At 41.5% G+C, this 129,767-nt stretch overlaps 3 protein-coding genes and 1 pseudogene across 3 annotated transcripts; 3 read left to right on the top strand and 1 right to left on the bottom strand.

Annotated features, from left to right (window-relative positions):
* Window positions 1–42,542: 42,542 nt before the first annotated feature.
* Window positions 42,543–43,407, bottom strand: LOC121449113 (annotated as a pseudogene).
* A 4,287-nt stretch (window positions 43,408–47,694) lies between these two features.
* On the top strand, window positions 47,695–71,971 carry LOC121449895 (vomeronasal type-2 receptor 26-like). The gene is made up of 6 exons (XM_041654557.1): window positions 47,695–47,903; window positions 50,858–51,149; window positions 56,257–57,054; window positions 63,683–63,892; window positions 68,512–68,635; window positions 70,995–71,971. Exons 1-6 carry the CDS (start codon window positions 47,695–47,697, stop codon window positions 71,969–71,971), a joined length of 2,610 nt encoding a protein of 869 aa, XP_041510491.1.
* Window positions 71,972–74,172: 2,201 nt separating this feature from the next.
* LOC121449894 (vomeronasal type-2 receptor 26-like) lies at window positions 74,173–101,032 on the top strand. The gene is made up of 9 exons (XM_041654556.1): window positions 74,173–74,189; window positions 79,959–80,132; window positions 83,901–84,192; window positions 86,448–87,245; window positions 89,241–89,450; window positions 92,345–92,468; window positions 95,253–96,189; window positions 99,160–99,206; window positions 100,539–101,032. Exons 1-9 carry the CDS (start codon window positions 74,173–74,175, stop codon window positions 101,030–101,032), a joined length of 3,093 nt encoding a protein of 1,030 aa, XP_041510490.1.
* Znf606 (zinc finger protein 606) lies at window positions 100,536–128,006 on the top strand. The gene is made up of 8 exons (XM_041653329.1): window positions 100,536–100,684; window positions 100,823–100,901; window positions 102,415–102,494; window positions 103,882–103,938; window positions 104,370–104,461; window positions 120,647–120,773; window positions 121,038–121,133; window positions 124,864–128,006. Exons 3-8 carry the CDS (start codon window positions 102,464–102,466, stop codon window positions 126,837–126,839), a joined length of 2,379 nt encoding a protein of 792 aa, XP_041509263.1. The 5' UTR covers window positions 100,536–100,684; window positions 100,823–100,901; window positions 102,415–102,463; the 3' UTR covers window positions 126,840–128,006.
* Window positions 128,007–129,767: the final 1,761 nt, after the last annotated feature.

The raw sequence follows: 129,767 nt of genomic DNA, 5'->3' as shown, positions 1-129,767 counted from the left end.
GAAACATGGCTCAGTGGGTCAACATGCTTGCCACTAAGCATGTCAACCTGAATTTGATACTCAGGACCCACTTGTTGGAAGGGGAGGGCTGATATCACAAATTTGTTCTGTGACTTCCTCTTGCCACCCGAAGCACACACATTCCTCCATATGCAAGAGTGTGAAAGCGTGATGAGGTGATGAGGATGTGAAGCGTTTCTGAGGGTGTGAGGAACTGACAGGCAGATCACTGGTCTCTCTTTGTTCTGAGAGCTTCAGTAGTGTGCATTGATCTCTTCACTGGCTGTTCCTTCACAGACTTAGCATGTGATTTACAATCTCACTCTTAGATATATGTATGCATGAAAACAAACATATGTCTGCCAAGAGGGATAATGAAACTTCAGGGAAATACTATTAATGTAGTATGTCTTCAAACTATCTCAATGTTTATCAGTTTATGAATGTTTTGCATGACTTGCTCATCACTAGAACATATTTGGCAATAAGAAATAAATGTAAAATGAAATAAAACAGTGTTTATTATATGGTTAAGTTCCTAGAATGTTATGCTGAGTTAAGGAAGCTAGATAAAGGAAATAGTATATTTTAATATTCTAATACATGAAGAAGCAGTCCCATAAAGACATATTAAACTAATGGTTTCTTGAGGCGAAACTATTTTTGAGGGGATTTTGGAGGTGAGGAGAAATGGTGCAGCATTTTTATCTGGGGAATTGAAGGTCTCAGATTTATTAGGTGGGGCTGGAGAGGTGGCTCAGTGGTTCAGAGCACTCACTCCTCCAGTGGACCCAGCTGTTTGCCAGAGTCCATGTCAGGCAGCTGAGAGCCACCTGTGATTCCAGCTCCAGGGGACTCAATACCTCTGGTCACTGTGTGCGCCTGCACTCATGTGCCCCTACTGCACAACATGTTTAATTAAAAAATGATTTGGAAAGGTTGTAAGACTCCACCAATAAGCTAAAGACAACTCAATTGTCATCTCCTTTTTAAAAATATTTATTTGGAACAGGTTCTTTCCACATCAACCAGGCTGGCTTAAAACTTGTAGCAATCCCCTCTTCAGGATCATGAGTGCTGGGATTTTATGTGTGCTCCCACACATAAAATGTTCATAATGTAAATGAATGAACTGTATACTTTTAAAATTTTGTATCAATAAAGCTAGTATTAAAACAATATTCCTTAATTACAGAATGTGAAGTTTCATTATATTCTGATTTCTAAGAAAAAAATCAAACTATTGAAAGTGGAAATGAATAAGTTTGAGCTGAAATATCAGTGAACAGGTGTAGTGCAGGTTTTTATTTATTTATTTGATTGTAATTTATATATTTATTGATTGGTAGATTGGTATGCTTGTTTCCATCCATGATTTTGGTCATGCAATAGTCAAAGCACAATGTTGAGGTGAGAGGTTGAATTTCAGAAGTCAGTTCTCACCTCTGACCATTGAGTGAGGGACCTGGTGATTTAATGAAGGTTGTCAGGCTTCCTTTATGTGCTAAAGGCTGAGCCATTGTTTTGACTCTATTTTTGACTTCATACAAGGATTATGGCTGTGTTGGAGAATTATATTTATCTGTTAAAATAACAGTTTGAAATTTGTTTCCTTACTAGAATATATCTATTTTATATTTAAGACTCTCTCTGTCTCTGTCTCTGTCTCTGTCTCTCTCTCTCTGAGTTCATGCTCATGGGTATACCATACATTCCATGTTGAGTCATAGGACTTGTGTGTAGAGTTTGTTCCTTCCTAATTTGTTTTCAGAATCTTTTTTTCTTTCTTTTTCTTTATTTTAGCACTCCTAATTTTTTATATTATTAAAAATTTCCGCCTCCTCCCTGCCTCCCTTTTCCCTCCCCCTTCCCCCACTCCCCACCTCCCACTCCCCTCCCCTTCCCTTTCCATTCCGAAGAGCAGTCAGGGTTCCCTAACCTGTGGGAAGTCCAAGGTCCTCCCCGCTCCATCCAGGTCTAGGAGCACTGGACTTAGCTCCCAAGGTCCAAATGAGGAGCAGAAGGAGGGAGAACATGATCAAGGATGTCAGGACCGCGAGGGGTTCACCCACACACTGAGACGGTGGGGCTGATCTAATGGCAGCTCACCAAGGCCAGCTTTCCTGGGACTGAAAAAGCATGGGATAAAACTGGACTCTCTGAACATGGCAGACAATGAGGGCTGATGAGAAACCAAGGACAATAGCACTGGGTTTTGATCCTACTGCATGTACCAGCTTTGTGGGAGCCTCGCCTGTTTGGATTTTGGATGCTCATTTTCTTTTCTTGGACACCTGGGAACCTCTCTAGAGTTCAGTCTCTTGCCAACCCTCAATTGGCTGCCTTAATTAAGATATATACTTTCCTGCTCCCATATCCACTCCTCCTCCATTCCAACTGTCCCATTCCTCCAAGCTCTCCCCATCCTCCCCTTCTCACTTCTCTCTCCCCATCTCCCCTTAACCCTGTCCCACCCCCAACCCCAAAGTCTCATTTTTTTCCTGGAAATCTTGTATACTTCCATTATCCAGGAGGATAACTACACGTTTTTTTGGGGGGGTATACCTTCCTATTTAGCTTTTCTAGGATCACGAATTATAGAGTCAATATCCTTTATTTATGGCTAGAATCCACTAATGAGTGAGTACATACCATATTCATCTTTTTGGGTCTATGTTACCTCACTCAGGACAGTGTTCTCTATTTCCATCCATTTGCATGCAAAGTTCAAAATGTCATTGTTTTTTACCGCTGAGTAGTACTCTAATGTGTATATATTCCACACTTTCTTTATCTATTCTTCTATTGAGAGGCATCTAGGTTGTATCCAGGTTCTGGCTATTACAAATAATGTTGCTATGAACATAGTTGAACAAATGCTTTTGTAGTATGATAGGGCATCTCTTTGGTATATTCCCAGGAATTGTATTGCTGGATCCTGGGGTAGGTTGATCCCGAATTTCCTGAGAAACCGCCATGATGTGGGAGTGTTGTATATCAATCTGTTGATTTCATTGGCTAAGTAATAAACAAACTGCTTGGGCTCATAGCTTAGAACATAGGTGGGTGGAATAAACAGAACAGAATGCTGGGAGGAAGAGGAACTGAGGTAAGACGCCTCAGACAGAGACGGACAGCTCTGCTCTCTGGAGCAGAGACGCCATGCTCCCCTCTCCTGGGCGGATGCGGGGATAGCTCTGCTCTCTGCGACACACGCAATGAAGCTCTGACCCAGGATGGACGTAGGCTAGAATCTTCCCGGTAAGCGCACCTAGCTGTGCTACATAGAATATTAGAAATGGGCTAATCCAGGTGCGAGAGTTAGCCTAGAAGAGGCTAGATAGAAATGGGCCAAGCAGTGATTAAAAGAATACAGTGTCCATGTAATTATTTCGGGTAAAGCTAGCTGGGTGGCGGGACACAGCCCGCCACTCTTAACACAACACCACCACACTGATTTCCAAAGTGGTTGCACAAGTTTGTATTCCCACCAGCAATGGATGAGTGTTCCCCTTACTCCACAACCTCTACAGAAAAGGCTATCGTTTCTTTTTTTTTAATTTTAGCTATTCTGACAGGTGTAAGATGGTATCTCAGAGCTGTTTTGATTTGCATTTTCCTGATCGCTAAGGAGGTTGAGCAAGGCCTTAAATGTCTTTTGGCCATTTGAACTTCTTCAGTTGAGAATTCTATGTTCAGATCAGTACCCAATGTTTTAATTGGGTTAATTAGCATTTTAAAGGCTAGTTTCTTGAATTCTTTATATATTTTAGAGATTGGACCTTTGTCTGTTGAGGGGTTGGTGAAGATCTTCTCTAAGTCAGTTGGTTGCCTTTTTGTCTTAATGACAGTGTCCTTTGCTTTACAGAAGCTTTTCAGTTTTAGGAGGTCCCATTTATTCAAAGTTGCCCTTATTGTCTCTGCTACTGTGATTATACGTAGGAAGTGGTCTGCTGGGGCCATATGGTGTAGACTATTTTCCACTTTCTCTTCTATCAGGTTCAGTGTGTTCAGATTAATATTGAGGTCTTTAATCCATTTGGACTTGAGTTTTGTGCATGGTGATAGATATGAATCTATTTTCTTTCTTCTACAGGTTGACAGCCAGTTATGCCAGCACCATTTGTTGAAGATGCTTTCTTTATTCCATTGTATACTTTTAGCTCCTTTATCAAAATCTAGTGTTCATAAATTTGTTGGTTAATATCCTGGTCTTCTATTCGATTCCATTGGTCGATTTCTCTGTTTTTATGTCAATACCAAGCTGTTTTCATTAATGTAGCTCTGTAATAGAGTTTGAGGTCAGGGATGGTAGTGCCTCTAGAAGTTCCTATATTGTATATGATTGCTTTGGCTATCCTGGGTTTTTCCTAATAAAGTTGATTGTTGTTCTCTCAAGGTCTGTGAAGAATTTTTTTTGGGTTTTTGATGGGGATTGTGTTGAATTTGTAGATTGCTTTTGGTAGGATTGCCATTTTTACTATGTTGATCCTACCCATCTGAGATCATGGGAGGTCTTTTCATTTTCTTTATTTTCAATTTCTTTCTTCAATGCCTTAAAGTTCTTGTCAAATAAATCTTTCACCTCCTTGGTTAGAGTTACCCCAAGATACTTTATGCTATTTGTGACTATGGTAAAATGTGACGTTTGTCTGAATTCCCTCTCTGCTCCTCCATCCTTTGTGTATAGGAGGGCTACTGATTTTATTGAGTTGATCTTGTAGCCTGACACTTCATTGAAGTTATTTATTAGCTATAGGAGTTTTTGGTAGAGGTTTGGGGGTCACTAATGTACCCTATCATATCATCTGCAAATAATGAAAGTTTGAGTTCTTCTTTTTCGATTCAAATCCCCTTGATCTCCTTATGTTGTCTTACTGCTATTGCTAGAACTTCAAGCACTATGTTGAATAGATATGGTGAGAGTAGACAGCCTTGTATTGTTCCTGAATTTAGTGGAATGGGTTTGAGTTTCTCTCCATTTAATTTGATATTAGCGGTTGGCTTGCTGTATATTGCTTTTATTATATGTAGGTATGATCCTTGTATCCATATCCTCTCCAAAACCTTTACCATAAAGGGGTGTTGAATTTTGTAAAATGCTTTTTCCGCATCTAATGAAATGATCATATGGTTTGTTCTTTCAATTTACTTATAAGATGGATTACATTGATAGATTTTCATATGTTGAACCAGCCCTGCATGTCTGGGACGAAGCCTACTTGATCATAATGGATAATTTTTTTAAAAATGTGTTCTTGGATTCTGTTTGCCAGAATTTTATTGAGAATTTTTGCATCAATATTCAAGAGTGAGATTGGTCTGTAATTCTCTTTCTTGGTTGTGTCTTTGTGTGGTTTGGAATCAGGGTGACTGTAGCTTCATAAAAAGAGTTTAGCAATGACTCTTCTGTTTCTATTATGTGAAACACATTAAGGAGTATAGGTATGAGCTCTTCTTGGAAGTTCTGATAAAATTCTGCATTAAAACCATCAGGCCCTAGGTTTTTTTGGGTTGGGAGTTTTTTTTTTTCTTTCACGACAGCTTCTATTTCCTCATTACTTATAGGTCTATTTAAATTGTTCTCCTGGTCTTGATTTAATTTTGGTAAATGGTACTTATCTAAAAACAAGTCCATTTCTTTTACATTTTTCCTACTTTGTAGCATATAAGCTTTTGTAGTAAACCTAATGATTCTCTGAATTTCCTCAGTGTCTGTTGTTATGTTCCCCTTTTCATTACTGATCTTGTTAATTTGCAGGTTTTCTCTCTGCCTTTTGATTAGTTTGGATAGGGGTTTGTCATTCTTGTTGACTTTCTCAAAGAACTGGCTTTTTGTTTCATTTATTCTTTGGATTGTTTTCTGTGTTTCTATTTTGTTGATTTCAACCCCCGGCTTGATTATTTCCAATCTTCTACTCCTCCTACGTGAGCCTGCTACTTTTTTTTTCTAGAACTTTCCGCCGTGCTGTTAAGTCTCTAATGTGAGCTTTCTCCGTTGTTTTAATGTGGTTACTTAGAGCTAGAAACTTTCCTCTTATCACTGCTTTCATAGTGTCCCGCAGGTTTGGTATGTTGTGACTTTATTTTCATTGAATTCAAGGAAGACTTGTATTTATTTATTTCTTTATTTCTTCCCTAACCCAGGGGTTGTTCAGTAGTTGACGGTTCATCTTCCAAGAGTTTGTATGCTTTATGGGGGTAGAATTATTGTTAAAATCTAAATTTATTCCATGGTGATCTGATAAGACACAAGTGGTTACTAGTATTTTTTTGTATCTGTGGAAGTTTGCTTTGTTACCGAGTATGTGATTAATTTTCAAGAAGGTTCCATGAGCTGCAGAAAAGAAGGTATATTCTTTCCTATTTGGGTGGAGTGTTCTATAGATGTCTGTTAAGTCCATTTGATTTATTACCCCCATTAATTCTCTAATTTTTCTGTTACGTTTCTGTCTGATTGACCTGTCCATTGGCGAGAGAGGAGTGTTGAAGTCTCCTACTATTAGTGTGTGTGGTTTGATGTCTGCCTTGAGTTCTAGTAATGTTTCTTTTACATAAGTGGGTGCTTTTATATTAGGGGCATAGATATTCAGGGTTGAGACTTCAACCTAATGAATTGTTCCTGTTATTTGTATATAATATCCCTTGCCATCTCTTCTGATTAATTTTAGTTTGAAGTCAACTTTGTTAGAAATTAGTATGGCCACGCCCACCTGTTTCTTAGGTCGATTTCCTTGATAAACTTTTTCCCAACCCTTTACTCTGAGTAGATGCCTCTCTTTGTGGTTGAGGTGTGTTTCGTGTAAACAGCAGAATGTTGGATACTGTTTTCATTTCCTATCTCTTAGCCTGTGCCTTTTTATAGGTGAATTGAGTCCATTGATATTAAGCGATATCAATGACTAGTGGTTGTTAACTCTGGTTATTATTATTATTAATATTATTTGGTAGTAGAGGTTCTGTATTTCCCTTATTTGAATTGTACTGGAGAAGGGTCGCTAGATATCTGAGTTATTCTGGGCATTGTTGGACTCCTTGATTTGTAATTTTTTTTCTATTACTTTCTGTAAGGCTGGATTTGTGGCTACGTATTGTTAACATTTGTTTTTATCCTGGAATATTTTGTTTTCTCCATTGATAGTGAAAGAAAGCTTGGCTGGGTATAGTAGTCTGGGCTTGCATCCATGGTCTCTTAGTTTCTGAAGTACATCTATCTAGGACCTTCTTGCTTTCCTGGTTTCCATAGTGAAGTCAGGTTTAAGTCTGATAAGTTTACTTTTATAAGTAACTTGACCTTTTTCCTTTGAAGCTCTCAATATTCTTTCTTTATTCTGTATAATTTGTGTTTTGATTATTATATGCCGAAGGGATTTTTTTTTTATCCAGTCTATTCGGTGTTCTGAATGCTTCTTGAACCTTCATAGGAATATCTTTCTTTATATTGGGAAAGTTTTCTTCTATGATTTTATTGAATATATTTTCAGGCCTTTGAGCTGTTATTCTTCTCTTTCATCTACCCCTATTATTCTTTGGTTTGGTCTTTTTATTGTGTCCAAGATTTCCTGAATGTTTTGTGGTGAGAATTTGTTGGATTTGTTGTTTTCTTTCATCAGTGCATTTATTTTCTCTATGGTATCTTCAGAATCTGAGATTCTTTCTTCTATCTCTTGTATTCTGTTGGTTATGCTTGTTTCTGTAGTCTCTGTTCATTTACCTAGATTTTCCATATCCAGCTGGACCTCGGTTTGTTCTTTCTTCCTTCCCTCCATTTCAATTTTCAAGTCTTGAACTGTTTCCATTATCTGTTTGATTGTTTTTCCTTGGTTTTCTTGGATATCATTTACTGATTTACTCATTTCTTCAAATTTTCTGTTATTCTTCTCAGCCATTTCTTTAAGGGAGTTTTTCACCTCCTGTTTAAGGGACTCTATCACTTCCATAAAGTCAATTTTTTCTACTTCTTCTTGATTAGGGTGTTGAAGTCCTCCTGTTGTAAGTTCGCTGGTTTCTGGTGTTTTCATGTTGTTTTTCATATTGTTGGAGGAATTCTTGCATTGGCACCTGCCTTTCTCTTCCTCTGAATGCTCCCCTATGGATCTTCTGGTACTGGATCAGGTCCCCTTGCTGGCCAGGGAGCTCACAGACAAAAGGCCTACCTTCCTGCAGGCAGGCTTTTGAAACAAAGGAACTCCTGCCCCCACCCGGTTGCTCTTACTACCCGGTCCCAGCACCCAAACGGGCTGGGCTGGGGGATCTTATGGCACCGAAGAGAGGAGGAGGAAGGGAGGGGTTTCATGGGTGTAGGCTGGGATGGGATAGGAAGAGAGAGGCAGTAGCCAGGGAGAATAGCCCCTGCAGGACGACTAGGAAGTATAGGGGGTTGAAGAATGTCTGTGTTCCATCTCCTGGGCTGCTGCCACAGGTCAGAAACTCACTTACTCCTCTGATGGCTCTTCTGGTACAGGATCAGAGCCCCTAGTTGGCCAGGGACCTCGCAGACAAAAGTCTTACCTTGCAGCAAATAGACTATTGAAACAAAGGGACTCGCACCTGCCCAGTTGTGATCACCACCCGGTCCCAGCACTTTGTTTTCAGAATCTATACATATTTCTTTCTTTTTAAATGTTTTTCAATAAAAAAACTATCTTTTTCATTTTACATACTAATCCCAGTTCCCACTGCCTCCCCTCCTCCCATTCCCTCCTCCTTCAACAACACCATCATCCACTCTGTAGCAAGAGCCAATGACGGGGGAGAGTCTTCTGACTTGTGTTAATTTCATTGGTTAAGTAATAAAGAAACTGCTTGGCCTCTGATAGGACAAAAAATTAGGTAGGCGGAGTAAACAGAATAGAATGTTGGGAGAAAGAAGCTGAGTGAAGGAGTCGCCATGATTCTTCCACTCCAGGCAGACGCAGGTTAAGATCATTCCTGGTAAGCCAGCTCATGGGCTACACAGATTATTAGAAATGGGCTAGTCCAGGTGCGAGAGTTAGCCGAGAAAAGGCTGGAACTAATGGGCCAAGTGGTGTTTAAAAGAATACAGTTTCCGTGTAATTATTTTGGGGCATAAGCTAGAGCTAGCCATGTGGGCGGCCGGGTGCTGGGGATGCAGCCCTGCTGTTCCTATTTCAACAGAGTGGCGCCCGACGTGATGGACTAAATCCACTTAAAAAACCTGAGAAGGCTTAAAAGTAAGGGAGAGAGAGTTTAACACAGGTTTTTGCTGTTTGTTGGTGGCGTGCTGTAGAGAGATTTCCTGATTCGGCATCAGCAGCAGAAAAAAACGCTGTGTCATTTTAAAGTGCAGCTTCTTGGGGCTGTGCTGCCAGCATGAACTCTGGCTTTAAAGCATTTCAATGGCTTTTATAGGACTGGATGTTTGTGTTCCCGCTTGGGATTGGAAGGAGAGTGCTCTAAGACCATGCTGATGGCTCAGTGCTCCCCGCCTGCACCTGGGCAGCCAGCTGAATCAGGCTTAGGCAGGCAGAAGAGTATGGCGGCTTCCTGCCTCCACACAGAGACTCATTTTCAGACTGTGTAGTGCTCTGCGTGTCAGATTTGACTGTAACTTGGATGAAAAGAATTTCTGTGCTGCACGCTCAGTCTCAGAATTAAAGTGCTGAGTGCTGCTTTCACCTGGCGGCCCCAGAGCTAGAACAAAATGGTATGACCTCCATTTTGAAATTTTCCTGACTCAGCAGCAGGAAAAAACTGGCTGTTTTAAAATGCCGGCTTTCTGGGCTGTGCCCCCATTGCGATCTCTGTCTGGCTCCTACGGGAGACAGAGCTTTTGAATGGAGCATTTGGACTAAAGCTCTACGGCTTGCTTGATGGCAATGCGGACTGCTGTGTGCCTGGAACTGTGTGTGGCTCAGGGGCACCAAATGGCTCTGAGGGAGGAGTGGCTCAGCTCCACCATGCTGAACTGTGCTGGTCTCAGGCAGGAACTACCATAATTATTGTAATAACAGTGCAGTTAAGGTTTCGACTGGGCAGAACACAGACTGTACCGTATTACCTGTACATGGTACAACTTAAGTTTTAAAGAACTGCTTAACATTTTAAAAAATGCTCTTGGATAGTAAAAAAAAAAATGCAGATTCACAATAAAACAGATTCAGACATAAAAGACCACACTGTTGGATGAATGTACGTAGGCATGAGAGAGAGAAGAAAAAGAATATAGAGATAAAGTTAATGGTTTTAAAAAAAAGGTAAAGTCTTTAAAGAGACAGAGTACAGATAGTTAAGAGATTAAAAGAAATAAAGAAAAATAAGCCACGTAAAAATGGAAAATTCACAGAGAGTCTGGATTATGTACATTGTGTTTTCTTTAAAATTTTTGACTGTGAAGGAGCTAAGTCCTGAGAGACATTTCATTATATGGACTGCCAAGTGTAACCAGAAAGGATATCATGAAGGTATGACTTCAGAATTTGGGTCTAAGGATATGATGCTTTGGAGAGAGTCTTCTTTTGTTTTCACAGAGGATGAGACTCTATGGATTTCTTCTATTCCAGTTTGGTATGATAGACCACGACCTCCAGAAAAGTTGCTGTGAACACCCTCAAAAAATTACTTCACTCAACTGCCAACTGAGATGAAACTAGCACACAGGTTATACCATGAAAGACCTAATTAACGACGCCCCCAATCAGCAGGAAGCAGTTTGGAGAAAAAAAACTGTTCCCATGTTCCCAAATATTGTTTATAAATGTTCTTTTACATTTAAAGGGGGATATGATATAGATATGAATAATTTACATTGATATGGATTTTAAGGTCAATTTTGTTAAATGTATATGTATTTCTGATATTGATTAAGGTATTGTGATTGTGTAGTTCATTTAAAACGTAATGTATAATAGGAAATATAGGTTGCTAATGGGTAATCATCGATAATAGTAAAGCTGGTTAGATTTTCCAGATATATAGAGATATATTTCAGTTAGATAGACATTCTTCATAACTCTCAAAGACTGCAGAATATGGCATTTTTTTCTTTTCTTTTTTTATTGAGAAAAGGAGAAAAATAAAACAAGTTTCCACCTCCTCCCAGCCTCCCATTTCCCTCCCACTCCTCCCCCCTACGCCCCCTCCTCCCACCCTTCTCCCCCTCCCCCCACTTCTTTCCCCCTCCCTCTCCAGTCCAAAGAGCAGTCAGGGTTTTCTGCCCTGTGGTAAGACCTAGGACCTCCCACCTCCGTCCATATCTAGGAAGGCGAACATCCAAACTGGCTGGGCTCCCACAAAGCCATCACATTACGTAGGATCAAACCCCCATGCCATTGTCCTTTGCGTCTCATCAGCCCTCATAGTTCGCCATGTTCAGAGAGTCCAGTTTTATCCCATGCTTTTTCAGTCACAGTCCAGCTGGTCTTGGTGAGCTCTCAATAGATCAGCTCCACTGTCCCAGTGGGTGGGTGCATCCCTCGTGGTCCCGACTTCTTTGCTCATGTTCTCCCTCCTTCTGCTCCTCATTGGGACTTTGGGAGCTCAGTCCAGTGCTCCAGTGTGGGTCTCTGTCTCTATCTCCATCCATCACCAGATGAAGGTTCTATGATGATATGCAAGATTTTCGTCAGTATTGCTATAGGATAGGGTCATTTCAGGTTTCCAATCCTCAGCTGCCCAAGGAACTAACTGGGGACCTCAGCTTGGGCACCTGGGAGCCCCTCTAGGGTCAGGTCTCTTGACAACCCTAAAGTGGTTCTCTTAACTAAGAATTGTGGTTCCGTGCTCCCCTGTCCAACCTTCCTTTATCCCAATCCTCCTGCTTTCCCAAGGCCCGACCTCCTTCCCTTCTAACATTTCTTTCCCCATCTCCCCTTACCCCCAACCCACCCCACCCCAAGATCCCAATTTTCTCCCCGGCAATTTTGTCTACTTCCCTTAGCCAAGAGGATAACTATATGTTTTTCCTTGGGTTCCCCTTCTTACTTAGCTTATTTAGATTCACCTATTGTAGACTCCGTGACCCTTATTTATGGCTAGAAACCAATTATGAGTGAGTACATCCCATGTTCATCTTTTTGGGTCTGCGATACCTCACTCAGGATAGTGTTTACTATTTCCATCCATTTGCATGCAAAATTTGAGAAGTCATTGTTTTTTACCGCTGAGTAGTACTCTAATGTGTAGATATTCCATACTTTCTTCATTCATTCTTCCATTGAAGGGCATCTAGGTTGTTTCCAGGTTCTGGCTATTACAAATAATACTGCTATGAACATAGTTGAACAAATGCTTTTGTCATATGGTAGGGCATCTCTTGGGTATATTCCCAAGAGTGGTATTGCTGGGTCCAGGGGTAGGTTGATCTCGAATTTCCTAAGAAACCGAAACACTGATTTCCATAGTGGTTGCACAAGATTGCATTCCCACCAGCAATGGATGAGGGTACCCCTTCCTCCACAACCTCTCCAACAAAGGTTATCGTTGGTGTTTTTGACTTTAGCCATTCTCACAGGTGTAAGATGATATCTCAAAGTTGTTTTGATTTGCATTTCCCTGATTGCTAAGGAAGTTGAGCATGACCTTAAGTGTCTTTTGGCCATTTGAACTTCTGTTGAGAATTCTCTGTTCAAATCAGTGCCCCATTTTTTAATTGGGTTAATTAGCATTTTAAAGTCTAGTTTCTTGAGTTCTCTATATATTTTGGAGATCAGACCTTTGTCTGTTGAGGGGTTGGTGAAGATCTTCTCCCAGTCAGTCGGTTGCCTTTGTGTCTTAGTGACTGTGTCCTTTGCTTTGCAGAAGCTTCTCAGTTTTAGTAGGTCCCATTTATTCAATGTTGCTCTTAATGTCTGTGCTTCTGGGGTTATACATAGGAAGCGATCTCCTGTGCCCATCTGTTGTAGGGTATTTCCCACTTTCTCTTCTATCCTTTTCAGTGTGTTCGGGCTGATATTGAGGTCTTTAATCCATTTGGACTTGAGTTTTGTGCATGGTGAGAGATATGGGTCTATTTTCATTCTTCTACAGGTTGACACCCAGTTGTGCCAGCACCATTTGTTGAAGATGCTTTCTTTCTTCCATTGTATACTTTTAGCTCCTTTATCAAAAATGAGGTGTTCATAGGTTTGTGGGTTAAAATCCGGGTCTTCTATACGATTCCATTGGTCGACTTCTCTGTTTTTATGCCAGTACCACACTGTTTTCATTACTGTAGCTCTGTAATAGAGTTTGAAGTCAGGGATGGTAATGCCTCCAGAAGATCCTTTATTGTATAGGATTGTTTTGGCTATCCTGGGTTTTTTGTTTTTCCATATAAAGTTGATTATTGTCCTCTCCAGGTCTGTGAAGAATTTTGATGGGATCTTGATGGGGATTGCATTGAATCTATAAATTGCCTTAGGTAGAATTGCCATTTTTACTATGTTGATCCTCCCAATCCAAGAGCAAGGAAGATCCATCCATTTTTTGGTATCCTCTTCAATTTCTTTCTTCAATGTTTTAAAGTTCTTGTCAAATAGATCTTTCACTTCCTTGGTTAGATTTACCCCAAGATATTTTATGCTGTTTTGTGGCTATCATGAATGGTAAAACTTGTCTGATTTCCCTCTCTGCTTCCCTATCCTTTTTGTATAAGAGGGCGACTGAGTTTTTGGAGTTGATCTTGTATCCTGCCACATTACTAAAGGTGTTTATCAGCTGTAAAAGTTCTTTGGTGGAGTTTTGGGGGTCGCTTAAGTACACTATCATATCATCTGCGAATAACGAAAGTTTAACTTCTTCCTTTCCAATTCGAATCCCCTTGATACCATTATGTTGTCTTATTGCTATTGCTAGAACTTCAAGTACTATATTGAAGAGGTATGGAGAGAGTGGACATCCTTGTCGTGTTCCTGAGTTAAGCGGGATGGCTTTGAGTTTCTCTCCATTTAATTTGATGTTAGCTGTCGGTTTGCTGTATATAGCTTTTATTATATTTAGATATGACCCTTGTATCCCTAATCTCTCCAAGACTTTTAACATAAATGGATGTTGAATTTTGTCGAATGCTTTTTCAGCATCTAATGAGATGATCATATGGTTATTTTCTTTCAGTTTATTTATATGCTGGATTACATTGATAGATTTTCGTATGTTGAACCAGCCCTGCATCTCAGGAATGAAGCCTACTTGATCCTAATGGATAATTTTTCGGATGTGTTCTTGGATTCGGTTTGCCAGTATTTTGTTGAGGATTTTTGCGTCGATGTTCATGAGTGAGATTGGCCTGTAATTCTCTTTCCTGGTTGAGTCTTTGTGTGGATTTGGTATCAGAGTAGCTGTAGCTTCATAAAAGGAATTAGGTAATGACCCTTCTGTTTCTATATTTTGGAATACATTAAGGAGTATGGGTATTAGCTCTTCTTGGAAGTTCTGGTAGAATTCCGCATTGAAACCATCTGGTCCTGGGCTTTTTTTGGTAGGGAGGTTTTTGATAACAGCTTCTAATTCTTCACGACCAACAGGTCTGTTTAGATTGTTCACCTGGTCCTGGTTTAACTTTGGTATATGGTATTTATCTAAAAAAGTGTCCATTTCTTTTACATTTTCCAGTTTTGTGTTTTACAGGCTTTTGTAATATGATCTGATGATTCTCTGAATTTCCTCTGTGTCTGTGGTTATGTCCCCCTTTTCATTTCTGATCTTATTAATTTGCGTATTCTCTCTCTGCCGTTTGATTAGTTTGGATAGGGTTTTATCAATCTTGTTGATTTTCTCCAAGAACCAGCTTTTTGTTTCATTGATTCTTTGGATTGTTTTCTGTGTTTCTATTTTGTTGATTTCAGCCCTCAGTTTGATTATTTCCAATCTTCTACTCCTCCTAGGTGAGTCTGCTTCTTTTTTTGGGGGGGTTTCAGGTGGGCTGTTTAGTCTTCAATATGTGCTTTCTCTGTTTTCTTTAAGTGGGCACTTAGTGCGATTAACTTTCCTCTTAGGACTGCTTTCATAGTGTCCCATAAGTTCGAGTATGTTGTTTCTTTATTTTCATTGAATTCAAGGAAGACTTTAATTTCTTTATTTCTTCCTTAATCCAGGTATGGTTCAGAAGTTGACTGTTCAGTTTCCATGAGTTTGTAGGCTTTCTGGGGGTAGCATTGTTGTTGAATTCTAACTTTAATCCATGGTGATCTGATAAGACACAGGTGGTTACTAATATTTTTTTGTAACTGTGTAAGTTAGCTTGTTACCGAGTATGTGGTCAATTTTCGAGAAGGTTCCATGAGCTGCAGAGAAGAAGGTATATTCTTTCCTCTTCGGGTGGAATAATCTATAGATGTCTGTTAAGTCCATTTGCTTTATTACCTCCATTAATTCTCTAATTTCTCTGTTAGGTTTCTGTTTGATTGACCTGTCCATTGGTGAGAGAGGAGTGTTGAAGTCTCCTACTATTAGTGTGTGTGGTTTGATGGCTGCCTTGAGTTTTAGTAATGTTTCTTTTACATACGTGGGCGCTTTTATATTCGGGGCATAGATATTCAGTATTGAGACTTCATCCTGATGAATTTTTCCTGTTATGAGTATAAAATGTCCCTCTCCATCTCTTCTGATTGATTTATGTTTGAAGTCAACTTTGTTAGAAATTAGTATGGCCACACCTGCTTGTTTCTTAGGTCCATTTGCTTGATAAGCCTTTTCCCAGCCCTTTACTCTGAGTAGGTGCCTGTCTTTGTGGTTGAGGTGTGTTTCTTGTAGACAGCAGAACGTTGTATCCTGTTTTCGTATCCAAACCCTTAGCCTGTGCCTTTTTATAGGTGAGTTGAGCCCATTGACATTAAGGTACATTAATGACCAGTGGTTGTTAACTCCGGTCACTTTTCTAGTAGTAGGGTTTGTGTGTTTCCCTTCTTTGAGTTGCGCTGGTGAAAGGTCTCTAGATGACTGAGTTTTTGTGGGCATTGTTGGACTCCTTGGTTAGTGATTTTCCTTCTATAATTTTCTGTAAGGCTGGATTTGTGGCTACGTATTGTTTGAATTTGTTTTTATCCTGGAAAATTTTGTTTTCTCCATTCATAGTGATCGAAAGCTTGGCTGGATATATTAGTCTGGGCTTGCATCCATGATCTCTTAGTTTTTGCAGTACATCTATCCAGGACCTTCTGGCTTTCATGGTTTCCATAGAGAAGTCAGGTGTAAGTCTGATAGGTTTACCTTTATAAGTAACTTGGCCTTTTTCCTTTGCGGCTCTTAATATTCTTTCTTTATTCTGTATATTTTGTGTTTTGTTTATTATATGGCGAGGGGATGTTTTTTTTTTGATCCAGCCTATTTGGTGTTCTGTATGCTTCTTGAACCTTCATAGGTACCTCTTTCTTCAGGTTGGGAAAGTTTTCTTCTATCATTTTATTAAGTATGTTTTCTATACCGTTGAGCTGCACTTCTTCTCCTTCTTCTTCTCCTATTATTCTTATATTTGTTCTTTTTATTGTGTCCCAAATTTCCTGAATGTTTTGTGATGAGAATTTGTTGGTTTTGCTGTTTTCTTTGATCAGTGTGTTTATTTTTTCTATGGTATCTTCAGTGTCTGATATTCTCTCTTCTATCTCTTGTAATCTGTTGTTAGTACTTGTTTCTGTCATTCCTGTTCGTTTACCCAGATTTTCCATCTCCATTCTTCCCTCGGTTTGTGCTTTCTTCATTGCTTCCATTTCATTCTTCAAGTCTTGAACCGCTTCCCTAACCTGTTTGATTGCTTTTTCTTGTTTCTCTTGGTTTTCTTGGGTATCTTTGAGCGATTTATTCATTTCCTCTACCTTTTTGTTTGTAATCTCTAATTGTTTATGGCAGTTTTTCACCTCCTGTTTAAGGTCCTCTATTATTTTCATATAGTTCACTTTTGAGTCGATTTCTTCTATTTCTTCTGGAGTATGGTGTACAATTCTTCTTATTTCGGGATCCCTGGTTTCTGGTGGTGTCATGTTGCCTTTCAGATTGTTGGAGGAATTCTTGTATTGGCGCCTTCCCATCTCTTCCTTCAAATGGAGCCAGGAGAGGCCTGGTCTCTTGGTCCAGTCTTTGCTGTGATTGACTCTCAGGGTATATCTCTTCAGTGTAGAAGCAGGAACTTTTCCCGTCCAGATGGGATTCCTCAGCAACCGTCCTGATGGGATTCCTCAGCAACTAAACAGGGGCGCCAGTAGCCCAATGATCCAGGACCAACAGGATGAATGGAGCAAGTGGGGGGGGGTGATATCCAGGAGCGCGCAGGAAGCCTGGCGCCGGAGCTGGAGGTGCCCGGCTCCCTTACAGGGGACCCTGAGGCCTGCCCGGTAGGCAGGCACTCACCGCTCTGGGTGGGTCGCCTTAGTTTAGGAGCTTAAAACTAAAGTTGAGCACTGGTCCTAGCATACAGCAGGGCAGGGTTGGGGAGGGGTGCTGGGGGTGCTGGGTCGTGCGAAAGAAAGACAGCCCTGCAGAAGGAGCTGGGGGAGGGGGTTTGTGCTCTCTTCCGGGACAGTCCACCCCTGGATAGCACACACTCACCCGTCCTGATGGGATTCCTCAGCAACTCCAGAATATGGCATTTAAAATATTTTAATAACTTAGGGCTTTTCATGACAATGAGACATGTCTGCTCCTGTCGGCCTCAATCTACTTAAAGAGGAAGATGGGCATCGAGGAGGATCCTTATGGAGTTTGATAGCCATTTGGGCAAGAAACTGCTCTTGCCTGGACTATTGCATAAACTGGACACAGAGAACCCGCAGAGAGAGGACTGCTGAACTTGTCTAAAGGTGAGATGATCTATTGGGGTTCCTGATTCATGAAATAGTCTGTGAGACATTCTGCAGGACACAGCAGATAGTGACTGAACTGTCTTTGAAATTTCCTGCTTCATGGAAATGTCTCTGGATACTATGGGTATGTAGGCCAAAGATAGATGTCCCAATGGTACAGAGGAACTTTGGGTGACTGTCCAGGCAGTGAGATGTCTCTGTCATTTCTAGAGTTTTGGATTTCTTGTTACTTAGGTAATATTATATTCTTCTGGATTCTTTGATAAACTTGAAGAATGGTTAGTTATAGTTATAGTTTTCCATTGTTATGATAAAAGATAAGGTAGATATAAATATTGTAACTGTAATTCTTGCTTGATAACTGTTTTGTTATATGTAATCTTACTAAGTTAAAATGAAAGCCTTTCTTTTTTGTTTAAACAGAAAAGGGGAAATGAGGGGGGAGAGTCTTCTGGCTTGTGTTAATTTCATTGGTTAAGTAATAAAGAAACTGCTTGGCCTCTGATAGGACAAAAAATTAGGTAGGTGGAGTAAACAGAACAGAATGTTGGGAGAAAGAAGCTGAGTGAAGGTGTCGCCATGATTCTTCCACTCCAGGCAGATGCAGGTTAAAATCATTCCTGGTAAGCCAGCTCATGGGCTACACAGATTATTAGAAATGGGCTAGTCCAGGTGTGAGAGTTAGCCGAGAAAAGGCTGGAACTAATGGGCCAAGTGGTGTTTAAAAGAATACAGTTTCCATGTAATTATTTTGGGGCATAAGCTAGAGCTAGCCATGTGGGCGGCCGGGTGCTGGGGAGGTAGCCCCGCTGTTCTTACTACAACAGGCCAAGGCACATTGCTCTGAGGAAGGACCAAGGCCCTCCCCACTATAACCAGCTTGATTAAGGTATCCATTCAAAGAGAATGGGTTCCAAATAGCCAGTACAAGCATCAGGGACAAATCCTGGTGCCACCACTAGTTGCCCTGAATTCTTCCCCTGCCAAACAAATGTCACCCACATTTCGAGGGTCTAGTTTGGTCCTGTGCTGGTTCCTTCCCTCTCTGTCCTTTAGTAGTTTGGGTAAGCTATTTTTGTGGGAGTACCCATCATCGTCTTGACCTCTTTGCTCATATTCTCACCTCCTCAACTCTTCAACTAGAGCTCAGCTCAGTGCTCCACTGTGAAACTCTGCTCCTTTCTCCATCAGTTGCTGGATGGTTTCTATGGTGACATTTAAGATAGTCATCAAATAAGACAAGACAAGGCAAAACAAAACAAACTAAAAGAGGTATTCATCAATTTATCTCCATGGAAAGGCCAGTTTGGGCAACCTCTCCACTATTGCTTAGGGTCTTATCTGGGGCCATCCTTGTGGAACCCTGGGAATTTCTCTAGTGCCAGGTTTCTTGCTAACCCAATGATGACTCCCTCAATCAAAATATCTCTAATGTGAGAGAGTCTTACGTTTTGTGTTGATTTCATTGGTCAATAAAGAAACTGCCTTGGCCCTTTGATAGGACAGAAAATTAGGTAGTCGGTGTAAACAGAACAGAATGCTGGGAAGAAGGAAAGTTAGGCAGATGCAATGCCTTTCCTCTCCAGGTCAGATGCGATGGAGCCAGCTGCTAGGTCAGACATGCTGAATCTTTCCCGGTAACCTACCACCTCTTGGTGCTACACAGATTATTAGAAATGGGTTAATCAAGATGTGAGAACTAGCCAATAAGAGGCTAGAACTAATGGGCCAAGCAATGTTTAAATGAATACAATTTGTGTGTTGTTATTTCGGGGCATAAGATAGCCAGGTGGCAGGAAGTGGCCCATTGCTCCTTCTACAAATAGTGCCCAGAAGTGGATAACTGAATCCACAGAAAGCCTGAGAAAGCTCGGGAAAGAATAGAGTAAAGCATGTTTTCTTGGTAGCAGCAATTTCTCAGGTCTGCTCTGCTTGCTAGAGGCAAGCAAGTGCTTTCATCTAAGAGAGGCTTCCTGACTCAGCTTTAGCTGCAAAACCTTCCAGCTCTTTTAAGAAGTTCTGCCATGAAATACTTAAATGGTGTTGATGAAAAGCTGAACACATGGTTTTCAGTTTTCAGCCATAGCAGGAAAAAAGCTGCTCCTTTTAAAATGCCAGCTTTCTGGTCCGTCCTTCCAGGACAAACTCTGACTCTTTCAGACCGGCAGTCTGACTGAGTGTGGTCTGTGAGCAGAATGTGGCAGCTTGCTTGCTGGCAGGGACCTTGAAACGCCATAGAGTTGTGGCGATAAACCTGGATATAGCCGGTACCTCTGCCATGAGACTGGAGAGCTAAGTAATAGGCTGGATCCAGCTGTCAAAGCCACAGCTTTAATCTTCTCCTTAAAGACTCATGTAGTGAGAAAGAGAGAGATATACAGTAAAGAGAGATTCAAAGAGAAAAAAACCTCTAAATGGTTTACTCTGTGTCAAAAATATAAGCTGCCTTGGGAGAGAAAAGAAAAACATTAAAGTTCTTAAAAAGAGAGAGAGAGACAGAGACAGAGAGACAGAGAGAGAGTAGGGTGTGTACACACCTTTATTCCCAACACTTGGGAGGCAGAGGTAGATTGACCTCTGTGACCTCAAGGTGTGGCAGGATGCACCTTTAATCCCAATGCCTGGGAGGCAGAGACAGACAGACCTCTGAGAGTTCAATGACAGTCAGGTGTCAAAAGTTATTCTAGGACAAAGATATGCAGAGAACCTGTCTCAAAAAATAAAAGTAAAAATAAAAGAAAGAGAGGTTAAAATAAAGTTGCACAAAAATGGAAAATACATAGAGAATCTTGATACTGTATGCTATTATGCTGTCTTTGAATTGTTTGAACATTGAGGAAGGAACAACAGCTGCTAAAAGATATTTGTTTATAAATTCTACTGAACTAATCTAAGATAGATATTTTGAAAATACCTTGACTTTAAAATTTGGATCTAAGCAGACGCACGTGTCGGGGAGACCGGCATGCAGACGCACGCGACAGGGAGACCAGTGTGCAGACACATGCGGCAGGGAGACCGGCGTGCAGATGCACACGATGGGGAGACCGGCACACAGATGCGGCCAACACGGGATGGTCCAAGCATGAAACAGTGAAGCCCGCACTGAGCGCAGATTGGCCCACTACAATTTAACCAAGTAGGTTTTTGGGGGGCTGGCCTGCAGAGTAGTAGGCCTTTTATTGGCGAGGTCCCTGCTGAACGGGGAGCCTGGTCCAGTTGCTGAAGACCCTCCTGGTGAACAGGGAGCCTGGTCCTGTTCCTGAAGACCCTTCTGAGTGGTGAGAGAGATCTTGGCTAATGGCGGGAGCCAGGAAACGGAGTGGGGGCATTTTGTAGGCCAGGCCCCTGGCCAGCAGGGAAACCTGGTCCAGTTTTAAAAGACCCATTAGATAGCATCGATAGGAGGAGATGGGCAGGCGCCAAGGGAAGAATTCACCCAATAATCTGAAAAACAATATTAAAACACCAGAACCCAATGATCTTACAACAGAAGGACTTGAACACCCTAACACAGAAGAAGTGGAAAAAATTGACTTTATGAAAGCAATAGAGTCCCTTAAACAATATGTGAAAAATGCCCTATAGAAATGGATGAGAAGTATAACAAAAAGTTTGAAGAAATAAGTAAATACGTAAATGATACCCTGGGAAACCAAGAAAAAGCGATCAAACAGGCAACGGAAAGTGTTTAAGAATTGAAAACTGAAATGGAAGCAAGGAAGAAAACACAAACTGAGAACCAGCTGGATACGGAAAATCTAAGTCAATGAGCAGGGACTACAGAAACAAGCATAATCAATAGAATACAAGAAATAGAAAGAATCTCAGATTTTGAGGACACCATAGAGAAAATAAATGCACTGATCAATGAAAACTGCAAAGCCAACAAATTCTCATCACAAAACATTCAGGAAATATGGGACACAATAAAAAGACCAAACCTAAGAATAATAGGGATAGAAGGAGAAGAGTCACAGCTCAAAGGCCCAGAAAATATTTTTAACAAAATTATGGAAAAAACTTTCCCAACATAAAGAAAGATATTCCTTTGAATATTCAAGAAGCATACAGATCACCAAATAGAGTGGATCAAAAAAAATTCCCTCACCATATAATAATCAAAACACAAAATATACACACTAAAGAAAGAATATTAAGAGCTGCAAAGGAAAAAGGCCAAGTAACTTATAAAGGTAAACCGATCAGACTTACACCTGACTTCTCTATGGAAACCATGAAAGCCAGAAGGTCCTGGATAGATGTACTTCAGAAACTAAGAGACCATGGATGCAAGCCCAGACTACTATACCCAGCCAAGCTATTGTTCACTATCAATGGAGAAAAAAAGACATTCCAGGATAAGATCAAATTTGAACAATACATAGCCACAAATCCAGCCCTAAAGAAAGTAATTCAAGGAAAATCACAACGCAAGGAATCCAACATTTCCAACATGGCCTACAATAACTCAAGCATCTAGCGACCCTTCTCCAGCACAACTCAAAGAAGGGAGACACACAAACTCTAGACACAAAAACAATAAGAGTAACTGGAGTAAACAGCCACTGGTCATTAATATCACTTAATATTAATGGACTCAGGAGGGCGGCTGGAACACCGGGCGGCGGAAGGCGGCCGGAATACCGGGGCGGGGGGGGGGGGGGGGGAAGGCGGCGGGGACCGACTGGGACCGGAGCGGCAGCAGAGGACACAGGCTGCTGGTGGTGGGAACCGTCCCAGCAGCAGAAGTAGGCTGCAGGGACCGCGCGCAACACCAAGAACAGATCGCCCCACTACAATTAAACCAAAGAGGTAGGCCTTCGGTTGGGGAGGTCCCTGGCAAAGGAGGAGCCAGGTCCTATTCCTGAAGACCCTTCTGAGGGGTGAGAGGGATCTTGGCCCCCGGCAGGAACCAGGAAACAGAGCAAGGGCATTTTGTAAGAGGAGCCCCTGGCCAGCAGGGAAACCTGAACCAGTTTTAGAAGACCCCTTAGATAGCATCGATAGGAGAAGATGGGCAGGCGCCAAGGAAAGAATTCACCCAATAATCTGAAAAACAACATGAAAACACCAGAACCCAACGATCTTACAACAGAAGGTCTTCAACACCCTAACAGAAGAAGTGGAAAAAATTGACTTTATGAAAGCTGTAGAGTCCCTTAAACAACATGTGAAAAATGCCCTTATAGAAATGGATGAGAAGTATAACCAAAAATTTGAAGAAATGAGTAAATACATACATAATACCCTGGGAAACCAAGAAAGAACGATCAAACAGGTAATGGAAACAGTTCAAGAATTGAAAACTGAAATGGAAGCACGGAAGAAAACACAAACTGAGGACCAGCTGGATATGGAAAATCTAGGTCAACGAGCAGAGCCTACAGAAACAAGCATAATCAATAGAATACAAGAAATAGAAGAAAGAATCTCAGATTCTGAGGACACCATAGAGAAAATAAACACACTGATCAAAGAAAACTGCAAAGCCAACAAATTCTCATCACAAAACATTCAGGAATTATGGGACACAATAAAAAGAACAAATATAAGAATAATAGGAATAGAAGAAGGAGAAGAGTCACAGCTCAAAGGCCCAGAAAATATTTTTAACAAAATTATGGAAAAAACTTTCCCAACATAAAGAAAGCTATTCCTTTGAATATTCAAGAAGCATACAGAACACCAAACAGACTGGATCAAAGGAAAACATCCCCTCGCCATATAATAATCAAAACACAAAATATACAGGTTAAAGAAAGAATACTAAGAGCTGCAAAGGAAAAAGGCCAAGTAACTTATAAAGGTAAACCGATCAGACTTACACCTGATTTCTCTATGGAAACCAAGAAACCAGAAGGTCCCGGATAGAAGTACTGCAAAAGCTAAGAGACCATGAATGCAAGCCCAGACTACTATACCCAGCCAAGCTTTCGTTCACTATAAATGGAGAAATCAAGACATTCCAAGATAAGAATAAATTTAAACAATACGTAGCCACGAATCCAGCCCTACAGAAAGTAATAGAAGGAAAACTGCAACCCAAGGAATCCAACATTGCCAACAATGCCTACAATCACTCAGGCATCTAGAGACCCTTCACTAGCACAACTCAAAGAAGGGAGACACACAAATTCTACTTCCAAAAACAATAAGAATATCCGGCGTAAACAACTACTGGTCATTAATATCACTTAATATTAATGGTCTCAATTCACCTATAAAAAGGCACAGGCTAAGAGATTGGATACAAAAACAGGATTCAACATTCTGCTGTTTGCAAGAAACACATCTCAACCACAAAGGCAGGCATCTACTCAGAGTAAAGGGCTGGGAAAAGGTCTTTCAAGCAAATGGTCATAAGAAAAAAGCAGGTGTGGCCATATTAATTTCTAACAAAACTGACTTCAAACTAAAATCAATCAAAAGAGACCGAGATGGACACTTTATACTCATAAAAGGAACAATTGGTCAGGATGACGTCTCAATCCTGAATATTTATGCCCCTAATATAAAAGCACCCATGTATGTAAAAGACATATTACTAAAACTCAAGGCAGACATCACACCACACTCACTAGTAGTAGGAGAATTCAATACACCTCTCTCAGCAATGGACAGGTCAATCAGACAGAAACCTAATAGAGAAGTAAGAGAACTACTGGAGGTAATGAAGCAAATGGACTGAACAGACATCTATAGAACATTCCCCCCAAATAGGAAAGAATATACCTTCTTCTCTGCAGCCCATGGAACCTTCTTGAAAATTGACCACATACTCGGAAACAAAGGAAACCTCCACAGATACAAAAAAATATCAGTGTCCACATTTGTCTTATCAGATCACCACGGATTAAAGTTAGAATTCAACAACAATCCTACCTCCAGAAAGCCGACAAACTCATGGAAACTGAACAGTCAACTACTGAACCAAACCTGGGTCAAGGAAGAAATCAAGAAAGAAATTAAAGTCTTCCTTGAATTCAATGAAAATAAAGGGAAAACATACTCAAACCTATGGGACACTATGAAAGCAGTGCTAAGAGGAAAGTTCATAGCACTAAGTGCCCACTTAAAGAATACAGAGAAAGCATACATCGGAGACTTAACAGCACACCTGAAAGCTTTAGAAAAAAAGAAGCAGACGTGCCCAGGAGGAGTAGAAGACTGGAAATAATCAAACTGAGGGCGGAAATCAACAAAATAGAAACGCAGAAAACAGTCCAAAGTATCAATGAAACAAAAAGTTGGTTCTTGGTGAAAATCAACAAGATCGACAAACCTCTATCCAAACTAATTAAACGACAGAGAGAGAACACGCAAATAAATAAGATCAGAAATGAAAAGGGGGACATAACCACAGACACAGGAAATTCAGAGAATCATCAGATCTTACTACAAAAGCCTGTATGCCACAAAACTGGAAAATGCTAAAGAAATAGACCTTTTTTATAGATAAGTACCATATACTAAAATTAAATCAAGACCAGGTGAACAATCTAAATAGATCTGTTAGTTGTGAAGAATTAGAAGCTGTATTGAAAAACCTTCCTTCTAAAAGAATCCCAGGACCAGATGGTTTCAATGCAGAATTCTATCAGAATTTCCAAGAAGAGGTAATACCTAAACTCCTTAATGTATTTCACAATATAGAAACAGAAAAGTCATTGCCAAATTCCTTTTATGAAGCTACAGTCACCCTGATACCAAAACCTCACAAAGACTTCACCAAGAAAGAGAATTACAGGCCAATCTCACTCATGAATATCAACGCAAAAATTCTCAACTAAATACTTGCAAACCGAATCCAAGAACACATTAGAAAAATTATCCATTATGATCAAGTAGGCTTCATCCCAGAGATGCACGGCTGGTTCAACATACAAAAATCTATCAATGTAATCCATCAAATAAATTAACTGAAAGAAAAAAAACATATGATCATTTTATTAGATGCTGAAAAAGCATTTGACAAAATTCAACACCTCTTATGATAAATGTCCTGGAGAAATTAAGGATACAAGGATCATACTTAAATATAATAAAAGCTATTAACAGCAAGCCGACAGCCAACATTACGTTAAACGAAGAAAAACTCAAAACCATCCCACTGAAATCAGGAACACAACAAGGCTGTCCACTCTCTCCATACTTCTTCAATATAGTGCTTGAAGTTCTAGCAATAGCAATAAGACAAAATAAGGGAATCAAGGGGATTCGTATTTGAAAGAAAGAAGTTCAACTTTCATTGTTTGTAGATGATATGATAGTGTACATAAGTGACCCCAAAAACTCTACCAAAGAACTCCTACAGCTGATAAACACTTTTAGTTTTGTGGCAGGATACAAGTTCAACTCCAAAAAATCAGTTGCCTTCCTATACACTAAGGTTAAGGAAACAGAGAGGAAAATCAGAGATGCATCACCTTTCACAATAGCCACAAATAGCATAAAATATCTTTGGTAACTCTGACCAAGGAAGTGAAAGACCTATATGACAAGAACTTTAAGTCTTTGAAGAAAGAAACTGAAGAGGACACCAGAAAATGGAAGAATTTCCCTTGCTCTTGGATTGGGATAATCAACATAGTAAAAATGGCAATTCTACCAAAAGCAATCTATACATTTAATGCAATCCCCATCAAAATCCCAGAAAAATTCTTCACAGATCTGGAGAAGACAATAATCAACTTTATATGGAAAAACAAAAAATCCAGGATAGCCAAAACAATCTTATACAATAAAGGATCATCTGGAGGCATTACCCTCCCTGACTTCAAACTCTATTACCGAGCTACAGTATTGAAAACAGCTTGGTATTGGCATAAAATCAGAGAAGTTGACCAATGGAATCGAATAGAAGATACTGACTTCAACCCACAAACCTATGAACACCTGATTTTTGACAAATGAGCTAAAAGTATACAATGGAAAAAAGAGAGCATCTTCAACAAATTGTGCTGGCAAAACTGGATGTCAATCTGTAGAAGAATGAAAATAGATCCATATCTATCACCATGCACAAAACTCAAGTCCAAATGGATTAAAGACCTCAATATCAGTCTGAACACACTGAACCTGATAGAAGAGAAAGTGGGAAGTACTCTACAACACATGGGCACAGGAGACCACTTTTCACGTATAATCCCAGCAGATATTAAGGGCATCATTGAATAAATGGGACCTCCTGACTAAGAAGCTTCTGTAAAGCAAAGGACACTGTCACTAAGACACAAAGGCAACCTACTGACTGGGAGAAGATCTTCACCAACCCCACAACTGACAAAGGGCTGATCTCTAAAATATATAAAGAACTCATGAAACTAGACTTTAAAATGCTAATTAACTCAATTAAAAAATGGGGCACTGATCTGAACAAAGAATTCTCAACAGAAGAATTTCAAATGGCCAAAAGACACTTAAGGTCATGCTCAACTTCCTTAGCGACCAGGGAAATGCAAATCAAAACAACTTTGAGATATCATCTTACACCTGTCAGAATGGCTAAAATCAAAAACACCAATGATAGCCTTTTCTGTAGAGGTTGTGGAGTAAGGGGAACACTCATCCATTGCTCGTGGGAATGCAAACTTGTGCAACCACTTTAGAAGGCAGTGTGATGGTTTCTCAGGAAATTCGAGATCAACCTACCCCTGGACCCAGCAGTACCACTCTTGGGAATATACGGAAGAGGTGCCCTATCATACAACAAAAGTATATGCTCAACTATGTTCATAGCAACATTGTTTTTAATAGTCAGAACCTGGAAACAACCTAGATGCCTTTCAATGGAAGAATGAATGAAGAAAGTATGGAATATATACATATTAGAGTACTACTCAGTACTAAAAATCAATGACTTTTTGAATTTTGCATGCAAATGGATGGAAATAGAAAACACTATCCTGTGTGAGGTAGCCAGACCCAAAAACAGGAACATGGGATGTACTCACTCATATTTTGTTTCTCGCCATAAATAAAGGACATTGAGCCTATAATTTGTGATTCTAGAGAAGCTAAATAAGAAGGTGAACCCAAAGAAAAACATATAGGCATCCTCCTGAATATTAACCTTCATCAGGCGATGAAAGGAGATAGATACAGAGTCCCACAATGGAGCACCGGACTACAACCCCAAGTCCAAATCTGGAGCAGAAGGAGAGAGATCAAGAGCAAGGAACTCAGGACCACGAGGGGTACACCTACATACTGAGACAATGGGGATGTTCTTTTAGGAACTCACCAAGGCCAGCTGGACTAGGTCTGAAAAACATGGGATAAAACCGGACTCGCTGAACATAGCAGACAATGAGGACTGCTGAGAACTCAAGAACAATGGCACTGGGTTTTGATCCTACTGCACGTACTGGTTTTGTGGGAGCCTAGGCTGTTTGGATGTTCACCTTACTAGTCCTGGAAGGAGGTGGGAGATCCTTGGACTCCACACAGGGCCAGGAACCCTGTCTGCTCTTTGGGCTGATGAGAAAGAGGGAGTTGATTGGGGGAGGGGGAGCAATATGGGAGGCAGTGGTTTGGAAGAGACAGAAATCTTTAATTAATCAACAAATAAATAAAAAATTTGGATCTAAGGACATGATGCTTTGGAAAGAGTTTCTTCTTTTGTTTTCACAGAGGATGAGACCATGTGGATTCCTTCTATCCCAATATGGTATGATAGACTACACCCTCCTGAAAGGTTGCTGTGAGTACCCTCAAAAAATTACTTCACTCAACTGCCGATTGAGATGAACCTGGCACACAGGTTAAAACATGAAATACCTAAATAACACTGCCCCCATACAGCAGGAAGCAGTTTGGAGAAAAGAAGGGAAGTTAGGCAGACACATTGCCTCTCCTGTCCAGGTCAGATGAAATGGATCCATATAAGAAACTATGCCCATTTTCCCAAATATTGTTTATAAATGTTCTTTTACATTTAAAGTGGGATATGATATACATTTGAATAATTTACATCGTTATAAATTTTTGCTGTGTTGATATAAATTTAAGGTCAATTTTGCTATATGTATATGTATTTCTGATCTTAATTAAGGTATTGTGATTGTGTAGTTCATTTAAAAATGTAATGTATAGTTAGGAAACATAGGTTGTTAATGGATAATCATCAATAATAGGCTTGTAGTCATTTTATATTTTCTAGATATATAGAGATATATTTCAGTTAGACATTCTTCATATCTCTCAAAGACTGCAGAATATGGCATTTAAAATATTTTAATAACTTAGGGTTTTCATGACAATAAGACACGTCTGCTCCTGGCAGTACCAGCTAAATCAAGAGGAAGATGGGCATCGAAAAGGCTCCTTATGGAGTTTGATAGCCGTTTGGGCAAGAAATTGCTTTTGCCTGGACTATTGCATAAACTGGACACAGAGAACCCTCAGAGAGCAGACTGCTGAACTTGTCTAAAGGTGAGATGATCTTTCAGGGTTCCTGATTCATGAAAGAGTCTGCAGGACACAGCATATAGTAACTGAACTGCTTTGAAATTTCCTGCTTTGTGGAAATGTCTGCTGTATACTATGGGCCTGTAGGCTGAAGGGGGATACCCCAATGGTACAAAAGAACTTTGGGTTACTGTACAGGAAGCAAGATGTCGCTGTCATTTCTAGAGTTTTGGAAGTTGCTTACTTCTTGTTTACTTAGGTAATATTATATCATTCGGGAGTCTTTGATGGAGTTGAAGAATAGATAGATAGTTATAATTGTTTTCCTTTGTTATGATAAAAAATAAAATAGATATAAATATTGTAACTGTAATTCTTATTGATAACTGTTTTGTTATATGTAATTTTACTATGTTAAAGTGAAAGCATTTCTTTTTTGTTTAAACAGAAAAAGAGGAAATAATGTGGGAGAGTCTTCTGTTTTATGTTGATTTCATTGGTCAATAAAGAAGCTGCCTTGGCCCTTTGATAGGACAGAAAATTAGGTAGGCAGAGTAAACAGAACAGAATGCTGGGAAGAAGGGAAGTTAGGCAGACACATTGCCTCTCCTGTCCAGGTCAGGTGCAATGGAGCCAGCTGTTAGGTCAGATATGCTGAATCTTTCTGGTAAGCTACTACCTCATGGTGCTACACAGATTATTAGAAATGGGTTAATCAAGATGTGAGAACTAGCCAATAAGAGGCTAGAACTAATGGGCCAAGCAATGTTTAAATGAATACAATTTGTGTGTTGTTATTTCGGGGCAGGCTAGCCTGGTGGCCGGGAGCTGGGTGGCAGGAAGTGGCCCACTGCTCCTTCTACTTATCTCTTTCCTTTCTCTCATCTCTGTCCTTTCTCCATCTTGACTATCCTGTTCCCTCAAGTTCTCCTCTCCTACCTATTCTCCTTTCCTTCTCCCTTTCTGACCTCCCTCCCCCAAGCCCCATGCTCCCAATTTGTTGCGGGAGGTCCTCCCACTCCTCCAGCCTATCACCGCTGAGGTACCAGCCCATTGGGGCGTGGTTTCTCTCCCTTTAAAAAAGCGGCCACTTCCCTCTCCTCTCTCTCTTCACTTCCTGCTCTGCCGGCGACTAGACTCCTTTCCTGGTTGCGTAGAGGGCTGTTGCCTGGGACAGTGATCTGTAAGTTTTTTCCCCTTTAAATAAATACCACCCTAATAATCATAACCCCGAATTGGTGTGGCATTGTTTGTGACTTACACCTTCATTTTGGCACCCAACGTTTGGTTTCAGAACCTCTCCTTTCCCTGTTCGCAGCCGCGAGTTTGGCTTGGTGGCCACAAGTTCGGCTTGGCGGCCGCGAGTTCGGGTTGGCGGCCGCAAGTCTGGCTTGGCAGCCGAGAGTTTGGCTAGGCGGGAGCCCTCCCTTCCTCAGCCACCGCCTGTGCCTTGCAGTAGCAGCCTTGGACTCCCCACGTGGATTTAAACTACACAGGCCCGCATAGTCTCTGCCCGCGTGGTTTGCTCTTTTCTGAGTCATTTTTAAATCTCCCTTGCAAGTACAGCTCTTAAGTGGCACGAACCAGAGCACGCGGTTGCTGAAAGCTGCAACCCCTCAGGGTGACTCTGTCATGTGGAGGCATAAGCGGCTTCCAGATTGCTCTTCTCTACCCCTGGATTCTGGGTTTCTGGTTCCGTCTCAGGAATTGATTTAATTACATTTACTTTGTTGAGAAACTTGCATTTTCCAGTTTTTAACATCTACTAAGGCACTGAAACAGGACCATGTTTTCACCGCGACTCTGCAACAGCGCCACCTGCTGGATAATAGGTAATATGGCAGTTTTCATTTCTAACGCAAATTTTACTCCTTTGTTTTCACTAATACAATGGATTAGTAAACTTATATTTACTAATACAATGAATTACATCATACAAGGTTTATATGATTATGGGGATACCTTAATTTGCTTGTTACTAGGCCTCAGTTTTCTTTTCCATATTCTATCATTAAGGAAGAATATGGCATTCCTAAGAACGATTGAATCTTTACGTACTCATAATGAACAGAAGAATATGGCACTCCTAAGAATGATTGAATCTTTACGTACTAATAATGAACAGAAGAATATGGCACTCCTAAAAACGATAGAATCTTTACAAACTAATAATGAACAGAAGAATATGGCACTCCTAAGAATGATAGAATCTTTACGAACTAATAATGAACAACTAATTGACAGGATTAAAATTATTGAAAATCAGAGGTTATCTGAACAAGTGGATACTATGACAGACAAAATTGATTCCATATCCAAGGGTATTAGAAAGTTACCTGAAAGGGTTCAGGCTGTTGAATTTGACCTTCAGACTTTATCACAAAGTTTTGATAAGGTAACAGACAGAATGTACCTCCAAGATGGGAATCTACATGATATACAAGAAAAGTTTAAGGAGGACATGTTATCTTTGAAGGAAAAAATTAAAGCTTTGGAATCACAGGTGCAGAATGGGGACCAAAAAATTGATACCTCAGTGAAATCACTGGAAATATATACAGGTCAGGAGATTCAGGATTTAAGAGAGACAATGATAAAAAGATTTGAAAAGATTGGGGAAATTATTGCAGCTGGTGAACAGAGTAAGGAGGCACAAGGACAGGATACAATGCCTCCACCAGCTATTAGAACTGGCTTACCCAGGGTTCTAGCGACATACCCTATACTTAATTCTGAAAAAGCATCAACTTCTAAAGGCTCAAAGGGAGTCAGAGAAGCTAGATGGACGCCAATAGCAATGAATGATCTGAAAGAAATTAAGCAAGTTGTTGTTAATTTTGGCTTGCACAATGCATATGTAAAGGAAATGATAAGGACTTGGGCTTCTAATGCTAGAGCTACTCCCCATGATTTCCATCAGTTAGTGTCTGCAGTTTTAGATAATGGACCTTCCTTGATGTTTGGAATTTATTTCAGAGAAGAATCCAAACATATGGAACAGCAAGGAAGAGCAAAAGGTATTGAGGTTTCCCAAGATCAAATTCTTGGTGCAGGAGAATATGCTGATCCACAGGTCCAAGCTCTTTATGACGATGAAGTACTGTGCCTATGTCACCAAGCAGCTTTAAATGCTTGGAATAGGATACAAGATCCAGCAAAAAGGGTTGAATCATATACCAGAATTAGGCAGGGACAGAGAGAACCCTTTATTGACTTTTTGCAAAGATTAATTAAGGCTCTGGACATAGGGGTAACAGACCCAGAAGCTAGACGAATACTTCTTGAATCTCTAGCTTTTGAGAATGCAAACATAGAATGCAAAAAGATAATTGGGCCTTTAAAGTCTAGATCAGCACCTATGGATGAATGGATTCAGCATACGATGAATGTTGAGACGTTTAGCTATAATGATGAATCTTGGGTAGGAGAAGCGATTTCCAAAGCAATGAGGAGACATCAAACTGCCAGGTGTTTTAATTGTGGTAAATTAGGACATCTGAAAAGGGATTGCAGGCACAGAATTTCTAGGAATATTATCTCCTCTGGGAATGACAAAAATAGGAGACCTAGGCCTTCAGGTATATGTAGGAGATGCGGTAAGGCCGACATTGGTCCAATGAATGCAGGTCAACAAGAGACAAACAAGGCAACCCGATACCATCGGGAAACTCCTTGAGGGGCCTCTCGCAGGTCCCCAAGCCAACAGTGGCCCAGTCATTCCCAGTCACATTGGAGAATGTGCCTCACCAAGAAAATTAAAAGCTCCAATTTCTGCTGTAAAAAGTAATACTGGTCTAAATGAAGAATTACGTGTGGAGGATGAGTAAAAAAACCCAATAGGACAGAGTAAACGTATATTTTGGCGGACTTCTATTAATGATCAAAGACCAAAGCTAAGAGTCTGTATAAATGGCACTTTTATTGAAGGCTTATTAGACACAGGTGCGGATGTAAGTATCATTACCCCAGAATCTTGGCATCCGAATTGGCCTCTTCAAGAGGTAGATGTTCAGTTCCTGGGAATTGGAACCCTATCTCGTGTAAAACAAAGCACAAGATGGGTTGAATGCATAGGGCCCGAAGGGCAAATAGGAAGACTAAGGCCATATATAGCCAATATTGCCATAAATTTATGGGGCCGTGACCTGCTACAGCAATGGGATACCCAGATTAACATTCCTGTATTTCCAGGAACTCATAATTCTGGGAAGGATATGATGAGGTATTATGGAAAAAGGTCACCAGCCATTCAGGCTGTACAAGAACATACAGCAAATACCAAACCTTTAGAGGTACCAACAGCCCTACCTTTAAAATGGCTAAGTGAGAAGCCAATATGGACCAAACAATGGCCTCTAGCTGAAGATAAACTACAGGCATTGGAACAGCTGGTGCAAGAGCAACTAGATGCTCACCATATTGAAGAATCTACCAGCCCTTGGAATTCTCCTGTGTTTGTTGTAAAAAAGAAATCTGGTAAATGGAGAATGGTGACAGATCTAAGAGCTGTCAACAAAGTAATTCAACCTATGGGCCCACTACAATCTGGAATTCCTTTGCCTTCTCTGTTACCAAAAGGATGGCCTCTTATAGTTATTGATTTGAAAGATTGTTTTTTCACTATACCGTTACAAGAAAAGGATAGAGAAAAATTTGCCTTCAGAGTGCCTACTTATAATAATTCTCAGCCTAATAGGAGATATCAATGGACTGTCCTCCCACAGGGTATGCTCAATAGTCCTACACTGTGCCAATATTTTGTAAGTAAGCCATTGGAAATAATTCATAAACAATTCCCCAAGTCCATCATCTATCATTACATGGATGACATCTTGTTATCTGATTCAAATAAAGATACTTTAGAAAGGATGTTTGAAGAAGTAAAGAAAGTCTTGCCTAGGTGGGGATTACAAATTGCCCCTGAAAAGATTCAAAGAGGAAATTTTATTAATTACCTAGGTTACAGAATAGGGTTAGAGAAAATTAAAACGCAAAAGGCACAAATTAGGAGAGACTGGTTAAAGACTCTTAATGACTTCCAAAGATTGTTAGGAGACATTTCCAGTCTACGACCAGCTGTTGGGATAACACCTGATCTAATAGTTCATTTAAACAAAACCTTAGATGGTGATAAAGATTTGAATAGTCCAAGAGAACTGACAGCTGAAGCAGAAAAGGAACTGACAATGATTGAGGAAAAACTACAGGAGGCACATGTGGATAGGGTGAACCCAAATCTTAGCTGCATCCTAGTCATATTGCCTTCCAGAAATTCTCCTCCAGGGATTCTAATGCAGAGGGAAGATATTATTTTAGAGTGGATATTTATACCTAATAAACCAAGTAAAAAATTAAAAACTTATGTGGAAAAAGTCTCTGAATTAATTATAAAAGGTAAGCTGAGACTTCGTCAACTAGCAGGTATAGACCCAGCAGAAATTATAGTGCCTTTTATTACTGAAGAAATAAAAAAGTTATGGGAAGACAATGAACCGTGGCAAAGAGCTTGTGCTAACTTTTTGGGAGAAATTAATAGCAACTATCCCAAAAGTGATAGACTTAATCTCATAAAAAGAACTTCTTGGATTCTTCCTAGAATTGTACGTGATGCTCCAATAACTGGAGCCCGTACGTTCTATACTGATGCAAATAAATCAGGGAAAGCAGGTTACAAGTCAGATGAATTGAGTAAGGTGGAACAAAGCCCTTATAATTCTGTCCAGAAGGCAGAATTATATGCCATTCTTATGGTGCTAAGGGATTTTAAAGAAACTCTTAATATAGTTACAGATTCACAATATGCAGAAAGAGTTATCTTGCATATTGAAACCGCTGAATTTATACCAGATGACACAGAGTTGACTTCATTGTTTATCCAGGTACAAGACATAATCAGGAACAGGCTTTGTCCGATGTACATAACACACATCCGGTCCCATACAGGTCTGCCTGGTCCTCTAGCCCAAGGCAATGCTGAGATTGATCAATTATTGATTGGAAGTGTGTTGCAGGCCTCGGAATTTCATAAGAAGCATCATGTCAATAGTAAAGGCCTAAAGAAAGAATTTTCCATTACTTGGCAACAAGCTAAGGACATTATAAAGAGATGTCCTACTTGTTCTTTCTATAATCAAACACCGTTGCCAGCAGGGAGTAACCCAAAGGGTACTAAGAGAAATGAAATCTGGCAGATGGATGTGTTCCACTTTATGGAATTTGGTAAATTAAAATATGTACACCACACCATAGACACGTATTCAGGTTTTCAATGGGCTACTGCCCTGAGCTCAGAAAAGGCTGATTCAGTAATCACACATTTATTGGAAGTTATGGCCATCATGGGTATACCTGCACAAATAAAGACAGATAATGGTCCAGCATATGTATCTAAGAAAATGAAACGCTTTTTTGATTATTATAAAATAAAACACATTACAGGTATACCAAATAATCCTACAGGTCAGGCAGTTATAGAAAGATCAAATCGTACTATAAAGGATATGCTGAACAAACAGAAAGGGACTGAAAATACCCCCAGAAATAGATTGCATAGTGCTTTATTAACCTTGAATTTTCTTAACGCTAATGAGAAAGGAACGACAGCAGCAGAAAGATATTGGATAATGGAAAAGTCTGCTGAACTAAATCAACTGATTTATTTCAAAGATGTGCTGACCTCTCAGTGGAAGCCAGGAGATGTGCTACGTTGGGGAAGGGGTTTTGCTCTTGTTTCCACAGGAGAAGAAAAATTGTGGATACCATCAAAATTAATAAAGTTTCGATTTGAAGAGGAGAAACCTCTTGGCAGAACTGGCCTTGGGGCAAAGAAATACCCATACCTCAACCACTGACAGAGATACAAAGCGTGCATCAATGGATAAAACAGGGCTGTCATATCCTGCCAAAACAGGGTAAGATAGTTTTGAAAAGTTGCTTGCCTTTGAAAATGGTATGTCAGTTATGTTAGGCCTTAGCCAAAGTTGGTTGCTTCAACGCTGCTAACGTGATTTTGGGTGATTGCCCAGGTAGCCAGTTGTCTCTGTGATTTGTTGCATGTTTTGGAAGTTGTTTTACTAAACTTCCTAATTACCCAGGTAACATTATTTCCCTTCTCAGATCTTTGATGGGGTTGAAGACTATATAAATGTAGTTACTTTCTCTCATGACTTGGCCAAGTTATTTATTATACAAGACCTAAGCTAGTTAGAATAGGATATTTGTACTTATTGTATATAATTTCATAGTAGGTTTAGAACTCTCTTATTTAAACAAAAGGGGGAGGTGTTGCGGGAGGTCCTCCCACTCCTCCAGCCTATCACCGCTGAGGTACCAGCCCATTGGGGCGTGGTTTCTCTCCCTTTAAAAAAGCGGCCACTTCCCTCTCCTCTCTCTCTTCACTTCCTGCTCCGCCGGCGACTAGACTCCTTTCCTGGTTGCGTAGAGGGCTGTTGCCTTGGATAGTGATCTGTAAGTTTTTTCCCCTTTAAATAAATACCACCCTAATAATCATAACCCCGAATTGGTGTGGCATTGTTTGTGACTTACGCCTTCACCAATTTTGTCAGGAGATCTGTCTCTTTCCCCTTTTCAGGGGGATCTATAAATTTTTCACTTAGAGTTCACTTTGTTACTTAGCTTCTCTGGTCATGAACAATATCCTCATTGTTCTTTGCTTTATGGCTTGTATTCACCTATGAGTGAGTACATACCATATTCATCTTTCTGGGTCTGAGTTACCTCACTCAGAATGTTTTTTTCTAGTTCCATCCATTTACAAGCAAATTTCATGATGTCATTTTTTTTTTTTTTTTAGTTTGGGGTAGGACCTTTATTGACTGCTGAGTAGTACTCCATTATATAAATGTACCACATTTTCTTTATCTGTTCTTCAGTTGAGGAGAATCTATATAATTTCTAGGTTCTGGCTATTACAAATAATGCTGCTGTGAACATAGTTGAACAAATGTCCTTGTAGTATGATTTAACATCTTTGTGGTATATACCCAAGAGTGGTATCGCTATGTCCTGAGGTAGGTTGATTCCCAATTTTCTGAGATACCATAGTACTGTCTTCTAGAATGGTTGTGCAAGTTTGCATTCACACCAGCAAAGGAAGAGTGTTCCCCTTACTCCTCATCCTCTCCAGCATAAGCTATGATTGGTACTTTTGATCATAGTCATTCTGACTGGTGTAAGATGGTATTTCAGAGTCATTTTGATTTGCATTTTCCTGATGGCTAAGGATGTTGAATATTTCTTTTGGCCATTTGACATTCTTCTGTTGAGAATTGTCTGTTTAGTTCTATAGCCCATTTTTTTTAAACTAGATTATTTGGAATTTTGATGTCTAATTTCTTGAGTTCTTTATATATTTTGGAGATCAGTTCTTTGTCTGATGTGGGGTCTGTGAAGTTTTTCTCATTTGGTAGGCTGCCTTTTTGTGTTATTGACTGTGTCCTTTGTTTTACAGAAGCTTCTCAGTTATAGGAGGTCCAGTTTATTTATAGTTGCTGTTAGTATCTGTGCTACTAGGGTTATGTTTAGGAGGTATTCTCCTGTGTGCATGCATTGATGTCTACTTCCCACTTTCTATCAGTTTCAGTGTGGTCAGATTTTTTTCTAATAATTTTTTTATTACTTTATAAATAATACCATTCAAATTTCCACTTCCTCCCCTCCTCCCACATCCCTCCCACTCCCGCACTTCCCATTCCCCTTGACCCTCCAGTCTTAAGAGAGGGCAGGGTACCCTTCCCTGTTCAAGTTCAAGGCCCTCCCTCCTCCATCCATGCCTAGGAAGGTGTGCATCCAAATAGACTAGGGTCCTAAAAAGCCTGTACATGCAGTAGAGACATATCCCAGTGCATTGTCATTGGGTTCCCAGCCATCCCCAATTGTCAGCCTCATTCAGAGGGTCCAGTTTGATCCCATGCTCATTCAGTCCCAGTCCAGTTGAATTTGGTAAGCTCCCATTAGCTCAGGCACACTGTCTCAGTGGGTTGACCAACCATTCACATTCCTGACTTCCTTGCTCTTCTTCTCCCTCCTTCTGCTCTTCAACTGGACCTTGGGAATTTAGCCCAGTGCTTCGATGTAGGTCTCTGTCTGTATCTCATCTGTTGCCGGATGAAGGTTCAATGGTGATGTTCAAGACAGTCAGCAGTCTGACTAAGAGACAAGGCCAGTTCAGGCACCCTCTCTTCCACTGCCCAGAGTTCTAGCTGGGGATATCCCTGTGGACACCTGGGAACCCCTCTCGAGTCAAGCTTCTTGCCAACCCCAAAATGGTTCCCTCGTTAAGATATCTTTTCCCCACCTCCCATATTCATGATTCCTCCATCTCAACCATCCTATTCTCCAATGCTCTCCCCAAAGCTCCCCATTCTCCCTTCTTCCTCCAGCTCTCTCCTTCCTCTCACCCCAGACCACCCCCATGCTCCCAACATTTGCCCGGTGATCTTGTCTACTTCCAATTTTCAGGAGGATTTATAAATCTTTCTTTGGGTTCACCTTATTTCTTAGCTTTTCTAGGATCACGAACTATAGGCTCAATGCCCTTTGTTTATGGCTAGAATCCACTAATGAGTGAATACATACCGTATTCATCTTTTTGGGTCTGGGTTACCTCAATAAGAATAGTGTTTTCTATTTCCATCCATTTACATGTAAAATTCAAGATGTAATTGTTTTTTACCGCTGAGTAGAACTCTAATGTGAATATGTGATACACCTTCTTTATCCATTCTTCTATTGAGGGGCACCTTGGTTGTTTCCAGGTTCTGGCTATTACAAATAGTGCTGCTATGAACATAGTTGAACAAATGCTTTTGTAGTATGATAGGGCACCTCTTGGGTATATTCCCAAGATTGGTATTGATGGATCATGAGGTATGTTGCCTCCCAGGTTCCTGAGAAACCACCACACTGATTTCCAAAGTTTGCATTCCCACCAGCAATGGATGAGTGTTCCCCTTACTCCACATCCTTTCCAGCATAGGTTATCATTGGTGTTTTTGATTTTCGCCATTCTGACAGGTGGAAGATGGTATCTCAAAGTTGTTTTGATTTTCATTTCCCTGATTGCTAATGAAGTTGAATATGTCCTTAAATACATTTTGTCCATTTGAAATTCTTCTGTTGAGAATTCTCTGTTGAGTTCAGTACCACATTTTTTTTCAATTGGGTTAATTAGAATTTTAATGTCTAGTTTCTTGAGTTCTTTATATATTTTGGAGATCAGACCTTTGTCTGATGTGGGGTTGGTGAAGATTTTCTCCCATTCAGTAGGTTGCCATTTTGTCTTAATGACTGTATCATTTGCTTTAGAAGCTTCTCAGGTTCAGGAGGTCCCATTTATTCATTGTTGCTCTTATTGTTTGTGCTACTAGGGTTAAACGTAGGACGTGGTCTCCTGTGCCCATGTGTTGCATTCCACTCCCCAATTTCTCTTCTATCAGGTTCAGTGTGTTCAGATTAATATTGAGGTCTTTAATCCATTTGGACTTAGTTTTCTGCATGGTGATAGATACGGATCTATTTTCATTTTTCTTCAGGTTGACATCCGTTTATGCCAGCATCATTTGTTAAAGATTCTTTCTTTATTTCATTGTATAATTTTAGCTTCTTTGTAAAAAAATCAGATGTTCATAGGTTTGTGGTATAATATAATGGTCTTCAATTTGAATCCCCTTTCAGCGTCTCTGTTTTTATGCCAGTACCAAGCTGTTTTTTTTTTTTCATTTACTGTGGCTCTGTAATAGAGTTTGAAGTCAGTTATGGTAATGCCTCTGGAAGTTCTTTTATTGTATAGGATTGTTTTGGCTATCCTGGGCTTTTTTTCCATATAAAGTTGATTATTGTTCTCTCAAGGTCTGTGAAGAATTTTTTTGGATTTTGATGCTAATTACATTCAATGTATAGATTGCCTTTGGTAGAATTGCCATTTTTACTATGTTGATCCTACCAATCCAACCACATGGGAGATCCTTCCATTTTCTGGTATCCTCTTCAATTTCTTTCTTCAAAGCCTTAAAGTTCTTGTCAAATAGATCTTTCACTTCCTTGGTTAGAGTTAGCCCAAGATACTTTATGCTATTTGTGGCTATTGTGAAAGGTGATGTCTCTCTGATTTCCCTCTCTGCTTCTTTATCCTTTGTTTATAGGAGGGCTACTAATTTTTTGAGTTGATCTTGTATCCTGACACATCACTGAAGGTATTTATCATTTATAGGAGTTCTCTGGTACAGTTTTTGGAGTCACTGTTGTACTGCAAAATCATCTGCAAATGACCAAAGTTTGACTTCTTCCCTTCTAATTTGGATTCCCTTGTTCTCCTTAAGTTGTATTATTTCTATTGCTGGAACTTCAAGCACTATATTGAAGAGGTATGGAGAGAGTTGACAGCCAATGCAAGAATTCCTCCAACATCCTGAAAAGAAACATGATAACACCAGATTTCAGCAAAAACGCAATAGGAAGACCTGAACATTCTAATTCTAACACAGAAGAAATAGAAGATATCAACTTTAAACATAACTTTATTAAAATGATGGAGACTCTTAAACAGGAAGTGAAAAACTCCCTTAAAGAAATGGAAGTGAAGACAAACAAAGTTAGAAGAAATTAATAAATCCCTCAAAGCAACCCAAGAAAACAAAGAAAAAGCAATCAAACAGGTAAAGGAAACAGTTCCAGATTTGAAGACAGAAATGGAGGTAATAAAAAGAAACCACAAACCAAGGGATGGATGGATATAGAAAATGAACATGAACTACAGAGCCAAGTATAACCATTAGAATACAAGAGATAGAAGGAAGAATCTCAGGCACCAAGAATACTATAGAGGAAATAGACTCACTAATCAAAGAAATCCAGCAAATCCAACAAATTCTTAACACAGAACATCTAGGAAAAAATAATCAAACTGAGGTCTGAAATCAACAAAATAGAAACACAGAAAACAATCCAAAGAATCAATGAAACAAAGAGCCGGTTCTTTGAGAAAAATCAACAAGATTGACAAACCTTTATTTAAACTAATCAAAAGGCAGAGAGAGAGAACATGTAAATTAACAAGTTCAGAAATGAATGCGGTGGCACAACAACAGGCACTGTGGAAACTCAGAGAATCATTAGGTCTTACTACAAAAGCTTATATGCCACAAAGTTGGAAAATGTAAAAGAAATGGACTTGTTTTTAGATAAGTACCATTTACCAAAATTAAATCAAGACCAGACGTACAATCTAAATAGACCTATAAGTCGTGAGGAAATAGAACTTACATTACAAACCTCTTAACCAAAAGAAGCCTAGGACTTGATTTTTTTTTGTCTTTAGGTATTTTGTATTTCTTCAGTTTTTTTTTTTGAGAAAAGGAGAAAAAAAAAGCAAGTTTCCACCTCCTCCCAGCCTCCCATTTCCCTCCCCCTCCTCCCACCCTTCTCCCCCTCCTCCCACCCTTCTCCCCCTCCCCCCACTCCTTTCCCCCTCCCTCTCCAGTCCAAAGAGCAGTCAGGGTTTTCTGCCCTGTGGTAAGTCCTAGGTCCTCCCGCCTCTGTCCATATCTAGGAAGGTGAACATCCAAACTGGCTAGGCTCCCACCAAGCCAGCACATTAAGTAGGATCAAAACCCCGTGCCATTGTCCTTTGCGTCTCATCAGCCCTCATTGTTTGCCATGTTCAGAGAGTCCAGTTTTATCCCATTCTTTTTCAGTCACAGTCCAGCTGGCCTTGGTGAGCTCCCAATAGATCAGCTCCACTGTCTCAGTGGGTGGGTGACCCCTCGTGGTCCCGACTTCTTTGCTCATGTTCTCCCTCCTTCTGCTCCTCATTGGGACCTTGGGAGCTCAGTCCGGTGCTCCAGTGTGGGTCTCTCTCTCTATCTCCATCCATCACCAGATGAAGGTTCTATGGTGATATGCAAGATATTCGTCAGTCCACTCTCGCCATACCTCTTCAATATAGTGCTTGAAGTTCTAGCAATAGCAATAAGACAACATAATGGGATCAAGGGGATTCGAATTGGAAAGGAAGAAGTTAAACTTTCGTTATTCGCAGATGATATGATCGTGTACTTAAGCGACCCCCAAAACTCCACCAAAGAACTTTTACAGCTGATAAACAGCTTTGGTAATGTGGCAGGATACAAGATCAACTTCTTCAGTTTTTATTATCAGGAGTGACAAATAAAAAATATAATTGAGTTCCATCATTATTGCCATTATGGAAATGGCTTTAAGAGAAAACTGATCAGATGAATATTATTGCTTCCCATTTTTCAATTGGTAAATAGTTGCCATTGATAAAACAAACAGCCCAGAGAAAATGAGAATGTTCAAGATATGGTGTATTATACAACATGCCTGTTCTCGGGGAGAACACCTAAGACATAATTATGTTTATTTCTTGATCTCATCATACAAGACAAGCACAAAAGCACCATCCATGACCCTGAGAACGTTGGACCATGCACCCTTGAAAAAGGCCTTGCTTCCTTCATCACGAGCAATCTTCCTCCAGCAGTCGATCGTGCTTGTGTCCATGATATCAGTTCCTTTGCGTCCTGACTGCATCATCATATGGCGAACTGTGTCAAAGCAACAGCAGTGACGGACTGTGCAATCATTCAGCTGATGAAGATGTGAGTGTTCTTGGGATCTGGAAGCATTCCCTTTGCAGTGTCATAGATGCCAAAGTAGGCAGCTCGGTAGATAATAATGCCCTGGACTGACACATTAAAGCCTTGGTACAGGTCCCTAATCCCATCAGATTTGTAGATCTTAACCAGGCAGTCACCATGGCCTTTGAATTCCCTTTCAGCTCCAGCTTTGCCCACATCAGCTGCTAAACGGGTAAGGGCAAAATCAAGAGGGTATACAAAGCACAAGGATGTGGCCCCAGCGGCAACACCTGATGCCAGGTTCCCTGTAAGTAGTTCCAAAACTGGGTCCTCTTGTCCACACCACCCAAAAAGATCTGCTTGTATTTATATTTGAAGGTAAATTTGAGAGCCTGGGTGGGGAAGTATCTGATGACATTGGCCAGGTTACTACGCCTGCACAGGACTCCCTGTTCCTTGGGGATACGAACCACGCAGTCTATAATGCCCTTGTATTGCTTATCTGTCGTGATTCTCTTGCTGGCAGGCTCCAGCTGCAGCTGCAGCTTGACCCGCTCGATGGGCGCTACTGCCGTCTTGGAGATGGCCGTGGCTACTCCACCTGCCAAGAAGTCCTTGGCAAAGGACACAGCAGCATCTGTCATGTTGAAAGAGAAAGAAAAGGCAGAGGAGCCCGGAACAGGACTGGCTTGACAACTGCCTTTGAATCCCGGACTCTGGGGCGACCTGATGGTTTTAATGCAGAATTTTATCAGAACTTCAAAAAAGAGCTGATACCTATACTCCTTAATGTGTTTCACATAATGGAACCAGAAGAGTCATTGCAAACTCTTTTTATGAAGCTACAGTCACCCTGATTCCAAAACCACACAAAGACCCAACCAAGAAAGAGAATTACAGACCAGTTTCACTCATGAACATTGATGCAAAAATTCTCAATAAAATACTGACAAACAGAATCGAAGAACACATTAAAAAAATTATCCATTACGATCAAGTAGGCTTCATCCCAGACATGCAGGGCTGGTTTAACACATGAATATCTATCAATGTAAATAAATAAATTGAAGGAAAAAACCATATGATCATTTCATTAGATGCTGAAAAAGCATTTGACAAAATTCAACACCTTTTTATGATAAAGGTCTTGGAGAGGTTAGGGGTACAAGGTTCATTCCTAAATATGATAAAAGCAATATACAGGAAGCTGACAGTTCACATTAAATTAAATGGAGAGAAACTCAAAGCCATCGCACTAAAATCAGGAACAAGACAAGGCTGTCCACTTTCTCCATACCTCTTCAATATAGTGCTTGAAATTCCAGCAATAGCAATAAGACAGCATACGGAGATCAAGGAGATTTGAATTTGAAAGGAAGAAATCAAACTTTTGTTATTTGCAGATGATATGATAGTGTACATAAGCGACCCCGAAAACTCTACCAAAAAATCCTACAGCTGATAAACACCTTTAGTAATGTGGCAGGATACAAATCAACTCCAAAAAATCAGTTGCCCTCCTATACACAAAGAACAAAGAAGCAGAGAGTAAAATCAGAGAAACATCACCTTTCACAATAGCCACAAATAGCATAAAGTATCTTGGGCTAACTCTAACCAAGAAAGTGAAAGATCTATTTGACAGGACCTTTAAGTCTTTGAAGAAAGAAATTGAAGAGGATACCAGAAAATGGAAGGATCTTCCATGCAGTTGGATTGGTAGGATCAACATAGTAAAAATGGCTTAGCTACCAAAGGCAATCAATACATTGAATGCAATACCCATCAAAATCCCAACAAAATTCTTCACAGACCTTGAGAGAACAATAATCAACTTTATATCAAAAAACAAAAAACCCAGGATAGCCAAAACAATCTTATACAAAAGGTGCTTCTGGAGGCATTACATTCCCTGACTTCAAACTCTATTACAGAGCTGTGATCATGAAAACAGATTGGTATTGGCATAAAAACAGAGACATTGACAAGTGAAATCAAATTGAAGACCCAGATATTAATCCACAAACCTATGAACATCTGATTTTCCACAAAGAAGCCAAAACTATACAATGGAAGAAAAAAAGATATTTAACAAATAGTTCTGGCATAACTGGATGTGAACCTGTAGAAGAATGAAAATAGATCCATATCTATCACCATGCAAAAAACTCAAGTCCAAATGGATTAAAGACCTCAATATAAATCTGACCATAGTGAACCTGATAGAAGAGAAAGTGGGAAGCAGACTGCAACACATGGGCACAGGAGACCACGTCCTACGTTTAACCCTAATAGCATAGACAATAAGAGCAACAATGAGTAAATGGGACTTCCTGAACCTAAGAAGCTTCTACAAAGCAAAGGACACTGTCACTAAGACAAAAAGGCAACCTACTGAATGGGAGAAGATCTTCACCAACCCTACATCAGACAAAGGTCTGCTCTCCAAAATATATAAAGAACTCAAGAAACTAGACATTAAAATTTTAATTAACCCAATTAAAAATGGGGTACTGAACTCAACAGAGAATTCTCAACAGAAGAATTGCAAATGGCCAAAATACATTTAAGGACATGTTCAACTTCATTAGCAATCAGGGAAATACAAATCAAAACAACTTTGAGAAAACATCTTACAACTGTTAGAATGGCTAAAATCAAAACCACCAATGATAGCCTATGCTGGAGAGGATGTGGAATAAGGGGAACACTCATCCATTGCTGGTGGGAATGCAAACTTGTGCAACCACTTTGGAAATCAGTGTGGTGGTTTCTCAGGATATTGGGAGTCAACTTACCTCAGGATCAAGCAATACCACTTTTTGGAATATACCAGAGATGTTCAATCATACCACAAAATCATTGTAACATGAGGGCTGGGCTCGTTTTTTTCTCCATCACTGTTAATTTTAAATCTTGCTAGAATAGTAGTTGTACTTGCATACCTGATCTTTTAATTTCTGTTGCACATCTATCCCAGAACTTATGGCTTTCATGGTTTTTCTTGAGAAGTCAGGAGTAGTTTTGATAGGTCTGCCTTCATATGTTACTTGAGATGTTTCCTTTACAACTCTCAACATTCTTACTTTACTCGGTTTGTTTTGTGCTTTGTGTAGTATATGCTGAGGGGTCTTTTTTTTTGGTCCAAAATATTTGATATTCTATTGGCTTCTTGTGCCTTCATTAGTATATATTTATCTAGGTTTGGAAAATTTTCTCCTATGATTTTATTGAACATATTTTCTGTGTCTTAGAGCTGGATTTAGTCTTTTTCTCCTATCCCTATTATTCTTAGTTTTGGACTTTCATGGTAACCCAGATTTCCTGGATATTTTGCGTTAAGAATTTGTTGGATTTATCATTTTCTTTGAATGAATCTATTTTCTCTATAGTATCTTCAACATTTGAGATTTTCTCTTCCATCTCTTGTATTCTGTTGGTTATACTTGCCTCTGTAGTTCCCATTCATTGATTCAGATTTTCCATTTCCAGAATTCCCTTGGTTTGTATTTTATTTATTGACTCTATTTTAGTGTTCAAGTCTAGAACTGTTTGAACTGTTTGGTTTGCCTGTTTTTTTTTTTCTTGTTTTTTTTTTTTAGGTTTCTTTAGGGATTTATTGTTTTTTTTTTTCTTCCAATTTTTTGTTTCTTTTTTCCTCCATTTCTTTGAGGGATTTTTTCATTTCCTCTTTGAAGATCGCCATCATTACCATAAAGTTAAATTTCAAATCATTTTGTTTTCTGACTTCTGGGTTAGGATAATCAAATCTTCATGTTGTATGATACTGAGTCCTGGTATTACCATGTTGATTTCCATTGACATCTACCCATCTCTTCCTCTACTTGGTGCTGGCAGTGTTTTGCCTCTTAGTCCCATCCTTGCAGTTGCTGTCTGTGTCTTTGGGAACTGTTCTGAGTCTACTCTGTACTGTCACTGTCTTTGTCTCAGTGAGCTGCTGAGGTCTCCCTTGGCTCATTCTCTTTGTTTACTCTCTCAATTCACTCTCTTTGTCCTCTTTGTGCAGTTACACCTTGTTCTTCAGCGTTCCTCTCGGATTTTGCTCTGTAGTTGGAGCCTGTGTTTAAGAGTTTCTCTGAGGTCACTGGGGATAGAAGTGTTTGGGGTAGAGTGGGACTTGTAGCTTGCAGGTTTTGAAGGATGGGGTGGGGTCTCCTTCTAACTTTATGCTGATTTTTGGTATCACACACAGGCCATCAGGCTTGTGTATCAAGTGAATTTACCTGAACACCACCTTGGCATCCTTGAAATCTGTTTTCAAATCATAGAAAAAAGGCTCTGTACCTTGGGAAGATGAGTAATGGCTCTACAAAGACATGGGTATTGCTTTCTGATGTTTGGTTGTATGTATTTCCAAATTGTGCTAGATAAACTTTTCTGAAAATTTCTTAAGAAACAGCAAAAATCACCCAGAACATAGTGGATCAACACAGGGGAGACACATGGGGTGGGGTGTATTCAGGGGCTGTAGAGTGTGAACAATGTACTAAATATTCCACTTCAGTTACTGGGCTGTTTGCTTCTTGTACTCACCAGGGGTTTCGCTACCAAACATTGTCCTGAGCACAGCTGCTCCTGGGCTTGCAAGTCCCTCAGGAGACAATCAGACCCATTGTTGCCTTTCGTGCAGTCAACAAATGATGCCCAAAACTGTGACCTTGGATGCAAAGAGTCTAAGAAGACCCAGGAGAAGGGAATAAAACTTTTAATGACTCTGGGATTTAGTGGTCACCCTCCTCCATCATGTAGTGAACAATATTCTTCTCACAGTCAGCAAACCTAGAATTCCCAGTGTGGTCTTAGCTTTAGGCCCTTAATCAAGAACTTTCTCCCATATAAAAGCCCCTTCACTGCAGGCTACTGCTCCATATAAGGCTGTCTTGTCACTGATTGCCTGGTGCCCAGCAGGCATGTGGCTGTGTATTCTCTTTCCTGTTGTCTTTGGCTGTGTCTCTGTGTCTGCTTTTTCCTCACCAAGAGCCTGGCTTTTACCAAGGCAGAGGCGTCACTTTGACCGTCCTGGGGATGTAATGGTGGGGGGCAGCTTCTCCATCTTTGATCTCTCTATTGGAACCCTGTCTGACTTCACTGTCCCACCATCTGGACTGCTGACTTCAGAGTAAGTGTTAGATGTGGAATGGGAGTCTCTGAAACCCAGAAGAAGCTTTACAAGGTTGTGTGAAGCCTTGGATAGGGGTTGTTTCTCAGAGTCCCAGATAGATGGCTACCACGTTTCTCTGTGTATCCATGCAGAAGCTCTGTTGCTCTCCTTTGACATCACCTCTGTCTGTCTGTCCTTGTTGTTTGTACTGGACTGAAGTATAGGTGCTCATGTAGTGGGTGTAATGTCTGCCCTCCGTAGGCCAGGTGGGGCTTCTTGATTCTTTTGTATATCCAAGGTTCTTAAAATAGCATCTATATAGGTGTGTTTGCTGAATGGATTAATGTGTAAATAATAGATTTTCATCATTTATCATCCCCGTGATTTCTCTGTGCTGTGTTTCGTTTGCTTGTTATTTTTTTCTAAGCATCATGTACTCTGCAATTCACTAGGTAGTCAAAGATGACCTTAAATTTCTGATCTCCAGCCTCCCCATTCCCAGTGATGAGATGATGGGCTGCACCACCACATTCAGTCCATGAGGTCCTGGAGATCCAGCTCATGATGTTAGCCATATGAACAGTTCCACTTTTGGATATAATCATTCCAGCTTTTGTAATATACTGTAGTTTCTAAAACAAGCTTTTTTGTTATTATTTATTTTTGAAATGTTTGTATTTAGCTTTATTGCTTTTAATTGAGCATAGGACACATGGCTGTATTCTTATCACTCAGGAAGCTGAGGCAGGAGTATTGTTAGTTCCAGGCAAGATTGAGGTACACGATGAGACCTGCGTCAAAAACCATTTAAGAGTGCTTTTTTAAAGTAACATCTATTATTTTCATTCAGTCACAAATGCAAGAGATTTATATTACTGTGTTTTCCCACTTGAAATCATTTATATTACTTTTTTTGAGATAGTATCTCAGTTTATGTTCCGACTACTCTGGAACTCCTTGTGTAGTTCAGGCTAGCCCTCAAAAACAGGACTGCAAGCACAAGGCAACACACTGGCTCCAATGGCTTGCTTTTGAGTTTTCTTTTTATTTGAGTTTTTTTTTTCTTTTTTGAGATAGGGTTATACTGTGATCATGAGGCTAGACTAGAACTGAGTATCTTCCTGCCTCCAAACTTTAATGCTGGCAGATGTGGTGCTGGAGAAGTGGCTGATATATCTTGTTATGCAGGCAACAGGAAGTAGACAGTCTCACTGGGCATGGCTTGAGCATACGGAAACCTTAAAGCCTGCTTCTAAAGTGACACTCTCCCTCATACAAGACCACAGCTATTCTAACAAAATCATTCAAGTAGTGCCCCTTAATTTGGGGGCCATTTTATTTCAAAACATCACATTCCACTCCCTCACCCCAAAAACTTGTAGCCATATCATAATGCAAAAATGCATTCAGTCCATCTTCAAAAGTACCCATAGTCTACTACAGTTACAAACTTCTTTAAAAGTCTAAAGTTCAAAGTCTCTTATAAGATTCATGCAATGTCTTAACTGTAATTACCTACAAAATCAACATCCAAAAGCAGATCATATATTTCAAGCATACAATGGCACCATTCCAAAGCATAAGAGAGGGAACATAGTGAGGAAATAATGGACCAGAGCAAGACAGAAAACCAGGTGGGCAAACTCCAAACTCTGCACCTCCATGTCTGATGTCCAAACCCTCTTCAGATCTCCAACTCATTTTAGCTTTGTTTCCTGCAACACACTTGTTTCTCTTGGGTTGGTTCCATTCCCTGTTTGTAGCTTTGTTCAGCAGGAACCTCATGACTCTGACATTTCCAACATCGTGGGTTCTCCAAGAAATTCCAGGGTTCAACTTCACAGCTTCATGCAGTGGCCTCCTTAGGCCTCCATTCAAGGACACCTGCCTGTCCTCAGCAGCTTTCCTTAGTCATGGAGAAGGTTCCATAGTGCCTTTCTTCTCTCCTTAACTCTAAAGCCAGAACCATGTGCCCGAAACTGCCAAGTTCTGCTGCTTGCTGAGGCTGGAACATGGTCCTCATATTCAATTACATCTTCCCCAGATTTCTGGCCTTTCCTGCCTAAGCTTGACTATTCTAGAATTTGCTCTGTAGACCAGGCTGACCTCAAACTCCATTTTTCATTTTTCTGTTTTTTTTTATAGTTTTTCTCTGTGTAGCCCTGACAGTTCTGGCACTCACTCTGTAGTCTAGGCTAGCCTCAGACTCATAAAGATTAGCTTGCTGTGCCTCTTCTCTTCTGGGATTAAAGGCATGCACCACCCGACCCAGCTGTGACCCTCCAATTTTACCCAAGGCTGTCTATATGGCTGCAGGTCTGGAACTGTGTACTGAAGTTTGTGGGTTCACCTGTTGGGAACATGACTGACTACAATGAGTGTCTTTTCCCCAGAATACATCCATTGCGAATAGTTCAACAGGGAATTGTAGGGCCACAGATGAAAATTTCCCATGCACGATTGGCTTTAGGCAGGCTCACATGTCTGTTATGTCCAAATCCTGTACCAAAGACAGCATTTCAGATCTCTTCTCCCTGTCTTCTGGCTCTTACTATGAGCAATTCTGAAATAGATGTTAGTTACTGTTAATTCTAACCAAGCATACCGTGCAATAATTTTTTTCTTTGTTTGGATGGGACAAAGATTTTATTTATATAGCTAGCTCTTGGTACCTGGATTTGGCTCTGCATCCAGAGTGCTGGGATTAAACAAGTGTGCCACCACACCCAGCTAATTCAATAGATCTTCAGTTATCCATTCTGTCTTCTGAAACTGTCCCCTCTGATTACTGGCTCCACATACCCTCTGGCTCCCCTTTGAGTATCCTGAACTGTGCTCTTCTGCACATCTATGTAGAAATACTTGTGCAGATGTTGTTCTACTTGTATCTCTCGAGTCCGTGTGTTTATTCGTGTTCAGTTTACCATGAACTTTTATCATGAGGGATAAATGTGGGCTTGTCTTTCCCTCAGCGTTTCCAAGTGGGGCTACCGGGTGGCCCAGAGTTTCGTCTTTGCCATCGAGGAGATCAATAGGAGTGCTCACTTGTTGCCCAATTTGACTCTGGGCTTCTCCATTCGAAACTCTGGGGACTCAGTGCATGGAGCCGTCTATGAGACAATGAGCTTTCTCTCGAGGCAGGAGGAGCCCATCCCCAACTATACCTGCCAGCATGGCACTCCTCAGGCTGCTCTGGTTGGGGACACACGGTCATCCCTGTCTGTCTCCATGGCCAGACTTCTGGGGCTGTACAAGTTTCCCCAGGTGAGTTACTCAAGCCTTCTTCCTTCATGAATGTAGTGCAGTCCCTTAATGATGATAGAGAAACGGATGGTGATGGCCACAGGCGTGAGCAGCTCTGCTGTTGAGCCAGGCTCCCTGAAAGTATTTTCCATGTCCAACATGGTTCCCATCCATATACAGATAAAGATAGTTTAGAGAGACCTAGCATCCCTCTCATTGACCAGGAAGCTGAGAACATTTCTTTTTCATTTAAGAAATATTTTTAAAGGTTTATTTATTTTTATTTTATGTGTATTAGTATTTTGCCTTCATGTATACATACACATGTACATATACATATATGCACATATGTAAATATTTATACACACATATGTGTGTATACATGCATCTATGTATATATTTATGTGCACACATGTACTACATGTGTGCCTTATACCCATGGAAATCAGAGGAGGACATGGAATTCCCTAGGAGGGCATTGCAGATGTTTTATCACTTCCACAAGGGTGCTGGGAATTGAAACTCAGTTCTCTGAAATAGTAGTAAGTACTGTTAACCATTGAACCATTTCTACAGTGATTATTATTATTATTATTATTATTATTATTATTATTATGTGTGTTTTGTGTGAATACTCAATGCCAGTGCCATTGTGCCCATTTGCATGTTTGAAGACACCTTTTGCCAGTCAGTTTTTTCCTCTATGTTGGTTCGGGGAAGTAAACACAGTTTTCCAGACTTGGTGGTAAACATCTTTACCTGCGGAGACATCTTTCCAGCTCAATGAGAAAACAAACAGACAAAAAACAAAGAAAATAAAAAAAAACAGCTCATCAGTCATCTCACCTGGCTGTAGCTAGCAGAGCTGAGATTTGAGTCTAGAAAATTGAGCTCATGCCAATAGTCTCTTCTACCTCTTGGATTTTCCCATCAACCCACCCATTATTGTCATTCCCACAGGGTGGCCATTTATGGCAAACCTATCAGTTTATAGTTTTGAAGAGGTGACTTCAGGATAATTTATCTATTTAAGTTGAATGATTTAGTGACTTATATCTTAGCATGATTACCGTAGGTGATTTGGAACATGTTCTTTTTCCTGCAAAGAGACACCTCCTTCAAGCAAGCCCATTGGCACCACATCCCATCATTCCTAATCTGAAGTAACCTCTAATCTAACTTCTGTGTCTGTGGATTTGGTTTTTCTGTTCATTTTACATGACTGGATTCACACTATAGGTAGGTGTCTGGCCTGGCTTCTTTCACTGAACATGCCTTAAGGTTCATCCATGTTGTAGCAAGTGCCAACATTTCTCTCCTTAAGAATACTTATAATCTTTTGCATGTAAAGGCCATGTATTGTTTATCCTTTTATCAGTTCCTTTACCTGAATATGAAATATGCTCATGTGTTTGTAGATTTATCACCCAGGCCTGGGCCTTTCTTAGAAGGTTTTTAAACCTTTAGTAGGAGAGCCACTGGAGGAGGTAGGGATTCAGGCTAAAATTGGTGGTCCCATTTTCTGTATATTCTCTGCTTCCTGTTATACCAGGGCCATATCTGCTTCCATGGAGATGTCCTTTGCCATGTGTACACCACCCCATGGATTGTATTTTCCCAAACCGTGAGCCTAAGTCAGCTCTTCCTCCCTAACGTTGCTCCTTGTCACATGTTTCTCTCACACCAGTGAGCCATCACTACCACAGTTGCTTCCTCTTTGCAGCTCTCATGCATACTGGCTCTGGGAATATTTGACTATAGGGTTTTTTATGTTCCTATACTTTCGATTATTTTAGCAATGTAGATAAAATTGCTGGATCAATTGACAACTCTGTTGAACCATTTATTCAATCACTAAAATTCTTATTAGACTTTCCTTGCTGTGACAGACATGCCTGAAAGAAACAGCTTAGGAGAGGAAAGATTTCTTTTGGTTGAATTTCTGCAGTTTCACACCCGCGTCATCAGATGCCTCTGTTTCTGTGCCTGTGCTAACACAGAGCTTCATGGCAGAAATGTGCGGAGGGACAGACACTCCAGTGGTCAGGAGGAGAGAGACAGAGTCACCAGGGCACAGCTCCAGAGATCTGATTCCTTCAATCTGCTTTCCATGGGGTCTATAAAATGCCACCACTATGACTCCATTTGATCACATCAGAGCTCTCATGATTCAATCACTTTCCAGAAGCTCATCTTCGTAAATCAAGTGTCCAGCATGTGAACCTTCTGGTAACATGTCAGATTCACACCATCATAGTCCCTAAGGCTCTGGGATGTGACTCTATTGCTAGAGCATTTGCTTAGCACACAAGGCCCTGGTTCTTATCTCTAGTGCTGTTGTAATACAGCAGTCAAGAGGTAGAGACAGGAGCATCCAGTGGGCCATATTATTCTTAGCTATATATTGATATTGAGGCTAGCCTTGGCTACATGAGGCCCTTTCTCTCTCTCTGTATATGCATATATACAGACACAAATAGATATGTATATATATTCAGCTTTACTTTTTAACATAAAAATTGTATGAAAATTATGATTTAAATCCATTTGCTTTTCCCTATGAAATCTCTAAATTGGAGTAAATTCCAGTTTCTCTGTGTGACTCACATTTTTACATTTTTTTCTTGCCAGATCGGCTTTCCAAGTCCTATGAGGCGGGGACCAAACAATTCACAAAATTGTTTCCAAAGTTTTATCTATAATTTTCTTAAAATAGGTTCTTACTAAAGTGCTTCTGAACTGTAGAGTTCTGTAAAGTTTGTAATTGTGTTTCTTGAGACAGAGGCTTAACCAGAAAACCTAACTTGCTTAGAACTCACTATGTAGAATAGGATGGCCTTGAAATTGAAGATCCATTCTCATGCCTCAGCCTCCCAATGCTCCATTGTAGGTGTGTTTCACCAAGCCTGGCTGAAGGAAGGTTTATTTCTTTCTTTGAAATTCTGGCATAGCTTATGCATATGTGTCCTTGAGTATATGTCTCTCCCTCTCTCTCTCTCTCTCTGTGTGTGTGTGTGTGTGTGTGTGTGTGTGCAAGTGTGTGAACCCTTGCACAGGTATCGAGGCTGTAAGAGGCCATCTGATGGCCTACTTTTCCCTCTCCACTTATCACTTTGAGGCAGGATCTCTCCCTCAATTTAGGACACATATTTCCTTGGTTAGGCTGGAAGTACCTTCCATCAAACATCCTGACTGCACCCTGTTTTGAGCTGATGTTGTAGTCATGAATGGGATGCCTATCTTGTTATGTGGGTACTGGGATCTGAGCCCTATTCTCAGGATTTTTCAGCCGGTGTTTTTAACCTTTAAGCATATATGCATCCCATCACAATTTGGTGTATCTTAATGATTAAAGTCTCCATTTCTAGCTCTGTGTATCGTGTCATGTACAAAAGAAAGATTCTTTTATGTTATTTCAGGTTTGTGTGTGTGTATGTATATGTGTATATGTGTGTGTTTATGTGTGTGTGTTTGTGTTGAGACAGCAACTCTCCATGTAGCCCAGGCTTGAACTTCTGTTTCCCTCTTTCCTCTGAATCCTAAGTGCCATGCTCTATCGTGTCCGGAACAGAAAATTAATATATTAAACACACCTCAAGAGCTTCTAATTGGTAAACTTGTTGGGCTGCCTGAAAAGGTTCAGTTAAATTTCAGTTTCAGGAACTGGAGAAATTGTTCAGAGGTTAAGAGCACTGTCTGTTCTTCTAGTGGACCCCCTTTCAATTGCCAGCACCCACATGTTGGCTCATAAGTATCTGTAACTCCTTTTCCATTAATGGAAGTTCTTCTGTCCTCCAAGGGCACAAGACACACCTGTGGTGCGCAATCATGTATACGTACAGTCAAAACACTCATGCATGGAAAATAATACAAATTTGAATATTAAGGAAAGATTGAATTATTTATAGTCTACCTTTACATTTACATAAACTATAATTTGTTATTAGTTCTTAATGTCTTTAATGGAGTAAGCTTATACAAAAATGATCTTTGTCTGTAATCAAAACTTACTGAATATCTTCTATTTTATTGCATAGGCTGTCATGACCACACGAATGAGACTGAGTCAGCCTTATCCCTGCATATGAACCACTAGGGCCTCTGTGTTGAGACAATAAGTCTTTTCCTCATCTTGTAGTGGCAGGAGAAGGTTTTGCACTCATACCCTGATGCTGAGCAGCCACATTCTATGTCCCTCAAAAGAAACACAGACCCTGATCCCCAGTTATCACATCTTCTAGAAATCTCTCTTTTGAAAACATGGCATCACCTCTTCCTCAACAACTTGACAAATCAGGCTCCTATTTGTCTGGAAGCTGGAAAGACTCACAGTGGTGGTGTGATAACAGCTGATCATTGTTTGTGCCTGTTGGTTCTACCTGGGACCCATTGGTTCCTACTAGGGACAGCAAGATGGCTGATGGTGTAAAGATGCTATCCAAGTCTGACGACTTGAGTTTGAACCCCTGGAACCCATTTGGTGGAAGAGAACTAGTTCCCACGATTTGTTCACTGACCTCCACACATGTACTGCCAGACAACACACACACACACACACACACACACACACACGAAAATGAAAAAGAACAACATCACAGCTGTGTGCTAACCAGAGAGTCACACTAATCCTAACTGAGGTGCAGGAACCAAATATGAGGATGTAGGTGAAGACAGATACTGAGAGGAGAGCAGGTAAGGCCTCATTCATTGAAGTTTTGAGCTTCATTCCTGAAGCCAAAGGGCTGTGTCTGGGATGAGCAGCCAGGGAGAGGCCACAGCTGATTGTAGGACCATCACAATACAGGATGCTCAAGTCCTTTCTTAAAAATTATTTGTGTTTTAAAATTAATATACATTTATGTGTATGTTTATATATGTGAGTCTATGCCATAGTTGTAGGAGAAAGCCAGAAAAGGGTATCAGATTTCCTGGATCTGGAGTTATAGGGAGATGTGAGCCACCTGGTGTGTGCTAGGACTTGAACTTGGGTCTTCTACAAGAAGAACAAGGGCTCTGAACTGCTGAGCCATGTCTCTAGCCCTCTCCTTCCCACCTTCAAACCAGATCATCAGCCTATGCATAAGTCCCAGTCTCATTCACCCTCTATTGTCTGATTTTTCTTTGACAGGTCAGTTATTCGTCCTCACTACCCAGCCTCAGTGACAAGATCCAGTTCCCATCTTTCCTTCGGACTGTGACTAGTGACCTCACATCTTGCCGTGCAGTGACCCAGCTGATCATTCACTTTCAGTGGTCCTGGGTGATCATTCTGGCCCATGATGATGACTTTGGGCAGCAGGCCAGCTCTCTGGCCAATCAGGAGCTGAGTCCAGCTGGTGTGTGCATTGAGTTCACCCTCCATGTCCCTTCCCATGAGTCCATGGGGAAGATTGGAGAGATTGTCCAGAAGATGCAGAAATGCACAGCCAGGGTTGTTCTAGTTTTCCTAAGTAATTCTAACATCCAAATCATTCTTCGCCGTCTACTGGGTGTCACTATCTCAGGGCAGGTCTGGGTCAGCAAAAACAGTACGCACATGGCACTTGCCCTGTCCATTCCAGGCATTTCCCTGGTACTGTTTGGCACATTTGGCCTTCTGTATCACAGCAGCAGGGCTACTGGCTTCCCAGAGTTCCTTGCTAACCTACGCCCCAGCCAGACTCCAGAAGACATGTTTATAAAGAAGTTTTGGGAGATCACCTTTGATTGCACATGGCCCCACCAGAGCAGCACAGTGACAGAGGATGTCCAGCTGTGCTCAGGGAATGAGAGTCTGATAAACAAGCAGTATCCTTTCCCAGAAGCGAGTCAAATTGATGCTGCTTACACAGCTGTCTACAGCATTGCCCATGCCCTGCAAGACATGATAACCAGTGGACAGCAAGGTGGGAAAAGTACAGATTCCCAGGACTTCCAGCCCTGGCAGGTGAGAGAGACTGTTTGCAGTCCGTGACTCCGGGATGGTTGGGGAAGAGGACATTGTCTCTGACTAAGCTATAGAGGTGCAGCTGACTGTATGCTTTAGCAAGGATGTTTCATACTTGTTACTGAGAGGCTTCTTAGAAGGAACAGTTGCCAAGGAATCCATGCCATGTGTGGGATCTCAGAACAGTCCCATTCCTGTCGGTCGCCTGATTTAACCGAAACAGGAAGCCTAGTAAAATTAGTATTTCACATAACAGTAAATATGTAAGTGTTTTTTTCCTGTCCAGCAGTTCCTGAATAAACACTCAGAGGTTTATATTAATTATGAAAGTTTGATCTATTAGCTTAACCTTATTATTAACTAGCTCTTACTTTTATTTATTTTCTTTTTTTAAATTTTTTTGTTAATAAAATTTCTGCCTCCTCCTCGCCTCCCATTTCTCTCCTCCTCTCCCCACTTCTCTTCCCCTCCCCCCACTCCTCTCTCCCTCTCCCCACTCCTATCTCTCCCCCCCCCACTCCATTTCCCCTCCCTCTCAAGTCTGAAGAGCAGTCCGGATTCCCTGCCCTGTGGGAAGTCCACAGTGCTCCCCCCTCCATCCAGGTCCAGGAAGGTGAGCACCTAAAAAGGCTAGGCTCCCACAAAGCCAGTTCATTCAGAAGGATCAAAACTTAGTGCCATTGTCCTTGGCTTCTCATCAGCCTTTATTGTCCATCATGATCAGAGAGTCTGGTTCTATCCCATGCTTATTCAGTCCCAGTTCAGTTCGCCTTGGTGAACTCCCATTATATCAGCCCTACCGTATCAGTGGGTGGGTGCCCCCCTCGCTGTCTTGTCTTCCTTGCTCATGTTCTCCCTCCTTCTGCTCCTCATTTGGACCTTGGGAGTTCAGTCTGGTGCTACAATGTGGGTCTCTGTCTTTATCTCCATCCATCGCCAGAAGAAGATTCTAAGGTGATATGCAAGATATTCATCAGTATGGCTATAGGATAGGGTCATTTCAGGTTCCCTCTCCTCATTTGCCCAAGGTACTAGCTGGGGACATCTCCCTGGACACCTACGAGCCCCTCTAGAGTTAAGTCTCTTGCCAACCCTAAGATGGCTCCCTTAAGTAGGATATATACTTCCCTGCTCCCATATCCCTTCCTTTATCCCAACCATCCCATTGCCCCAAGTTCCCACCATCCTCCCCTTCTCACTTTTCTCACCCTATTTCCCCTTACCCCCATCCCTCCTCACCCCCCAAGTTCCCAGTTTTTGCCCGGCAATCTTGTCTACTTCCCATATCCAGGCGGATGACTGTATGTTTTTCTTTGGGTTTACCTTCTTATTTAGCTTCTCTAGGATCACAGATTATAGGCTCAATGTCCTTTATTTATGGCTAGAAACCAATTATGAGTGAGTACATCCCATGTTCATATTTTGTGTCTGGGTTATCTCACTCAGGATAGTGTTTTCTATTTCCATGCATTTGCATGCAAAATTCACAATGTCATTGTTTTTTACCGCTGAGTAGTACTCTAATATATAGAGTATATATATTCCACACCTTCTTCACCCAGTCTTCCGTGGAAGGGCATATAGGTTGTTTCCAGGTTCTGGCTATTACAAATAATGCTGCTAAGAACATAGTTGAACAAATGCTTTTGTCATATGATAGGGCACCTCTTGGATATTTTCCCAAGAGTGGTATTATTGGGTCTTGGAGTGGGTTGATCCTGAATTTCCTGAGAAATCGCCACACTGATTTCCAAAATGGTCGCACAAGTTTGCATTCCCACCAGCAATGGATGAGTGTACCCCTTACTCCATAACCTCTCCAGCAAAGGCTATCATTGGTGTTTTTGATTTTAGACATTCTGACAGGTGTAAGATGGTATCTCAAAGTTTTTTTGATTTGCATTCCCTGATCGCTAAGGAGGTTGAGCATGACCTTAAGTGTTTTTGGCCATCTGAATTTCTTCTCAGAAGTGTTCAGTTCCTGTGGCTTGCCTGATTTAGCACCATCAGGATGCCTAGTAAAATTAGTATTTCACATAACAGTAAACAGGTAAGTGGAGTTTTTTTTTTCTTTCCATCAGTTCCTGAATAAACTCTCAGAGGCTTATATTAATTATAAATTTTGATTTATCAGCTTAACCTTATTATTAACTAGCTCTTACTTTGAAATGAACCCATATCTATTTTATATTTTACCATGAGTTTGTGGCTTGACTTCACATCTTGCTGCTTTGTCAGCTGCTGGCATCTGTCTGCATTCTTGCTTCTTTCTTCCTGTATTTAGCTTGGGTTTCCTGACTGACTATATTCTGCCTGGCCATAGGCCAAAGTAGCTTTTTTCGTCAACCAATAAGATCAATACATATTTAATGCATACAGAAGGGCATCCCACATCATAGAGTTTTTAATACCCCAAATTTAAGCTTTGATAAACAGTGGATGACTTTTAGTATAGATGTGCTGCAAATCAGAATTTCAACCAGATATCAAATGCCATTTATTTTTTATTTTTTCGTGTATGGTACATGTATATGGGCACATGTTTGTGGGCATGCAGGCACATGTGGGTGGGATGTGCACTCACTTGTACATACTTGTGGGAATATCTGAGGATGACAATGAATCACCTTTCAATCATTCTTCCATCTTATTTTTTGGGGCATGGTTTCTCACTCAATTCCAGAACTTGCTGATGTGGCTAGTCTCGGAAGTCAGCTTTTTCATGCATCTCCTATCTCTGTGTTCTGAGAATGTAATTAGAGAATGGCTGACACATCCACCTGAAATTTAGGTGGCTTCTGTGTTTTTAAGTCTGATCCTCAGGCTTATGACAAATGCTTTAACCACTGAGCCATATCCAAAGCCCTTACTTATTATTCTATTTAAATATTATTGATAATTTCATACATGTATATAATGTATGTTGGTCATTTTCCCCTGAGTCTTTGTCTATCTATCTGTCCACCTGCCTGTCTCTTTGTATTTCCATTGATCCATCCATCCATCGATTGATCCACCTATCCATCCATGCATACATCCACCTATTCATCATCCACCTCATCCATCTATCCATCATCTATCTATCTATCTATCTATCTATCTATCTATCTATCTATCTATCTATCATCTATCCATCTTTTTGTAGCTGCTCATGGTATCTTAGTTCAAGATATATAAGAGGCCCCTGGAAGACATATTGCTCACTGATGAGGTACACAGTGAGAACGGTGGCCAAAGAGGAGGTGTGTTTTCATTACCATCACTCAGATAACCTGAGTATATAGTGTGTGCCTGATGAACATACATATGGTTGTAAACAGGAGGAACAGTGATAATTTTTGTCATTTGACTGGGGGTGACAGATTACAATTTGCAGAAGGTCAGGCTTGGAGGCCCATGTTTATCATGCTAGCACACAGAATGTTGAGGCCAATCTGGACTACTAAGGAAGATTTTATCACAAAATTAAAACACGTAAGTGTCAAGCTGTCTGTGAATACTTAATGGTGAGGATATAAAGTAGACTGAGTATGAACAAGTGAAGGGAAGTGAAAGGCTGGGGTATTTTTCTCTGTCAGCAAGTATCTGAGTTCCAGACAAGAGGATGAAAAGTCTCACCATGGGTAAAAATGATAGCATTGCAGATAGCAGTTCCAGCATGTCAGGGCCGTGAATAGAGACAAACAGCAGAGCCACTGGGCTGGGACTGATGAACTGTGGGAGACTGGATGGAGTCATTGGGCAGTCTAGGTGAGTTGACCCAGTCTGTGGAGGTCTTCCTAGAGTTTGAAGTCTTCTGAGTGTGATGGGAAGACTGAGGACAATAAGGCACACCCAAATGAGACCCTGGAGCAGAAACCACATTGTCATGTTTTTGGTTTAAATTTATGGCTGCTGAGATGGCTCCATGGGCAAAGGACTTGTCCTCAAGCTTTAGTTGGATTCCCAAATCTCACATGGCAGCAGAAGGAGAGAACATTCTTGAGAGGTGTCCTCTGTTTATACAGTGTGAGTTGTCTGAGTTTCTAACTGGCCTGGTTCTCACAATCATTAAGTCCAAAAGAAATCACACAGAGGTCTACATTAACTATAAAGTGTTTAGCCCATTAGGTCAGGCTTCTTATTAACATTTATAAATTATAATAGCCCATTACTCTTATCTGTGTTAGCCATATGGCTCAATACCTTTTTCAGTGGTGTAGTCAAATCTTGTTTCTTCTGTGCTGGACAGGACTCCAGAGGGAGTTTCCCTCTTCCCAGAATTCTCCTGTTCTCCTTGACCTGCCTCTACTTCCTGTCTGGTTGTCACGACTATACTTCCTGCCTGGCTACTGGCCAATCAGTTCTTATTTAACACATCATTGACAGAATATAGACGATTGTCCCTTACCACTTCTCTCTCTCTCTTTTTAAAAAAACCCAAGGACATCCATAGTCCTATTGTTGGAATGTGGGTGTAGTTTTTCAGGCTGCTTCCTGCTGGTGGATGGTGCTGATAATCTTGTAGTCTCTAATTGTTTATGGCAGTTTTTCACCCCCTGTTTAAGGTCCTCTATTATTTTCATAAAATTCATTTTTGAGTCAATTTCTTCTAATTCTTCTGGAATAGGGTGTACAATTCTTCTTATTTGTGGATCCCTGGATTCTGGTGATGTCATGTTGCCTTTCAGGTTGTTGGAGGAATTCATGCATTGGCGCCTTCCCATGTCTTCCTTCAAATGGAGCCAGGAGAGGCCTGGTGTCTTGGTCCAGTCTTTGTTGTGACTGACTCTCTGGGTGTAGCTCCTCAGTTAGAAGCAGGAACCGTTCCCGTCCAGATGGAACTCCTCAGGTGATGATAATCTTATGGGGACCTAAAGAAAATTTAGTATTATGATTGAGTCCTGACTGGAGTATCCTGTGAGTCTTGATCAACTCAGGCAAAAGTCTTGAATCTGTTCTGGATGTTGAACTCAGACATCTGGGCCATCTGGTCCTACTGGAGATTTCTCAGGTGGTCTTTCTTGATCAAACCTGATTTTTCTTAACTCAGAATGAATCCTCATCCTCTCATTTCCTGTGGAAACAAAAACAAAATCTCTTCGACAAAGTAACGTACCTTTTGCCTTAAATTTTTAAGTCAAGGTGTTTTCAAAATACCTATCTTGAATTAATTCAGCAGCATTTATAAGCAAATATCTTTTAGCAGCTGTTGCTTCTTCCTCAGCATTCAAACAATTCAAAGAGAGCATAATAACATACAGTATCCAGACTCTCTGTGTATTTTTCATCTTTATACGGCTTTATTTTAACCTCTATTTCTTTTATCTTTATTTTTAATGTTTTGCTTTTTGAGACAGGTTCTCTTTGTATCTTTGACTGTTTTGGAAGTCCCACTGTAGACCAGGCTGTCCTTGAACTCACAGAGATCCACTTTCCTCTCCTTCCCAAGTGCTTGGATTAAAGGTGTGTGCTACCACACCTTGTATTCACAGAGATGTGTCTGCCTCTGCCTCTCAGGCTTTGGGATTAAAGGCATATGCAACCATACCTTGATTTCACAGAGGTCTGCCTGCCTCTGTCTCCCAACTGTTGGGATTAAAGGTGTGTAGTACCACACCCAAGTACTCTTTCTTTCTTATTTTAAGGACTTTAACCTTTTTTTCCAAGCCTGCATTTATTTTTTAACACACTGTAAACCATTTAGAGGTTTTCTTCCTCTTTGAATCTCTGTATCTCTCTCTCTTTTTCTGACTAAATGAGTCTTTAATTTGCTAAGCAATATGGGTAGGATTAAAGCCATGGCTTTGATGGCTGGATCCAGCCCATTCCTTAGCTTTATGAGATTCTAGTGTCATTGTGGATGTACTGGCTTTGGCCATGTTTATTGCCACGACTCTATGGCGTTTCAAGGTTCCTGCCACCAGGAGAAAGCATGCGGTCAGCTTTTCAGCAACACCATTTAAGTGTTTCTTGTCAGGACCTCTTTAAAGAGCTGCACGCTTTTGCAGCTAAAGCTGAGTCAGGAAGCCTCTATTAAATGAGAGCGCTTGCCTCTAACAAGCAGAGCCCACCTGAGAAAATCCTGCTATCAGTAAGACATGATTAACTCTATTATTTTATGTCTAGAATTACTTCCTGTGCTCTTTCAGGCTTTATGTGGATGCAGTTGTTCACATGTTGGGCACCATTTGTTGTCTGGGTTTCTGTCCTGCCTGGTTTGACAACATTTACTTCCCAAAGAAATCACACAGACATATAACTTAACTATAAACTGATTGTCTCATTTGCTCAGGCATCTTATTAACTCTTTTAACTTACATTAGCCCATTATTCTTATCTGTGTTAGTGACACGGTTTCTGTTATCTACAGAGACACAGACACACACACACACACACATACAGTAACACAGACACACACACAGACATACCACACACACATACAGAGAGAGTGAGAGAGAAAGGGAGAGAGAAAGATATTTGTGAGTTCCTGAATATATCACACATACTTGACCTACCATATGCCCAATGGTGCCAATCCTTGGTTGAAGTGACTCTGTCTCACTGCAGAGATGAATGGACTGTGGTGTTTTGGACAAGACTCCAGACTGCCCCTGGCTGGTCTACAATGTCTCCCTTCTTTCCTCAGCTGCTTCAAGCTCTTTGGAATGTGCACTTCAAGACTCCTGATGGAAGTGAAATTATATTTGATGCCAATGGAGATTTGGTGACACACTTTGACATATTCCAAGGACAGAAGACCACTGAGGGTGTATTCCGTTCAGTCCATGTAGGAATCATAGACCCTCAAGTCTCTTTGGGGAACAAAATGATGGTCCATTTGAAGGAGGAAATTCAAGTGAGTTTCCTGAATGCAGTGATGAACTTATCCTAGTGTGTTAAAGTCAGGGAAATTTCAGTTCAGACGTCTTCATTGCTACTTCAGCACCAAGTTGATGAGTCTCTGGATTGGGTCAGTCAGTTATAACTGGCTATACTGTTTATCTCATTAGAGATATTTCTCTGAATGATATTGATTCACCAGCAAAAGGAAAATATAAAAGGTGGGTTTGGGATATTGCTCAGTGGTCAAATTGTTTTGTATACATGTTCAAGAACCAGACTTTGGATCTCCAGAACACTTGTACATGCTGAGTGGGCAGTGGGTCTCACCTGTAATTTCATCCCTGGAGGATGGAAACAAGGAGATGCCCAGAGAAAACTGACCAGTAAGACTAGCTGTATCAGTGAACTCTGGGTTTTCCTTTGAGCCTCTGCCTCAGTGAACACAGTGCAAAACAATTGAGGATGATTCCCAGCATTAACCTTGGGCCTCCACATGTGCTTGTTTATACATGAACACAAGTCCACATAGATGTACAAATGCATGCATACATATTTACACCACCCACACTTATGGAAATGGGGCGGGGGAAGTTGGACATACAAGATGTACAAAATACAATGAGAGTCTGTAGCTGGTACTACCTTGGAAAAATATTCAGTGTCTGTGTTCAGGACCTGCTCTGAGAAGAGGAAGATAATGGTATCTCAGTTAACCTTTCCATAGACCATCAGTTTACTTACTGTGTTAGTTTATTTCAGCCACAATGATAAATACCTGAGAAGTGAGGAAAAGTTTTAATCGTCTCATGGTTTGAGGGATTCAGGGTCAGATGTATCAATTGCTTTGGGTGTGTGTGATTGAGGCAGTGTGTCATGCAGTGCAGCAGACATGTGTGGTGGGAGAATTTGCTGATGAGGGCATGTGGTTCAGGATGTGAGGTGGCAGGGATCTTATTAGATTAGACTGTAACACAAGTGACATCTTACCAGTGCATAGTCTCCGTGTCCCACTACCCCAAACCTAGTCCCATGTTCTATTTCTAATAGGTATACTAATTTATCAGATTGCGAATCCATTGAGGAATTAATCCATTGATCTTGTCAGAGGCATTCTCTTACTTAGGGTTTATTTTAGTATCAAGAGACACTACAGCCAGGCACCTCTTATAAAGGAAAAGCATTTAATGAGGTGGCTTACATTTTCAGAGGTTTATTTAGTCTAAATTCATTCTTATGGGACATGGTGACATATAGGCAGAAATCATGCTGGAGAAAGGAGCCGAGAGTTCTACAACTTGACCTGTAGGAACAGGAAGTGAACTATGTCACTTGGGATGACTTGAGCATATATGATACCCCAAGGCTCACCCCCACAATGATATACTTGCTCCAACAAGGCCACACCTTCTCCAACTTAGCCATGCCTCCTAATAGTTCCTCTTCCTATGAGTTTATGTGGGCCATTTACATTCTAACCACCACATTCCATATCCTGGCCTTCTAAATTTGTGACAATATTATAATAAAAACTGCATTTAGCCCATTGTCCAAAGTTCTCACTGTTTATCACAGCTGATACATGTTTAAAAGTCCAAAATTCAGTCTCTTCTGAGATTCATGCAATCTCTTAACTGTAATCTCATATAAAATCAAAGTTAAAACATAGGTCACATTCTTCCAGTATATAATGACAAGATATACATTACTGTTCAAAAATGTTAAAAGGGAGCATAGAGAAGAAATACTGGAACAAGGCAAGATGGAAAACTAGCTGGACAAACTCTGTATCTTCATGCAAGATGTTAAAATGCTCTGCAGAACTCCAACTTCTTTTAGCTTTGTTGACGACAACACTCTTGTCTTTCTTTGGCTGGTTCCACTTCTTGTTAGCAGCTCTCCTCAACGGGTTTCCTATGGCTCTGGCAACTCTAACATCCTGGGTTCTCCAAGGCAATTCAGGCTTCACCTTCAAAGCTTCATGCAATGGTCCCTCCAGTCCTTCATCCAGGGACTCCCTGCCACATGCCTCATCCGCTTTCTTTAGTCTTAGAGGCAAACTCCATAACCTCTCTCTGCTATCCTTAATGCCAGAACCACATGGCCAAACTGCCAAGTTCTGTTGCTTACTGCAGTTGGGCCCCTCATTCAATTACATCTTTACCATCTGTATGATTCTGATGGTTCCATTAACTGCCTAAGTTTGACTGTCCTAAGACTGGATCTTTAGACTAGACTGGCCTCAAACTCAGAGATCTGCCACCTCTGCTTTCTGAGTTCTGGAATTAAACACATACACCATTATTCCTGGTCCTAAGCCTCTCTTTAATTTGTTTTTGCTATTTAGATGTTTGTCTTTGTGAGATCTTGACCTGAGTTCCCCATTCACTTTATTCCATTTCTTAATCTGTTTATTACGTTGAACACAGGATTTAGCTCTATGCCAGTTCATGATATTTCTTTTCTCTTCAAATTTTACATTTTGTATTTTTCCTTGCTCAACTTGCTCCTTTTCATTAGAGATTTTCATTAGAGTTAATACTAATAGCCACATGACAGGGTCTATATTATGCTGTTTTGAGATTTTATTTTTACTGCCAATGAAAGTAATCCAAAACTCTTCAATTTAGCCTCAGGCAGACTCTGTGGACTAGTGCAAACAGCAGCCATACTCTTCACCTTAATATCCCAAGAACATTCTCTAGGCAATACATTAATATTCCTTTCTTCTGAAACTTCTTGAGCTCTGTCAACAGTTAATCTAATCACACTCAGCCCCTTGTTCTTCTATGCTCCTAGTAGTATGGCAATAGTAGCAGTAAGCATCACTTAAAATTTTCTACTGCTTTTCTAATCCACTGTCCCATGGTCCATGTTTATTGAAGCAGAAGGTTTACCAGGCCTATCACTTCAATACCCATTTTTCAGGAAAACTTCTGTCTTATTTAAGGTTTCTATTGCTATGAAGAGATACTATGACACCAACATCTCCTATAAAGGAAAAACACTCCATCGTGGTGGCTTCCATTTTCAGAGATTGATTCATTATCATCTTGGTGCAACACGGTGGCATGTAGGCAGACATGGTCCTGGAGAAGGAACTGAAAGTCCTAAATCTTGACCTATAGGCTACAAGAGGTGAACTGGGTCACTGGGTGTGTCTTGAGCACATATGATACCCCAAATCCACCCCCACATTGACACACTTCTTTTAACAAAGTCAAATCCCCCATAGTGCCTCTCTGTATGAGCTTATTTTGGCCAATTACAATGAAACTATTGTAGCATCAATATTCAATCATTCTTTACATACCCACAGTCAGGTGGCCAGTGGTCCAACACAAGAGGTTTTGGGAAACATTTGAGATTCAAACCATGACATTAATTAACAAGATTAGAAACAGTGTTGTGTTAGTTATGTCTATGTGCGCAGTCTCAGCTTTCTGTCCTGTGCCAGTGAAGAAAGAGTCTCCTCCTCTGCAACTTTATCTAACTTCATTCGGGTGGCCTCTCCAGTCAATGGTGGCCTTAAGGTTTTCCACATGAGAATGAGATTCCCATTCTTGGATTTCTCAAGTATGAAAGAAAGACACACACTATGTGTTTTCAGGACTCCGTTGAAGAACTTTTCAATGGTCTTGATCTGGGAAGGGTCAGCACCCCACACTTCCTTCTTCATAATCCTTGCCTGGAGGTAGAGCTATGCTAAGATAAACTGAGTCATCCTTGGCAGGTCCCAGGTAAATGAGAGGGCTACTGAGTGTGCTGTGAATGTGTGAGAGTCTCTCTCTCTCTCTCTCTCTCTCTCTCTCTCTCTCTCTCTCTCTGCGTGTGTTTGTGTGTGTGTTTGTTTGTGTTTGGCGAATCAGTAGCTGCAATTCTGCTTACTGAGGTTAGATGATGCTTTGTTATGACAGTTTAAGTGAATCACACCAGGGCAGTCAAACTGTAAATCGCAACAGCTTCACAGAGGGAGACAGAGGAAAGGAAAAGAGACAACTACATCTTTTGAGTTATAAATGGAGTCCATGATGTAGCCACAGGGCTGACTGTAGTTTCAGAAAAAGAAGAAATCTGAAGGCATCAAGAAAATCATACCCAGGCTATGTGGACTTTTGTAGTGGCTGTCAATACCCAAATTATTGTTTAAATTTTATTTTGCATGTATGCATGTTTCCCTGCATCTATATTTGTGTACTGGTGTCTGTGCAGGCTAGAGGAGGGCAGTGGATCCTTTGGAACTCACTGTAATTACAGTGTGAGCTGCTATATTGTTTCTGGGAATTGAACCCTGATCTTCTGGAAGAGCAGTCTGTAGTTTTCACCTAGTCTCCTTCTCTCCTGCCCCCATATCTTCAATTGTTGATGCAGGAGCCCCAGAGAGACTGGAGAGACAACACATCAAACTTTTTAGCTATGTATTTAATCCCTTAGCCAAGTAAATCACATGTAGCTCTTTGTTTATTACACTCAAAGGCACCTTTCCAGTCTGGCATCTCTTCGGGTAGACATGTTTTCTGAAAGGCATCTCATCTAGTGGGCTGAGAGGGAATTTTCCTGTTCTGGTTCTTAGGGTGAGGTCAAGCATCTGTATCCCTAAAGAGTCACCAGTGACACTATTCTCACTGTTACTAGGTGCCCACCTCTGTCTGCAGTGAAAGCTGCCTTCCAGGGTTCAGCCAAGTGCCCAGGCTGGGAGCGCCCCAATGCTGTTTTGATTGCAGTCCCTGCCCCGAGGGACAGTTTGCAGACAAAAAAGGTAAGGACATGTGGATCTGGAATCTGAGGGACCAAAGGGGATTTTGAGCCTCCATTGTCTTAGTTACTGTCCCACTGCTCTGAAGAGACACCATGACCAAGGAGACTTCTAAACGAAAAGGCTTTAACTGGGGGCTTACTTAGTTCGTGACCATCATGGCAGGAAGCATGGTGCCAGGCAGTAGCTGAGAGTTTCCATTCTGATCTACAGGCAGCAGGCAGGCAGTGAGGTGGAGAGTGGGCCAGGTGTGTGAGTCTGAACTTTCAAGACTACCCACAGTGATACCCGTCATCCCACAATGTTCCACCTCCCTATCCATCTCCAACATCTACCAGGTAGGAAGAAATCATTTAAATATATGAGACTTTGGGGCTATTCTAAGTCAAACCCCCACACCCATCCTCCAAAACACCGTGCAGTCCTTGCTGTCCCATGGAACACCAGCCAGAGCTCTGCTAAGAGATATTGTTAGGTAAATGCTTTATCCTAAAAGACAAGCATGCCACACATAATTAGAATGCAGAAGAATTCTCCTCTATCAAACACTGCACATCCTTGACCCCTGATCAAGAAACAGGCATAAACTGCTTCCACAAGCTTCTAGTTGTTGTGTAGTTAGAACCCTAGCTTTTGCTAACACTGATGATTTCACTTGCTTTTCAAACCTCCTAAAATTGGAATAGCATGGCGGATGTCCTTTTGTGACTTTCTTCTTGCTTTGTATTAGTGGGATTAATCCCAGAAGTTTAGTGGCAATGGACCACCACATTCCCTACTATTTCAGCTACAGAAGTTATTCCTTTACCTTTCTAAAAGTTGGAAAGCAAAGCCAAGTTTTCACCAGAGTTGGTGTTGTGTGAGGCCTTGGAAGAGAATATCCTCACTGGGTGCTCTCATTTCATTGTTGTTATGTGTGTTTGTGTGTGTGAGTGTGTATGTGTTTATGTGTGAGCATGTGTGTGTGTCTTTTTTTGGCCTGTTGTTTGGTTTTGAGTCACTGTCTCTGCTTGCAGTCCTGGCTGACTTGGAAGTCACTACATTTATCAATCTTCCACCGAACTAGTAGAAGTCTACTTGCCTCTGCCCCTAAAATTAAATTATGAGATTAAAGTCTTGTGCAACCACCCCCAGCTCCAGCTCCACCTTCTTAGTAGATTAGCTGCACTGTTGGAGTTAGTGTGTACCTAATTTAACCTGGAGACCTCATTTAACCTTTGTTACTCATCTCCAGTTTACCCATGAGAAATATATCTCATTTTAAGGTGCGTAGTTGCAGGATGTCAACAATGAGTTTTGGGCACATAGCGCAGTGTAAAACATTTGTTAATTTGACCAATTACTGGTCCTGTTGCAAAGAAATGAACTGTTAAGAACTCACACAAGAGACCTTTAATCTCAGCACCCATGGGACAGAGACAGGAGGATCTTTGTGCATTGTGGCCTGAGAGTGTAGTCAACTCAGCGATCTCTAGGCTGAGTAAGAGATGCTGTCTTAAAAAGTAAAGTGAAAAGAGGCCTATAGAGGTAGCTCAGCAGTTAGAAACACCACATGGTGGATCACAACCAAGTAAACTCCAGTTATAGGGGAACTGATGATATCTTCTGACTTCTGCACATTCCAGACATGCACATGGTTTCAAAAGATATGTAGTAACAAAACAGTCAACAAGCAAAATAAAAGAAGTAATTACAAAAGAAGAAGCTGTGGAGAGTGGTTACCCGGCCTATCAGTTAAAGCATTCACTGTCAACCCTGAAAGCATAAGTTCAGGCCCTGGGACCCAAATTGTAGAAAGAGAACCCCAAGTTCATCAAAGTTGTGTTGACCTCCACTAGCAAACCAGGGCATGCCTGAGGCCACACATATACTCACACAAACAAAATATAAAAATATGTTTGATTAGAAATATAAGTTAGGGGAATGATTGAGGAATTATGTCACATGTTAAATGTCTGGTCTTGACAAGCATGTGCATCCACTTATAAACATGTGTGCACACACAAACCTGCACACATAACATAGGTTAGGTATAGTGGTGCAGGTGTATAATCACAGCACTTAAGAAGTTGAGGAAGGAGGCTTAGGAGTTCATGGCCACCCTCTGCTACTCAGCCTGAGTTCCATGAGACAATGAAGACAGATACAAAAACCCTCACATAAAACAGAAACAGAAATGTAGCTTTTTTTCTTTGTGTCTCTGCCTCTAATATCATCCATCCCAGCCCTGGTCACCAAGAATAATTCATAAATGCATGACTGGATGGAAGGGCTGTAAGGGCAGGGAGTGCTTGGGGCACCTTCCTTCCGAGCTGGTGCAGTTGGCACAGTGTTGCAGAAATGGTGTCTGTGTCTCCCGTAGACATGAAGAGATGTCTCCTGTGCCCAAAGGAGCAGTACACGAGCCACACCAGAGACCGCTGCCTGCCCAGGACAGAGATCTTCCTGGCCTTTGAGGAACCTCTGGGATTCATGCTGGCTTTGGTGGCACTCTTCCTGGCTGGTCTGGCTGTCCTGGTTCTGGGAGTGTTCCTGAAGCACAGGGACAGCCCCGTGGTCAGGGCCAACAACAGAACCCTCAGCTACTTCCTGCTGATCTCCCTTTCCCTCTGTGCCCTGTGTGCCTTGCTGTTCCTTGGCCGCCCCAGTGTCCTCACGTGCCTCCTGCGCCAGACGACCTTTGCTGTGGTGTTCACGGTGGCCGTCTCCTCTGTTCTGGCCAAGACTCTCACAGTGGTCCTGGCCTTCAGGGTCACCAGGCCAGGGGCCAGGATCCAGGTGTGCCTGAGCCCTGGGGCTTCCACCTCAGTGGTCCTCATCGCTTCCTTCACACAGGTTGTTCTTTGTGGGGTCTGGCTGGCCACCTCCCCACCATTCCCAGACAGGGATATGGTCTCGGAGCCCCAGCACATTGTCATCCAGTGCCAGGAGGGCTCTGGCACCATCTTCTTCTGTGTGCTGGGCTACTTGGGGTTCCTGGCAGGGGGTACCTTCTCTGTGGCTTTTCTGGCCAGGGGCCTGCCAGATGTCTTCAATGAGACTAAGTTCCTGGCCTTTAGCATGCTGCTCTTCTGCAGTGTCTGGACAGCGTTCCTGCCCCTGTACCACAGTGCCAGGGGCAAATCCACTGTGGCTGTAGAGATCTTCTCCATCCTGGCCTCCACAGCTGGCCTTCTGGGTGGCATCTTCATCCCCAAGTGTTACATCATCTTGCTGAGACCAGAGAGGAACATGTCTGCTTGGCTAAGGCAAGGCCACCAGTCACAGCAAAATAGGCAGAGTGAGATGCTCCAGAGAAGGTGTCTCCCCAGGTCTGCACCACAAGGATTCATGACCTAGTCCTTGACGGGGTCCCACTAGGACCAACCGTATGGTTTTGGCTCACTGTTTCTGTGTGGATCCAAAGGTATTTAAAGCAACTATCAACGTAAGAGTAAGACACTCAGAACAAAACACTCCTGACTATCGATTTGATAGCAGACACATAGAAGTCTTTTACAATTCTCTCTCCATATGTACTGCTGACATTTGTAGAAAGTTTATAAAATGGAGAAGACAAGGTGGCTCAGTGGCTCAACATGCTTGCCACTAAGCATGACAACCTGAATTTGATACTCAGGACCCACATGTCTGAAGGAGAGGGCTGATTTCACTAATTTGTTCTGTGACTTCCTCTTGCCACCCGAAGCACACACAGTCCTCCATATGCAAGAGTGTGAAAGCGTGATGAGGTGATGAGGATGTGAAGCGTTTCTGAGGGTGTGAGGAACTGACAGGCAGATCACTGGTCTCTCTTTGTTCTGAGAGCTTCAGTAGTGTGCATTGATCTCTTCACTGGCTGTTCCTGTGCAGAATTTGTATGTGATTTACAATCTCACTCTTAGATATATGTATGCATGATAATAAACACATGTCTGCCAAGATCATAAATGAATCTTCAGGGAAATACTATTAATGTAGTAAGAGTTCAAACAACCTAAACGTTTATCAGTATATGAATATTTGGTATGACTTTCTCATCACTAGGACATTATTTGGCAATAAGAAATAAATGTAAAATGATATAAAACAGGGTTTATTATATGGATAAGTTCCCAGAATGCTATGCTGAGTTAAGGAAACTAGATAAAGTAAATAGTCTATTTTAATATTCTAATATATGAAGAAGCAATCCCATGAAGGCATATTAAACTAATGGTTTTTTGAGGGGAAATCATTTTGAGGGTAGATTGGGTGTGAGGAATGTAGCGTAATGGGTGCAGCATATCTTTCTGGGGAGTTGAAGGTCTAAAATTTATTAGGTGGGGCTGTGGAGGCAGCTCAGTGTTTCAGAGTACCCATTTCTCCTCCAGAGGACCCAGCCCGGTTGCCAGAACCCATGTCAGGCAGCTGACAGCTACCTGTGATTCCAGCTCTAGGGGAACCAATACCTATGGTCTCTGTGTGCACCTGCTCTCAAGTGCCCTTTTTGTGCAAATATGTTTAATTAAAAATAACTTGAAAAACCTGTAAGACCCCATTAATATGCTACAGGTCACTAAATTTTCATCTCTCTCTATTATTTGGAATAGGTTCTTTACACATCAACCAGGCTGGCTTCAAACTTGTAGCAGTCCTCCTGTTTGCTGAGATTTTAAGTGTGCTTCCACACCTGGAGAATTACAAAAATGTAAATGGATGAATTGAACATTATGTGAATTATGTCTCAATAAAGCTTTTATTAAAAATAATTATTCATTGATTTCAAAGTGTGATGTTCCTTTATATTATGCTTTTAAATTATGATTCCTAATAAAAGATTAAACTATTGGAAGTGGATGGTAGATAAGTATAGGCTTAAATATCAGTAAACGGGAGTATTCCACATTTATTGAAAGTTATGGCCATCATGGGTATACCTGCATAGACAGACAATGGTCCAACATATGTATCTATGAAAATCAAATGTTTTTTTGCTTATTATAATAAAGAGCATATTACAGGTATATCAAATATTCCTACAGATTAGGCAGTTATAGAAAGGTCAAATGATACTACAAAGGATATCCTGAATAAACAGAAAGGGATGGAAAATATCACCCAAAATAAATTGCATAATGCTTTATTAACCTTGAATTTTCTTAACGATAATGAGAAAGAAATAACAGCATTGTTGTTGAATAATGGAAAAAACTTCTAAAATGCATCAACCAGTATATTTCAATGATGTGTTGTCCTCACAATGGAAACCAGGAGATGTGCTACGTTGGAAAAGGGATTTCACTTTTGTTTCCACAGGAGAAGAAAAACTGTGAATACCATCAAAATTAATAAAGATTCACTTTGAAAAGGAGAAGCCTCTTTTAAATAAGAAATGACAGCTCATCCACAACCGTGTCAATCATACACGTGGTAAGAAAAGCTCATAAGGGTTAGGACAGGGTTCTGCTCTTGTCTTTACAGGAAAATACACATCATCAAAAATTTAAGAGACCATGGATCTTTGAATGCTGACAGAAGGAAAAATAACTATCCACTAAGGAGCATCTCTAAAATGGAATATGGTCTATGAATTCAGGTACTGGTTACACTTATATTTACACATACACGCATGCGCGCGCACACACACGTTAATATATTCAGCTCATTTTGGAGTTGGACAATGGCTCTGTACTTCCTTAAATCAAAGCTTGTTGTTAAAAAGAACATTCAGAGTTTCTGTTTTATTTATTTGTTCATAATTTATGCATGTGTTGGAGGAGGGCCCGCTTATTTGTCCTGGCTGCCCAGCTATCTTAACCCTGAAATAATCATAGAGAAATTGTATTAATTAAAACACCGCTTGGCCCATTATCTCTCTCTTGTTATTGGCTAACTCTTACATCTTAATTTAAGCCATTTCTATTAATCTGTAAGTCATCACGAGGTCGTGATCTACTAGCAAAGTTTCAGCATGTCTATCTCTGGTGGTGGCTCCATAGTGTCTCTCTCTCTGTGCCTTCCTTCTCCCAGCATTCCGTTTAGTTTTCCACGTCTAGCTCTGTTCCCCTACAGCTCTGCTATAGGCCCAAAGCAGTTCCTTTATTAACCAATGAAAGCAACACATAGACAGAAGGACCTCTTACATCATTTCCCCTTTTCTGTTTAAACAAAAATGAAGGCTTTATATCAAAACAGGTATCAAGTAAGAACTACAGTTACAATATTTATATCTACTTTATCTTTATTATAAATAAGGAAAACTATAACTATAAATTCTTCAACTCCATCAAAGACTCCAGAAGGATAGAATATTACCTAAGTAATTAGGAAGTGCATTGTAAGCAACTTCCAAAACTCTAGAATTGACAAAGACATCTCACTGCCTGTACAGTTACTCAAAGTTCTTCTGTACTTTTGGGGCATCAGTCTTCAGCCCATAGGCCCATCGTATCTGGTGGACTTTTCCATGAAGCAGGAAATTCCAGACAGTTCAGTCATTTTCTTCTGTGTCCTGCAGAATGTCTCGCAGACTATTTCATGAAACAATAACCCCGAAGGATCATCTCACCTTTAGGTAACTTCAGCAGTCATTTCTCTGTGAGTCTTGCATGTCCAGTGAAGCAATCCAGGCAAGAGCAGTTTCTTGCCCAACTGGCTAACCAACTACATAAGGAGACTCTTCAATGCCCATCATCCTTTGAAGTAGCTTGGTGCTGCCAGGAGAAGATGTGTCTCAGCATCATGGAAAGTCTTAAGTTCTTAAACATTTTAAATGCCATATTCTGAAGGTCTCTGAAAGATTTGAAGAATACCTGTCCATCTGAAATACATCATTGAACATCTAGAAAATCTAACTAACGACTACAATCTTGACTATTATAGATAATTATCTATTAACCTAAATGAACTATATAATTTCAATATTTTAATCAAGAGCAGAAATACACATGTACATATAACAATATAGACCTTAAATTTGTATCAATAAATCAAGATCTATACCAATGCAAATCTCTATGGCAGTGTGTGCATGTTTCTGTCCATGTTTTTGGAGATGCAAGTGTCAAGGCACTATGTAGAGTTCAGAGAATAAGTTTCAAAAGTCAGTTCTCTCCTCCAATCATGTGGGAGGGACTTGGTGATTTAACTAAAGTCATTAGGTTGCCTTTACCTGCTAAGAGGATGAGCCATCCTTTAGACTCTATTTTTGACTTCATATGGGGATTATGATTGTGTTGGAAATTTTTTTTAACTTTTTTTTATTGAGAAAAGGAAAAAAAAACAAATTTCCTCCTCCTCCCAGCCTCCCATTTCCCTCCCCCTCCCCCCACCCCTCTCCCCCTCCTCCCACCCTTCTCCCCCTCCCCCCACTCCTCTCCCCCTCCCTCTCCAGCCCAAAGAGCAGTCAGGGTTCCCTGCCCTGTGGTAAGTCCTAGGTCCTCCCCCCTCCATCCATTTCTAGGAAGGTGAACATCCAAACTGGCTAGGCTCCCACAAAGTCAGCACATTACGTAGGTTCAAAACCCCGTGCCTTTGTCCTTGGGTTCTCATCAGCCCTCATTGTTTGCCATGCTCAGAGAGTCCAGTTTTATCCCATGATTTTTCAGTCACAGTCCAGCTGGCCTTGGTGAGCTCCCAATAGATCAGCTCCACTGTCTCAGTGGGTGGGTGCTCCCCTCGTGGTCCCGACTTCTTTGCTCATGTTCTCCCTCCTTCTGCTCCTCATTGGGACCTTGGGAGCTCAGTCCAGTGCTCCAGTGTGGGTCTCTGTCTCTGTCTCCATCCATCACTAGATGAAGGTTCTATGATGATATGCAAGATATTCGTCAGTATTGCTCTAGGATAGGGTCATTTCCGGTTCCCTATCCTCAGCTGCCCAAGGAACTAACTGGGGACCTCGGCTTGGGCATCTGGGAGCCACTCTAGGTTCAAGTCTCTTGCCAACCCTAAGGTGGCTCCCTTAACTAAGAATTGTGCTTCCGTGCTCCCCTATCCAACCTTCCTTTATCCCAATCCACCTTTTCCCCCAAGTTCCCCCCATTCTCCCCTTCTCCCTTTTCTCTCCTCATCTCCCCTTACCCCCATCCCACCCCACCCCCAAGATCTCAATTTTCTCCCCGGCAATTTTGTCTACTTCCCATAGCCAAAAGGACAACTATATGCTTTTCCTTTGGTTCACCTTCTTACTTAGCTTCTTTGGGATCACCAATTGCAGACTCTGTGACCCTTGTTTATGGCTAGAAACCAATTATGAGTGAGCACATCCCATATTCATCTTTTTGGGTCTGGGTTACCTCACTCAGGATAGTGTTTTCTATTTCCATCCATTTGCATGCAAAATTCGCGAAGTCATTGTTTTTTACCGCAGCGTAGTACTCTAATGTGTAGATATTCCACACTTTCTTCATTCATTCTTCCATTGAAGGGCATCTAGGTTGTTTCCAGGTTCTGGCTATTACAAATAATACTGCTATGAACATAGTTGAACAAATGCTTTTGTCATATGATAGGGCATCTCTTGGGTATATTCCCAAGAGTGGTATTGCTGGGTCCAGGGGTAGGTTGATCCCGAATTTCCTGAGAAACAGAAACACCGATTTCCAAAGTGGTTGCACAAGATTGCATTCCCACCAGCAATGGATGAGGGTACCCCTTCCTCGACAGCCTCTCCAGCAAAGGCTATCATTGGAGTTTTTTATTTTAGCCATTCTGACAGGTGTAAGATGATATCTCAAAGTTGTTTTGATTTGCATTTCCCTGATTGCTAAGGAGGTTGAGCATGACCGTAAGTGTCTTTTGGCCATTTGAACTTCCTCTGCTGAGAATTCTCTGTTCAGTTCAGTGCCCCATTTTTTAGTTGGGTTAATTAGCATTTTAAAGTCTAGTTTCCTGAGTTCTCTATATATTTTGGAGATCAGACCTTTGTCTGTTGCGGGGTTGGTGAAGATCTTCTCCCAGTCAGTAGGTTGCCTTTTTGTCTTGGTGACAGTGTCCTTTGCTTTATAGAAGCTTCTCAGTTTTAGTAGGTCCCATTTATTCAATGTTGCCCTTAAAGTCTGTGCTGTTGGGGTTACACATAGGAAGCGATCTCCTGTGCCCATCTCCTGTAGGGTACTTCCCACTTTCTCTTCTATCAGGTTCAATGTGTTCTGACTGATAGTAAGGTCTTTAATCCATTTGGACTTGAGTTTTGTGCACGGTGATAGATATGGGTCTATTTTCATTCTTCTACAGGTTGACCTCCAGTTATGCCAGCACCGTTTGTTAAAAATGCTTTCTTTCTTCCATTGTATACTTTTAGCTCCTTTATCGAAAATGAGGTGTTCATAGGTTTGTGGGATAAAATCCGGGTCTTCTATATGATTCCGTTGGTCGACTTCTCTGTTTTTATGCCAGTACCTCACTGTTTTCATTACTGTAGCTCTGTAATAGAGTTTGAAGTCAGGGATGGTAATGCCTCCAGAAGATCCTTTATTGTATAGGATTGTTTTGGCTATCCTGGTTTTTTTGTTTTTCCATATAAAGTTGATTATTGTCCTCTCCAGATCTATGAAGAATTTTGATGGGATCTTGATGGGGATTGCACTGAATCTATAAATTGCCTTTGGTAGAATTGCCATTTTTACTATGATGATCCTCCCAATCCAAGAGCAAGGGAGGTCCTTCCATTTTTTGGTATCCACTTCAATTTCTTTCTTCAATGCCTTAAAGTTCTTGTCAAATAGATCTTTCACTTCCTTGGTTAGATTTACCCCAAGATATTTTATGCTGTTTGTGGCTATCGTGAATGGTGACGCTTCTCTGATTTCCCTCTCTGCTTCCATATCCTTTGTGTATAAGAGGGCGACTGATTTTTTGGAGTTGATCTTGTATCCTGCCACATTACTAAAGCTGTTTATCAGCTGTAAAAGTTCTTTGGTGGAGTTTTGGGGGTCGCTTATGTACACTATCATATCATCTGCAAATAACGAAAGTTTAACTTCTTCCTTTCCAATTCGAATCCCCTTGATCCCCTTATGTTGTCTTATTGCTATTGCTAGAACTTCAAGTACTATATTGAAGAGGTATGGCGAGAGTGGACAGCCTTGTCGTGTTCCTGATTTAGGTGGGATGGCTTTGAGTTTCTCTCTATTTAATTTGATGTCAGCTGTCGGCTTGCTGTATATAGCTTTTATTATATTTAGGTATGACCCTTTTATCCCTAATCTCTCCAGTACTTTTATCATAAAGGGGTGTTGAATTTTGTCAAATGCTTTTTCAGCATCTAATGAAACAATCATATGGTTTTTTTCTTTCAGTTTATTTATATGCTGGATTACATTGATAGATTTTCGTATGTTGAACCAGCCCTGCATCCCTGGGATGAAGCCTACTTGATCATAATGGATAATTTTCCTAATGTGTTCTTGGATTCGGTTTATTTATCTGTTGAACTAACACTTTAGAATTTGTCTCCTTACTTGAATATGTCTATTTTGTATGTATATAGTGTGCATGTGTGTGTATGCATACACACAGGTGTATGTCATAATTTCCATGTTGAGTCAGAGGATAAGTGCATAGAGTTGATTCTCTCCTTCTAACTTTATGCTGATTTTTGGGATCACACATAGGCCATCAGGCTAGTGTATCAAGTGCATTTACCTGAAAACAACCTTGGCATCCTTGGAATATGTTTTCAAATGATCGACAAATAGGCTCAGTACCTTGGGAAGATGAGTAATGGCTCTACAAAGACATGGATATTGTTTTCTGGTGTTTGGTTGTGTGTATTTCCAAATTGTGCTAGTTAAACTTTTCTGAAAATTCCTTAAGGAATAGCAAAGACCACCCAGAACATGGATTGGTGGATCAACACAGTGGAGACACATGGAGGGTCTATGCAGGGGCTATAGAGTGTGAACAATTTTTTAAATATTTCACTTCAGCTACTGGGCTGTTTGCTTCTTGTACTCACCTGGGATTTCTCTACCAAACATTGTCCTGAGCACAGCTGCTCCTGGGCTTGCAAGTCCCTCAGGAGACAATCAGACCCATTGCTGCCCTTCCTGTAGTCTGCAAATGATGCACAGAACTGTGACCGTGAATGCAAAGAGAAAACTCAGGAGGAGGAGATAAAACTTTTAATGACTCTGGGATTTAGTGGTCACCCACATCCATCATGTCGTGATCAATATTCTCCTCACAGCCTGCAAAGCTAGAATTCCCAGTGTGGTCTTAGCCTCAGGTCCTTGATCAAGAGCTTCCTCACAGATAAAAAACCCCCTTTACTGCTAGCCACTGCTCCATATGAGGCTGTCCTGTCACTGATTGCCTGGTGCCCAGCAGGCATGTGGCTGTGTATTCTCTTTCCTGTTGTTTTTAGCTGTGTCTCTGTGTCTGCTTTTTCCTCACCAAGAGCCTGGCTTTTACCAAGGCAGAGGCGTCACTTTGACCGTCCTGGGGATGTAATGGTGGGGGGCAGCTTCTCCATCTTTGATCTCTCTATTGGAACCCTGTCTGACTTCACTGTCCCACCATCTGGACTGCTGACTTCAGAGTAAGTGTTAGATGTGGAATGGGAGTCTCTGAAACCCAGAAGAAGCTTTACAAGGTTGTGTGAAGCCTTGGATAGGGGTTGATTCTCAGAGTCCCAGATAGATGGCCACCACGTATCTCTGTGTATCCATGCAGAAGCTCTGTTGCTCTCCTTTTACATCACCTCTGTCTGTCTGTCCTTGTTGTTTGTACTGGACTGAAGTATGGGTGCTCATGTAGTGGGTGTAATGTCTGCCCTCCGTAGGCCAGGTGGGGCTTCTTGATTCTTCTGTATATCCAAGGTTCTTAAAATAGTGTCTATGTAGGTGTGTTTGCTGAATGGATTAATGTGTAAATAATAGATTTTCATCAATTACCAGCCTCTGTGATTCCTCTGTGTTGTATTCCTTTTGCTTGTTATTTTTTTCTAAGCATCATGGAGTCTCGAATTCACTAGGTAGTCAAAGATGAGCTTGAGTTTCTGTTAATCATACTTCTACCTTCTGAGTGCTGAGACAGTGGGGCCGCATCACCACGTTCAGTCTATGGTCCTGGAGATCAAACTTAAGAAGTGAGCCATATCCACAATCCCACTTTAGGATATTTTCATTTCAGCTTTTGCAATACGATGTTTCTCCATGTAGTTTACAAACCAAGCTTCTTGGTTATTTATTTATATATTTTTTAAAGATTTATTTTTTGTTTGTTTATTATGTATACAGTGTTCTGCCTGCATATATGCCTCTATGCCAGAAGAGAGCACCAGATCTCATTTTAGATGGTTATGAACCACCCTGAGGTTGTTGGAAATTGGACTCATGACCTCTGGAAGAGCAGCCAGTGTTCTTAATGTCTGAGCCATCTCTCTAGCCCCAATTATTTATTTTTTTAAATATTTATATTTAGCTTTATTTGTTTTTAATTGCTGCCATGACTGAGCATAGGGCATATGGCTGTACTCCCACCATGCAGGAAGCTGAGGCAGGAGTATTATTAATTCCAGGCAAGATTGGGGTATATGATGAGATCTGAGTCAAAAACAGTTGTTAAGTTTTTTTTTTTAAAGTAACATCCATCTCTTTTTATTCAGCCACAAACAGAAGAGAGTTTCATTACTGATTTTTTTACATTTGCCATTACTCTTTTCTTTTGAGATTGTATTGCACTTTGTGTTCAGGCTAGTCTGGAACTCCTTGTGTAGTTCAAGCTAGCCCTCAAACACAGGACTGTAGGCACGAGCCAACACATTGGCCACATTGGCTTGTCCTTGAGTTTTTTTTTTTTTTTGAGAGAGAGAGGCTTTTACTGTGTAGATGAGGCTAGCCTAGAACTCACTATCTTCCTGAGTGCTGGAATCATAACTGTATGCCACCATACCTGGATCCCATGTTATTTTTTAAGCCAATGAATAATAATTGTATGTACGTATTGGGTACATTGCATTACATATTATAGAATTTTAATCTAATTACATATTATAGAATGATTTATCAAGCTCACCCCACTCACAAATCCATCATTGTGTATACTTAATTTTTGGTGATGTGAATGTTTATAATCTACCATGGGAGGCAGAGACAGGAGAATCTGAAAGTGAAGGTCTTAATGAAGTGTCTGCTGTGCAAGCATTAAGACCTGAGTTTGATTCCCAAAACCCTCATGAAAGCCTGGAATTTTGAGCATCTGTAACTCTGGTTAGGAACAGAGAGACAGGCAGAGCCCTAAAGGTCACTGACCACTCAGCCTATCTGAATGGATGAGGTCCAGGTTCAGTTAGATGACATGTCTCAAAAAATAAGGTGAAGAGGGGCCAGTGAGTTGCCTTATGGGGGAAAGTGCTTGGCATGCAAGCCTGATGGACGACCTGGCCCTTCCTGGAACCCATATAAAGGTGGAAGGAGAGAATTGACTCACAAAGTTGTTTCTTGACCTCCATGTGTTCTAGCTTGTGTGAGTATACAGACATACCACATACACACATGAACACAGGATAATGTTTTTTTTAAAGGTGGAGAAGGTATTATGAAAGATATCCTGATAATCCACCAGTCTTCACCTTGTAAGGGGAAACACCCATGCACACAAATACAACACCACACACACACACACACACACACACACACGAAGACGCACACACATGAACACTCACACATACACACACAGAACACGCTTAAAGACAGTACTAGTTGTCAGCTTCTGGCTTATACACACACATACACATCCATTGAAAATTCATCATCATTCTTGGTTATATAGTGAGTGTGAGATCAGACTGGGGGACAAGGAGACTCTGCCTCAAAACAAAGCAAATCTACTCTCAACATTAATTCTGAACAATTTAATTAACATAAATAACGTCAGCTGGATATGGTGACACTTTGTTTTAATTCCAGTACTGAAGAGGCAGAGGCAGGAAGATACCTTTGAATTCCAGACCAACAAAGGCCATAAAGAGATTCTTTGTCTGAACATCCCCATGTATCTATCTGTATCCTTATATCTATATATTTGTCTATATCTATATATCTACAGCTATATCTATCTATCTATCTATCTATCTATCTATCTATCTATCTAGTCCTCTACTCCTTCCAATGCTTCCCGTAAGCCCTTCTTTTCTCTCAATTTTATGGCCTTTTATTCTTTAATTATTATTGCTTAAACATGCAAGCCAATATATTAATACATAAATGAGACCTGTTGAGTCCATTTAGTGTTACTTGTATATGTATGCTTAACATTTTATTGCATTTGATCTTTGCTGATTTCATATGTTTACATAGTGCATTTGTTTAATTCTCAACCCCAGCATCTCTTACCTTCCTTTTACCACTGACCTTCCCTCCTCCATCTTACGGGACTCTTTCCCACATTTATGCCTTTTTGTTTTGTTAGCCATTGATTCTTTTTCACTTTTATTTTTTTTTTTTGAGACAGGTTTTCTCTGTGTAGCCCTGGCAGTTCTGGAACTCACTCTGTGGTCCAGGCTATCCTCCAATTCGTAAAGATTTGCTTGCCTGTGCCTCCCCAGTTCTGAGATGAAAGGCATGTGCTGTGCTCACCCAGATATGACCCCCTGAAATTAACCAAGGCTGTCTGTGTGGCTGCAGGCTTGGAACTGTACAATGGAGTTTTGGGGTTCATCAGTTGGGTATGTGTCTAAAGACAATGAGTATCTTTTCTCCAGATTACATCCATTGCCAATAGTTCAGCAGGGAAGAGGAGGGCCACACAAGGAATTTTCCAATGCATGATTGGCTGCTGGCAGGCTCAGATGTCTGCATCAAGTCCTGAAGACAGTATTTCACATCTCCTCTCCCTGTCTTCTGGCTCTTACTATGAGCAATTCTGAAATAGATGTTAGTTACTGTTAATTCTAAGCAAGTTTACTGTGCAATAGATTTTTCTTTGCTTACATGAGAAAGGGCCTCTCTATGTAGCTCCTGGTACTTGGGTCTGTCTCTGTAATCCATGCTGGTCTCCACCTCTCAAAGATCCATGTGCTCTACCTCCAGAGAGCTATTAAACTATTAAACAAGTGTGCCACCACACCCAGCTAATTCAATAGATCTTCAGTTATCCATTCTGTCTTCTGAAACTGTCCCCTCTGGTTACTGGCTCCACATTCCCTCTGGCTCCCCTTTGAGTATTCTGAAGTGTGCTCCTCTGCACATCTATGTAGAAATACCTGTGGAGATGTTGTTCTACCTGTATCTCTCAAGTCCCTGTGTTTATTCGTGTTCAGTTTACCCCATCATGAAGGATAAACGTGGGCTTCTCTTTCCCTCAGCGTTTCCAAGTGGGGCTACCGCGTGGCCCAGAGTTTCGTCTTTGCCATTGAGGAGATTAATAGGAGTGATCACTTGTTGCCCAATTTGACTCTGGGCTTCTCCATTCGAAACTCTGGGGACTCAGTGCATGGAGCCGTCCACGAGACAATGAGCTTTCTCTCGAGGCAGGAGGAACCCATCCCCAACTATACCTGCCAGCATGGCTCTCCTCAGGCTGCTCTGGTTGGGGACACACGGTCATCCCTGTCTGTCTCCATGGCCAGACTTCTGGGGCTGTACAAGTTTCCTCAGGTGAGTTACTCAAGCCTTCTTCCTTCATGAATGTAGTGCAGTCCCTTAATGATGATAGAGAAACAGATGGTGATGGCCACAGGCGTGAGCAGCTCTGCTGTGGAGCCAGGCTCCCTGCAAGTATTCTCCATGTGCAACATGGTTCCCGTTTATATACAGATAAAGATAGTTTAGAGAGAACTAACATCCCTCTCAGTGAGGTATTGAAAATTTTTTTATTTCAAAATATATCTTTACAGAGTTTTTTTTATTTTTATTAATGTATATGAGTATGTACATTCTTATATATATTATAGATGTGCTACACATTTGTGGTACATATCTACAAATATAGTCATATGAAACATACATCTTTCATATATATATACATACACACACGCATGCATGAACTACATGCCTGGTGCCAATGGACATTCAGAAAAGGTCATTGGCTTCCCTAGAAGTGGAGTTACAGATTTTTTTTAGCTGCCACGAGGGTGCTGGGGTTTGAACCCAGCTCCTCTGACAGAACAGCAAGTACTGTTAACCACTGCACCACCTCTTTAGCCCTGTGTGTGTGTGTGTTTGTGTGTGAATGTGTGTGCATGTGAAACCAGTGCAATGGTGTCCATTTGCAGGTCAGAAGATAAATTTAGTGTGTCAGTTCTTTTCTTCTACTTTTTTGATTTTGGGGCTTAAACTCAGGTTATCAGACTGGTGGCCAATACCTTTACCTGGGGAGACATCTTTCCAGCTCCTAAAGAAATGTTATTTTATTTGTTTTTTAAATAAGCTGATCAGTAATTTTGCTTGGCTGTAGGTTCTTGGAATTTCAATCTAGGCAATTGGGCTCATGCCACTTGCACCCAGATACCCTTTGCTTATGTAACCCAGACATTAGCATCATTCCCACAATGGAGGCTGTGTTTGACAATTATCTCTTTAGTATATTGTTTTAAGAGGTGACTTGAGGATAATTTATGCATTTAAGGTTAGCACTTCAGTGACTTTTATCTTAGGATGAGTACCTCAGTTGATTTGAGAACATTTTTCATTCTCTTGCGAAAATGCATTCTCCTGAATCCCATTGGTACCTCAGCATAGGAATATCATCATTCCTATGCTGAGGCAACCTATGAAATATGTCTGATCTTTACATATGTACCCCCCCCCACACACGCACATGCACATGCACACACCACCTGTTTTAAAAAAATAACAACCTATCCTCAAGATCCAGTAATACCACTTTTGGGTATATATCCAAAGGATGCTCAATTATGCCACAAGGACATGTGCTCAACTATGTTCATAGCAGCTTTGTTTGTCATAGCCAGAACCTAGAAACAACCTAAATGCCCCTCAACCAAAGAGTGGGTAAGGAAAATGTGGTACATTTATACATTTACACAGCAGAAAAAAAATAATGACATCTTGAATTTTGCAGGAAAATGGATGGAGCTAGAAAACATCATTTTGAATGAGGTAACCCAGACACAGAAAGACAATTAATCACATGTACTCACTCATAGGTAGTTTGTAAACATAAAGCAAAGAAAACCAGCCTACAAACCACAATCCCAGAGAATTTAGACAACAATGAGGACCCTAAGAGAGACATACATAGATCCAATTTACATGGGAAGTAGAAAAAGACAAGATCTCCTGAGTAAATTGGGAGCATGGGGACCTTGGGAGAGGGTTGAATTGAAGGGGGAGGCAGGGAGGGGAGCAGAGAAAAATGTAGAGCTCAATAAAAGAAAAAAATAGCAACCTAACAGTTTTGTGCAAAGCACACAGTCACACACCTTGCTGAAGCACAGGAATGAAGTATTACAGGACAGGTGAAGGACAGATGCTGAGAGGAGAGCAGGTAAAGTTATGGTTCTGGGTTCATTCCAGAAGTCATCAGGCTGTAGAACCAACACAGTTCACAAGGCAGGATGCTCAAGTTCTTTCCTGAAAATTATGTTTTAATATTTAATGTGTGTGTGTGTGTGTTTGTCTGTCTGTATGTCTGTGTGAGTCTATGCTACAGATGCAGGAGGAAGCCAGATGAAGGTATCAGATTTCCTTGACTCGGAGTTGTAAGGAGATGTGACCCCTCTGCTGTGTGTGCTAGGACTTGAACTTGGGTCTTCTACAAGAAGAACAAGGGCTCTGAACTGCTGAGCCATGTCTCAAGCCTCCTCCTTCCCAGCTTTAAACCAGATCATCAGCCTATGCATAAGTCCTAGTCTCAGTCACCCTTCTATTGCCTGGCTCTTCCTTGACAGGTCAGTTATGCATCCTCACTACCCAGCCTCAGTGACAAGATCCAGTTCCCATCTTTCCTTCGGACCGTGACTAGTGACCTCACATCTTGCCGTGCAGTGACCCGGCTGATCATTCACTTTCAGTGGTCCTGGGTGATCATTCTGGCCCATGATGATGACTTTGGAGAGCAGGCCAGCTCTCTGGCCAATCAGGAGCTGAGTCCAGCTGGTGTGTGCATTGAGTTCACCCTCCATGTCCCTTCCCATGAGTCCATGGGGAAGATTGGAGAGATTGTCCAGAAGATGCAGAAATGCACAGCCAGGGTTGTTCTGGTTTTCCTAAGTAATTCTAATTTCCAGCTCATTCTTCATGGCCTACTGGGTGCCTCTGTCTCAGGGCAGGTCTGGGTCAGCAAGGACACTCTGCACATGGCACTTGCCCTCTCTATTCCAGGCATTTCCCAGGTATTGTATGGCACATTTGGCCTTTTGCTTCATAGCAGCAGGGCAATTGGCTTCCCAGAGTTCCTTGCTCACCTGCGCCCCAGCCGGACTCCAGAAGACATGTTTATAAAGAAGTTTTGGGAGTTCACCTTTGATTGCACATGGCCCCACCAGAGCAGCACAGTGACAGAGGGTGTCCAGCTGTGCTCAGGGAATGAGAGTCTGATAAACAAGCAGTATCCTTTCCCAGAAGTGAGTAAAATTGATGCTGCTTACCCAGCGGTCTACAGCATTGCCCATGCCCTGCAAGACGTGATAACCAGTGGACAGCAATATGGGAAAAGTACAGACTCCCAGGACTTCCAGCCCTGGCAGGTGAGAGAGACATGTGCAGAGCGGGTGATTTAGGACTGCTTGGGGAAGAGGACATTCATTCTCACTAGGCTGAAGAAAAGCTGGCTATTTGCTTCAGCAAGGATGCCTCCTATTTGCAACTGAGGGGCATCTTAGAAGGAACAATGGAACAAGGATTCCATGCAATGTGTGAATCTCAGATGAATCCAGTCCTTATAAGGTTGCTTGTCTTAGCAAATAAAGGATGCCTAGTAAAATAAAAATACCTGAGAATAGTAAATAGAATTATTTTAGTGTCTTTACATTGAACGTTAATACAGTGGCTGATTTTTAGTATAGGCATACTACAAATCATAATTTCAGAGAGATATCAAATTCATTTGTCCTCTTTTGGATGTGTGATGCTTGTCTATGGTCACATGTGCATGGGCATGCAGGTATATGTGGTGGGGTGTGCACTCATGTGTACGTACATGTGGGAAAGTCAGAGAATGATATGAGAAATCGTCGTCCTATCACTCTTCAACCTTATTAGTTAGGGCAGGGTCTCTCATTCAATCACAGAGCTTGTTGATGTGGCTAGAATTGCTGGCCAGCTTGCTCTGGGCACCTCCTGTCTTCACCTTCTTAGGCTGTAACTACATGCATGCTGTCACACCCACCTAACATTTAGGTGGGTTCCAGGTATCTGAAGTCCAAACCTCAAACTTTTATTGCATGTGTTTTTCAATCACTGATCCAACTCCCAAATCCTTACTTATCATTCTTTTTTAAAATATTAGTGATAAATTCATGTACATATAATGCATTTTGGTTTTCTTGGCACAAGCCTGCCTATCTATCTATCTATCTATCTATCTATCTATCTATCTATCCATCTATCTATCTTCTCAAATCCATTCAGGATAGTATACGCCTAGATATGTAAGTGGACCCGTGGAAGAAATGCGGCTCACTAGTGAGGTAACTAGTGAGAGTGGTGGCCAAGGAGGGGGTATGTTTTTATTACTTGCTCTATGATGACCTGAGTCTCTACTGTGTGTCTGGTGAATGCTCATTTGGTTGTCAACCACATGCATAGTGATTATTGTTGCCTCTTTGGCTGAGAATGACAGATTACAAATTACACAAGATCTGACTTGGTGGTTCACGCCTGTCATGCCAACATACAGGAGGCTGAGGCCATAAAATCCTGAATTCAAGGCCAACCAGGACTATACAGCACGAAAAAAATGACTGTGGTTATAACAGTGTGTGCATTCTATGAAGAGGATAGAAAGTAGACGGAGTGAGGAGTGGGTGAAAGAAGGAAAATTTTCACCTTGTGTGGAAATATCTGAGTTTCAGACAAGAGGATGAGAAGTCTCATAATGGGAAAAAGTGCAGACAGCAGGGACAGCACGTGTCAAGACCCTAGAATGCAGACAAGTAGCAGAGTCACAGAGGTGGACTGGTGAACTGTGGGAGACTGGTTAGAGTTGGTGGGCAGTTTAGGTGGCCTGGGACCAGTCTGTGGAATTCTTACTAGAGTTTGGAATCTGCTGAGTGTAATGAGAAGACTGAGGACAACAGTGCACAGCCAAATGAGACTCTGGAGCAGGAATCACATTGTCATGTTTGGGGATTTAATTTTAAGGCTGCTGAGATGGCTCAGTGGGTAAAGATATTTTCCCCCAAGCATAAGTTGCATTCCTAAGTCCCACATGGCAGCACAAGGAGAGAATATTCCTGAGAATTGTTCTCTAATTCTATCGTGTGAGCTGGATACACAGACAGCACAGTATTAGGTTTAAAAATTATCTGGATTAAAGATTATACACTGTTAATTGTTAAGCCTAATCATATTTGTGATTCCCTGAAAATATCACAGGTCCTTTATTTTCCTCATGCCTAATGGTGCCTAATGTCTTTGGTTGAAATGACTCCGTCTCGTTGCAGAGGTGAATTGTATGTTGCATTTTAGACAAAATCCTGAGCTGGTCCTTGTCAGTGAACAATATCTCCCTTCCTTGTCAGCTGCTTTATGCTCTGCGGAAGGTGCACTTCAAGACTCCTGACGGAATCGAGATTATGTTTGATGGAAATGGAGATTTGGTGTCAATATTTGATATTCTCCAAGGGCAGAAGACCCCTGAGGGTGTATTCCACTTGGTCCATGTAGGAATGATAGACCCTCAAGTCTCTTCGGGGAACAAAATGATGGTCCATTTGAAGGAGGAAATCCAAGTGAGTTGCCTGAATGCAGAGATGACTCCTGGTCTAGTGTGTTAAAGTCACAGGGAAATTCCAAGTCCAGGGGTCTTCATTGCTCCGGGTTCATGACGTTGATGCGGCTCTGATTGGGTCAGTCAGTTATAACTGGCTATGCTGTTTATCTCATTAGCGATCTTTCTCTGAATGATATTGATTCACCAGCAAAAAGGAAGATATAAAAGGTGGGGTTGGGAGATGGCTCAGTGTTTAAAGTGTTTTGTATGCAAGTACAAGAACCAAACTTTGGATCTTCAGAACACTTATACATGCTGAGTGGGCAGTGGGTCTCACCTATAATTTCATCTCTGGAAGATGGAAACAAGGAGATGCCCACAGAAACCTGACAAGTAAGACTAGCTGTATCAGTGAACTCTGGGTTTTACTTTGAGCCTCTGCCTCAATGAACATAGTGGAAAAGCAATTGAGGATGATTCCCAGCATTAACCTTGGGCCTCCACATGTGCTTGTTTATACATGAACACAAGTCCACATAGATGCACAAATGCATGCATACATATTTACACCATTAACATTGGGGAAAAGAATCTATCAGATTCACAAATAGAATGAGAATCTGCACTTGGTGCTGCCTTTGGCAGTATTTTCACAGCATCTGTGTTCAGGTTATTCTCTGAGAAGAAGACAGTGAGTGACACACTCAAACAGCTGGGAAGTGGGCTTGATAAACATTCAGTTTACTTGCTAAGTTAGTTTATTTCCCCCTCCATCACAAATACCTGAGAGCAAGTTTCAGGTCAGGAAAAGTTGTTAATGCCTCGTGGCTTGAGACGTCCAATTTAAGATGTATCCATTGCTTTGGGTGTGTGTGGTTGGTCACGAATGGCAGCAGGCAGCATGCCTGTGTGGTGAAAGAGGTTGTTCAGTTAATGGGCCAAAGGAGTGGGGAGGTGAGGAGCTAGATAGATAGGTAACCAAGTTACACTGTATGAGTACATGGTCCCAGGACCCACTCCCCCATCTAGGTCCCACGTCCTATTTATAATATCTGTAATAATTCATCCAATTATGATTCCATTGAGAAATCAGTCCATTGATTTGGTCAGAGGCGTCAAGACCCAATCATACTTCAAAAACCTACCATCTGGTAACTCATGGTCCAAAACATGAGACTTTGGGAACATTTGAGATTCAAACCATGACATTTATTAACAAAATTAGGAACAGTGTTGACATAGGTATGTCTATGTATGGAGTCTGGTACATAGAAATGGCTCAGCTCCTTGTCCTGTGCCAGTGAAGATAGAGTCCTCTCCTCTGCAACTTTGTCTAAGTTTTGTTCTGGTGGCCTCTCCAGTCAATGGTGGCTTTAAATTTTTCTACATGAGAATGCGGTTCCCATTCTTGGATTTCTGAAGCAGAAATGACACATGCTAAATGTTCATATGATTCTTTTGAAGAATCTTTCAATGGTCTTGATCTGGGTGGGAAGTTTCTGCTGTCTTCTTTTGTGGTAGAGATGTCAGCACCCCACACTTTGTGATCTTTGTGATCCTTGCCTGGACCTAGAGTTTTGCTATGAGAAATTGAGTCATCCTTGGCAGGTCCAAGGTAAATAAGAGGACTACCACGTGTGCTGTGAAGGTGTGTGTGTGTGTGTGTGTGTGTGTGTGTGTGTGTGTGTATGTGTGTGTGCATGCATATAGTTTGACTTTTCTTTGGTCTGCTAGCCATAGATAAAGACATGGAGGCTTATTAATTATCAATGGTTGGACTTAGCTTATGCATTTCCTCAATTATCTCTTATAACAAATTAGCCCATCTATATTAATCTATGTTCTGTCATGTGGCTTGTCACCTATGCTCCATAACATACGTCTGACTGCCTCAGTGTCTCACTGGCATCTCTTCTGCAGCTAGATTCTAACCCTGAGTTCCTGTCTTCTACTGGAAGTTCAGCCTAACCTCTCTGGCCTACCTATTGTCTGTTCAGCTTTTTATCAAGTCAAACACAGTGACATAACTTCACATTTGTAAATAAATATCCTACAACATCTCTCTCTCTGTCTTCCTTTCTGTCTTCCTTTCTCTGTCTCTGTCCCTCTCTCTGTTTCTGTCTCTCTGTGTCAAAGGCATAAGTACCTAATTTTTCTCTTAATGAATCTCAAATATACTTTATTATTAGAGTAGAAGTGAAAAACATAAGGGCAGCTAAATTGTAAACCTCAACAACTTCACAGAGGGAAATGAAGAAAAGGAAGAGAGAGACACCCATGTTTTCTGAGTTAGGCATGGAGGTTTGCAGGCATTCACAGGTTTTGGGACATTCTGAGAAAGAAAGAGAAAGCCATGACCATCAAGGAAATTATGGCCAGGCTATGGACTTGTGTAATGTCTGCCAATAGTTACAATTATTTTCCTTTTATTTTGCCTATTTGGATGTTTCCCTGCATGTGTATTTGTGTGCTGTGTATGCCTTGTGTCTGTACATGACAGAATAGGGCATGAGTACCTTTGGAACTGTAATTACAGTGTGAGCTCCTCTATCAGTGCTGGGAATTGAATTTTGCTCTTTTGGGAGAGCAGCCTGTGTTCTTAACCACTGAGCCTTCTGTCCTGCCCGCATATATTCAATTGTTGATAGAGGAGCCCCACAGAGTCTGGAAAGACAACAATCATACTGTTTATCTGTGATTTTGAATGCCTCAACCATGGCATCCTGATGTAGCCCTTCCTTATTACACTCAAAAGTACATCTCTAGTCTGGCATCTGCTCTGGTAGACATGTTTTCTGAAAGGCAACTCATTTAGTGGGCTGAGAGGGAACTCTCCTGTTCTGGTTCTTAGGGTGAGGTCAAGCATCTGTATCCCTAAAGAGTCACCAGTGACACTATGCTCACTGTTACTAGGTGCCCACCTCTGTCTGCAGTGAAAGCTGCCTTCCAGGATTCAGCCAAGTGCCCAGGCTGGGAGCACCTCAATGCTGTTTTGATTGCAGTCCCTGCCCCGAGGGACAGTTTGCAGACAAAAAAGGTAAGGGCATGTGGATCTGGAATCTGAGGGACCAAAGGGAATTTTGAGCCTCCTGTGTTTCTCCACTGTCTTAGTTACCGTCACACTGCTCTGAAGAGACACTATGACCAAGGCAGCTTCTTATGGTTTCAGAGGGTGAGTCCATGACCATCATGGAAGGATGCATGGTGCCAGGCAGTAGCTGAGGGTTTCCATTCTGATCTACAGGCAGTAGGCAGGCAGAGAGGTGGAGAGTGGGCCAGGTGTGTGAGTCTGAACTTTCAAAGGACACCCACAGTGACACTCCTCATCCAGCAACGCTATTCCTACCAATCCATTCCCAACAACCCACCAATTAACCAAACATTCAAATATATGAGACTATGGGACTATTCTCAGTCAAACCATTACACCCATCTATCCACTGGATGCAAAGACTTTGCTTTTCTGTGGTACACCAGTCAGAACACTGCTCTTATAGTTGTTCTTAAGTAAATGCTTTATTGAGACAGTCAAGTGCTTGAACCGTAATTGGACTGTGGACAAGAATCAGGCATAAGCTACTTCCACAAGCTTCTAATGGTCCAATGAAGAACCTTTTGCTGAAACTGATGAATTCCACCTGCTTTATAAACTGCATGGAAGTGGAAATACATGTAGATGTTCTTTAGTGATTTCCTTCCTTGTCTGTATTAGTGGTGTTCATCCTAGATGTTGAATGGCAGCCGAACACCACATCCCATACTGTCTGAGATGCAGAAGTTATTCCTTTACCATTCTGAAAGCTGGAAATGCAAAACCAAGCTATTCTCCAGGTTGGTGTTGTATGAGGGCTCACTTTTCCCCTAGCAGAGCCATCCCCTCACTGTGTGCTCTCATTTCAACTCCTGGTGTGTGTGTGTTCCCTCTCTTTTTGGTTTGTTATTTGTTTTTGAGAAAGGGTTGACCGTGTAGTCCAGGGTGCTTGGAAATCACAGCGATACCAGTTTGTCCCCACATTGAGAGAAACCCATCTGCTTCTGCCCCTCAAGTGCTGAGATTAAAGTTATGTGCAGCCACATCCAGCTCCAGCTCCCCATTCTTATTAGGATAGGAGCCTTGTTCGAATTAGGCTCTACCCTGTTGAATTAATTTTACATGTGTTAGAAAATCTCCAGTTTAGTTATGGCAAAATACAGTGACACTTTGAGGTTCCAAGTAACAGGACTTGACAAGATGAATTTTGTGGACACCACTTAGTCTAAAACATTTGTTAATATGACCAGTTACTGATACTACTGGAAAAATCAAACATTAAAACTCATATAAGAGATCAGGTGTGGTGGCACAGTCCTTTAATCCCAGCACCCAGGAGATAGAGACAGAAGGATCTTGGAGATTGTGTCTGATCAGTGTAGTCAACTCAGTGATCTCCAGGTTCAATAAAAGATTTAGTCTCAAAAACTATGATCATGCTGATGGGAGCTCACCAACTCTAGTTGGACAGGGAAGGAACCAGTATAGGTCCAAACTAGTCCCTCTGATTGAGGGTGACAGTTGTATGGCTGGGGCAGACTTCAGGGCCACTGGCAGTGACACCAGGATTTATCCCTGCTGCTTGTCCTGGGTTTTTGGAAACCCATTCTCTTAGGATGGATTCATTCCTTGATCTACATAGATATAGTAGGGAGGGCCTTGGACTTTCCCCAAAGCAATTGCCCTCTCTGAGGAGTGGATGGGGGGTGCAGGGGTTGGTGGGAGGGTTGGGAAGAGGGAAGGGAGTGGGAACTGGGATTGGTATGCAAAGTGAAAAGAGACAGTTTGTTTTCTTTTAAAAATAAAATAAAGTATAAAAAAAGAGAAGGAAGAAAAAATATTCTTCTGCTGGAGAGGAGATGCAGCAGTTAGGAGCACCTATATGGGATCTCACAGCCATCTGTAACTCCAGTTTCAGGGATCCAATGCCCTCTTCTGACTTCTGTAGGAACAAGGCACGTGCATGATTTCCATATATATGTACAGAAAAATACTCAACAAGAAAAATAAAATAAATAATCCCAAAAAGAGTTGTTGAGACTAGTGAGATGGCTCATCAGTTAAAGCAGTCACTGTCAGCCCTGACGGCCTGAGTTTGGCTCTTGAGACCCACATGGTGGAAGGAGAGCACCACACTGGTGACAGTTTTCCTTACCTTCAGGTGCACACCAAGGCATGCCTTAGCCCACAACACATACACACAGGACATGTACAAGTGTGCAAGGCACGCCTTAGCCCACAACACATAAACACAGCACATGTACAAGTGTGCAAGGCACGCCTTAGCCCACACAACACATACACACACCACATGAACAAATAAATTTCATTAGGAAAATAAGGTGTGAGTAATGAGTAAGAGACTATCTGATCACCTCTGGTTCCAACAAGCACTTACAACCACAATCATACATGTATGCACACACAAAGCGGCACACACGGAAACTCACATAGGTTAGGTATAGTGGTGCAGGCCTATAATGACAGCACTTGAGAAGTTGTGGAAGGAGGCTTAGGAGTTCATGGCCACCCTCTGCTACTCAGCCTGAGTTCCATGTGACACTAAAGACAGAAACAGAAACCCTCACATAAGACAGACACAGAAATGCAGCTTTTTCCTTTGTGCCTATGCCTCTAATATCACCTATCCCAGCCCTGGTCACTAAGAATAATTCATAAATCCATGACTTGATGGAAAGGCTGTAAGGGCAGGGAGTGCTTGGGGCGCCTTCCTTCCGAGCTGGTGCAGTTGGCACAGTGTTGCAGAAATGGTGTCTGTGTCTCCCGTAGACATGAAGAGATGTCTCCTGTGCCCAAAGGAGCAGTACACGAGCCACACCAGAGACCGCTGCCTGCCCAGGACAGAGATCTTCCTGGCCTTTGAGGAACCTCTGGGATTCATTCTGGCTTTGGTGGCACTCTTCCTGGCTGGTCTGGCTGTCCTGGTTCTGGGAGTGTTCCTGAAGCACAGGGACACCCCTGTGGTCAGGGCCAACAACAGAACCCTCAGCTACTTCCTGCTGATCTCCCTTTCCCTCTGTGCCCTGTGTGCCTTGCTGTTCCTTGGCCGCCCCAGTGTCCCCACATGCCTCCTGCGCCAGACGACCTTTGCTGTGGTGTTCACGGTGGCCGTCTCCTCTGTTCTGGCCAAGACTCTCACAGTGGTCCTGGCCTTCAGGGTCACCAGGCCAGGGGCCAGGATCCAGGTGTGCCTGAGCCCTGGGGCTTCCACCTCAGTGGTCCTCATTGCTTCCTTCATGCAGGTTGTTCTTTGTGGGGTCTGGTTGGCCACCTCCCCACCATTCCCAGACAAGGATATGGTCTCGGAGCCCCAGCACATTGTCATCCAGTGCCAGGAGGGCTCTGGCACCATCTTCTTCTGTGTGCTGGGCTACTTGGGGTTCCTGGCAGGGGGTACCTTCTCTGTGGCTTTTCTGGCCAGGGGCCTACCAGATGTCTTCAATGAGACTAAGTTCCTGGCCTTTAGCATGCTGCTCTTCTGCAGTGTCTGGACAGCGTTCCTGCCCCTGTACCACAGTGCCCGGGGCAAGTCCACTGTGGCTGTAGAGATCTTCTCCATCCTGGCCTCCACAGCTGGCCTTCTGGGTGGCATCTTCATCCCCAAGTGTTACATCATCTTGCTGAGACCAGAGAGGAACACGCCTGCCTGGCTAAGGCAAGGCTACCAGGCACAGGAAGATAGGCAGAGTGAGATGCTCCAGAGAAGGTGTTTCTCCAGATCCACATCACCTGCCTTGATGATCTAGTCCTCGGTGGAGTCACTGGTACCTTCATATGGTTTTTGCTACTGGTTTTGTATGGATTCATAGTGTTTAAAAGACAGATCAAAATAAAAGTGAGACATTACAAAACAGTCATGACAATCATTTGATATGGTCACATAGATGGTTATTTACTATTCTCTATATATTGTTAAAATTTATCAAAATTTAGAAATTTTGAAAAGGTGAGCTAGCAAGATTGTTCAGTGTGTACAAATGCTTGCCGTGATACTTTGTGCTATAACAAATAAAGCTGTCTGAAGATCAGAGTGTGGATCTAGCCGCTAGTTATCCATAGAGACCAGGCAGTGGTGACTCATACCTTTCAACCCAGCACTCAGGAGGCAGAGGCAGATGGATCTCTGTGAGTTTAAATCCATCATGGGTTCCACAAGATTGATGCAATATAAAAGAGAAACAAAGCCAGGCAGTGGTGGCTCATACCTTTAATCTCAGTACTTGGGAGTCACACACCTTTAATCCCAACACTAGAGAGGTGGAGACAGGAAGGGATATGGCTTGTTTGAGAGAGGAATATAAAAGGCAGGAGGAGATAGGAGCTCAGTGAATTCAGTGTGAGGATTCCTAGAAAGAGGATCGCCCATTCAGTCTAGGGATTTGGGAGAAGTAAGAACTAGTGGCTCACTGCTCTGCTTCTCTGATTTTTCAGCATTTGCCTTTTTTTCTGACTCTGGCTTTTACTTATTTTTTTGTATGAATATTCCATAACAATACAGCTTTTTTAGTGATTTTTTTTAAATTCATTCATTTATTTAAGGATTTCTGCCTCCTCCCCGCCACCGCCTCCCATTCCCCCCCCCTCCCCAATCAAGTCCCCCTACCTCATCAGCTCGAAGAGCAATCAGGGTTCCCTGACCTGTGGGAAGCCCAAGGACCGCCCACCTCTATCCAGGTCTATTAAGGTGAGCATCCAAACTGCCTAGGCTCCCTCAAAGTCTGGCTTTTACTTATTAAGAACAATTGAATTGAAGCTACAAACAGTTACCATTAAACATGGCAAGCTGGGCTTGTTACACAGGACTCAGATGTTGGAAGGAGAGAACTGACATCACTAAGTTGTTGTATGGCTGCTGCTTGGTCACTGAAGTACACATGAGACACACACACACACACACACACACACACACACACAATTTAAATGCGAAAGTGTGAAAAGCATAATGAGGTGATGCTGATGTCAAGGGTTGGTAAGATATGAGGAATTGGCAGGTAGATCATTCATCTCTCCTCTTTATTTTGAGAGAGGCAGTACTGGGGATTGACCTTTTCATCAACAGTTCCATCAGAGACTTAGCTTGTAATTTAACAATCTCAGTCTTAGATATGTACCCAAGAGAATAAAAAAGTCTGCCAAGGCTGTAAATGAATCTTCAGAGAAGCATTGCGTGTACTAAAAGTTAAAACAATCTGAATGCTTATTGTTATTGAGTGGTTGGTATGGCTTACTCATCACTAGGACATTGTTTTTCAATAAGTAGTAAATATAAAAAGAAATAGAATGCTGCTTAATACGTGGTTAAACATTTAGAATGTTAAGAGATCCAGACAATGAAAGTAATATATTTTAATACTCCATTATATGAAATACCATGAACGATTAAATTTATAGAGACATATATATGACTCATGGTTTCTTGAGTTTTCTTGAGGGAAAATTGGAGATTAGGAGTGTAGACTAAAGTGTTGAGTATTTCTGGGGTCTGCTGAAAGTCTGAAATTTCTTAGGTGGGGCTGTAGAGGTGGCTCGGTGGTTCAGAGCACTCACTCCTCCTCCAGAGGACCCAGCCTGGTTGCCAGAGCCCACGTCAAGCAGCTGAGAGCCACCTGTGATTCCAGCTCCAGGGGACCCAATACCTCTGGTCTCTGTGTGCACCTGCAGTCATGTGCTCATTCTGCATGCCATGCTTAATTAAAAAATAATTTGGTATGACTGTAAGACTCCACCAATATGTGAAATACCACTCAACTGTTATCTCCTTTTGTTTATTTATTTATTTGAGACCAACTCCTTCCACATTGACCAGGCTGGCTCCAAACTTATAGCAGTCCTCCTGCTTCAGGCTCTTAAGTGCTGGGATTTAGGTGTACTGCCACACCTGGAAAATTGCATAATGTAAGTTGATGAATTGTACACTATGTGAATTATGTCTCAATAAAGCTTGTATTGAAAAAGAATTATTTATCAGTTTCAGAGTGTGAATGTCCGTTATAATCTGATTTCTATGAAAAGATAAAACTATTGAAAGTAGAAGTTAAATAACTATAGTCTTCAACTCGAGTTATTGCTGTTTAATTTATTTTGTTTTAATGGTATATATTTGTTGATTGACAGATTGGTGTGCATGTTTCCGTCCTTGTTTTTGGACATGCAATTGTCAAAGCACTATGTGGAGGTCAGAAAGTGAGTTTTAGAAGTTAGTTTTCTCCTCTAACCATCAGAAGGGACCTGGTTATTTAATGAAGGTTGTCAGGATGCCTTTGCCTGCTAAGGTGCTGAGCCATCATTTGGACTCTATTTTTGACTTCCTACAGGAATTATGGTTGTGCTGGAAAATTACATTTATCTGTTGAAATAACAGAGTTTGGAATTTGCCTTCTTACCTGAACATATCTGTTTTGTATGTATGAACTATGTGTGTGGGTGTGTGGGGGTGTGTATGTGCACGTGCGCGTGTCTGTATGACCTAACTTGCATGTGCCATCAGAGTACAACTTTGTAGAGGTGGCTCATTCCTTCTACATTTAAGTGTGTTCTTGGGGGTAGATAACATACAAGTGATCAAGCTTATGTATCAAGTGAATTTTCCTGAAAACTATCTTCAGCATTGTTTCTCTGTCTGATCATTTTATGTGGAGCTTCTGCTCCACTAACCACATATTGTTATTCTGTTCAGTTCTGTATTTGTGCCCAAGTTCACCTTCCTGTCCACCTGGGGTTCCTGTCAGTCCCGTGTCCCTTTTATACTCTCGGATAGGCTTCTCTCAAGCTCATCTTTCCTTCTTAGTTCCTCTGCATGTGATGGGAGACTTACTCCTTTTCTTCTTTCCCTTTGAGTGCCTATATTACTCTTACAAACCCAACCCACAGGCCTTCTTTAAATAACTTTTCCTCTTGTTTGAAACTATTTCTGAGGTCTGCCTTGTTCACTGTGGTCCAGAATTCTAAATGACCCCCATCTCTTGTTTCCTGAACTCCCTTCTCTATAGCAATTAATTAATTCATTAAACACACACACAATGTCACCACTTCCCCACCTAAACTTTTCAGTTCTTCCCTAACTCACAAGAAAAAAGCTGGATTCCTAGTCTAGGGATGCAGTTCAGTTTGTATAGTGCTTGCCTAGCATGAACAAAGGCTTGAGGTGAATCACCAGCATTGCATAAAACTACTGATGCCTGTAACCCTTGCACTCTTGAGGTGAAGGCAGGAGGATTAGAAGCTCACGGTCATTTCTTCTTCCTGTCAATCTCTGACACTCTCTAGTCTTACAGCTTTAAGCCATTTATCTTTTAACTTGCTCTTCATCATTTCCATTCTCTTTCCTCTTAATACAGAGAACCATTCTAAGTCCCTTTCATTGGATAATGTGTTTTCTGGGGTCACCATTGCTTCTCTGTGATCTATAACTTCATGTTGCTAGTTTATGCCTACACCACTTTTACTTGCATTTTTCAAATGTGGTCTTGCCCTGCATATATGCCACTCCACATGCCATAAACAGGTCTGATTTGGCAGAAGTTTCTTTGGCTTTTTTCTGTTTTTAATTGCTGCTCAGTAAATGCTTACTCAGTGAAATATCACAAAGTAATTTGATAATTTAGACTCCCATAAGATTTTTTCCACCTTAAAAGAGATTCTTGAGACAATTCCTGATGTTCTTCATAGGCAGGGGACACTCAGAATTAGGGTCTTCATCTAAAAAAAAGAGGTATAATAACAACAACCAGCTTCTCAATTTTGTCAAGATTGAAGCAATTACTTCCTAGAGATCATTCACCGACGCCAAGCTCCGACTTCGAAAGTTGCTATTTGGGAAATGCCATTTTTCTGAGAGGCAGATTGAACTTCCTAGCCAATCAACGTAGTCCGGCTCTCAGGCTGATAGAAATCAGAAACAAATGGAACCTAAGAGTCTGAGTGCTGCAGAAGCCGGACTTCGGACTGGGGATGCTCCGAAAAAGGCCTTGGCTGACTTCCGGTAGAAGGGCCAAGCGCGCATCCTTGAAACTACAACTCCCAGTAGTCCTCGCGTTGCGCCCTGGTCGACTCCAGGGGGTGCGGCCGCCATTGTCCACGGCCGATGTAAGGCCTTATCTTGGAGTGCAAAGGAGCAGATATTGTTGTCACTGAGAGACAGGCGGGTTTGGGGAACGATCACGGAGAAGCGGCGCCTGCGGGCGGGCTGCTTCAGTACCGGGGTGCGTCGAGCGCCTTGTTTCCTCAGTGCCCGGTTGCCCTCGACCCCCCGGCTCCGGGGTCTGGGTGCGGGGTTTCTTCAGGCTGGGAAAGGCCGAGGGGGGCAAGTAGGCCAGGCCTGGAACTTTGTCTCGGTGCAGGAAAAGCCGGACGCCCAGGGCAGCAGCCCCGAGCCAGCGACGCCGCAGCGCAGGATCAGGGCCGGTGGCTGCGGGCCAGGTAAGGCGAGCAGCTCCCTGAAAACAGTGCCTGGAGTGACCCGCTTGCGGAGGCTAGGAGCCGAGATAGTGTCCAGTAGGCTCTCATCCCTTTTCTTCCAAGCAAGGAAGCATGAAGGGCGTCAAACCTGACTTAGGAAGGGCCCGAGTTCTTTTCAGTTTAAAGCGACACGGAGGTGCGTGTGTTGTGTTGTGTGGGTTTGCGTGCAGGGTTCTTGCAACTTGCTTGCCTTGAGTTTTCGGAGTGTGCGTTTGTAGGATTCTTGCTACTTGCTTGCCTTGAGTTTTGGCTCAAATCCCGGGGTATCTGAGTCTCTGTAAGCTTGCTCTTGGTTAGTGCCAAGCATTTCTCTGACACACAGTCTCTGCATCCGTGCATTTGTGGAGTCTGACTTTGAAGTTTTGCCTCTGACATGACTCCAGGAGGGGACCGATAGTCTTGAGTGTGGAAGGCCTTGCAGGTGTTTTTTTGTTGTTGTCTTTAACATGTTGACTTTAACATGCACATAGGATACCGCCTTGATGTCTATGGCGATGAAAACAAGGATAAAACAATCACATAGCACTGTTAACATCGTTAAAAAAAAAACCAGATCAATGTTATATATGTGAAATACAGTAATAAAGCGATTTAGTGGATTGGTTGTATATACAGTGTGCTGCTGTAACCCCCCCCCCATTCTAGAGCTTTTCATTACTCCCCCTCACCCCCAATCCTTCTGGCACAAATTTAGGAGTCACTCTGTTTCCCCCTTCCTTCAGCTTTGGAGCATTAATGTATGAGCATTGTGTGCAGGTTTGAAGTGGAATGGATCTCTTGTAATGAGTGACGTACACATTTTCACCCTTAACCAGGGTTGGTCGACCCCGCTCCCAAACCCACCCCATTGTATTCATTCTGCCCCACAGTTTTGTCATTTTTCTTTTTCTTGTGTGTGTCTGTGTTGGGTCAGAAATGCCCAGGGCCAGTAAGAAACCCTATCTCAAAAGCCAAGAGAGAGTCCCAACACCAACCTCACAGTCAACAGAGACACACACAAGAAAAAGAAAAATGACAAAACTGTGGGGCAGAATGAATACAATGGGGTGGGTGGTGGTCCCTGGACTTCCCACAGGGCAGGGAACCCTGATCGCTCTTTGGGCTGATGAGGGAGGGGGACTTGATTGGGGGAGGGGGAGGGAAATGGGAGGCGGCGGAGGGGAAGAGACTGAAATCTTTAATAAATAAATAAATTAAAAAAAAAAAAGAAATCCCCAGGGACCCTCCTGTCTCTACCTTCCAGGGCCAAATTACTTGCTTTCTGCTCACTGCATGTATTTACCATGTGGAACTCAGATCATCGTGCAGGCTCATCTCTCTAACTGTACTCTGTTATGTTTGAAGTGTAAATTCTAGTTTTTAAAAGATCGTGCTTCTCAGGGGTCTTTTGTTACCTTTGTGGACGGGTCTCTTTGTTCTTGCTAGCTCTTTTGTGAGAAAGGACCGATTTTGTCTTTTTTCACTTTGTCTTTAGGTTGGTGATTGCAGTGCTGGGCAGGGCCCTGGTTGATTAATTCTCAGGGATGGCAGCCATCAACCCGTGGCCCTTTTGGGGTGAGTCCAAATCTTGATTTTTCTGTACCTTCCCTACAGGAAGTGACCTACTGTCACTATAGGTCAGGGATTGCTGGCTTTGGGAGATAATAGAAGGCCTAGTTGTCTTAGTACAAAATTAGAACTGACGAGTGGTTAAGGGGAAATTATCCATAAAAGACAACATAAATTTTGTGTAGTTGATGGTCAACTTCTGAAAAGGGCCTTGATGAGATATTCCAATAATTTATGGAACTCGTTAGCTGATAGTCATACAATATACACAATCAAAATGTTTTTTACTTCTCCTGTGTTTTCACCTTTATTCTTGCATTTCATGTATATAACATTGATCTGTTTTTTAAAAACCATGTTAATAGTGCTATGTGATTGTTTTAGACATCAAGATGCTATTCTGTTGATTAAAGTTTCTATTCTGCCCATCCCACAGCCATTCAATCCCAAAGAAACACACAGAGGTCTACATTAGTTATAAGCTGGTTGGCCTATTAGCTCAGGCTTCATATTATCTCTTACAGCCTTCATTATCCCATTCTGCTTGTCTGTGTTAGCCATGTGATTTGGTTCCTTTTATCAGTGAGGCATTCTCATCTTGCTTCCTCTGTGTTTGCAGACTGAGCCTTTCCTTTTCCCAGAATTCTCCTGTTCTGGTCACCCTGCCTATTTTTCCTGTCTGACTACTGGCCAGTCAGCATTTTATTAAACCAATACAAGTGACAAATCCTTACAGGGTATAAGAATACTGTCCCACAGCAGTATTCTATGTACATAAAAAATAAGTAATGTTGCATCTTATCAGATACTTATTCAGCCATTTAAACGATTCTGTCTTTAATAGCCCTGTTGTTAAATCATATGCCATAGGTGCATTTCCTGTGCAAATCCAGGTTATGTTGGCTTTGCCATATGCCCTTGTTACAAAAAAATCTTTTTGTACACTGTGAAGATGTGCCTTTGCCAAGGTGTCTTCTGATTGGTTTAGTTAAAGAGCTGACTAACTGGTAGCTAGGCAGGCCATACAGGTGGGACAGCCAGACAGGACCCTGGGAGGAAGAAGGGCGGAGTCTTGGGAGTCAGAAGAGACCATGAGACTCAGAGTGAGCAGGATGAGAAGTATATACCTGAGGTATGTACTCGGGGCAGCACATAAATTGATAGAAATGGGTTAATTTAAGTTATAAGAACTAACTAAACAAACTTAAGTTATTGGCCGAGCATTTATAATTAATAAACAATCTCTGAGTGGTTATTCAGGAACTGCTGCTGAGACACAGAAACTCCACCTACACCCTTGGACTCTGTATAGGGCTTTGCCATGCTCATTTTTTCTTATGTTACCTTTAGTTCCTGGGTTTTGTCACAGTCCTAACCTGAGGTTGCTCTGCAGGTGCCCTTATGGACCAGTCTTGGGGGATGGCAGCTGCTGACTCTTCTGCTTCCTGGGGTGAGTCAACAACCTCTATCCTCAACTGTGCTGTCTGTAATATCCTCTAGCTTCTGTGATCTGCCATAGCTGGGATTAGAGCTGGTAGTCCAGCTCTCCCTCTACAGAGTTAGAATAAAGAGGAATCAGAAAAGAGGACATCTCTAGGACAGATAACATGAGAATTAATGTCTAGACACTTAGGGCTCAGACCCAGAAAGGTTATGAAAAGTGCTTTCTCAGAGATGGTTCCTCATAGCATAGGAGAGTGGGGAGTCACATGTTGTCACCTTCTCCAAGTCCTATTTCCTTCATCTGTGGGGTGAAGAAGTAGCTTTCTTCCTTATGTAGATGGTAAGAGCAGAGGCAGGGCATAGCCTTCCTCATTTCCATAGAGTACATGAACTTATGGCAGGAGGAGGTACCTCCATGACTTCTTTTTTGTTTCCTAGCTCTGTGCCCTCAGGATCCAGCATGGCACATAGAGGGAAGCCCCGAGGAGGAAGAAAGAAGGGCAGCTGGGCTCCCAGTAGCTCAAATCCAGGTGAGATAAAACGTCTGCTTTTTCTTGCAAGGTCAATGTGTTCCCAAGGATGAGGATCCAGGTTTTCCTTGGCCACCCTAGTTGATGTGGTTCCTTGAGAGACAGCAGCAAGAGAATAGGCCAAGGAATCAGCCAGTTAGCAATTCCTGAATGCAGTAGGGGAATCCAGTTAGTTATCCATGATACAGAGCCTTGCTGTCACTCTGCCTGTCCACAGAGCTAGACACAGCTATGTCATCACTTGTTTTGGGGAAGATGAACCATACCCAGTTTGGCTGGCAGCCCTTATCCCTTTCCTCTCGTTCTTAACTCATTGTGGCCAGAGGTTTCTATCCTGCCCAATCCTGCAGCCATTCAGCCCCAAAGAAACAGAGGTCTACATTAATTATAAACTGGTTGGCCTATTAGCTCAGGCTTCATATTAGCTCTTAAGCCTACATTAACCCATAATTCTTGTCTGTGTTACCCATGTATCTTGTATCAGTGAGGCAGTCTTATCTTGCTTCCTTTTTGTCTGGGTGAGGCCTGCAAACTGAGTCTTTCCTCTTCCCAGAATTCTCCTGTTCTCATTGCCCCACCTATACTTCCTGCCTGACCACCCTGCCTATACTTCCTGCCTGGCTACTGGCCAATCAGCATTTTATTAAACCAATACAACTGACAAATCTTTACAGGGTACAAGATCATTGTCCCACAGCAACTCATGTATTCAGAACCAGATTCAGGCTGATGCTGTGTAGTATACTTCGTACTTGCTGTGAGAACAAGAACAGATGTGAGCCTTTACCCTGAGGACCTAACAGGCCACTTTCCAAGGTGGTTCACTCAGGTAATGATACTTCCCAGCTCCCTGGGGCTACACACACACTCTGTAGGATATAAGAAGATTGAGACATGGAGGGAAACCCTAAGCCCCACTGCAGCTCAGTTCACTGATGCCTTGGGAGATGAGACAGTCTGCATAGAGGTCAGTAGGGGTGCAGAATTATGGAGGTGGAGGTTACCTTGAATAAGCCAAGAGGTAAAAGCAAGGCATCGGATGGGTGCATCCTGGTAAGCAAGGGTCTGGCCTGCCCGTTGCCCCGCAGGTATGCTTGAGAGCTGGGGTGTGCAATATATGACTGATGTCTGCATACACACTGAATTTAGGTAGGAGAGGCTAGGAGAGCCCAGGTGGACCTGCATGCCGGCTGCAGAGCTAGGAGCCTCAGAATTGTCAGCAGGAGGCACTGTGAGCCAGAACATGGCTGGAAAGGTGTGTGGAGTGGAGAATGTGTGAGAGGCTGCTGCTGTCAGAGGCTTCAGTCTGATCATGGCCTGGGAGCTGGAGAGGAGAGTTAAGATCAGAGAGACACAAGGGAGTCCAGCAGGGGCTTTGGGACCAGGAAAGCACTAGGGGAGCTCCCCATAGAGGACAGGAGGACAGCAGTGTTGGTGTGGCTTAGTGTCACTGCTTCCTTTCTTGCTTAGGCCTTCATCAGAAGCAACCACTTGTCTTTTTTTTCCCTTTTAAAAATTTAATAACTATTGCGATAATATCTACCTACTAGAAAATTGATCTACATACTTAAAAAGTTACACAGTTTATTGGTTTGTAAAATAGTCACAGAATGGCGCTTCCAGCCTCTAATTCTAGAGCATGTTTGTCACCACAAGAAGAAATCTCGTATCTATTAGTAGTCTCTCCCTTTCTCCCTACTTCCAGGCCCTGGCAACCACTAATCAGTTCTCTAACTCTGGATTTGCCCATTCTGAGCTGCCCAGTATGGGTGCTCGGGTCCAAACATTAGTCCTCATGATAGAACAGCATGTGTGTGCTTTATTGCTAGCGTGTGTTTAAATGCTGAGCTCTCTTGCCAGCCTCTATGGATCAATATGTATTTCTGAATGCCTTAGAGTTTCTTTTCACAATTCAAGTACAGTTGTTTTTTTCTTGTTTTCAGTTTCTTAATTTTTGATGTTTCTAAATGATAACTTTTAGAAATTTATTTTTAAAAAATTAATTAAATTTGCATTTATTCCATTTACCCCCTGCTATGAAAGGTGGGAAAAAATAGTTTCAATGTTTCGGCCTTATACTTATAAGTTAAAATAGTGTAGCAGTGAAGCAAGCAAATATGAGCTACTAAGATATAAAATGTTCTAAAATAATGTCTCTATTAACTTCATGTCTTTCCTCAAATTAAAAAGAAAATAATAAAACCCACTACAGTGTCAAAGCTGACAGGTGAGCTGCATTGATGTGTGCTGTCACCACATGGCAGCACCGCTGTCCCCGAGAAGCAGAGGGCCCGAATGGAGTGGTGCAGGGTGATGGTTATCTGGCATCAGACTTTGGTGGCCAAGGCTCACTGCTGTCACAATGCGAACATCATTTTCAGATCCTATAACAAAATCCCCAGCAGTGAAGATAGTCTAGGAAGACTAGATGGGTCCCGGGTCAGTGTCAGGGGAGCAGAGTTAGCGATAATCAAATGCTGTGAAGAAGCCTGGTTAATCTCTATGCTGTACTCGATGGTTAACTCTGTGAGAGTTTCTGAAAATGACTAGTTATTGCTGAGAAAAATAAAGCAATTGAAATAACAACACCTTGTAATGTCTGAAGAGTTGTGATTTCTGAGAACATGTTCCTGGCCCCCTTCCCAAATTACGGCTTTGGGATTTTCCCTGTTGGAAACTTGGACTTGAATTTTGAATTGTTTTTGCTTTTTGAGATTGGATCTTACTGTTTAGTCCTGGTTAGCCTGGAACTTGCCTGTGAAGACCAGGCTAGTCTTGAACTCATAAGAGATCCTTTTCCTCTGCCTCCCAAGTGCTGGGATGAAAGGCATTCATTACTATGGCCAGCTGTGTCTTCTTAATTAAGCAGGATCTTGAGGAAGGTAGTGGACCTGCTGTCCCCATATAGGTCTTTCCAAGTTAAATAATTATTGAAATAAATATTCACCTGATGGAAACATCACAAGCTGCCATCTCTCAGCTGAATTCATTCTTGGAAATATATCAGTAAAATTTCATCCAGCCAGATCCTAGATACTGTTCTTTCAAGGAATAGGGGAAATATATTAGTGATAATATCATAATATTCCAGTTTGCTTAAAAATAACCTGGGAACCTGTCCAAATATGGAAATGCTCTCTATACTGATCCACTGAGAATTTCTGCATGACATGGCAAATGAGTGGTATGTACTAATCATGTATGATCATCATGGGTGAAGGGTGACTGTGTGTTTTTTTTGTTCTTGTTTTTTTTTCAAAGAGCTTGTGTTAACCTGCTAATAATAGCCAGGGATGGCATGCCGATAATCCCAGCACTTTGGAGGCTAAGGCAGGAGAACTATGAGTTTGAGGCCCTGTCTTAAAAAAGAAGAAAAATAAAGGCTGGGATGGAGTGCTGGCTCTGCCTACAGAGCACTTACTGCCTCTCAGAGAGCCTGAGTTTGTTTCCCAGCATCCGTGGTAGGTGGTTCACAACTACGCGTGACTTCAGCACCAGAGGTGTGATAACCTGCTGTGGATTTCGGGGCACCGCACACCGTGGCATATAGTCACACAGACACACATACATAAGTAAAAAAAAAAATTAGTCCCTAAACACCAACAAGTGGAAGACTGGTGAGATGGCTCAGCTGGTGGAGTGCTTGCAACCCAACAGTCCGCAACTGTGCCATGGCACACACACAGTAATAATACATTAAAAATATACAAGAGCCCTGAACAAAATATAAATATCAAAAGGTAATTAAGAAAAACATTGTGAATGCCACAGATTCCATGAAGGCACAAACTTGAGAAGTTCAGGTAGTAACCTTTCTAGGCAGACAGCTAAAACCTAGTTTATCAAACTTAGGTCCACGGTTTAAATGTGGTGGGTGTGTAAACACCCTAGGAAGGGCTTTAAAATTTGAAGTAGTATGTGCAAGAGTGTTTTTAAGGGTTTGAGTGAGGCACCTGCAAGTCATTCCACCGTAAGACTGGGCCTGTGAACACTGTGTTCTGCAGTCTCACTCCAGTGCCTTGGGTACTGCTGATCCCTACATTTCCTCCCTGTTCCTGGTGCGGAGGGCTCCATCTCCGTAGATACTGCTGCCTCCCACCATCTAGTATCACTGTCTGAAGCTTCTGGGCTTTTCATTTGCAGTCCTAAAGATGTCTGTCTTCTCACTTCACCCTGAGGTGAGCCCTCCTGTGATTTTGTGACCCCAACCCGGTCTGTTCACCAGGAGGACTCACTGTCTTTCCGGGCCTAGTTGGATATTTAGTTTTTAATTCTAAATTATTTTTGGCAAGTTCTGAAATTACAGAAAAGAGTAAAGATGAATAAAAACACCATCTCTGAATAAACAGCTATTTTGGCCGGGTGTGGAGGCACGTGCCTTAAATAACAGCATTAGAGAGGCAGAGACAGACCAGATTTCAGTGAGTTCAAAGCCTGCCTGGTTTGTGTATTGAACTCCAGGTCAGCCAGGGATACATAGATCCTTACTCAAGGAACAAATGAAAAACAAACTAAAACCAAAACAAAAAAAACCCTTCCCCAATAAATCCAATAGTTTTATCATGTCTGCTCTATTCCAATCTTTATGTAGTCCTCAGTGTGTCAGAGCTGCTGAGCTTGGGTAGATTCCTTGTGTACACAGTTCATCTCTATAAGTACAGTGCATAAATAAACTAGACTGTAACTTTCTGAAGGTAGTACAGAAAAAAAACAAACCTGACCTGTTTGTCTACCAATGAGAACAGACCTCAAAATTTATGAAAGGTTTAGGGCACTTGTTGCTGTTGCATAGAACCTGGTTTAGGCAATGCAGTCTCTTTTCTTAAAGCAATTCCACAAGTAGCTTTGAAAGAGTTGTTTTTTTTTTTTAACTTCATTTTATGTGTATGGGTGTTTTCTGCCTGCATGCTGTGTGTGCTCCAAGTGCATACAAAGTCTATGGAGGCCAGAGGAGGGTGGCAGATCCCCTAAGACAAGTTACTGGTTCTGAGCTGCCATGTGGAAGCTGGGAGTTGAAACCAGGTTCTATGCAACAGCAACAAGTGCCCTAAACCTTTGATAAATTTTGAGGTCTGTTCTCACTGGTAGACAAACAGGTCAGGTTTGTTTTTTTTCTGTACTACCTTCAGAAAGTTACAGTCTAGTTTATTTATGCATTGGTTCCCTAGCTCTCTACACATGTCCTCCTTGCCATGCCTCACTTCATGTACGTGTGTAACTGCTTTCTTATGTATGACCCTAGAAGCAGAACTTTACTGGGTCTTGGGATTTAGCTTCTATTTTTCTGATGTTAGTGTCACCATGCTGGTCTCCAAAGACTGAAGACACTGCTCACTCTCCATTTTGGGAGAAATACACCTATTTTCTTGAATCTTTGGTAACGTTTAGCATCAAGTTTTATTATTATGATGATGAGGATGATGATCACGAGTTCAGAAAGGTACATTGCATTACTTTAGTTTGGATGTATTCGATTGCTTGTGAGGCTGATATCTATTTCCATCCCTTTGCCTCGTTCTCCTTAACTCCCAGATTTCTAGCGACACCCTTCTCCACGTGCATTCTGGGTCCTGAGTATATACAGACAATCATATATAAGATAATATGAGTTATCTTCTGTTTGTCTTATCTCCTGCCAGTTAAAATGATTACTGATATTTTGTCAAATATATGTGTTTGTTCATGGCTTATGGCTTTGCATCTTTTAAGATACCTTGTATTCTTTTAAAAAGTAGTTCTGGCCTTTATATTCTTTCTGAGGTCTCCTGCTGGATATTGAGTTTCTGAGATAAACTAGCTGCCAGACTTTCTTTCTTTGTAGAGTTGGGAGCCCAGGAATCTCTGCCCCCACTGAACTCTTTGTATCCACTAATTTCTGGCCCGTCTTTTCTTCACAGCCCATGAATTCTTCTTTTCTAAAACAGCCTGTCCTGAAGCATCCTGTTCTGCTTTGTATTACAGCCACTCCAGGCTGAGAGCTTGGGAAGAGGTCTTGCAGGTGCTCGAAAGCTAACTCAATCGGCTGTCTGCATTTTCCCCCTTGTCCACCGTGTTGTGTCTTTACCTGTGTGGCAGATGTTCCTGTCTCTTATCTGTTGTCATCTAGAAAGGTCTGTGGGACTGCTTGAGTCTTTCTGGGCTACTGCCCCACAGTTTTGCCTCCTGATTGCTCCCCCTATCCACCCTCTCTGCCTCCTGCTTTCCTGCCAATCCATGGGTTCCATGGGCCTGTGGGCTAGGATCAGTTACTTAGTTTTGCCTTCAATTTCCTTAATGCAAAGTGACAGGCCTTCCCACCTTCTTTGTCAGACTGAAGATGTCTCAGCTCATTAGTCAGTCTGAGAACCTCCCACAATCTTGAGCTTAGAGGGCCTGTGGGAGTTTTGTGCATGTGTCTAAGTGACTGCTGCTGGTAGCACTGTCTACAGGCTTGAGTGGCTGGTCATGTTGTCCTGAGCAAGCACAAGCTTATGCCCCAGGTCTTCCCAGGCTGATTTCTCGCCTACCTTTGCTGTATTGTTTAAGCTGGGAGGAAAGAGTCACTACTGTGGTCCTCCTGCAGGTGGCTCCTGCCCCATTGCAATCTTGCACACTGTGTGGGGGTGGGGGTGCTGGACAGGGAAGCCTATGTACTATCCTTTGCTTGGTTAGCATCGTGACTGGAATGTGGAAAGTTCATGGTGCTTACGGTCTTTTTTTTTCTTTCATAGGATGGGATATTTCCTTTAACTGAAAAATACTTTATGTGTTATAGGTGTTTTGACTGCATAGATGTGCATGCAGCACATGTGTATCTAATATCCTCAGGGCAGAAGAGGGCATCGAATTCTTTAGAAGAGAAGAGCACAGCTGGAATCCTCCATATGCATGCTGAGAATCGAACCAGAGACCTCTGGAAGAGCAGCAAGTGCTCTTTCTCTCTCTTTTTAATAGCTTGGTCATATTTATTTATTTAATTGTATTTTATTTATTTATTTATTTATTTATTTATTTATTTATTTATTTTCAGAGACAGTGTCCTGCCTCTGCCTCCCTAGTGCTGGGATTAAAGGCATGCACCACCACTGCCCGGCTTCATTTATTTTTTTAGTCTTCTCTCTTTCTTCTCCCTTCTTCCCCCACAGTCTTCTCTCCCCTCTCCTGCAGATCCACCCCCTCTGCCTCCCCTCTGAAAAGGGCAGGCCTCCCAGGCACATTCACAAGACACAGCATACCAAGCTACCGTAAGAAAAGACACATACAGTCACATCAAGGTTGGATGAGGTAATCCACCAGGAGCAGAAGTGTCACACAAGTAGGCAAAAGAATGAGAGACATCCTGCACTCCCGCTATTAGGGATCCCACAAGAACGCCAAGTTCCTCAGCCGTAGCATATATACACTGCATATTCAGACACTGTGATCTGTAAGGACCTGGGCATACCCCTGCAGGTTCCCTGATCTCTGCGAGCCCCCATGAGTCCCAAGTCAGTTGATTCTGTGGGCCCTGTTTTCATGGTGTCCCTGACCCTTCTGGTTCCTCAGATCCTTCCTCCCCCTCCTCTGCAGGACACCCTGAGCTCTGCCTAATGTTTGGCTGAGGGACTCTGCATTTGTTCCCATCCGTTGCTGGATGAAGTCTCTCTGATCTTTTTAATTAAACAATTTTTAAATTTCACATACCAAACACAATTTCCCCTCCCTCTACTTCTCCTATCCCCTCTCCCCACCTCCTCTCTATCTCACCCATCCCACGCCTCAGAAAGGATAGGGCCTCCTATGGGAGTCAACGTGGCATATCAAGTTGAGGCAGGACCAAGTCCAAGCTTTTCCCATCTGCATCAAGGCTGAGCGAGGCATCCCACCATAGGGAATGGATTCCAAAAAGCCAGTTCATGCACCAGGGGCAGATCCTGGTCCTACTGCTTGAAGTCCCCAAAACAAACTAAGCTACCCAACTGTCACCCCTATGCAGAGGGTCTAGGTTAGTCCCTTGCAGGCTCCCTAGCTGTTTGTTTAGAGTCCATTAGCTGTACTCTCTGGTCTTTTTGATTAGGGTTCTACTAGACTCCAGTCCCAGAACACTGCAGGCAGGACACACTGTAGGTCGAAGGTTTTGTGCTTGGTTTGGTGTCCCAGTCCTACTTGTGGCTCCGTGTCCCCTGTTACTATGAGGTTGCTAGATTTGCTCTCATAGATACCATGGCGTTTTCATTGCACTAGGTTTCCATCTTGTCTCTGAGATGTCCCTCAATTCCAGTTGTTTCTTCCAGTATTTTCCCTCAGATCTGATTCCTCTGTTTCCAACCCTACCCAACCCCAGTCCAACCTGAAAAATCTATTCGAAATAGAATAGGGAAATACCTTGTCCAGGAAGGTCATTGCATTCTCCCCTTAAGCCCTCCTTGTTACTTAGCCTCTCTCGGTTTTGGACTATAGCACGATTATTTTTGCTTTACAGCTGATATCCACTTTTAGGTGAGTATATATCATGTTTGTCTTTCTGGGTCTGGGTTACCTCACTCAGAATGATTTTTTTTCTAGTTTCAGTCATTTTTGCCCGCAATTTTCATGATGTCATTGTTCATTCTATCTATCTATCTATCTATCTATCTATCTATCTTTTTTCTCTGTTCCTCTCCCTTTCTCCCCCCTCCCCTTCTACTCTCCTCCATGGTCCCCATGTTTCCAATTTACTCAGGAGATCTTGCCTTTTTCTATTTCCCATGTAGATTAGATCCATGTATGTTTCTCTTAGGGTCTTCATTATTGTCTAAGTTTTATGGGATTGTGAACTGTAGGCTGGTGTTTATTTGCTTTATGTCTAAAAGCCACTTATGAGTGAGTACATATGATAATTGTCTTTCTGGGTCTGAGTTACTTCACTCAGTATGATGTTTTCTAGATCCATCCATTTGCCTGGACATCTCAAGATGTCATTGCTTTCTTCTGCTGTGTAGTACTCCATTGTGTAAATGTACCACATTTTCCTTATCCATTACTTCGATTGAGTGGCATTTGAAAAGCATAGGACACGGTCAACAAGACAAAATGGCAGCCTACAGAATGAGAAAAGATATTCACTAACCCCACATGAGACAGAGGGATGATCTCCAAAATATGTACAGAACTCAAGAAATTGGTCATCAAAAGAACAAATAATCCAGTAAAAAAAAAATGGAGTACAGACCTAAATAGAGGAATCTAAACCTCAACAGAGGAATCTAAAATGGCTGAAAGACACTTAAGGAAATGCTCGACATCCTTAGTCACCAGAGAAATGCAAATCAAAACAACTCTGAGATTTTATCTTACACCTGTAAGAATGACCCAGGTCAAAAACACTGATGACAACTTGTGCTGGAAAGGTTGTGGGGAAAAGGGAACACTTCTACATTGCTGGTAGGAATGCAAGCTGGTACAGCCCCTTTGGATGTTATTGTGGCAATTTCTCAGAAAATTAGGAAGCAACAAGATTCAGCAGTACCACTTTTGGGTATATATTCAAAGGATGCTCAATTGTGCCACAAGGAAATGTGCCCAACTATGTTCATAGCAGCTTTGTTTGTCATAGCCAGAACTTGGAAACAACCTAAATGCCCCTCGATCAGTGTCATTGTTTTTAACAGCTGAGTAATACACCATTGTGTAAATATACCACATTTTCTTTATCCATTCTTTGGGTTGAGGGACATCTAGGTTGTTTTCAGTTTCTGGCTCTTATAAATAAAACTGCTATAAACATAGTTGAGCAAATGTCCTTGTAATAGGATGGAACATCCTTTGAGTGTGTGCTCAAGTGTGGTATAGCTGCGTCTTGAGGGAGATCAAGTCTCAGTTTTCTGAGAAACTGCCATACTGATTTCCAAAGTGACTGTACACGTTTGCACTCCCACCAGTAGTGAAGGAGTGTTCCCTTTTCTCCACATCCTCTTCAGCATGAGCTGTTGCTTCTGTTTTTGATCTTAGCTGTTCTGACTAAGATGGAATCTCAGAGTTGTTTTAATTTGAATTTTCCTGAGGGCTAAGGATGTCGAACAGTTCTATAAGTGATTCTAAACCATTTGAGTTTCCTCTGTTGAGAATTCTTTGTTTAGATCTGCACCCCATTTTTTAATTGGATTATTTGGTATTGTAATGTCTAGTTTCTTGAGTTCTTTATATGTTTTGGAGATTAGCCCTCTGGTTTCCTTTTCTTCTTTTCTCCCCCCCCCCATCCCCCCCAAGACAGGGTTTCTCTGTAGCTTTGGAGCCTGTCCTGGAACTAGCTCTTGTAGATCAGGCTGACCTCGAACTCACAGGGACCACCTGCCTTTGCCTCCCAAGTGCTGGGATTAAAGGCGTGCGCCACCATCACCAGGCTAAGCCCTTTGTTAGAGTTGGTGAAAATCTTTTTCTACTTTGTGGGCTGCCATTTTGCCCTATTGATGGTACTCTTTGCCTTCCACAAGATTTCCAGTTTGATGAAGTTCCAGTTATTAATTCTTGATCTTAGTGCCTGTGCTATCAGTGTTCTGTACAGAAAGCTGCCTCTTGTGCCAGTGAGTTCAAAACTCTTCTCCCCTTTCTCTTCTGTCAGGTTCAGGTATCTGGATTCATGGTGAGGTCTTTGACCCACTTGTAATTGAGTTTTGTGCAGGGTGATAGATATGGATCTATTTGCATTTTTCTACATTCCACCCAGTTAGACCAGCACCATTTGTTGAAGATGCTTTCTTTCTTCCATGTGTATTTATGACTTCTTTATAGAAATCAGGTGTGCATAGGTGTGTAGTTTTATGCCTGGGTCTTCAATTCAGTTCCACTGATCAAGGCATCTGTTTTATGGCAGCACCATGCAGTGTTTCTTACTACAGCTCTGTAGTACAGCTTGAAATCAGGTGGAGATGCCTCTGGAAATACATCAAATGCTTATAATCACTGAGCCACTTCTTCGGCCCCCTAATTAAAACAAACAAATGAACGAAGTAAACCAAAAAGATCTAAGATCTTTAAGTAGAAAAATAGAACATAAACTGAGGATTACCTTTGTGTTGCTGCTGCAGCTTGGGCGCTCACAATTTTATTCCCTTGTTTTGAGCTTAGAAGTCTAAAAAGGGCCTGCATATTTGGGAGTACTACCACATGCCTGTAACCTCAGCACTTGGGAGCATCAGATGCATACTGAGTTCAAGGATTGAGTTTGAGGCCAGCCTGAGCTACTTAAGATCCATTTGAAAAAGACTAAAAACAAACTCTGCAAACCAAACAAGACACTTGACAGCACCAAGCATCTAGGATGCAGGGCTGTGTTCTTTATGGATGCTCCAGGAGAAATTTTGTCTCATTGTTTGACTTGTATCCTTTTCTTGGACAGTGAAGGCAGTACTGGGAATTTAGTCTTGAACTTTGGGCATGGTAGGCAAGCACTCTATCACCAAGCAGCATCTTTACCCTTCTCCTTTCTTAATTCCCACTTCTGCTTCCATCATTTCATTTTTGGTCTTCCTACCTCTCCCTTCTTCACATATATGACCTTCTGATTACACTGGATCCACCCAGACAGTACGGGTTACTCTTGTTGCAGTATCGTTACCTTAGTTACATATGTAAGTTCTTCTATTGTTAAGGTAACAGATTTTGAGGGTTAGGAAGTGGACATCTTTCTGTTCTTACTCTGCTTTCCGTATACACTCATGCCCATCACCTTCAGCAACATCCAACTTTCAGTTTCTGCCTGTGACTTGTTCTAACATAGCAATTTTGTAAAGCTAGAACATTTTAAAAACAAATCCCAGAATTGTATGATTTTTACCTGTATTTTTGGGTATTTGATTTAGAATATAACTAATAGTACCTTTACCTCCCAGCACTCCCAGCAAAAGTTACCTAATGCTTAGCTCACATTCCATTTTTTCTCACTTGTTTGCACCACGTCAGAGTCTTATAGTTGATAAAATCAGGGTCAAAACCTGGCACTCACATCGCTTGTACTTTTTATCTGAAGAGACCAGATTTCCCTGGCTTCTTCCTTTCCTGATTTAGCGTTCGTGATGTCATTTAAGTGTCATCTTCTCCAGCCCCTGGAGACAGGACTAGAGGCCTAACAGATTCATTTGACAAGAGTGCTTCTTGAGTGGTGTTTTGTCCCTCATTTGGGGAGTGTATGTAGACAGCTTTTGGGAGCTGGTTCTTTGCCTCCACCCCATGGGCTATAGGAACACAGCTTGTAGGCTTGGTGGTAAAAGCCTTTACTTGCTGAGTCATTTCATCAACTCCACTGTGTTTTGTTGTTGATTTTTAAATAAAAATTACTTCATTGTAATGACCTTACAGAAACATCACACACTATTTAAACAAGCACTTGGCCATTCCCCACGTCTATATATTCTAATGAACAATTAGAATAGCCATTCCGAAGCAGTGTAGCTTTGCTAAGGGTAAAACATACTTTATTTTGAGACAGGTTTTTTCACTGTCTGGGATATGCTGATAGGTTAGGCTGGCTGGCCAAATAGCTCCAGGGATCTGCCTGTCTCTGCCACCCCAGTGCTAGGGTTACAAAGTCTGCTGCTACTGTAGGTAGCTTTTTACGATGTTGCTGAGAATTGACTGTAGGTCCTCATGCTTATATGACAAGCCCTTTACCAATTGCGCTTTCTTTCTAGCCCCTACCTCCTTCTTTATATTAGTGGGCATATCGTGATTGGTTGTTTGGTATTTTTTTCAGATGACAGGGTGGATTGTCAGCTGCACTGTGTTACCTTTGTTACACATCTCTCAGTCTTTTGTCACCTGAGGTTCTGTGGTTACTGATAGTTGTCACCAGTGGCCACTGTTTTATTATTCCTGGGTTTGTGAAACCCTCTAATGATTTCATTTGTCTTGTGTCTAATTATTAAACGTTCTTCTATTACCTTTTGAACATACTTAAAAGGGTAGGATGTGAATTTGTGGCAGCCTACAGGGTTGTCAGTTGCTAGGGTGTGGGTGTTGAACTTCGTTAATCATGTTGAAGCTATTTTGGAAGATGCTCCTACTCCTATCCTTCTGGAGACCAGCTTTAGTGGGATTCAAGTCCCAAAGAGAAGATGTGGAGTTGGTGGGGATGGAGGTTGGTGGGGTTGGGGTGGGTATAGATGTGATCTGAGGGTGAATTGGGGACTACACCTTTTATGCTCAGTAGTTTAGCCACAGGCAAGATTGAAAGCATGCTCAATGATTCAGGGACAGAAAGTGTCCATTAACTTCATTACAGCATTTTTCCTGAGACAAAAGTAATAAGTTCAGTGAGAATCTAAATATTGTTCTCAAAGGTTCAGTAACCACCAGGACCCCTCTTACATCAATGGAAGGGCCACGGAAGTTCCTCCTGCCAGAGTAAGGGGATGACTACTTTTAGTAAAGCCCCTGAGGGAATGGAGGCCTGTATCTAAATGCCTGACCTTGGGAAAAGGACTTCTTCTGGGGACTAGACATTCCACTAAAATTTAAGAGCAATTTTCATTCCTCAAGGGGCATGATGCAGTATAAGCACTGAGCTGTTTCCTAATTGTGTTCCTTTGTGTCTTAATCTTACTGTATAGGCCTTTACTCATTTGTTCCCCTAAAGGGAAGGTCCTGATGTCAGACTCTTTTTCCATTATAAACTACCATTCTGATTTCTCTATATTTACTAACTAAACTCTTACCTTTAATGGCCTTAGGCTCTGGATCTGGATTGTGGGGGTCAGTTGTGTCTAGTGAGTAAATCTCTAATTTCCTGTTCCTTGTATAATCAAGAGGGCATAGTGGGGGTGCCTGTGTGCAGAGTCTTCACACTATGTGGTTTCATGGTGGCAGGGATTTTTTCCCAAAGAATTATTTTGTTTAAAGAGACTGCCATTGTTTACATTTTCATTCTCCAAACCCACACAGAATTTCTCAAAGGAACAGGCATAAGGAAACTCCAGTAACACATAATGAGAATCTTTGAAAATGAAAGTTAAAAGGTGATGGAGAATTGTCATCTGCAATGTAGAAATGCTGGAATTTTGTCAAATAGCAGTGGTCACCATGTGGCCCATGCTGTTACTCCATATGGGTGAGGTGGTATGAGACAGACATGGGCTGGAGAGCCTCTCGGCTTGCCCCTTTCATGACTGCTCTGTGAAAGTTCACTGTGCTTAGATTTTTATGCCTCTCTGTCAGATTGCAGGAAATTTGAAGGAGACAGATTTGGGAAGACATGAAGCAAGAAAAGTAGGAAATTGACCTTGTCACCAGGGATGGGAGGGTTTCTGGGAAGGGGTATGGTACAGTCAGCACTTTTAGGTGCTTTGTGTTGGGAAGATGGAGGCAGAAACCCACATCCAGGCTTACCAGTTCCAAAGCAGCAGGGATCTTAATGAGAGCTTGCTGAAGATTCACCAGTGTGTGTCATTGTCCCCAGATTCTTCAGTATAGATCAGCAGCAGTGAGTGTATCAGGGTGTCTGTAGGAGTTGGGTTTTGAGGTTATAAGGAAATCTTTGTGACAGAATCAGACAGGAGTCGAGTTTTGAAGGGTAAGGCAGTCTTTGCAACAGAAACTAGTTTTTGTCTTAAGTGAATCATTTTATGAAGGTAGAATGACTATATTTCTGTCGGGCAGAATAAAAAATAGTCAGTATATTGCAGAGTAGGCAGCAAGGGCTAGCTTATCAGAGGTGACAAGTTGTTTCTAAGAGGTGATAAACAGACACAGAGGAGGACTATGAGGACAGCTGTATCAAGGTCAGAGAGAAGCCAGGAGCTGTAAAGGTCAGGAGAGTGGATCTAGTGCAGGATACACATAGCAGCCCAGCAGGTTTGTCTTAGGGTTGATTGTGTATCAGTGGTAGAGGTAACCGGGAACCCACATTCCAGTTAGGGATTTGGCCCTTGTGTGTAGATAGGTGGTTGGGGCTGAGGAGTGAGAAGAGGATATGAGGTTTGTGACCTACCACTCATACACTCTGCCCTGCAGAGGAGGCCTCCCATGTTCCACTTTCAGGATGCTCAGACACTGGAGTCTCCCATTGATTTCTTGGAAGGAGTATAAAAGGTATAATCATTGCAAAATCAGACTTAGGTTAACATTGTGTTCATCTTTTGTTTTCCTTTTCCCCTTCGGATTTTGTGCTTTTGTTTGCTTAGGAACGAGTTCTTACTGGGTAATCCAGCCAGGCTCCAAACTCTGATTCTTTCTCTTTGGTGCTCTGAGTTCCTGGATTATAGGACTGTTCCGTGCCCGGTTTCTATATTTTTGTCACTATGTTGCCCAGGCTCATATTGAACCTGGGAACTCAACTCATCCTCTTCAATCCCTGACAAGAAACTGGGATTATAGTGGGCACTACTCTGCCAGCCAGTCTGGATTTTTTTCTAACTCAACTGTTTTTTCTTTACTCCTATAACCAGTTCCCTCCGCCCAGGTTGCTCTGGGCCATCCTGCTTACTCTTAGTTCCAGCCCTTTGATGAAATCTTTCTCCTGTAGTCAGGGTAGTAGATGATAGATTCCACTTTCCAGGTATCAGATCCACATTTGGAGCAAAGACTCTTCTAACACAAGTTCTTTGGCCCACAGACGGACTCTGTGTAATCTGGTTCAGGATATAGTCATGTATTGAGAGAATAGAGTGCTGTCAAGGTGGGATTCCTGTTCACACTGGCCATTTTTATCAGAATTGGTTTCCAATAAATAAACTGGGGAATATATTGAAGATTCGTTATGTCTTTTACTGTCTCCAGGTTTCTCTTTTGGCTCTTGACACTTTAATTTGTGATGTATGTGCATATTTTCTTCTAGGTTGGAGCTTTTTGAAGTTTTTGATGAACACATTTTTGCTGTGGTTTCTGTAGCTGAAACTGGTATATTCCAAGTGTATCCCAAATGCAGGGCCCTGCCAGTACTCAGTTAAACTTGACACATATCAACTAGAAGCTTCTACTTAGTTTTTTTTTTTTTTGATATGTTCTCTCTACATAGCACAGGTTGTCCTAGAACTCACTATGTAGACCAGGCTGGTCTTGGACTCAAAGAGATCCTTCTGCCTTTGCCTTCTAAGTGCTGGGTTTAAAGTTAGTCACCATATCTGGGTAGAATCTTGATAACATCTAGTAAGTTTTTAATATCTTGTCTCCTGTCCTCAAAATCTGTCAGCCTCATTCCATTCCTAGAAAATTTGGAAAGCCACAGGCTGAGAAGGGTCATATATGTTATTTCAGGAACCAGTGACTTTCAAGGATGTGGCTGTGGCCTTCACCCAAGAAGAATGGGGCCAGCTAGACCTTGTTCAGAGGGCCCTATACCGTGACGTGATGCTGGAGACCTATGGACACCTACTCTCTGTGGGTAAGGCAGAAATTGCCTAAATAAATAAAGCTATTTCCTTTGCAATGTCTTCAGCTATTCTGTGAAAGTAGTATGGTGTATCTCTGAAGGGCTGAGATGGTCTTGGACTTAGTGATGAAATTCCTAATACTTACAGAATACGAAAAGAGAAGGATGTGTTTCTTCCACTCCAGTGAGGAGTTACAGGAGGAAGAGGCAAGGGAGAGTTCTTTGGTAACTCCAAAGCTTTGTCACCAAAGTTACATGTCTTTCTTCTATCTGTAGGGAATCAGATTGCTAAGCCTGAAGTCATCTCCCTGTTGGAACAAGGAGAAGAGCCTTGGTCAATGGAGCAAGCATATTCCCAAAGTACTTGTCCAGGTGAGGTGAAGCCTTGGCATTGAATGAGGAACTTCTCAAAGGTCTCCTTTTTGATAAATGGGCTAAGGGTAGAGGGGTTATTTTCTAGTACAGTTAGAATTCCCTCTAGGGAGCTTTCTTCTTCCTCCTCTTAGTTCCTTTCCATCTATTGCGGATTGAGAGCAGAGCCTGTCTCATGAGGTTGCTGTTGTGTGCTGAGTTCCCCTCCCTTTCTGTCTGCTCTGTGCTTGCTTGCTGTTCATATTTGCTGTACCTTCTCTAAGTTTTCATTTATTTATCTACTTAAACATTTACTTTTTAAATTTCCAAATTGCAGTCTATGCCTTCAGGCACTTAAAAAACAACAGACAAAATAGTTTTTGAGTATAAGCAGTATATTCACGTGATTCAAAAAAGTCAAAGCTCCATAAAATGTATAAGTTGAAAAATTATGTATACTCACTGTTCTTTACTTACATTACTATTACTTCCCAATACAAGATAACTTTTTACTCTTTTTTCCTTTTTTACTGTGGTTCTTTTTGCTGCATTCATATTTACTCACTATGAATTTGCTATTTCATTTTGGGATTATTGTATAATTACACCATTCTTCTTCCCTTTCTTCCCTCCAAACTCTATCATATATGCCTATGTGATCTATTTCATATTCATATTTACTGTCGTACAGGATTCCCCCCACCTCCTCCCTTCTAGACTCGATGTTCCCATCCTCACCGCTCACAGTCCACTCACGAAATCTCTTCTCCTTCTCTTTCCCAGGTAGATCCAGGTGCCTCCCTGACCCCATGAACCCTCCTTATCACTTAGTCTCTCTGGGTCTGTGGATTGTAGCATAGTTATCCTTTATTTTATAGCTAATAACCACGCATGAGTGAGTACATACCATGTTTGTTTTTCTGGGTCTGCGTTACCTAATTTAGGATGATTATTTTTGTTTCTAATTCCATCCATTTGCCTTTAGATTTACTGGTGTCCTTGTTTTTAACAGTGGTGTAGTACTCCATTGTGTAATGTAACACACATTCTTTGTCCATTCTTCCATTGAGGGGCATCGAGGTTGTTTCCAGGTTCTGGCTATTACAAGTAAAGCTGCTGTGAGCATAGTTGTGCAAGTGTCCTTGTGGTATAATTGAACATCCTTTAGCTATATGACTAAGAGTAGTATAGCTGGGTCTTTTGATAGATTGATTCCCAGTTTTTTTTTATTGAAAAAAAATTTCCTCCTCTTCCCAGCCTCCCATTTCCCTCCCCCACCTCCCACACTTCTCCCCGTCCCCCCACTCCTCTCCCGCTCCCTCTCCAGTCCGAAGAGCAATCAGGGTTCCCTGCCCCATGGAAAGTCCAAGGTCCTCCCCGCTCCATCCAGGACTAGGAAGGTGAACATCCAAACTGGCTAGGCTCCCACAAAGCCAGAACAAGAAGTAGGATCAAAACCCAGTGCCATTGTCCTTAGCTTCTCATCAGCCCTCATTGTCCGCCATGTTCAGAGAGTCCGGTTTTATCCCATGCTTTTTTTGAGAAATCACCACACTGAGTTCCAAAGTGCCTATACAAGTTTGCACTCCTGCTAGCAATGGAGGAGGTTCCCCTTGCTCCAAATCCTCTACAGCATAAACTGTTACTTGTGCTTTTGATCTTAGCTATTCAGACAGGTATAAGATAGAATCTCAGATTAATTTTGATTTGCATTTGCCTGATAGCCAAGGATGTTGAACATAACCTTAAAGGTTTGTCAACCATTTGAGATTCTTCTGTTGAGAATTCTCTATTTAGATCTGTAACCCATTTTAAAAGTTAGATTATTTGGTTTGTTGATGTCTAGTTTATTGAGTTCCCTATGTATTTTGGAAATTAACCCTCTGTCAGATGTGGGGTTGGTGAAGATCTTTTCCCATTCTGTAAGCTGTTGTTTTCTCCTTTTGATGGTGTCCTTTGCCTTACAGAAACTTTTCAGTTTCATGAGATTCCATTTATTAAGTGTTGATCTTAGTATCTGCACTGTTGGTGTCCTGTTCAGGAATTTGTCTCTGAGATGGCTCAGTCATTAAAGGCTAGGCTCACAACCAAAAGAGTTGTCACTCTTAAAGCTTTTGTGAGCATGTTGTTACTCAGTTTTTCCTTTCTCTCTTTTTGTTTATTGTATTGCTGATCTCACTCTATGCCCTACCTCAATTTCTTGCCAGAAATTGTTAGGACTACTTGCTCCCCTATTTTGCTAATCAAAGACAAGCGTTTCTTGTGAATCTTCAGAGAACCCTAGACAGATAAAATAATGGTTGTTTTGGGTTGCTGACTTCTAGAACTATAAGGTAATAGAACTGTATTATGTAATTCACTAATTATGTGATAATTTATTTTAATAGTAATATGAACTAAAACAGATACTCTGATAACCCAGTTATGACAACACGTTGCTGATCACACACACACACACACACACACACACACACACACACATTTGCAGGCATTTTGCTGGATCCAGAAACTTGCCTTAAGCCATCACAAAAGTTCGCTTATGACTAGTGGTAGAGCTAGTATTTAAATACAGATGTTCAAACTTTAACTCACTAGTCCATTTCTTTTGTCACTGCTGTAAAAATGATTCCATAGTGGTCACAGGAATTACTTCTCTAGGGCATTCTTTAAACTATGATAAGATTTCCCTTTGAGCTGCTAAGTCTGATGTGTTTAAATCTTGACTGGACTTTGTAACAACACATATTGTAATAGTAGTTTATTATAAATAACATCCTGGCTTAAAATCTTGTGTTGATACTGTCTTATAGCCTCCTTCCAATACTGAGATGGGAAGCAGGAAGACATTATAATGCAGAAATAAATTATAACTCTGTTTAATGAATTAAATTTTACTTGCCAAAGGCCTGCATACTTACTTATTAAGCCTTTCCTCCTTCCTTCCATCCCTCCCTCCCTTCCTTCACTGTCCTTTTGTCAGGGGTATCCAGGGCTGCCATTGATTCACTAAGATGACTTACAGGATTTGAAACTCACTGCCATTAATATTATGGTTTATTACAGTAAAAAGAGTAGAAAGTAATATTATAGAGTCCAGAGGAAGCCAAATATAAGTTTCTGCTGATATTTTCACAATGGAGTTGTATAAATCTAGCAAGAAATTGTGATGGTCTGTGACATTGTGTAGTTGGAACCACAGGTGTATTTAATCCAGTATTCAGTGTGCTTATTTGAAGTTGGTCATATAGGCAGTAGTACCATGACTGAGACTCCCCATACATCAGATTCCCTAGAAAGCAAGCACATCTTCACTAGAAATTACATTGGTTTCAAGCTGTCTAGAGAAATTGGTACAGTTTGCTTCAAGTTTCTGAGCATGAAAAGCTGTAATAACATTGATGATATTTCATAGTCTCAAATTCTCAGGAGTTGGCTAAGGCTGAGCCATGAAGTAATCTAGTTTGATAATGTGCATGGCTTGAGTAGCTCAGTCCTGCCGAGTTTACTTTTTCCTGTAAATGTTACTTTTTATGTGAAAGCACTCCTCAGTGGTTTTATTGGTGTGATTATGTGCTTTCTTTTGTAGTTAGCAATTGTTTACTTTTCACTATTCTCTATTATGATATTTCTCTGTCTTTCATGTCTGTACTTGAAAATGAAATATACTGTAGCCTTCTCTATAGTATGAATAATCTCTTCAGTGAATCCCGAGGTCTTCATGCACTCAAAGCTTCTCCTGCTTCTGTTTCAGAGTGGATGAGAAATGTTGAAAGCAAAACATTGGTTCCAGCACAGAGTATTTTTGCAGAAGAACAATCCAGTGGGATGGCATTAGAAAGATATATATGGAATGATCCTTGGCTCTGCAGGCTAGGAGTTTTGGCATGTAAAGAGCAATTAGAAATGTATCACATGAATCAGAGTACAGGTATGAGACAAATGGTCTTCATGCAAAAACGAGTACTTTCTCCACAACGTTGTGAACTCTGTGAACTTGGCACAGAGCACAGCAAAAGCTTGAACTTGGTTCCATCTCAGAGAGTTTCTCAATCAGAACATTCCTATAAACCTGATGCACAGCTTGAAGGTTGGAGATGTAATTCAGCTCTAATGTATGCAGATAAGGTTACCTGTGAAAATAATGATCATGACAAAGCCTTCTGCCAGTCTCTTCAGCCTGTTTACCCTGCAGGAATGCAAACTGGAGATAATCTGTTGAAATATACTGATGCTGTGAAATCTTTTAATCAGATTATACATTTTGGTGATCATAAAGGAATACATACAGGAGAAAAACTCTATGAATATAAGGAATGCCACCAAATCTTTAACCAGAGTCCATCACTTAATGAACACCCAAGGCTTCAAATCAGAGGAAATCCGTATGACTATAAAGAGTATGAGAATATCTTTTACTTCTCATCTTTCATGGAACATCAAAAAATTGGTAGTGTTGAAAAAGCATATAAATACAACGAGTGGGAGAAAGTGTTCGGGTATGACTCACTACTTGCTCAACATACAAGCACTTACACTGCAGAGAAGCCCTACGAATATAACAAATGTGGAGCATCTTTTATTTGGAGCTCTTACCTTATTCAGCATAAGAAAACTCATACTGGAGAGAAACCCTATGAATGTGATAAATGTGGAAAAGTTTTTAGGAACCGTTCAGCCCTTACTAAACATGAGCGGACGCACACTGGAATAAAGCCCTATGAATGCAACAAATGTGGGAAGGCCTTCAGTTGGAATTCTCATCTGATTGTCCACACAAGAATTCATACAGGAGAAAAACCTTATGTATGTAATGAATGTGGGAAATCTTTCAACTGGAATTCCCATCTTATTGGACATCAGAGAACTCACACTGGAGAGAAACCTTTTGAGTGTACTGAATGTGGGAAGTCTTTTAGCTGGAGTTCCCATCTAATTGCCCATATGCGAATGCATACTGGAGAGAAACCCTTTAAGTGTGATGAGTGTGAGAAAGCTTTTAGGGATTATTCAGCCCTTAGTAAACATGAACGAACTCACTCTGGAGCAAAACCATATAAATGTACTGAGTGTGGAAAGTCCTTCAGTTGGAGTTCCCATCTTATTGCTCACCAGAGAACTCACACAGGAGAGAAACCCTATAACTGTCAAGAATGTGGCAAAGCTTTCAGAGAACGCTCAGCCCTTACTAAACATGAAATTATTCATTCTGGAATTAAGCCCTATGAATGTAATAAATGTGGAAAATCCTGTAGCCAGATGGCTCATCTTGTGAGACATCAAAGGACGCACACTGGAGAAAAACCCTACGAATGCAATAAATGTGGGAAGTCCTTCAGTCAGAGCTGTCACCTTGTTGCCCATCGGAGAATCCATACTGGTGAGAAACCCTATAAATGTAATCAGTGTGAAAGATCCTTTAATTGTAGCTCTCACCTTATTGCACACCGGAGAACTCATACTGGAGAGAAACCATACAGGTGTAATGAATGCGGGAAGGCATTTAATGAGAGTTCTTCCCTTATTGTACACTTGAGAAACCATACCGGAGAGAAACCCTACAAATGTAATCACTGTGAAAAAGCTTTTTGTAAGAATTCTTCCCTAATTATCCATCAGAGAATGCATAGTGGAGAGAAACGCTTTATATGCAATCAGTGTGGAAGAGCCTTTAGTGGTCATTCGGCCTTAATTCAACATCAGAGAAGTCATAGTGAAGAGAAGCTGTAACTAAATTGGTCAGAGACTTTTCTTTTATTGTGTTTGACCACATACAATAGAAACAACAGTGGGAGAAAAAAGCCTACAAGTATTACCGAGAGGGAAGTTTTTCATCAAAAATTCAATAAGACTGTCTTTATTATACAACAGGAAGTCTCTTTTTAGAAGAAACCTCATGAGTGGCGTTAGTGAGAAGACTGGGGAAAACCTTTGGCAGTTATGTAGCACCTATTCAGTGTCAGGGAATTATGGAAAACAGCTCCCAAGCTTCTCGTATGATCCACAAGGAGTCCATGTTTGAGGAACATGATCGGGGAATGAGTCATTCCATCAAGAGCTCTTATTGGTAGATTGGTGTACATTATTATGGGGAAAGTCTTGTGCCATGAAGAGTGTTTTGGCTGGAAAGACACTGCCTGGACTACTAGATGGAAAGCTTTACGTTAACATTTTGTGCATAATTATAGAAACAGGTTTTGCTATTACAAGGGGAGGGGCTAGGTGCTGTTTAAGGGATAGAATGTGGAGTACTAAATCTGGATTTAAGAAAAAAACTAGTGCAGTACTGAGTGGGGTATTTACTGTTGATCAAGGTTAACTTCTTTAGAAAAGATTAGTAAAGGAGATCACTAAGGATAGAAGATAGAAATGCTGTTGCCTAGAAATATGAGACTGAGTTTTGAAACAAAGTGATAGTTAATAATCTAGTGTGTCAGTGTCCATTGGTACTTATCAATGAATTGATGGGCAGTTAGTTTATAATTCTTTTAGGCAATCACTATAAATTATAATTGTGGACACTGGAGATATACATAACAGAATGAACAACCATAAGGGTACAATCGTTTATAAACAACTATTGTAACATCTAAAAATGTGTTTGAATAAAGACCTCTTAGATTCTTGGAGACATTAACCCAGTTAATTAATTATTTTTTAGTTTAGTTTTTGTTTTTCTTTTACAAATACATAAGCACTCACCATGTGCTTGGTTTTTTAAGTGTTTTTAAAAATATTAACTTGTTTGTTCAATTCCCATAACTCTGTAAAGTAGGCTTTGTTGCTATCCCAGTTTTACAAATGGATAGATAGAAGCAGAGATGTTGAGTCACTTACCCAAGGGACACAGTAAAGTGTACAGTTGAAATTGTTTGGTTCCAGAGTCTGTGTTTTTAACTACTGTGTTTTCTTACTTTTGTTCATTGTTTTTATAATAAATATTTGATAATAAAATTCAAGAAAATCCTCAGTAATCAAAAATAAGTTTCCTGCTTCCTTTGTCCTGGATATCCGCTAACATGTGAATCAAAATTCCTTTGAAATAAGAACAACTCTGAGAAACCACTGGATCCTGGGTTCCATAAAATTCTACTGCTCACAGCTTTGAGGGTTACAGACATCAGGGCAGTGTGAACTTGAGAAAGTGTAAGGACTGTCTCATGTGGCTTCAGAAATTCTAATAAAACAGAGGCAAGGGTATTTGTAATTTGACATGTTGGAAAGAAGTTCCATCGGCATCCCAGTCTTCAAGGTTCCCTTGGAGTTCATTGTTAGCCTTTTTCTTATCGCTTGATAGGAGGGAGAATTCAGGATGAGAGTTCTGTTTGAGTCCATTACCTATAGTGAGGAAGTTCCTTTTAAAGGAGAAAAGGAACAAAAGGAGTTGAAGGACTCAGGCAAGGGTCATTTCTGGATATGCTTCAAGGGTGTTAGGTGGAAATTTGGGGCACATAGGGTTCATCTAGCCTTCAGGGCTCCAGGACTTTCCTGGTGGTGAGGAGTGGTGCCATACTAATGTTAAAATGCTGTGTTCACTTCTGACTCTTACAGTTTCAGGCAACTAGGGTGTAACATTTTTGCCCTCTGCAGAGTTTGATAGTCACTTAATAAATGTTATGGGAAAAAAGTTGATGGCTTTTTATTGTGGTCTTTTGCAATAACTCTTGAAGAAAATAGTAATATGGCCTATTTAAGAGAGTGAAAAAAATATATTTAGAATCATACTGCCAAAATGATATGGCTCTTCCAATTTAATACTCCAAAAGAAGCCCTGTTTCTCAGATTTATGGAATCCCAAGGAATTCCTTGTATTGTATGCAGTAATCTATAAGCACTCTGGCATCTTATTTTAGAAGCTTTATTCTATCTTAAAAATGTTTTTAAATGGATTTTCCATGGTGAGTCTACACTGGAGTCAAAAGAAACTTCTAGGGCTAAGAGGGTACTACAGGATGGAGGTCTTGCTTGTTCAGGTACAAGTTCTAGGTTCTATTTTCCAGCACCTCATCCAAAGTTCCCAGCCTACTGTCCCACCCCCGGAAGAATTCTCTATCACTCTTTACGTATGCTTGTGTATGCTTACATGGCGCTGGAGTGTCAAGGCTATGGTGGCCCAACACTCCCAGAATCCTTTTTATAATTTTGATTTCAGATTATTTATTTATAGTTCAGATCATAGCCTGTTTGGCTTGTCTTCCACCCCTCCCCAACTTAATCCTGCCCAGTCCACTTCCATTCAGTTATGTGAATTGCTGTTTGTTTCCTGCCTGCAGTCTCAACTGTGCCCACTAGGTGACTGACTGCTTTTTTTCTTCTACTTTTTGCCCCAGATCATCTAGTCTGCTCTCTCCATTCTCTCTAAAACACATTTGACTCAGGATACTCATTGTTTCTAGCTATAGTCCCGTACTTTAGGCTCATCATTTACAAATCTTTTTATTATTATTTATTTATTTATTAAAGATTTCTGTCTCTTCCTCGCCGCCGCCTCCCATTTCCCTCCTTCTCCTCCAATCAACTCCCCCTCCCTCATCAGCCCGAAGAGCAGTCAGGGTTCCCTGCCCCGTGGGAAGTCCAAGGACCTCCCACCTTCTTCCAGATCTGCTAAGGTGAGTATCCAAACAGCCTAGGCTCCCCCAAAGCCAGTACGTGCAGTAG

Source organism: Microtus oregoni, unplaced genomic scaffold (assembly GCF_018167655.1).
Source record: "Microtus oregoni isolate MIOR12 unplaced genomic scaffold, Mior012 000006F_ref0000085, whole genome shotgun sequence".
NCBI lineage: Eukaryota > Metazoa > Chordata > Mammalia > Rodentia > Cricetidae > Microtus > Microtus oregoni.
Note: the sequence above shows the minus strand (reverse complement) of the source record. Positions and strands in the feature narration are given on the sequence as shown.

Bases quoted from the DNA above. Each gene is read 5' to 3' on its own strand.
- LOC121449895 (XM_041654557.1), top strand. From the start codon at position 47,695: ATGTGGCTGTGTATTCTCTTTCCTGTTGTCTTTGGCTGTGTCTCTGTG. The intron at 57,055-63,682 runs GTGAGAGAGACT...TTCTTTCCTCAG, and splicing joins AGGACTTCCAGCCCTGGCAG to CTGCTTCAAGCTCTTTGGAA. The intron at 63,893-68,511 runs GTGAGTTTCCTG...CACTGTTACTAG, and splicing joins ATTTGAAGGAGGAAATTCAA to GTGCCCACCTCTGTCTGCAG.
- LOC121449894 (XM_041654556.1), top strand. The intron at 80,133-83,900 runs GTAAGTGTTAGA...TCTTTCCCTCAG, and splicing joins TCTGGACTGCTGACTTCAGA to CGTTTCCAAGTGGGGCTACC. The intron at 92,469-95,252 runs GTAAGGGCATGT...TGTCTCCCGTAG, and splicing joins ACAGTTTGCAGACAAAAAAG to ACATGAAGAGATGTCTCCTG.
- Znf606 (XM_041653329.1), top strand. From the start codon at position 102,464: ATGGCAGCCATCAACCCGTGGCCCTTTTGGG. The intron at 102,495-103,881 runs GTGAGTCCAAAT...GTTGCTCTGCAG, and splicing joins CAACCCGTGGCCCTTTTGGG to GTGCCCTTATGGACCAGTCT. The intron at 103,939-104,369 runs GTGAGTCAACAA...TTTGTTTCCTAG, and splicing joins TGACTCTTCTGCTTCCTGGG to CTCTGTGCCCTCAGGATCCA.